The sequence below is a fragment of the Panthera uncia genome, chromosome A2 (genome assembly GCF_023721935.1).
Source record: "Panthera uncia isolate 11264 chromosome A2, Puncia_PCG_1.0, whole genome shotgun sequence".
Classification (NCBI taxonomy): domain Eukaryota; kingdom Metazoa; phylum Chordata; class Mammalia; order Carnivora; family Felidae; genus Panthera; species Panthera uncia.
In genome coordinates, this window is record NC_064816.1 from 95936421 (window position 1) to 96064853 (window position 128433).

At 36.9% G+C, this 128433-nt stretch overlaps 1 protein-coding gene across 1 annotated transcript; it reads left to right on the forward strand.

Moving 5' to 3' along the window:
• The first annotated feature begins 10714 nt into the window (after nt 1-10714).
• SDHAF3 (succinate dehydrogenase complex assembly factor 3) lies at nt 10715-81763 on the forward strand. Its single transcript, XM_049641501.1, has 2 exons — nt 10715-11342; nt 75360-81763. The coding sequence occupies exons 1-2, from the start codon at nt 11169-11171 to the stop codon at nt 75561-75563; spliced, it is 378 nt and encodes a 125-aa protein (XP_049497458.1). The 5' UTR covers nt 10715-11168; the 3' UTR covers nt 75564-81763.
• The last annotated feature ends 46670 nt before the right edge of the window (nt 81764-128433 follow it).

Sequence of the window (128433 nt, forward strand, 5' to 3'; positions counted from 1 at the left end):
TTCTTTCTTTCTTTCTTTCTTTCTTTCTTTCTTTCTTTCTTTCTTTCTCTTTAGACATTTGCTTATTTTGAGAGAAAGAGAGCAAGCATGCACGAGCAGAGGAAGGACAGAGAGAGAGAGTCCCAAGAAGGCTCCCTGCTATCAGCACAGACCCTGACGCAGGGCTCCATCCCATGAACTGTGAGATCATGACCTGGGCTGAAATGAAGAGTCAGACGCTTAACCAACTGAGCCACCTGGGCACCCCTCATTTATTATTTTAGCAGACTATTTTGCACATGGCTGCCAGCTTTTGCTTTTTTAAGCACTGCTCTCACCATGTCCTCCTGGCTCAAAATTTCTAGTAACTTTTTATTTCTTAGCCTCTAAATGGTGAACTGTGGGGGCAACTGGCTGGCTCAGTTGGTAGAGCACTTGACTCTTGATCTCAGGTTTGGGGTTCAAGCCCCACTTTGGACACTGAGCTTACTTTAAAAAAATGGTGCATGTGTTGTATGCCTTTTAAGGCTATCCATATTCTAATCATTTTATTTTTTTTTAATTTTTTTAACTTTACTTATTTTTGAAGGAGAGACAGAGCGTGAGTGGGGGAGGGGCAGAGAGAGAGGGAGACACAGAATCCGAGGCAGGCTCCAGGCTCTGAGCTGTCAGCACAGAGCCCGATGTGGGGCTCCAGGTCACAGCCATGAGATCATGACCTAAGCTGAAGTTGGACGCTCAATCAATGAGCCAGGGGTCCCTCTCTGTATTCTAAATCTATTCAATTGCAGAGTCACTTCTTTGGTCCCAGTTTCACCAATTGTTTAAAATGAGACATTAAGAAATACATATGTATAACTATATATATAATTATAATTATGTATAAAATATATGTATAAAATACAGGTATTATAGGTATATATTAAAACATATGGATATTCTTTAAGCTCCACATGTTTTATTTTTTAAGACAATTTTCTTCTACCATCCAGATAATTCACAATTCTAATCAGCTTGGTTTCTTCACTGTTTTTATGACACAAGTTCAATGCTGCTTCTCATGTTGTTTTTCTCTTTCAAAGAGCACTCCATCTTTCCTTAACCCTTCCATATTGTATCTGTCATTCCAGGCCCAGCTTAAATTCCACTCATCTATAATCTCTTCTTAGAAGAGCAACTGAGTATATGGATCATGAAAATGATACATGCAAAATGAAATGCATGTTGTTTCATGTCCTTCCCAGTCCTTCAGTGCCTCTTCTTGATATTTTTTAAATACTCTGTTACGTTCCTTTTCTTTGCTCTAACATTTACATGAGAGAATATTTTGAAACTTCCAAATGGTTGTATTTTTCTCATGTAAACTTTTGTTATGATTTTCTAATTTCATGTGTGGTGTGGTCAGAGAATAAGGTCTGTGAATTTCCTGCTGTTTAAAAAATTCTTTGGAGATTTTCTTTATGATATGATCTAGTTTTTGATCAGTTTTTGTAGAGATTTCATGCAAACTTGAAAATAATATAAACTCTCTTTTCAACTGCTTTTATTATTTATTATTATTTTTTTAAAGTTTAGCAGAGCGAGAGAGTGAGTGCACACACGGGGGAGGGGGCAGAAAGACAGAAAGGGAGAGAGAGAATCCCAAGCAGAGTCTGCACTGTCAGTGCAGAGCCTGATGTGGGGCTCTATTCCACAACCACGAGATCAAACCACCTGAGCCAAAATCAAGAGTCAGACGTTCAAATGACCAAGCCACTCAGGTGCCTCTCAACAGCTTTTAAAACAGTAATGTAAAATGTATTTTTTATATAAAAGAGATAGAGCTTGTTCAAAATTGGAAAGTACATCAATAATCCTACCAGAAACAACAGCACTGTTAATATTTTAAATATTAATTTCTAGGTTTCCTTTTAGCTAAAAAAATTACTATCTTATCTATATATGTATCTACCCATCAATCTAGTCTCCTGCTTTTGATTCCTAACAACAATTAAGATGTACTTTCTCACACTAAATATCATCATGGGCACTGTTTTTAAAAGCATATTAAACATTCCATTGTGTAAATATATCATAATTTACTTAATCAGTTTCCTGATGTCGGACATTTAGATTTGATTCCGTTTTTTTACAATTATAAATAATGCTTTGTACTTCAAATGTTAAGATAAAGACCAGAAAAACAGTATAGTCATTTGTTCCTGTTAAACCTTAGAAATGTGATAAAAGATATATTTTATTTTATTTTATTTATTTATTTATTTATTTATTTTTTATTTTTTAATATATGAAATTTACTGTCAAATTGGTTTCCATACAACACCCAGTGCTCATCCCAAAAGGTGCCCTCCTCAATACCCATCACCCACCCTACCCTCCCTCCCACCCTGCCCTCCCTCCCACCCCCCATCAACCCTCAATTTGCTCTCAGTTTTTAACAGTCTCTTATGCTTTGGCTCTCTCCCACTCTAACCTCTTTTTTTTTTTTTTTCCTTCCCCCCCCATGGGTTTCTGTTATGTTTCTCAGGATCCACATAAGAGTGAAACCATATGGTATCTGTCTTTCTCTGTATGGCTTATTTCACTTAGCATCACACTCTCCAGTTCCATCCATGTTGCTACAAAAGGCCATATTTCATTTTTTCTCATTGCCACGTAGTATTCCATTGTGTATATAAACCACAATTTCTTTATCCATTCAAAAAGATATATTTTAAAAAGCTTCGAGGGGAGGGTGGGTGATGGGCATTGAGGAGGGCACCTGTTGGAATGAGCACTGGGTGTTGTATGGAAACCAATTTGACAAAAAATTTCATATTTTTTTAAAAAATCTGCAACTGGATTAGAAAAATAAAGGGATGCATGATGTTCTAGAAACTGTGAGGAATCCCTGAGAAAAGGAGAGTAGCTGGAATCTCCTTTAAAAAGAAAATTCAGCCCAAAAGGTATGCAGAAGAGTAGTGCCAGCAACAGATGAGAGTGATTCCAAGAACGGCCACTCCTGGGGAGATACAAGGCATGCAGGGAGGGTCCCAGCAGCTAAGAGGGTGATTAGTTAGGGTGCTACAGCAGGAACAGCCAGGTGTCTATCTGCAGGTGAGGGCAGTGAGTATGAGAGCTTGGATCACAGAGAGAGGTGAGTGCCCTTCTGTGGCTTGACAAGGACCCGAGGAGAAAGGAATTTCTACAAGTTGAAGACTGCCCACTGAGATACACAAACTGGCATGACAGCCTAGTGGCACATCCTTTCCACGCGCCTACTCCTACCGAAAATAGGTGGGCATTCACTACTTAGTAGCTTATCTGGCTTTTCCCTTGAATAAAGCAGAAGGAATAGAAACACTAATAAGGCACCTGAATATTAAAGTAAATCCCCAGTCAGAATCATCCACATTTGAGGAGAACCAACATCAGGAAAGATAATGAACTTTAACTGAAGGACCTACACCTCAGGAAACAGTTAACAGACAAGCAGAACAGAGCTTTAGAATAAGTAGACTTTTGGATAGGAGTATTCAAGAAGAGAAGAGAGGATAGTGCATCATTAACCAAGAATAGTGAATGGGACAAAAAACTTAATGAATGAGCTGAAGGCAGATGAACACATCGGGAAAGTCAAGAAATTCTTCTAGAACAGAGAACCAGGGGCTATAAATATGGAAAGTAGAGATAAGTAACATTTTGGCATCCATCCAGTATAAATTCCAGAAGGCAATAGTGGAGATAAGAGAGGGGAGGTAAATTTTAAAGAAAAACAATAGTGTAGACTGTCCCAGAGTTAAAAAAAGTCATGTGCCCTCATTTTGAAATGAATCAAAATTAAACCAAAGCAAATCAAATAAACCCAAACTACCAAAAGCTTATTCCCAGATCCTGAAAGGAACTGAGGAAGAAGAAATGAAGTACAAAAGTGGTGGTGAGGCAAGAAACTAATAAAAATTAATGTTAAATTTAAATATGTATTGATTGTTAAGAAAAAGTACTTTTAAGAGTACTTTTAATTGAACCCACAATTCCAGCTGATAACAACAGAGGACTTTGCAGAAGGTAGCCAGGGAGAGAAATAGAATCATGCCGATGTTCTGATCTTATTTAGAGGAGGACATAGCTACTGATTAACTTTACATATTGTTGGAACAATGTAACATTATGGGTATGGGTTAAAAATGCAAGAGTTATAACCAGAAACGCAGATATAGAATGTAAATCTTTCCAGTTAGTAGTTCAATAAAAGGAAACACAGTAGAAATAATCTGGAAATTGTGGTAAGTAGAAAAAAAATATGACAGCAGGGACTAGTTCAAAAAGGACCATTAAACACAATCAATATGAATAGGCTAAACTCATCTACTGAGAGTGGATTATAAACGTAAAATCTAGCTACAAATAATGAAGAGGGGACAAAAGAAAATGACAGGTGATGGTTGACAATAAAAAGGTACCTGAAGCAAATGGTAACAAAAGGAAAGCAATTGTAACTATACATTAATATCAGACAAAATAGAATTAAGACAAAAATATTTAAAGGGTCCAGAGGAACTCATTTCTAAAAGGTACAAGAAGATATAACAATCATAAATCTTAGTATGTCAGACATAACTGACTTTAAAACTAACTTTTTTTAAAAGTTTATTTGTTTATTTTGAGAGAGAGCAAGGACAGGGGAGTGGCAGAGAGAGAGAGGGAGAGAGTGAATCCCAAGCAGGCTCTGTGCTGCCAGTGCAGAGTCCAACACGGGGCACGATCCCATGAACCCTGAGATCGTGACCTGAGTCGAAATCAAGAGTTGGACAGTTAATCAACTGAGCCACCCAGGTGCCCCTCAAACTAACTGTTATATGTAATCTAACATTTAAAATATAGAAAGCAAAAACAGATATAACCAGATAGACAAACCAACAAATCCACAATCATACTGGTCAACTCTGATGCTCTGCTTTTTGAAACTGAAAGATAAAGTAGGCAAAAACTTAAAAAATAGAGAATTCAAATAATGTAATTAAGCTTGTTCTGAAATATATTTCACATATACATTTTGTACCTGCAAAATAGAAACAACATATTCTTTTTTCAATTTACTTTTTATTTTTTTATTAAGTTTTTAATTTTACTTCCAGTATAGTTAACATACAGTGTTATATCAGGTTCAGGAGTACAATATAGTGATTCAGCGATTCTGTATATTTCTCAGTGCTCATCATGATAAGTGTACTCTTTAGTTCTCTTCACCTATTTCACTCATCCCACACTCCGCTCCCACTTCTGGTAACCACCCGTTTATTCTCTTTAGTTAAGAGTCTGTCTCTTGGTTTGTCTCTCTCTTCTTTTCCTTTGCTCATTTTTTTTTCTTAAATTCCACATATGAGTGAAATCATATGGTATTTGTCTTTCTCTGATTGTCTTATTTTGCTTTGAATTTTACTCTCCAGGTTCATCTGTGTTGTTGCAAAGTTTCATTCTTTTTTTTTTTTAAGTTTATTTATTTATTTTGAGAGAGTGAAAGAGAGAAAGAGAAAGAGAGAGAATTCACTGTCAGTGCAGAACCTGATGCCAGGCTTGAACTCACGAACTGTGAGATCATGACTTGAACAAAACCAAGAGCTGGACATTCAATTGACTGAGCCATCCGGGTGCCCCAAGATTTCATTCTTTTTTAATGGCTAGGTAATATTCCAGTGTGTGTGTGTGTACCACATCTTCTTTATTAATCTATTGATAGACACTGGGGCTGCTTCCATAATTTGGCTCTTGTTAAACAAGACTGCAATAAACAGGGCTGTGCATATCCCTTTGAATTAGTGTTTTTGTATTCTTTGGGTAGATACCCAGTAGTGGGACTACTGAATTATAGGGTAGATCGATTTTTAACTTTTTGAGGAACCTCCATACTGTTTTCCACAGTGGCTGCATCAGTTTGCATTCCCACCAACAGTGCATGAGAGTTCTTTATCTCCACATCCTCACCAACACTTATTATTTCTTGTGAAAACAACATATTGTTTTAAGCATACTCAGAACCTCAAAAAATTGTGTGGAAGGCCCCCAGGAAATTTGAAGAAATTCCTTTTCTCTATAAGTTGATAAATTACAACTGATTCATTGACTATAATGCAGTAAAATTAGACAACAGTTATGAAAGAGAGACAAAAATCAATTTTTACATCAACTAAATAACTTTTGGGAAAGGAGGAAATATGTGTAAGTGATGAACTATTGCATATGAAACTCACAATGTATGGCCAAAGCAGCAATAATTCTTAAGGTTTGCTTTCTATATTAGCATTAGCTTTTAAAAATTTTCATGTGGGGCACCTGGGTGGCTTAGTCGGTTAAGCGTCCGACTTCGGCGGAGGTCATGGTCTCACAGTTTGTGGGTTCAAGCCCTGCATGAGGCTCTGTGCTGGCAGCTCAGAGCCTGGGGCCTGCTTTGGATTCTGTGTTTCCCTCTCTCTCTGCCCCTTCCTTGCTCATGCTCTGTGTCTCTCTCAAAAGTAAATAAACTCAAAAGTTTACTCAAAAGTAAATAAACGTTAAAAAAAATAACAAGTTTATTATTTTTTTTCTGTGTAAGATATTTTCACTGCTCAAAACGATAGCAAAGTATAAACTTAGGAACATGTCACTTCCATTCCTATCTCTCTGCCTGCTCCTCACCCAAACTCATCCCTGTAGGTAACTTAAAAAAAAAAAAATCAGTCTTTGGTTTATCTTTTTGCACAATGAGGGAAATATTATATATGTTCTTTTTCCATTCTCTTTTATGCAAAAATCTTGCCTACTGTGTCAGATGTTTTCCTATTAGCTAAGGTATTGGATTTTGTGTTGAGAAATCCATTGATTTCTTTTTTTATTATTATTTTAAAATCAGAAATGGGTGTTGAATTTGTCAAATATTTTCCAGTTTTTTCCAGCTTCTGTGGCAATGGTCAGTTTTTTTCTCCTTAGAAAAAATTAGTATCGTTAGTACCTTAAATTATTATACATGACAATTTATCTCAACTTTGGTTGATTTTCCATCCTTATTTATCAATAATTGTAAACATTTAAAACATTCCTTATAGTTAGATCTTTCTCTCCAGGTATAAACACATTTAGTTCCTCTTTGATATTTCTTGTGCAACATATTTCAGAAACTTAGAAATATACCAAATGAAGACTAATATGTTTTCCAAAGTGACTTTCAAAGAATAGACTTTCCATGAATTTATTTGCTTCTCTCATTCCTGAACTGTTATGTTTAAGTTTGAAAGTTTGGCTTTCAAGATGATCTGCTTCGTTACCATTGCATTTCAGTAGTTAGAGATACTCAGCTACCAAGTAAAAATGTTTAAAGAAGTCTTTCCTCTTACATTTTCTCCTCCATGTAGTGATGTTCCTATTAGGGACTCGAAGGTAAAGTAGAAAATGAGAGAACATTTCTGATGTTGTTTGGGGGACTATAGGTAATCACCACTGTTAAATCTAGCTTGTTCGTCTCTCCAGGCCTCTAGGCATATGAAAGTTGTTTGGATCAAAGATATATCTTGTTCCAGGCATTTAACTTTTCATTATTTTTGAAGATTGAAAATTTGGCATTTAGTAGCCATAAATTAAAAACTGAGCCACATGTGCAACCAAATCCAAGCCTGAGGTCGTGTTTCCATACCTAATGGCATAAAGCAGTTTCCAAATCTTTTCTCACCAGCCTCTCCGATTCACCAACCCTTTCTCATTCTGCTGTAGAGGAAAAGGGTTTAACATTATTTGCAAGTAAGAATTATTTTCAACATGTCAAGGTAAAGACTGGGGCACACTACAAAGTAATAATGCAGTATGCTCCTCACAGGTGTTTTCTTTCTCCTTCTTTCAGTTAATTTTTTCTTATTCATTGATTTTTCCTTACCTCCTTTGTCCTCACAGTTGTCTGTTTGTCAAAAAACTTCTCTAGCAGCTTCTTCTATCTTTCTTTGTGTGGGAGTTCTGTACAAATTCCACACTGCATACTTCAATTGCTGGGTATACTGTGGTTGTTATAGTTTGTGTACCCTGGAAGGCTTAGGGGATGTGTTCCACATAGAGTTTTGAGGAGTTTCCCCTTTCTCTTAAAAGTGTTTTCAAAGCAATTATTCCAGAATGGATATGTGTCTGCTTCTACCTGCACAAAAAAATTTTGAAGGGAATCCGGGAGAAATCATGATTAGGTCATAGATTTGGAAAGTACTGAAAATTGCCTAACCCAGCATTTGACATGTAAGAAAATCCAGGCACAGAGTGGTTGTGTGACTTGCTTAAAAACACACAGGAAATGGGGCACCTGGGTGGCTCAGGTCACGATCTCGCGGTCCGTGAGTTTGAGCCCCATGTCGGGCTCTGTGCTGACAGCCTGGAGCCTGTTTCCGATTCTGTGTCTCCCTCTCTCTGACCCTCCCCCGTTCATGCTCTGTCTCTGTCTCAAAAATAAATAAACGTTAAAAAAAAATAAAAAAAAAAACACACAGGAAAAAGAAACACATGGAGAAAGGATAAAGGAAAGGCCTGCATGTGTTCGGATCTGGATTAGTGACCAGGAATACAACTCAGATCTTACTTTCAATTCATGGCTATTTTGACCACAAGAGGAAAACTGGTCAGCCTAAAGTGGAAGGTCAAGGAAACAGAGAAAGTTTTGTCCTCAAAACATACCTCACTGTCCAGCTCTTTGTAGAAAAAAAAAAATAATAAAAAAAAGGTCCTCTATCATTATAGATGTTATTGCTTGATTCCTCTTCCCAAGGCCTAACCACTATGTCTTGGCTTCTTTTTCACCCATCATTTGCCATTTCTGAGTATTGATTGCCCAATGTTCTGTGGACCTTTTCCGTTCCCTTTAGGCTGAATTAAATCTTTTATTGTTATTTTTTATTAATTCATTGGCAGAATGTTTTTTCCACACTTTAATAAGAGCTTTGGCTCTGAAAGAAGTATTTATTATACATGTAATTTAGCCCCAAAGGAAACCAGAAAAAAAGCAAACTGGAACAAGAAATTAATTTTCAATTTATAGGGATATTAACAGATGAAGTATGGTTAAAAAAAATTCCTGAAGTAAAATAACCACACTGCCATTCAATCCTTGCCATTAATGTGGTTTGTCATAATACCAAATTAAATCCATTTTTTCAAAATGTTCTGTGCTCTTTTAAACAAATATTTTTTTCTAAATTTTAAGCAGAAGGAAAACGTCCATTCAAGGTAATCAATATTAGAGTACTTACTATTCGTCAGGCACTGTGGTCGGCCCTGAAAAGGATTCTAAAATGAGTAAGTCCTTGCCCTTGTTAGCCTGTGCGTGTCTTCTTTGTCTTTCAAAACGTCTTTGCACAGAAGAAAGTCTGTGAGGGAATCACACAAATTCCTACACTGCCCCTTCATCACTAGGTCATATGAGTCCCTTGACACCCTCAAAATCAGAAAATGCCTGCCCTCATGGAATTTGTATTCTGGGGTATGTGTAGGGGGGAAAAGACAATAAGCGAATAAGCAAAATTTGTGTTTTAGGCCTTTCCTTTATCCTTTCTCCATGTGTTTCTTTTTCCTGTGTGTTTTTTTTTTTTTATTTTTTTTTTAAACGTTTATTTATTTTTGAGACAGAGAGAGACAGAGCATGAACGGGGGAGGGTCAGAGGGAGGGAGACACAGAATCTGAAACAGGCTCCAGGCTGTCAGCACAGAGCCCGACACGGGGTTCGAACTCACGGACCGCGAGATCATGACCTGAGCCGAAGTCGGCCGCTCAACCAACTGAGCCACCCAGGCGCCCCATTTCCTGTGTGTTTTTAAGCAAGTCACACAACCACTCTGTGCCTAGATTTTCTTACAGAGAGGGGGCTTAGGGAGTTCTTGGCATGGTGATGTTGCGATTTCAAATACAGATGCCAAGGAGGGTCTTAGAAGGGGACCTGAAGTAATGAGCTGAGTGAAATGAAGATGTTAGACAAGAAGACATCTATAGGGGAGAGCATTTCTGGCACAGGAAACACCAAGTGCCAAGGCCCTCAGTTAGGCATGTGCCTGGCCTGTTCAAAGATGAACTAGGAGGTAAATGACCAGTATGGCTGGAACTGGCCAACTAGGGAGAGAGCAGTAGGAGAAAATTTAGAGAGCTAAGAAGTGGAGAGACTTTGGGTTTTTCTGGAGTATTTTGTTGAGCAGAGGAGTAACATGATCTAATTTACAGTTTAGGTGGATCATGACCAAAGTTTGATAATGGCCAGAAGCAGGAATACAAGAAGCTACCACAATATCAGGAGGTATTGACTGGAGAGAGAGAGACGGTTGCCATGGAGAGTATTGTGAGAAATGGTCGAATTTGGCATACATTTTGTTGGTGGAATTACCAGGATTTGCTGAAGAATCAAAGGTGTGATGGGTCTGAATGAGGCCAACTTGCTGCCAGCTTTGGAAACCAGTCACACTCTCAGTATCATCTTTGCAAAAGGTGGAGATTTTTAAACGTCCTGATTTTATGTTTTCATCTCAGACTATCTATTCAGCATCTCCAGGATCGTGGCCCTGGAAACAATACACTTAAATGTTTTTCTGTGATTTTTCAGCCAATTTGACTGGAGCTAATGAAACCTGCTGGTTTAGGGCTCACTTGAAAAAGGCTACATTCAGGGCACAAATTGCGAGCACATTGCTGTGCAAAGTATGTGGGTAGGTGGTCTTGTGAATGTACATATTAATCCTAGTCCCTCTCTGATCCCTCTCGAAGAGAAACACTCAACACTCGAAGACACCTGAAGTGGGTCGATCCAACCACGGAAGGCTTCCTGGAGGGGCCCGACTTTGAAAAAAGCTTTCCCAGGCCTGTATCCGAGGATAAGAAGACTAGAAAAGAGAGTGTGGCGTGACTGAGGGGTAACAAAAGGCCCACGCCAGAACTCTGGTCGGCTGCCATTCTCCCGGGAACAAATTGGGCTTCAGTAACCGCGCCAAAGGTGTATCTCCACTAAGGCCACGCCTCCTCCAGGCAAGGACCCGCCCATTTCCCCGTCCGCCACTGCGGCTCAGGTTTCCGGAAGGTCCTGATTTTAGAGCGGACCAAACCGGATGAAGGTCGCGCGCCCTCTTCCGCCCGTGTGCCGGTTCACAAAGACCCCTCTTCTAAGTGGGGTGGTACGCATCGTCCTTTTGCGCAGGCGCGCGGTGTGAGGTCCACGCTCGCCTCTATGCCTGCAGGGCATGTCTCGCGGGTCCGCGCCTTGTATCGGCGCATCTTGCTGCTGCACCGGGGTCTGCCCCCAGACCTTAAAGCCCTTGGTGACCAGTACGTGAAGGACGAGTTTAGGAGGCATAAGACCGTTGGTTCTGACGAGGCCCAGCGTTTCTTGCAGGAATGGGAGGCAAGTGAATGCCACCTTTTCTTTGCCCCAGACCCTCAAAGGTGTCCCGGTTTGTCCCCGTGAGAGACCTCCTATCCCTGCTGGTTTCCCGCGGGCTCCACGCAGTATCGAACAGCGGCAGCCTGTTGCGTTTGAATTAAACAGCGCAAAGCTGTTCAAACAGTACTTCCCAAAGTTACATCCCCTGCGGGTCTGTTTCTGCCACCGGTGTCTGGCAGGAGCAGATCCCCTTACATCAGCGTCTCCAAAACAATTCGTCTTGAGCTCATTCCCATGCCAGGCTCTGGAGGAATGAGGATGGGAGGTTACAAAATTGAATAAATCACCGTCAAGCAGCTTATTGCCTCTCCAGTACCTTGCACGTAGCAAGCGCCTATTAATAAATTAATGGTTTTCTCGTAACGTAGTTTTCAGACTTAGAGGCTTGTTTCCATACTGTTTTCTAAATGTCCGTGCCCTTTCTCGGGTCTTAATAATGTTCTCAGTTGACTGATAATAGATACCGGATACAACTGCAAGCAGTGGAGGAGAAAAATGCTCAAAGTTAAGTCAGGTGAAAGTTGATTTCTCTGGAATTTCAAGTTTCGTTACTTTGTTGCATGCTGTACTGTACCATTGCATTAAATCTCAGACACGTGCATTGGGGATTAGCCCTTTGACTTCCCATCCCTTTTTTAGAGTGAGGCTATTTAAAATATTTCGTGGGGTTAGGGGCCTAGCATAATTGCCTTAGTTATGATTTGCAAATATCAATAAATGAATGGATTGGGAGTTAGAGCGTCATCTCAGGTATTTGAAAGCATGAAACAGTGTTAGTAAAAGAACAGAGGTAAGTGATTCTTTGAAAGCTTAAAAAGTTGATGGCCAAATTGATGTCGGGTTGTTGTTTTTTTTTTTAATTATAAAGATTATGGTTTGAGTGAACACAGAAGGTTTTCACTGAATCTCAAAATTCTTGATTGTAGTTTGCAAGATGGTTATTTAGACAATGGTGAAATTTAGAACTTTTATAAAAATCATGTGTGTTGGAGGTAATTAGACTGCATGGAGCCAGGGAAGTTGAATCTTAAATGCAAATTGCTTTCTTTTAATATGGTAACTTGGTCTTGGAGCCAGAACTGGATTCAGATTCAGGTTCTGGAATTTATTAAATTTCACATCGCTTAATTTTTCCTAGTCTTATTTTCTTATCTGTAAAATAATAACAGTATTTATGCGCCTCTAAATTAATGTCTGTAAATTTATTTATAAGCACTTTTTAAATTGCTAATTGCAGTGAATCTGTAAGAAATTAGGGTGTTTAAGTGACATTTTTAAAGCTAAGTCAGTTTGTGACAGGACAGAAAGGAGAATCTAGCACTGTGCTGAGAAGATATAAGGGCACTTTGAGAGGTCCTAAAGTGTAAGAACTTGGAAGTTTTTTAGCAAGAGTAAAAACTCAGAATAAATTGATAATAGGCTGGAGGAGAGAGGCATAAAAATAGAAACAACCAGGTAAATAAAAAATGTGTTGATCAACCTAGGAGGCTTGGTATCAGGAATTCAGCCTTTTTAAAAAAAAAAAAAAAACCTGTCGAAATAATCTTAGGCTTACAGAAGAGTTTCAGAGACAGTACTGAGTTCCCATATATTCTATATCCAGCTTCCCCTTACATTAAATTAACATTGTACATAACCATGGTGCAGTTATCAAAAATAAGAATGTAACGTTAAAAAAATAAGGAAATTAACATTGCCACAGTGATGTTAACTACAGGCCTTATTCACATTTTGCCAGTATATCCCCTAATGCTCTTGTTCTGTTGCAGGATCCAATCCAGGATCCCACATTGCATTTAGTCATCCTGTCTCCTTCATTTTCTCTCGTCTGTGACAGTTCTTCAATCTTTTATCTTTCATGTGTTTGACACTTTTTTGAAAAATGTTGGTAAGTTGTTTTGTAGAATATCTCTCAGTCTGGGTTTGCCCGATTTTTTTCCCCCTCATGATTAGATTGATGTTGTGCGTTAGTGGGAGGGTGATACCGTAAGAGTGATGAGTTTTCCTCAACACATCATATCAGAGGGCACGTCATACCAACATGACTTATTGTTTGTGATGTTAACTGTGGTCGCTTGGTTAAAGTGATTATCTGCCAAGTTTCTCCACTGTAAAGTTATTATTTTCCCTTTTGAAATTACTGTATCTATTGGGGGATACTCTGAAGATATACAAATATTTTGTTTCTCCTTAAAGTTTGCCAGTTAGTTTAGCATTCATCGATGGATCTTGCCGTTGAGTTCTCGTTGTGATTTTCTATTGCCCTCTGAATAAATTCCCTCTGAATTTATTTCTTGGAATGTTTCTGTGGGTAAGCCTTGTGCCTTCTTCCCCATTATTGATCTAGCATTTTCATTTATTTTTTTGGAATGAAGAAAAGTGTATTTTAATGTGGCTAGGGCCCTGTAATTAATGAGTTCGCAGCTGGGTAAAGATTAGTTTAAACCTAGTGATCTAACTATTTGGGTAAAGTAATAATTCTCACAGTTTCAAGGCAGCTCAGTCTTTCTCAAGTCTGGGAGTTAGAAGGAGGGTAGGGTGGATTCTGCCAAGAGAGCTAGTTTTTCTATTCCAAGGATGAAGACTAGAGAAGATTCTAATGACTTGGAGGGGAATAGAACTTGGCTAGCACAGTGATACCAACAAGTGATATCCTTCAGCCTTCTGGGCTTTTTTTCTCTCCTATGTGTTCTTCAAAATATCTGATTTATGCTTATGTTATATATGATGCTACTATTTATGGCATGGGTTTCTGTTATTTTGGTTAATGATGATTACATATTTGGCACGCATAAGTATTACTAGCTTGATGCTTATGTTTATGTCAAGCTAATTAAGAGTAACACAGTTGTAGACTTACTGTTCTTTGTGGACCTTGGATTTTGATATTCTCTCATATATTTCCAAAATTACTTAAGAGCTTGAATGTATTCTGAATTTGCTTTACTTTAAAGGGTAAATTTGGGTATGGGTATCACTGGGGAAAAGAGAAAGGAAGGATCAGGCATATTAGAGGTCCCAGCATTAGGAGGAAAGTTCTCTGTTCCTTTCGTTTGTAATCATGGAAAACTGGCAAATGATAGAGCGAATTCAGCTGGGGAACTTTCTGTTCAAGGACCACTTAGGGGAAGGTAGGAGGAAAGTATTTCATGTTTTCTAAGGATAAAAATGTATATGCTTACATACAGAGAAAATAGTGAATTTATATAATATCTTACCATAAGAGAAAAAAAAATGTAGGTTCAGGAAGAGTTGTTGGGAATCTGTTAGGGAGAATGTGTGTTGTAATCTTAACTCAGATCTTTTAGGAGGCAACTCTTAGCAGTGGAATTGGGGCTGGGTAGATGAGGGGTCTTATTATTGCATTTTTAAAGTTCTAACTGCTCAGTTTTGAAGAATAACTGATTTAGGTAATACTTTCCTTTTTTTTCCCTCTCTCTGTCTGCCCTGTTGTGGCGAGAAGGACTATTCGCCACTAATTTTCTGGGAAATCAGAATAAACGTTGAAGATTAAATAGCAAGTAAAACATGGTTGTTACAGAATGTGAGATGAAGAGTGACAAACAGCTGTCAGGACTCACTCTGAACAGACTCTGTGTGTTTAATTTTTCCTTTTCTGCCCCATTTGTTTATGTCCATTGTTTTCTTGTCAGGTTTCTTTGTTTTTCCTAAGTAGCTGTTTTGCTCTGAGTCTGTTGGGATATGTTTATAGTAGAGGTTATTTCTGGAAAGAAGTTGTTTCTTTTTGCTTACACATTCTATAAGTAGTTATCGATCACATTATCGATCACAATATCGATCTTATTATTGCCAGGCAAAGTGCTAGGCATTGTGGCACACAAAAATGAATAATAATTGTCTTTTATTTTCATGGTGTCCAAAATTTAGTAGCATATATTAGACAATTGTAATACAGTAGAGGGGCGCCTCAGTGGCTCAGTCGGTTGAGCATCTGACTTTAGCTCAGGTCACAATTTCATGGTTTGGTTCATGAGTTCGAGCTCTGCATCAGGCTCACTGCTGTAAGCACAGAATGCGCTTCAGATCCTCTGTCTCCCCCTTCTCTGCCCCTCCCCTGCTCACTCTGTCTCTCAAAAATAAATAAACATTAAAAAAATTCTAATACAGTATGAAAGTGTCTGTTAAATGCGATGGGAGCAAGTAGGGAGTGGAGACGGTTGAGGGCCACATATAATGTCTAGTTGAGTCTTGAGCAAGTCAAAGTTACCATGTCAAGAAAAAGATTTTCTCAAAAGTGGGAATAACATATACAGAGGTATTGAGGTAAGAAACAGTATGACTTTTTCTAGGATTTGCAGCGATGTATTTAGAATTTAGTGTCGTATATGAGAGATTAGGAAGAGATAAAGTTAGAGAGGTAGCAAGAGCCAGGATATTCTCCTAAGGATTTTAGGAATCCCTGAATTTTAGGATTATTTGGAATTCCTGAAAGATTTTAAGCAGTGGTGAAATGATTCGAATTGTATTCTAGAAAGATCACTTTAGCAGCAATATAAAGGAATGATGAAGGATGAGTCAGATTGAAGGTAGGGAGTATTATTAGGAGAGATTTTGTAATCCCAAATATATATGTGCCTGAACAAAGACAGGTGTTGAGAATGGGGAGTATGGATTTAAGTGTTATCCTTTATAATGTAGAATGGGACTTGACTTGGTGACTGATGGAGGATTAATGAAAGAAGAGGAAATAGAATGGATAACTTTCAGGTTTTCGAACATGATACCAGTAACCAGAGTAGGTCTGTAGAAAGGGCAGATGAAGAATGAGTACAGTATGGTACATTTTGTGTTAAGCATTTTGGTGGGACAGTCAGGTGGAAATGTTCTGAGGTATAAGTCTCATACTTAGGAGACAGGTTGTGGCTGGAGATAGAGAATTGGAATTCATTATCTGTAGTTAGCTGGTCGTTCAAAGGTATGGTTGAAAGTGCCCAGGTTGGGTAAAACCTGGGCAAAGGTTGGCAGAAATAGACCACTAACATTTAGGAGTTAAGAGAAAGAAGGTAGTAGTATAGTGCTGGAACTGTTTAGTTCTTTTCTTCTGCAGTTGGTTGGTTCTGGCCTCTTCTGCACAGGAATGTACTTTTGTCCTTGTGTTTAATTGTGTAGATTTGTGTGATGGTCTAGATATTATGTAACATTTGCTTTTTTGTTTTATTTTGTTGTATTTGAGAAGAGGATGTGCTTCAGAGTTCATGTAACCATCCATTTGTAACTCACAATATCCTTGTCTTAAGACTTTGAAGTAGATCATCAGATAAAAAATGTATGATTAAGTTGCATGTCACCTATATTTAGAGTTTCCCTAACTTAGGATAATTAGGCTTGAATGGGTATTTTGCAGTTTTTATAATTGTATGCCTTTCTTACCTGATTTGGGGACCTCATTTTGTCGCTTATTAACACCCAATTTGTGGTTTGTGTTTGAGCTTGCAGAAGAAAAGGAATCCTCTGTTCCATAGATGGATCGTAGATGTTGGGGGATGCATCTACAAAGTAGGAGGGAGTCATTTGTGAACTTCTCAGTTGTGCTGTTTATTCAGCAAGTTCCTCAATATAGTGTTTTTGTGATGGTTTATTGGATGGTGATGGTTTATTGAACGGTGATATATGTTTTCTTCATTAAGCTTTACCTTTTAAAAATTTTTAGCCATATTGCGATCCTTATCTAATATGGAACAGGGGATAAAGGAGAGGATATGAAACTGTCTATCTTTGGAACATAAAATTTTTTCCCCTTTCTGAGGTATTTGGCTTTGTAGTGATGCTTTTAAGATGTTGTTTTTATTTAGGAATATTTAACTTTTATTGATGTCATGAGATGTGTTATAACAATGCTTGTGTTATAAATAGCTAAAGGTATTTTAAAAATCCCAATTTGATCAATATTGCATGCATTCACATTACTGAAACATGGAGGTATATTTCTTTTATTTAAATTATTTAAAATTTATTTGATTTTTCAGGCTTAAAATAATGATGGTAGTATAATAATATTAATATGCTAGTGGTTATGGTTCTAAAATACATCTCTACACCCAATGTGGAGCTTGAGCTCACGACCCCAAGATCAAGAGTCAGGTGTTTTACTGGGTGAGCCAGTCAGGCACCCTAAAAAAATAAAGAAAAGAAAATAGGTCTGTATGTGTGTGTGTATACATAACACACAGTCTTAAAAATTTGAAATAAATGTTTGCACAGAATTTAAGAAGATAAAGGATTGCATATGCATAGGTTTACTGGTTTAACATACTATTTTTTTTTGAAATATATTTTACAGTTGCTTAAGTAGAATAAATGTCTGAAATTTTACATAGAGAGTATTAGAATTGACTGAAAGGGAGCTTGGGATTGCTAAAATAAATTCATTTTTTATTTTCAGTTAATGCACTTAAAAAAAGTCAAGGTAATGTACGCACATGGTTAAAAATTAGTATAGTACGGTTATAATAAAAAGCAATATTTTTTATTACTTATTTATCTCTGTAATTGAACGTTTTTCATTTTATTTCATTATTATGTCTCAAATACCTTGTGAATTTTGGTCATCTGTCCTTATTTACAAATAAAGCAGTAAGAAACAGAATTCTGCATACAGATAGGCTTGTTGATTGGAAACTTACTTTCAGGGTTAGAGTTTCAATTAATCTCCCTTAGATTTGCTTCTCACTCCTAGTTTCTTTACCTACCTGTATTTGTGTTCAGTTGGTTCTGGTGGTTTGGCTTCATCTTCAGCTATATTCTCTGTTCTGTATTCTAAGCTTTGGCTCCCTGTATCTGCACTGTTTTATGAGCTATACTCTGCTACCTGCTTTCTGTCATGAGAAATGTATTGAAATCTCTTGGCTGGTAATGGCTCCATTGTTCTTTAGTCATTATGGATTACTGCTTCTAGAAATTCTTTACTATCAGGTTAAGGAGGTTTTGAAGGGGAGGAAATAAGAAATAAGCTGCTGCTGCTGCTGCTAGGATTTCTCCAGTCTGCCATCTTAAACTGGAACTTCTTCTATTCTTTCATTTTTAAAGATAAAGTAACTAAGGCTTACAGAAGTAAAATGACCTATTTGGTATCACACAGCTAGATAGGAAAAAAATTTTGTGCTCTTACCTCATGAAATTAATGTTTCGAAAAAATATTAAACTTTTGCAATATAAAATGTTTATTGGTGTTTTTCCTTTGAATTTTGCTTGTTTGCTTGCAACAGTTTATTTGTATATTTGATTCTTCCTCCAGTTTTTGTATTTTTCCTAAGGGGAAGAGAAGCTTCTTAATCATATTTTTATCTTCTACACCTCTAGCATAATAAATAAAAGTTTAATTATTATTTACATAATGATTTATTTTTAAGTTTATTAGCCCAAGATGCTAGTTGCCACACATTTCTTTCTCAAAATTTTTTTCAGTAATGAAATGAGAATGGAAGTTGCTACGATACATCTGTTAAACTGTTGTTAAAGTTGGGCACATACATTTTTCTGTAATTTTTGGAAGGTTTATTTAGGCCTCAGTGGTCTCAGTAAGAATAGTATTTTATCCTTGAAGATAGGGATGGACCAATACATTTCTTTACCTCTAAGATATGCTTATATTAGATGAGTTAAAACTGTATCAAATTGGCTTACCTTATTTACACTTTTATGGTAATACTGATTTTTCTGTCTAATCTTTTCTGTTGGTTTTAGGGTAATATGTTTTTATAGTAATAGAATGGGTAAGAAAAAAACAAAACAAAAACATTGTATTTGTTTTTTTTAAGATTTAATGTTTTTAATTTTTTTAAATTATTTTTTAATTTACATCCAAGTTAGTTAACATATAGTGCAACAGTGATTTCAGGAGTAGATTCCTTAATGCTCCTTACCCATTTAGCCCATCCCCCCTCCTCCAACCCCTCCAGCAATCTTCTGTTTGTTCCCTATATTTAAGAGTCTCTTATGTTTTGTCCTCCTCCCTGTTTTTATATTATTTTTGCTTCCCTTCCCTTATGTTCATCTGTTTTGTATCTTAAATTCCTCAGATGAGTGAAGTCATATGATACTTGTCTTTCTCTGACTAATTTTGTTTAGCATAATACCCTCTAGTTCCATCCATGTAGTTGCAAATGGCACATTTTGTTTTTGTAATACAGTTAAAATTAATATAAAATTAAGAACTTCTCAATTTTAGAAAGTTAAAAAGGCAAATGGAATATATTTTGAATTAATGTGATATATGATTAACAGCATTAATATAAAACACTTATTAGCTTGGATAGTGAAAACACTAACAGCTTTAATAAAATAATGGGTAAAAGGGACTCTAATATGAGATCATTCTATGATTTATATACAAGGATGTTAATTGTGCTGCATGTATATGGTAATAATGAAAAATCTAAAGCAGTGTAGATATTCAATGATGGAGGAAGAATGAAATGATAGCATAGCCATATGATGGATGGGTTAGTATGCAGCTAGCAATAGCATTTCAGAAGCATTAACGGCATGGAAACCTGTTCATGATATAATTAAACAGAAACAGTGTTTATCTTTTGGTGTCATGGTTAAGGATGATTATACTTTTCTTCCTTGAACCTCATATTTTCCAGATTCCAGATCCAGTTTTGTAAATGCAATGAAAAAAACTATTCAACATTGTAAATGGCCAATGAAATAAGATAGAAGAAATAAAAGGTATCTGGATTGGAAAAAAGGAAGAAAACTGTGTTTATTCACAGACAATATGATTATGTAGAAAGTCTGATGGAATCTGCAAAAAATTCTAGAATTAGTAAGTCAGTTTAACAAGGTTGTATGATAACACGATCAATACACAAAAATTAACTGTATTTTTATATACTAGCAATGCAAACTTGGAAATTAAGATTTAAAAATACTGCTTACCATAAAAAATATTAAATACTCAGAGATAATTCAGACAAAGGATATACAAACCTGTACACTGAAAACTATCAAGTATTGTAAAAAAAAAAAAAATGTGTAGGCTCAAAATTAAACTTTATCTAGTTACTAACCACTAGAAGACCTATTTTAGAATTGTTAGTGCTCTAAACTGAGATCAGAAAAGAATCATCAGGGCCATTTTCTGGCATAAAGTTTTTTTTTTTTAAAACAACATGAAGAATCTTCTGCTTAATTTCCTAGAGATCATACTTAACTATTCATTGATTCTCCAGTAACTTAATTTGATCAAAATTCAGTTGCTACTTGATAACTGTTAAAAATCTATTGTATTTTAATTGTTCACATTTTCTTTTTTCCAAGTATTGTAGAAGTTGTACCAGGCTGACAGGACTGAGAGGAGAGATTGGTTAACTGTTGGTTTGTCTGCTAGTGGGTCAGTCAGAGAGGATGAAGACTGGTGAGTGGGCTAACTTGGTGGCTTGGAAGCCAGTAGGCTTAGGACAGAGATTCCAGGTAGGAATGTGCCCCCCAAGATTGTGATTATAATTCCTGGTGATTGATCTTGTAGGTCTGGAATTGGACTTTATGTACCAACATACCAATATACCCAGAGACGATCAGAGATGTTGGCATCAGACTCATACTAACTAAATTTATAAATATTGAAGTATGAATCAGAATGATGATTGAAGTATAAACCAGAATATTCATTTCTGTGGGCGGGGGAATGGGGACTGGTGAAAGGGGCTCTTCTTTTCCAGGAGTCAGAATATTTATATTTAGACCCAGGGATTTCTTTTACAGAGATCTCAGAATTCAGAATTTTTTAGATTTTTAGAAAGGTAATAAGGAGTATGACTGAATTTTATGAAATACTCGAGTGGAATCTGGGATCGTACCTGTAATCAGATATGTTAATATTTCTGTAGTAAAATATTTGACAGTTAATATTAAATAGAATAAATAAAGGGCTCATGTCCATTTAGGTTAAGATTTGTTGCCAGATAAGTTCTGAAAAAGCTTTTGTTTTTTTGAAACTTTTTTGACATCAGAATTGTAAGTGCGGGATTGTGGACCTCTATTAAGCTTTCTGGGAAACTGAATTAGTATTTAGAAGGTTGCCTGGTAAACATGGAATTAAAATAATGGGAAGTGGGTAGGCATGAGAGATTTTTCATCAGGCCTCTGCTGTTTTCTGCAGCAGAAAACATCGTGGGTTCTATTGCTTCACTGCTTTTTTTTTTCCTGGATAGTGCTGAACGCATATCAAACGCAAGTTTGCCCCCTCTGAATAGTTTGTTATTTTATTATTTTCATTGTAAGCACTTTATTTCTGTCAAAGCTTTATTATTATTATTGCTATTAATGTGCTAATAGATTCAGCTACCTAATTTGTCATCGGGGCCTGAGAGAATTCAGATATTTCCCATTGTGTGTTGATTTAATTAGCTTGATTCCCAAGGGAGGATCATATTTATCTTATTTACAAGTTTTTGCTCTTCTCAACTTGTAAATCACTAGAGCTTGGAAGCATTTCCAAAATAAACTGCATTTTGACTTCTGTGCTCTCAAAAAATAAGTATTTATGCTTTATTTGAATAGAATTTAAATACACACATAAATGTTTTATTTTCCTTCAAAAAGATTTCATTATTATAAACAAATAAAAATAGAGTATTACATACTGTATGTTTAAGTAGCAAAGGTTTCTGGACTTTGATGCAGTGACTCTTCATTTGGCTGAAGGTGAGGAGACCTACAGCTTGTTTAAAAACTATCCCATTGAATAAAAAATACATACACTTCTCATAGAGACTTTCCCCCTTCCAAACTAAGACTGGCAGTAGATGGCATGGCAAATACGTATATACATTTACCCCCAAACAACCACAACAACATCAGCATGTAGCATCGGTGGGCCTAGTTTCATAGCACACATTCTAAACCATGACTCCTCCAAAAGGCATCTTGTTCACTGCCTCACACTTCCCAGCATGGGCCGTGATAGTTTGTGTATGTTACTTAGCCATTTCATAAGCAATGGATACATACATTGATAGCTCAGGATTCCTAGCCAATGACCCCAGTTAATATTGCTTATAAAAAATACCATGAACGTCTTTAAATGCCTTTACAAAGCTAAGAGTAAGATGTGCAGAGTGAGAAAAACTTATTTTAAAAAATTTGGAAACGTATAACTTTGATAATAGTGTCTGAGTGCTCTAAAACCCTTGGCTGCTTCATTCATGTAAATCACTTAATACTTCCAGGATGCTTTTAGAAAGTGCAGTATGATTCTGTTCTAATTTTGTAATTAAATCTAATGAGGGTAGAGACAGAGACGTCTATATATACCACGTTTTCTTCACTCTGGAATTCATGTGGAGATATTCAGTTTTCTCTATCCTCCGCTCATCCTCAAACCCCTCCATCTCCCCTCCTCCTGTCATCCTCTTCACTATCTTCCTCTTCCTCTTTTTTTCTTTTTTAGGCAACAAGCTATCTCCTTTGTACCATCAAGTTTTCCCTACTGGCTAAATTCTTTTTCTTTTTTTTAGCCTCACTACCTTATTGTGAGGCTGGTTTTTTTTTGTTGTTGTTGTTTTTTGTTTTTTGTTTTGTTTTGTTTTGTTTTGTTTTGCTGTCAGATTACTCCACATCTGTTTGGTCTTCAGTGGAGATGCTAGGGTTTTTGGCTTTGATCTTAGGGTGCACTCTGAACAGAACAGAAGAAATTAGCCAGTAATGGCCATTTGGGGGCGTTAGGATCTTTCCTGCTTCCCCAAGTTGGTCCAAAATCCTCCATTTTTGGATCATCAAATTTGGATTTCCTTTCCCTAGATATTGTCTTCTATATCTCAGGGCACTTAGAACACTGCAAAGGAAAACAAAGCAAAAACTACGATGCTTATTGGGATCTCTGGATTTTTCTTCTTTTGTACAGATGCCGCTTTACCTGCATAAAGAAGGCAGCTGGACTGTTTGCTCTGGGCCACCTTTAGCCATGTTAACTATGCCAACCTCTGCATATAGTTTTAAAGAAGAATCTGGTAGTTTAATGATTATTATTAGGATAGTTACAAAAGTATATAATTAAGAACTATTTAAAAATATATATTTCTATGCCATTTACAGCTATTGTATTTAATCTATCAGTTTCACCTTCTAGATATGTCAAGCTTTGGGGACAAAGATTGTAGTGATAGAAGTTTCTGAAGCTTGATACTTTTGTAACTACTTTTATACTATATTTTTGAAAAGTTGTTGATAAATCGATTTTTTTTTTAAAGGTAACTATACTTTAAACATACTGGCAAACTTACTATTAAGTAAGGGAATTCTTTGTGAATCCTTTTGTGGTGAATAATCAGCCCATAATTTGTTTCTTTGTGTAAACCTGCATTTGCATACATCAAATTTGTTTTAAATAGGGTGTGTCTACACATGTCGATGGCGTGTGTCTAAAAAGAATAAAATTTAATTTCTGTTTGATGTGAAGAACAAATTCAGATTTGGCACTTTTGATGAGTGAGACACACCAGATTATTTTAGTTCTATTCTTTTCAACTAAATGCTATCAAAATGTGCTCTACACCCTGAATTAAGGAGGTGGCAGTGTTCATATAGTAAGATTGAACTACAGTACATTTTTAAGCTATATTTTCTTAAATATTCACTGGGCTAGTGTGAAGTTATCCAAAGTTTAAAAAGTTGTTTAGTTTTTTTCTATCTTAAAAGCAAACTGTATCCCAAATCTTAATGTTTTGTTTTTCTTTTTGTTTTATCTTTGTAGTCATAGAAGTAGATGTATACGTTGCTTTTTAGTTATGTTTGTTAGCTTTCTACTCTCTGTAGTTTGATTCCCAGTAGTTTATTGCTCTGCTTAATACTTGGAAGATACTAATGATAATGTGTCCTCCTTTTGTGGATTTTAAAATGGTGTTAACCAGAATTAGCCATAAACATCTCTTTAGTCCATAATACAGCATAAACATGGTATATTTATAGTGAAAACATAAAATGTGTTTGCTGTTGTGTAATATTCTAACTGCTCTGTGGTTAAATAGACTTTTTCTGCAAGGCTGTCTGGGAGCCTAACCACTATTTGTTACATTGTTTCTCTGGGAAAGTTATATACAAATCAAAGCTGAGAGCTTGGGAACTTGGCTGTATCTTTTAGATCCTTTGCACAGCCTACTGGATAGTCAGTCAAAGGAAAATCCTCTCTCGATTGAACATGGGTACTGTTGGGTCCCTTGGAAAGTAAAGCCTTTCCTTGACAACTGGAGGAGTAGTCAGTCGGTTAGGGAACCTTTGGAAATGTCCTGGGATTTAGGAGAAAAAGCCTTTTGTACAAAAATAGAGCCAAACATTTGTTTTTCTATGGTCTTTACAAATTGAGTGTATTGAGGGATAGTCCAGAGGACATTATTAAGGTCAAAAACTGGAAGGGAAGTAAAGAATCAGAAATTGTTCCAAATATGGGCCTTGAATTGCGTGAGGATGTTGGTCACACAATGTCAGGGAGGACTAGATGGAAGCAGCCCATCCGAGTTTATTGGTTCACTCATTCATCCAATGCCTACTCATTTTCAGGGGATTCAGAGATTAATACATGGTCAGTATCTTTAGGGACTTTATTAAGTTGGCTACAAGACTGTGTAAGATAGTATGAGACACATTGTACCTTAAAGAATAGCAGCTGGAAACGTTGGTCTTTGGGCAGTAGGGCAAAAACCTGTATGAGTACAGGAGGAAAACTCCTTCAGCCAATTGCATCAATGATTAGGCAGTGTATCTACCTTGTCTCTTGATGTTCCTTCATAGGGATCCATTCTGTTGTATTCTAAAGATCTTTTTATCTTTGAGTTTCTTTTAGCCCGGGGCATCTGGGTGGTTCAGTAGGTTAAGTGTCTGACTTTGCTCAGGTCACAATCTGGTGGTCCGTGAGTTGGAGCCCTGTGTTGGTCTCTGTGCTGACAGTTCAGAGCCTGATGTCTGCTTTGGGTTCTGTGTCTCCCTCTCTCTGCCCTTCCCCTGCTCGCTCTGTCTCTCTCTCACAAACATTAAAAATCTCTCTGTGGGAGATTCCATTGTAAACTGTTATCAGTAACACTTTAATGATTATCTGACATTGACTAGTCCAGTCACATACCCTGTGACCTTGGATAATTTGATTAACCACTCCAAGCCTGTTTCCTCATCAGTAAAATGGGAATACCAGCAGTAGTTACCTCTGAGGTTAAGGAGTCAGTAAGATAATATATTCACAATGGTTGCCTTGAGCCATAATTAGTTCTCAATAAATGCTAGCTACTTAACCTCTGGTGTGGGGTAGGAAGGAGGCAAGATTTGTTGACAGTGCTAAAAACAAATTTTGTGATTTCATTTTTCTTAATTCTTCTTTCTCTCTTATCTTCTATATCCAATTAGTTGCTAAATTCTGTTGATTTTGTTTCCTATTACCATATCAGAACCCTGACCTATTTGCATTCTCATTCCCTCTAGATGTTTATAGCAGTATCATAAATAATCTTGCCTCATCTCTTTTAATTGTCAGCTTATAAAACACAACTTTGACCATATCATTGCTTTTGTCAGAAATCATCATTGTTTTCCCATTGGCCTCTCTTTAACCTAGAGTTTGAAACTCTGCAAAATCTGGCTTGAATATATTTTTCCTTCCATCTCAATATTCTCTACCACGTAGCCTACGATCCAGTCACATTTGACTGAGTGTTGTTCTCTAAATGTGACTTGAAGTTGTTTTGACTTTCACTATTCGTTTGGTCTAAATGTTTTCCTTTTGCCATATGGCCAAATCCTAAAATACCTTTTGCAACAGCTTCAGTACTTTCATATCTACTCTTTCTTGATTAATTCTTCAGTATATAGCAAAACTCTATCTTCTAATTTCCTAACACATTCTTTTTTTGGCATTTTTGTTTTGATAATGTTTCAACATTGTAGTATAGTTGTTTATGCACGTTCTTTTGGCACTAGTAGATGGTAAATCCCTTGAGGACAAAAATTCTGTTTTACCTATCTTTGTGTACTTTAAAGCTCCTGGGACAGTGTTTTGCTTATAAAAGATGTTCAGTAAATCTTGTCTTTTTTTTCCCAAAAGAAAATTTGTGTGATTATATTTCAGATGAAGACCAAACATACTAATAGCCATAGTTAGATTAAAAAATTAATCAGTTGAATGTGTGTAGCCTTTATAAAGATTAAGAGTTATGCAAAGTCTTTTACCCTGATACGAGAATTCTTAAATTGTATTTCATAAATACACAAGAATTCAGTGTTAAATTTCATAGGGTACTAGGCTTAGTCCAAGCAGTTTAATTCACGTTTTTGTCTAGATATATTGATAAGTCACTAGGCATATGAATGTAGGTACAGTTTATAATTGTGTTGTTGTTGTTGCTGTGTAGCTGTTCCTAAGCTTTTGGTCTTTATAAAATTTATTTATTTATTTATTTATTTATTTATTTTTATTTATTTTTAATTTTTTTTTAACGTTTATTTATTTTTGAGACAGAGAGAGACAGAGCATGAATGGGGGAGGGGCAGAGAGAGAGGGAGACACAGAATCTGAAGCAGGCTCCAGGCTCTGAGCCATCAGCCCAGAGCCCGACGAGGGGCTCGAACTCACGGACCGTGAGATCGTGACCTGAGCTGAAGTCGGACGCTTAACCGACTGAGCCACCCAGGCGCCCCTGGTTTTTAAAAAATTTATAACCAACATCTGTGGTTCTTAATTACTCAGGACAAGTTAAAGTAGTTTTATATTCCTGTTTCCTTTTCCATTGAAGATAGTTTTAAAGTGCCTAAAGTGGGGAAGATAGTTTTTAAAGTGCCTAAAGTGTTCCTCCTAAAGTGTGAGGAACAAATATTTAAGGAATTTAAGATCATGAACTGCAAGAGACCTAGGATAGCCATAATTGCTAAGAATCTTGGAAACAAAAAAGAGGTTGTCATGCGGTTTCCTTAAGCTGCAGTCAACACCATCTTCTCTCAGGAAGAAGAGAGGAGCTAAGAGCAACTGTGCATAATCATTTTCACTAAATTCTTCTAAGAATATGTATCTTGTTTATAACTGGATTCTAATATTGGGAAACAAATCCTCTACCGAGACACTGGAATTTTCCAGTATCAGAAGAGATACTGGTATTTTTTGTGAAGTGTAATTTCAGAAGTTTCCACATGATGGCAGAAGATCCTTATATCTGGAAAGGCTGTTGAATGAATTTCAGAAAAGTTTGTTTCAATTTTATCAGAAATAGGGGCGCCTGGGTGGCTCAGTCAGTTAAGCATCCGACTTGGGCTCAGGTCATGATCTCATGGCTCCTGAGTTCAAGCCCCGTGTCGGTGTGTTGGGGCCGTGTCGGTGTGTTGGGCCGTGTCGGGTTCTGTGCTGACAGCTCAGAGCCGGGAGCCTGCTTGGGATTCTGTGTCTCCCTCTCTCTCTGCCCCTGCCCTGCTCACACACTGTCTCTGTCTCTCAAAAAGTGAATAAACGTTAAAAATATATATATTAAAAAAACTAAAAAAAAAAAATTTTATCTGAAATAGTGTTTTGTCTTTTCATGTTGCAGCTAGTAGTTTTCCTGTTTGTATTGTCTCATATAAATATGTATATCTATATCAAATGTTCTTGCCATTTAAAGTATTTTAAATGGTTTCACTAATTTTAAAGTAGAACTTTTTTTCTATTTTCTTGTATACAGGTTTAATCCATTTTTGAAGGTTTCATGGGTTTCCCTTGAATAGTGTTTAAAATAATTGTTTTGGTAAGTGTATTTTTTCTTGATTAATCAGTTTAGGGGAAATTTAGTTTGGTTGTTTACTATTTATAAATGTATCAAACCCAGTATGTGGACTTTTATTTGACTTTATTTTAGAAATTAAGGAATTGATGCAACATACATTCTTTTATGTTAACTTGCTTAGAATTTTGAATGGCTGTCTCAGGCTTCCTGCTCTGTTTACTGTTTTCGCTATCATTGTCAGATCTTCTGTGAAAGTGCCCTTGTCTTAATTTAAGAAATTCATTTCATTCTGTAAATATTAATGCTTGCCATGTTTCATATACCACTGTAGACACTGATAATTCATAATCATAAAAAATTTCACCAGGTATAATCTTTGTTTTCTAGAGTTGACAATCTTTCAAGGCAGATAGCTACCAAAATACATTATTGTTTTTGAGTTAATATTTGTGATTCTTACTAAAACAGTATACTTTTAATAAAAATTTAAAGACCATGCAATTTTTACATAGGTACAGCAGATTAATTGTAAAATTATGAATTATTCAAATGATGACCTGAAAAAGATAAAAGTAAAAATTTGGAAATTTTGTGGAAATTTTGTTTTGAACATTAGATGATTATCTAGTTTGAAAAAAGGGAATGGCATGGCATTTTTTACCTGTGGCTAGAAACATTATGGCCTTTTTCAATGTGCAAGTGTTTTTTTGTATTGTATAATTTGTCAAAAGTGGGACACCTGGGTGTAAAGCATTAAAGTAAAATTGTACAACACACATACACATATATAAAAGGTATATTTATTGACCTACAAATTTGGCTTTTATTGATAGACCTATACAATAGTTCTTTATGAAAACTTTCCAAAAATAAATTTTCAAAATATAAAAATTATATGTATCTGTTTACTTTAAGGCACCTCCCCCCCCCGTATAGTGATTATATGAACAATACAAAAAGAACATAAATAGGATAATAACTCGTGGGATATAGTAATATCCTTTCTTTTTAGCTGTTTCTGTCTATAATACTGTGTCACTTTTTTCCTGAAGAACACAACTTTGGCAATATTGTTTTGTTATTTAAAATTTTTCCTTAAAATTGCCTGCAAGCCTTTTCAAAGTTACATTTTATCATTAACAGCTTTGAATTGTTGACTTCTTTGAGAAAAACATCTTTCTGTAGGTACTGAGATATCAAAGGAGCTAAAGGTAATTCTGCTCAATGGAGGATTTCTCAAATTAACCTTTTTTTTTTTTTTTTTTTTTTTTTTTTTGTACTTTAAGGTATCACTATTTAAGCCCAAATATTTTAACAGGTACTATCTTTTAATCTCCATTTAGAGTAACTTTCTTTGACAAATATTTTTACAAGACAGACCTTGTCAGATAAGTTGTCTTTATGATTATTTTGAATGTTTTGCCAAATTTAGATGCTCGAAAATCATAGGCCTTTTCAATTTTTGTCCATTTTAGTGTGAGTATAAATATATCCATTTATAAATAGCTCCTTTAAAAGATGGCTGTCAAAAGTTGTAATAGATATGTAATGATGGAATTTCAGAATTAAATCTTATATGCTGTTTGTGCTTTTAAAATTTAGTGTTTCTTTTAGTAGCAACAAATTTCAGTCTTCTTGTTTATAAACTTTGTTTTTTAAAAATGCCATTTGGGGGCGCCTGGGTGGCTTAGTCGGTTAAGCATCCGACTTCGGCTCAGGTCATGATCTCATGGTCTGTGAGTTCAAGCCCCGCGTCAGGCTCTGTGCTGACAGCTCAGAGCCTGGAGCCTGTTTCAGATTCTGTGTCTCCCTCTCTCTCTGCCCCTCCCCTGTTCACGCTCTGTCTCTGTCTCAAAAATAAATAAACGTTAAAAAAAAAAAAAATTAAAAAAAAAATGCCATTTGTTGTAAGTTAAAAGCTTAAACTTTTTGCTTCTTTGTCTCATAAAGAATTCCTACTGATTTGAACAAAATGCAACCAGAATTTAAAAACTTGTTTACAAAAATGTTCAATATTATTGTAGAACTCTTAGGTTGATGTACAAGTTAGTTTTTTTAAAGCTCCAATATTTTTTAAATTTTTAATGTTTATTTCTGAGAGAGACAGAGTGTGAGCAGGGGAGGGGCAGAGAGAGAGGGAGACAGAATCCAAAGCACACTCCAGGCTCTGAGTTGTCAGCACAGAGCCCAACGCGGGGCTCAAACTCAGGGACCCCGAGATCATGACCGAGCTGAAGTCGGACGCTTAACCGACTGTGCCACCCAGGCACGCCTTTACATCTGTAGATAATAGGCAGCACAAACAGAAAGTTGATACAACTGTGCTGAAGCATTGCATTCAGTGTCAGCCTTGTTACAGAATTTTGTGGATTACTTTACTGTGAAACTACAGATTTGTAAGAAGTGTTAGTTTTAACAACAGGTACTGTTCTGATTAGAATATCACAGTTTGGGCACAGTTATAAATTACATACACACCACAACTAATTACAAATACCGTACATTCCTTCTCTGAGAGTCTCTAAATTTAATAATCTCTGTTTCTTTGGCACTACACCAAAACATATTTGTATTATCACTGTAAAAATGATGTTGAGCTTTTTAACAGAATTTGAATAGCACTGACAATAATGTCAGATATTTTACCTCCAAGAGAGTGAATTTCGGTCTACTCTGGACCAGGAAGTTATGAATCTGGAGCGTTTGTGTCTGAGTGCACTTGCTTATCAGTCAGGCCTTGCATGCCGTCTTCAAAAAGAATATGTTACTTATACTGCATCAGGAAAGGGTTAGGCAAGAGTTGTGAATTATTAATAGTCGTCTTCCAGATTTAACCACTTAAACTGAGAGCTTGTCTTTGTTGCATCTCTGTCACTACTAGACTCGACTGGCTGACGTCGGAAGTACAAAATGGAGGTATGCCAATAACACCCCAGCTGTCTTAATGCAACTGCTAATATTTTGGTAAAAAGTGACAAAATTCAGGACACATTTTAAACTGGATGAAATGTGAGAACAGTGGTAATAAACCAGGATGATCCTCTAACCAACCAGAATGTGTGGTTGTTATACTTTTATCCACTTAAAGTTTATCAGGTGATAGTTTTGGTAGGGAAGTGGTATACTGTAGTTTTATGAATAAAGTACTGAATTTAGTCAAGATTTTTTTTTTTTTAATTTTTTTTCAACATTTTTTATTTATTTTTGGGACAGAGAGAGACAGAGCATGAATGGGGGAGGGGCAGAGAGAGAGGGAGACACAGAATCGGAAACAGGCTCCAGGCTCCGAGCCATCAGCCCAGAGCCTGACGCGGGGCTCGAACTCACGGACCGCGAGATCGTGACCTGGCTGAAGTCGGACGCTTAACCGACTGCGCCACCCAGGCGCCCCTAGTCAAGATTTTTTAGTTTTGGACTCTGTCCACTGATTTGCTCTATCACCTTTGTTATGTTTCATAGTTTATTCTTTACTTTCTCCGTCTTCCAAATAAAAAGACTATTTGCTTTAGACCCATTTTGCTAGAAAGTACAAATTAGACCTGGCAAGATATTTGGATCTTATAGAAATAAATCTAAACCTAAAAGAATTATTGGCCACATAACGTGAAAAGTTAAGGCTGCCAACAGCACTCCTAAGAAATACCAATGAAAATGTTCCACTAAGCTTAAGTAACAGCTTAGATCCAGACCTTGCTGGAGGGGGCACAGCTATAACTCACTGGATGACAGAGAAGTTGCCGTGGTGCCGTGCTGGCAGAACTTGCTAGAAATCTGTCATTTGGAACTTGCCAGAAATTAGCACCCAAGCTGTATACAGGGAGATGCCTCACCGAAGAGGGGAGCTGTTGGCTACTGGTGGTTTGGCCACCAGGCACTGTGTGAGCTGAGAGTTCTGGAGGCGCCCTGCTAGATCAAGCGCCAGGAGGCAGAGCCCTTTACCCAGGCAGTGTCTCCCCTGTGCCCTCTACTGACAAAGTGTAGCACTGCGCCAGCAGGCAGAAGGAAAGTATTTAAAGGGCCCAGGTCCATTTCACAAAGTAGGCTTTTGGTGAATTTGGAGCAGAGCGGCTATAAATTAATAATTGGCACAAAACCAAACAGCTTTCTCATTTTGCTCTGCTCTAGTAAATTACATTTTCCATTCATCATGAAATTTGTAATAGCTTCTTCCAGTTCTTCTGGCTTTTGGATCTATTCAATTCTGTATAATTCTGCATTAATATGTCTTTCTTTTAAATTTAAAGTTGTCCATACTAGAGTTTTAAGCTGAAACAAATGTAATTATATATAATTTTTAAAAGAGGTATTTTGACTTAATTACCAATCGATAGTTATACTGTAAGTCATGCTGTCTTGCATCAAGTATTCTAATGTGCATGGCATTAGAGATCACTTGAACTGAATCGGTCTGTGGACACTAACTAGATTAGCTGTGTGCCTGTGTGTAGTGCTACAAGTAATGCTTGCACTTTCCTCCCCTAGTACAACACAGTAATATCTTACACAATGCAGTTGTTAAAGTAAAATGTTTCCTATCAAAACAAGAAGTTTGTGTTTACTGGGAAAATATTTTATGCTGGTTCAGGTTTTTTTTTTTTTTAACTTTTTTTTTAATTCGTTATAGATTTTTAAAAAATTTGAAAAAAAAGGGGGGGGGGGGGGGTGTTAAGCTACCTTTGCCCAGTGTTAACATTTGTGTAACTGTAGTACATTATCAGATCTAATTGACATTGTTTATACCCCAGATGGTTTATTTTTATTTCTGCAGTTATAAATGCACTTGTGGCTGTGTATGTTGATCTATGCAATTTTATATGGGAAGTTTGTGTAAGCATCACCACAATGATGATACAGATCTGTACTATCATCACAAGGCTTGGGCCACCCCTTTGTAGCCACACTCGCCCCATCCCTTCCCCATCCCTAATCCCTGGGGACTAATCTCTTCTCCACCTGTGTAATTTTGCTATTCAGGAACGTCGTATAAATAATCATAAAGTGTGGAACTTTTTGAGATTTGCTTTTTCACATAGCATAATTCCCTTGAGGTTCATCCAAATTGCTTTGTGTATCAATAGTTTGTTCTTTTTAATTGCTGAGTAGTATTCTGTGGTACACATGGTTCCACAGATGGCTTAACCATTGTGAAACCATTGTCCATTGAAGGACATTTGCATAATTTGCATTTCTTGGCTATTACGAATAAAACTGTTGTGAACATTTGCATATAAGCTCCTGTATGAAAATGTTGTAATTTTTCTGGGAGGAATCCCCAAGAGAGCAGTTGCTGGACTTACAGTGCAAACCCATTCGAAAGGAATTGTCAAACTATATTCCAGAGTGACTGTACCATTTTATATACCTACCTGTAATGTATAATTGGCTAGTTTGTGTGTGTGGCCATTTTGATAGTTGTGTAGTGGTCTCTCATTGTGTTTTAATTTGCATTTTTCTAGTGACTTACGATGGTGAACATCTTTTCAAGGGCTTATTTGCCACCTGTATATTGTCCTTGAAATGTCTGTGCATGCCTTTTGCCCATTTTCTAATTGGATTTTTTTTGTGTTATGTTTTGAGAATTCTTTATATGTATTCTAGATACCAGTCTTTTGTCAGATATGTGGTTTGCAAAAATTTCCTCTAGTCTGTAATTTGTTGTTCATTCTTGTAACAGTCTTTTTCAGAGCAGAGATTGTTTTTTGTTTTTTAATTTTTTATAACATTTATTTTTGAGAGAGAGAGAGAGAGAGAGAGACAGTATGCGTGCATGTGAGTTAGGGAGGGGAGGAGAGAGGGAGACAAATGATCTGAAGCAGGCCCTGGAGCTGTAAGCACAGAGCCAGATGTGGGGCTCAAACTCACAAACCTGTGAGATCATGACCTCAGCCGAAGTCAAGAGTTGGCTGCTTAACTAACTGAGCCATCCAGGTGCCCCCAGAGCAGAGGTTTTAAATTTTGAAGTCTAGTTTATCATTTTTTCCTTTTATGGACTGTATTTTTCGAGTCAAGTCAAAAAGTCTTCACCTACTCCTAGGTCCTGAAGATTTGCTCCTATGTTTGTTTGTTTGTTTGTTTGTTTGTTTTCTGGAAGTTTTATAGTTATGTTTAACATTTAAGCCAGTGATCCATCTTGAATTATACATGCACTGCAAAGTTTAGCTCAGGGTTCATATTTTTTTTGGCCTATGGATGTCCAATTGCTTCAGCACCATTTGTTGAAAAGACTATTTCTCTTCCATTGAATTGCTTTTGCACCTTGTTAAAAAATCATTTAGGCATGTTTGGGTGAGTCTGTTCCTTGGTTTTCTAATTGGTTCCTTGGTTCCTTGGTTCCTCTGGTTCTCTAATTTGTTCCATTGATCTGTATGGCTGTCCCTCCATCACACTGTCTTGTTTGCTGTAGCGATATAGTAAGTCCTAACACCAAGAAGGGTGACTCCTCCCATTTTATTTTTCTTTTCCAAAATTGTTTTAACTATTCTAAGACCCTTTTTTCCATATATACATTTTAGGATAAGCTTGTCTATGCCTACAAAAAGCATTTCTGGGATTTTGATAGGAATTGTGTTAAACTTGGAGAATTGATCTCTTTACTATGTTGAACTGCTTCAGTCTTAAATGAAATAAAATTAAGAATTCAGGTTCTCAGTAGTCCTATTTCAAGTGTTCAATACTCCTGTTGGCTTATGGCTATACTCTTGGACAACATAGCTCTAGACTTCTGTACATGCTCGTCCCTCTTTCTGGACAACTTCCTCCTATTTAGCTGACCACCTTCTTATCCCTTGAGTGTCAGCTTAGATGGCACCTTGTTCCAGGCACATTCTCTGCCTCATGTCTCATTTCGCAGCCCAAGTGCTCCCATTGAACTCTGTATTCATTTCTGTTTTTGGCAGGTGTTTTCTTACTGTTTTTTATTATTACATTGTGTGCTAATTACCTTTTCACTTGTCTGTTTGATCACTAAATTATAAGCTGCTTTGAATCAAATTGTATGATTATCCTTGTATCTCTAGCACCTGATGTTTAATGTGTACTCAATAAATAATTGGTGATGGATTAACCGTTGTATCACATCTAATTAATCTACTCATAATTTTCTAGAATTGTGGTTTTTATGCTTTTGGGGCAGAGATTTATATATACTTACTGTTTTATAAATTCTGAGTATGTCTTACCATTAGCTAACATTTAAATCACAATATGCATTTAAGGCAAAGTGTTCATCATTAACAGTAGTGAGTGTAAATTTGTATTTCAAGTAGTCTTGTTGCTTTTGAAAATTTTGGGCTGAGTTTTTTAGACTTGATTATATTGCCATTTTTCAAAATGTATGGCGTATTTGTCACACCCAAAGAACCAGTATTGTTACACTGTTACTAACAAAGTTCATCCTGTATTCATATTTGCCTAATTTTTACCTAATGACCTTTTTCTGTTTCAAGATTCCACCTAGGAGACCACATTGCATTTAGTTGTCATGTTTCCTTAGCCTCTTCTAGGCTAGGAAAGTTTCTCCGATTTTCTCAGTTTTTGATGACCTTAACAGTTTTGAGGTGTGCAAGTTGCATATTTTGTAGAATGTCTTCCAACTTGGACTTGTCTGATGTTTTCCTCATGAATAAACTGGGGTTATCAGTTTTGGGGAGGAAGACCACAGAAGCAAATTCGATTCTCATCACATATCAAGGGTACATTTTTACCATAATTTTTACTTCATTAATCTGGTCGAGATGTACTGTTTGCATGATGTACTGGCATGATTACAGCACGGCAATCCCCCAGGGTAAGGCAAGAAGATAGAATTTCTATAAGGTTCTCATTGAAAAAATAAGGGACATTTTGTTCTGTTGGTATTTAAATTACAGGTTGTCACTGGCATCCTCCTAACTGTGTGACAGGATCTTGTAGGATTCACTCAGTAAATGAGGTTAGTTCTCCAGTACTTCCAGGCCACCCAAACTGACAGAGACCTCTCCCTATAACCTCTACATCTGCTGCTGGTGTATGGTGTTTGGAGTATATGTTTGGTATATGGTATAGCAGGAGGAAAAGTGTCTCTTCTCTGTTATTTTCTTTGCTGGTGCGTGTGTTATTAATACTGTGTTCAACCAGAAGATTCTTTATAGGCATCTTTTAAAGCCACCTGTCCATTTTATGGATGAGTTTAATTAAACTTGATAATATAAATGGAAAACCTATTTAATTGGCTTACCAAGCTAACACATCCAAATAGCAAATAAGATATTTTCCAAATAAGGAAAAGAAATTCATGATAGTTTTAAATATGGCATATGGCAACATGCTCAAGGAAGTTAGTATTTTATGTGTATATGATATTTTTTGAGATGCAGTTTCTGAAATTTTTTCTGTGTATTTTTGGAGCATTTTATAAAACTATTGTTAATTTTTTTGTTAAAAATATGAATTCAAGATGAATACAGGTTTGGGGCTTTGGTCATTCCAGGTAAACTGTGCACAATTGCATGTTTTTCATTTGTTTCTTTGCCGTCCACAGCTTCAAGTGATTCTCTTATTATTCACAGCTATTCTTTGTCATATATTTCTCATCTGAAGCATTATTCAGAAGCATAATTGCATTGATTTGAATACAATTTGAATAGATTTGTATTGACTCTATTACTTTTCATTTTTAGCTTGAAAGTAGTTCGTAGTTGTTATTTTCAGTTCTTGGTCCCAGATGTTAATGCTAAAATTCTCTGAATGTGATGAAACTCACCTTATAAGATAGATGTATTCTAGCAAAGTTAAATTTGAGTGTATGTAATTCCATTTACATAACAATATGTTTTATGTAATTTAAGATATGGTGGGGGGGTAGCTGCCATGCGCTTACAGAAGAATACGCCTATATACACATAGGAAAGCAGCCTGTTTTTATGTTTTTCTTGTTAATGTTTTTGTTAGTAATTCAGCAATATAAAGAAAATATATTTGTTGAGAGCCAAAGTGAACAGAACATAGTATAAAAAGTCACTCACTTTTCTTTAAGCAAATTCTTCACTTTACAGCAAAATAACACACATGTCTTCTGGGTTCCTTAGATTCTAGGTCTGTATTATTCATATAATTAATGCCAATTTCTGTAACAAATAATCCCAAAGTCTCAGTGGCTTACGATAAAAATTTATGTCTTGCTCTTGAAAAGTGTGTGTGGATGTACCTGTTCAGGCAGCCCTCCCCCAGGGCTCTCCTCTAAGCAGTGGCACAGAATCTAAACTTCTTCAACATTTTAGATATATGGCCCTGCATGTGACCTTTTAAATTCCCAGAAATATGTGGGTGCTTTTTAAAACCTTTACTTTGCAAAGCATCTCATTCATTAGCCTTTATTCCAGGTTTTTTGGTTAGTCTGTTGTTTGTTTTAACTGTTATCTCTTGCCCCAGGCATCAATAACCTGCCTTACAGGTTTTTGACAAATGTCCCTGGGTGGTCCCCTAGCACTGGGGGCGTTCTGAGAGGAGGAATTAAAGCAAGGCCTTTGAGCTGCTCCTGTAAGGAGTCACCAAACAGATCTCAACAACAACAACAAAAAATCCCAATTGTTTCAGAATAAGGTCTGTTCTGTTCCCTCTGATACTGGATACCTGTATTGGGAACATGAACTTTTGTCCTCAACCACTGCCCAGTTGGAGAACATGGGACAGGGCCAGAATGAGTTAAAATACCACAGAGCTCTCTGACCAAGATTTGACTGTTTTTCTTGGCTAACCATTTACTTGATTGCTACAAGCTTTCCATTAATTTCCAGAGTTCTGAAAAAGTTGGTTTTGACCATTTTTGCTAGGAAATTGATTGCTTTTGTGGGGGGATGAACTGTTGGAGTTTCCTACTCTGCCATGTTTGGTGAGATCTCTTTGTATGATTTATAATGTTTGTGAATGGTTCGATTCTGAGGACGTTGGGAAAGACAAGGACATGTTACCCACTGAATGCTGATGGAAAAGTATCAAATGGAGATGAGCTCTAGGCAGTTGTAAATACAGGATTATAGTGAAAGGCAGAGGTGTCAAGGTTTGAGATTAGATTTTGGATTTGGTAATGTTGAACCTCTGGAATTCAGAAGTGAATTTGTAGAAAAAATAGCCAAGGGCTGCTGAGGCTTTTGTTTTGGAGAACTGTACACAGTCATTGTATAAAAGGAAACCTGTGTAACTGGTATAGTAGAACTTTTTTTTTGAATGGGAAAATTATTTTTGGAATTTGGTATAAACTAACACCGTTTGTCATCTTTATTATTTATTTTTGAAATTTATTTATTTATTGAAATACCATTTATTCATTATCCTATTAGTTTCAGGTTTAACATCCCAATGATTCAATATGTTTATACATTATGAAATCCCCACAATAAGTATAGTTACCATCTGTAACCATACATAGTTATTACAATATTATTGACTGTATTTCCTATGCTTTACATTACATCCCCATGACTTATTTATTTTATAACTGGACATTTATCTCTTTAAGCCCCTTCCACTGATTTAACCCTCCCAACCTCTCCCTGCTCTGGTAACCAATAGTTTGTCTCCTGGATCTTGGAGTATGTTTCTATTTTGTTTGGTTGGTTTTTTTTTAGATTCCACATCAAAGTGAAATCATATAACGTGTTTTTGTCTGACTTATTTCACTTAGCACGGTACTCTCTAGGTGGATTCATGTTGTCATAAATGGCAGGATTTCATTATTTTTTAATGGCTGAGTAATATTTCATTATCATCCCCCCTCCCCCCACTTCTTTATCCATTTGTCTGTCATTGGACACTTAAGCTGCTTCCACCTCTTGGCTACTGTAAACAATGCTGCAGTGAGTGTAGGGCCTTTGTCATCTCTTAAAAGAATAACTAGAGTGTGGTCTCCAGTTAATAATTAGCTGCTGTTGGTTGGGATTGGAAGAAGGAATGATTACAATAGCAGTGTTTCTCTGCTTAGTTTTTAATCAGAGGATCACTAATTTGTACTAAATAAGAAAGACCTAAATAGTGCCTTTATTTTTGTTACCTTTTTTTCACTTTGCCAAATCCCTTCTTCCTTCCAAAATTCAGGTAGCTTATTTCTAGTTACTATTGATACAAGGGCTTTTAAATCTCTGCTGAATCTACTTTGAACAACCAATTTAACAAATACTTTCTACCATCCTGTCTTTCAAGTAATCAAACTGATCTTACCCTGTTTTTTTCTTCTCCCTCCTCTTTTCTCATATTTAACACTGTTACAAGCCTGCAGGCATTTAAGAAGAGGCAATGAGACGAAATCTGTCAAAAATTCCAATATACTTTGCCAATTTCCAGGGTGGAATAAATACCAGAGGTTTTAATTATTTGGAGCTGCCAAAAAAAAAAACCCATTAAATTTCAAAAGTGTAGTTCATAAATATAATATTGACTGAATCATAGCCTCTTGGGAATTTCAAAATAATTTCTCTCTAGTGACTTGTAGGTTATTTGTCTTTTAAAAATCAATCCATAATTAGACTGGAAAGGGAAGAATCTATCATGAAAGTTTTAATTGCTCCCTTAGTGTATTTTACCAAAGTAGTAACATTTTTTTTTTTTTTTTAATTGGGAAAGGAGGACAGTATACTATAGACTGTGTTATTGAAAGTAGAAACATCGGGGCGCCTGGGTGGCTCAGTCGGTTAAGCGGCCAACTTCAGCTCAGGTCATGATCTCGCGGTCTGTGAGTTCAAGCCCCGTGTTGGGCTCTGTGCTGACAGTTCAGAGCCTGGAGCCTGTTTCAGATTCTGTGTCTTCCTCTCTCTGGCCCTCCCCCGTTCATGCTCTGTCTCTCTCTGTCTCAAAAATAAATAAACGTTAAAAAAATTAAAAAAAAAGAAAGTAGAAACATCAAAAGCATTTTCCCTAGCATAATGGTTTAGATAACAATTTGTGTATCTACCATTGAAATGTAGAGATTTTTAGGAGATTCTGTTTAGGGTTGAATGTTCAATTTTGTGAAAATGTATTCTTTAAAATATTCTTGTTCTATCATTGTATGAATTTAGCGTAAAAACTTATTTTTGTACATTGGAGATTATGTACACGCTTTGGAAGCTGGTCTCATTATAAGGCCAGGGCCTAGCTCTGTGAAATGAGGAAACTTGTTAAGAGAGATAGGAGCATAAATCCCATGGAGTGCAGCATCTCCATTTCTTTGCATTTTCTGACTGTTTGAATATGACCTTACCAGACTGGGAATCGAGAAAGGTGAGAAGTAGAGCATGCTGGCCGAGTTCCCCTTTACTCAGTAGGCAGTGTGGGAGAAGGGTCCAACGTACTCAGTCACTGTCTCATTCCTGGAAACCTGCAGTGATTAAGGTTCTTAGTAACTGCAGTGTCTGATACCCGCTTGTTTAAAACTATAGTCAGGCAGGTCACAGTGTTTTTGGAAAAATTGTCTAAAGTCCAGTTCAGCTGAGTGGAGTATACATCAAATTTAACCATGTGTGACTTGTATTATCTTCATTATTTTATCTCTTCACTCTTATGACTGTTAAGACTATTTGTTATGGGAATTAATAATTTTTTTCATTTTATTGATTTTGTGGTTGTATTTAAGAGCCTTTTAAAAATTGACTCCTATTTCTGTTTGAGGAGTTATTTTATTTAAAAAGAGTGGGTAAGATTGTATTTGAAATGATAAATTTGTTTTGTAAAAGAGAATTATTTTTCTTAAGGTGATTCTACTATAGTATGGTGTAACATTGAGAAATAAACCAGAGTTTACAGTTGGACTTACTACAATAGGTATAATATATAAGAGAAATATGCCAGAGCTTAGAGTTGGACATACTATGTAGCCAGATGCATTATAAGTGATCAGAAATTATATCTTCATAGTTTGCATTTTGAGTCATTTTAGGGATTGGCCATCATAGAAATGTGTCTAAGTTTTCTTTATTTTGATTAAAGTCTAGAATTCTTACTTAAGGTGAAATTATTTGCCATATGTAACACAATATGGATCTCTTGTCTCTGGTAAATACAGGATTAACATGTTTAGGTAGATGAAATTTCCCAGAAACTTTACTTTGCTAACTATGTGATATGTATAAAACTGTTTTTTTTGTTTTTTTTTTTTTTGCATAATATTTTCTTAAGTTAATCAATTGTAGGTCTGTTATTTTCATCCTGAGATCAAATTGAATACAGTAAATTTCCATTTTAATATAATGAATAAAGGTTTTATTGAGGAAAGTAACCCTCCTCCAGGCTCATACAACCTGCATATATTATTTGTGTTTATTTAAAAGTGCTTGAAGTTTAAGATATACCAAAGTAGAATAAAATAACAAAAAATCTTGCTAAGACTCTGACCTTTATAGTCACTTTAATTTTAATACTGATTAATTTTTACAGAAACTAAAACTAGCTACAAATTATGATTGCTTCCTTTGAAATTTACTTTGGTACTAAGCTAAGCTCCATTTAACCATATTACTTTGTTCTCTAACAGATATTCAGTTGATTTCAGTTTTGTTCTAGGGTCCATGTTAGCTTTTCATCATTAGAATCACAATAACAATTGCGATTTATATATTGCTATGAAGAATTGAACACACTATATAACATTACAAAATACTAGTACTTTTATTTGAATCCTTTATTAAATCTTAAGCTGTCTTCCTGGCTACTAAAAATTGTTCAAAATTTAATTTAAAAATAGTCCTTAGAAGCTTTGTTTGGTTTATTAGCATTTATGGACATGTGCTATAGAACACATTCTGTGGTTTTGATTAAGAATTAAGAGAGGATGAGTCAAAGTGGTAAAAAGTGTGATATTGTAAAGTACCTTTTTTTTTAAAGTTACTTATTTTGAGAGGGAGGAAGGGAGAGAGAGAGGGAGAGCATGAGTGGGGAAGGGGCAGAGATGGAGAGAGAGAATCCCAAGCCAGCTCCATGCTGTCAGCGCAGAGCCCCACTGGGGCTTGATATTATCAACTGTGAGATCATGACCTGAGCCAAAGTCAAGAGTCAGATGTTCAGCTGACTGAGCCACCCAATACATCTTTCTTTTTTTAATGTTATAGTATTTATTTTGTTGTAATTTATAGTTAAGAAAGAGACTTTTATTTGGTGAAAAGGTCTTCAGGGCATCTCTTCCATACTATTTCCTTTCATTAACACTTAAAACATTTCAAATTTGTTATTAAACATCTATCATATCAGCTTCTGGATATTAGAGGGCCAAATAAAAAGCAGTGTTTATGATAATTGTTCCCTATTCCCTGGATGTTTATGTTAAGTAGAACCAATTTTTTGCATGGGCTGTGTGTGTGTGTGTGTGTGTGTATACATATATACATACATATATATGTATATACACATATATATACATATATACATATATATGTATATACACACATGTGTGTGTGTATATACATATATATGTATATATGTATATATTTGTATGGAAATTGATAGGATGAAGACTTTGTTAAGGAAGGAGTCAGGAAAAGAGAATGTTAAACCATTAATAGTAGTGGTTCTCAAACTTCAGGGTACATAAGAATCATCTGGAGGGCTTCTTAAAACACAGATTGTTGGATCCTACTTGAAGTTTCTAATTCTGTAGATCTAGGATGAGACTAGAAATTTACATATTTAACAAGTTTCAGATGATGCTAATGCTGACTCTTTCTGTTTTAGAGATTTAAGACAAATGAGGCTGACCGAAAAATCAGAAGAAAGACTTCGCTTTAGGAAATGAAGGCAGGTTGGAAATCTAAGAAGCAATTAGGGTATAGGGTCATGGAAAAACTGGATCTAGTTAAGCAACACCTACATCACCTGCCAAAAGAACATAATCATCATTCTTTTTATTTTTTCAAAGCTGTAAGTTTACACAGTTTCAAAATTCAAGTAGCACCAAAACATTTATAATAAAAACATTACTGCCCTATCCCATTTCTCCCCATTCTTGCTTTTTTTTTTTGCTTCCTACAGGTGATTTTTTTTTTTTTTTTGGAGGGGGAGGGTAGGGGCAGAGAAAGAGGGAGAGAGAATCCCAAGCAGGCTCCATGCTGTCAGAGTGGAGCCCAGAGCTGATGTGGGGCTTGATCTCACTATCGTGAGATCGTGATCTGAGCCAAAATCAAGAGTTGGATGCTTAATGGACTGAGCCACCCAGGTGCCCCAGGGCAATCACTTATTCTTAAGTCACGTGATTTGATGTGCAACTGATCTCACACAAACATGCCTTTTTAGTGTATGCATTTTACCTATACAAGACAAATTTATATGCATCTACTTGAAGTACAGAAAAGGGAAAGCATAAACATTTCTAATGTGCAAATAAGTAGAATTGAGTAAATTATATTGATATGTAAAATATCATTGATACTGACTTTACTCAGTCTGCTGTAATTTTTTTTTATGCAAATCTTAAGCTATAAAGAGCTTCTATAGCTATAGTTTCAATGTTGGTCTACCTATTTTCCCTGCAAGGTTTTAAACTGATAAATGAGAAAAGGGAGGGCATTTCAAATGGTAAGAATAGCTGTAGTAGAAGTTTAGAAGCAGGAAAAAGTGGACTTAGAAATGGATCTAATGAGAAAGGTGATTTGATATTTATTTTCTTAATTCATCTTTCATTGTCTCTTATAGAATAAAACATCTTCGTTCCAAATAGCTTTAGATCTAGTGGCTGTGATAGATATATAAATAAGAAATTTAAAAAACTGGTACATGCCGGTGTAGAGTTGGAGATATATATATGTGTGTATAGATAGATAGGCACATATACATACACAGTAGGATATACCTACTAGGAGTAGGGAGTACCTATTTAAGTTGAAAATAATTTGGTTGGTTGATAGAATTTAAATTTGATCCAGTGAGAAATAGGACACCAATGTGGTTTCTAATGTAAGAGAATGACTGTATTTAATGTCATTGTTTCTGAATGTATAGTGGCAAGGTGATAATTATCCCCAAACTAAAGGTGTGCTGATTCATGGTTCTTTTATATAGCTGTGACAGTTATGCTGGTAGTCCTTTTGATGAATTGTTTGAATTAACTAAGAGTGAAGTTTTGGAGTAAAACCAGTCTACCAGTTTGGGGATGGAGGGAGGACAGACTAACATAATTTCTCATAATTTCTGCACACTGAAGCCATATACTATTGTCATATAAAGCAATTGTGTAGTGAACTTAAACTACAATAAGAGTGGCAAAATAAATATATTAGGAACATAGTTGAAATGTTACATTGGCTATGAGGAAGCTCTAATGGAAAACAGTAGCTTGGAGTTCTTTGATCAGTGAAGGAGTAACTCACTTTTTAAAAGATTAAACTGTAGCTGTTTGAAAAGCAAAGAGATGGTATCTCAACGAGAATCATCCTCTGAAAACTGTTTTTTGTTAAGCAGGTTTAAAATCTATCATCATTTGAGAAAGTTTATACATATATAATGGCTACATTTTAGCCTTTAAATAAAAATTAAAAGCTAAAGTATTTACTGAGTATTTACTGAGTATTATCTGAGTATTTACTGAGACTATTATGTTTAGTGATGCAGGTTTTACATGGAGGAGGGAAGAGAGGAAGGCATAGACATCCTTGGAACTGCTTTGAAGTTTAGTTTTAAGAAACCAGGTTATACTTGTATTTATATACTGGTAAAATAAATTTCTTGACTTAAGATTAGCATATCTGAAATAAATTTTCCTGTTTTTGTTTTGTTGCTTTTCTTCATTTTTGTTACTATTTAGTATTTCTTTATATGGTTTTTAAAGTATTTTGTTTACTTAAAAATTAACATTTGACTCAAATATAGGATTAAAGAGACTTTCCTGCCTTTTACTATTTTTTTTTTTAATTAAAAAAACTACAAAAAATCTTAGAGGAGATTTTGTGAAACACAATAAAGGAGAAATGAAAACCACCCCCAGATAATCACATTTTTATTAATACTGAGTATCTTCATTTCATTGGGACAAATCAGGATCTGAATTCTGGTACTTAGATTTGCAAGTTCATCCATTCAAATTTGTCAAGTTGTGTGTTTTGTGAAATGTAATATACAGACTGTAATGCTAAATTAGTGATTTCCCTTGTGAGACAAAATTTGTCAGGTGAATTGAGAACGTGGGTTTTAGTTGGCCAGCACATTTTATTCCTTTTCCCTGCTTGTTTTCTTTAATAAACATATATTAAAACTTTGTAATGCTGGACTCTGGAGGCGTGAGTGTCTAGGCCTGCTCCTTTGCCTCCAGGTCTTTGCCTTCGAAGTCTTACATGAAGAACATAACATAAATAACCTGCTGTAAGATGTGTGCTCTAAAGAATGTATGCAGATTGTCAGGGGAGCACCAGAGGCAAATGGGGTATGGGTACAGATGTAATGGAGAAGAAAGTGACACATGAGCTGAATCTTGAAGTCTTATGCCAAATGAGTAAGGACATTCCAAATAGAGGCAATATATGCCTGCTGTTGATGCAGGAATGAGAATGGGATGTATTTGGGAACTATAGGGAGTTTGTAATGAGGCTGGTGACATAAGCGGGGGCCAGATGATGAAGGATCTTGTAGAATAGTAGAAATAATAGTCACCATCCTTGGAATTTGAAGAAATGGCAAGTCCAAAAATAATTACACATACTGAGTGACGTATATGGGCTTTTATAACTAAGTTTTTGTAATGGTAGAACTTTCTCCACCATAACGTCACACTTAGGGGATCAAAATACTCATTTGATCCAGTTACTCTGTCACTTGAAAATGCTTGATAACATTTTATAAAATGTAGTGCTGTTTTTCATGCCAAGGCATTTAAAGAGGAGTGTTAAGGATGGTTGTACACTTCAGCTTTGTGTTTTGCTCATGCCTTTTAGTTTTTTATTGTGTTGTTTTATAAACAAATTTTTGTTTTCTTTTCCTGTTATTTCTTTTTGAACCTACCAGTAAATATCCTAAGTTCATTTTTTTTAATTTATTTTTTTAACATTTATTTATTTTTGAGACAGAGAGAGACAGAGCATGAACGGGGGAGGGTCAGAGAAAGAGAGGGAGACACAGAATCTGAAACAGGCTCCAGGATCTGAGCTGTCAGCACAGAGCCCGATGCAGGGCTTGAACTCATGAACCGCGAGATCATGACCTGAGCCAAAGTCGGATGGATGCTCAACCAACTGAGCCACCCAGGTGCCCCCTAAGTTCATTTTTTATACACTTAATCATACAGTCTCTTTTAGTGATTATTTGTTTTTTGGTTTTTTTTTTTTGGTTATAGATAAGTGGTTTCTGGGTAGTTCATATAATATCATTGTGACAATGATAATGCTACACTTTCTTACTTGGTTCATTAGAATAATGTTTAGGGGTGCTTGGGTGGCTCAGTTGGTTGAGTATCTGACTTCAGCTCAGGTCATGATCTCATGGTTCGTGAGTTTGAGCCCCACATCAGACTCTGTGCTGACAGCTCAGAGCCTGGAACCTGCTTCAGATTCTGTGTATCCCTCTCTCTCTGCCCCTCTCCTGCTCACCCTCTGTCCCTCTCTCTTTCAAAAATAAACATTAGAAAAAATTAAAAAAATAAAAGTGCAACTAATGGTTCAGAACTAGTGATGGGTAAAATTAATGGCACTTGGGCACAAATTGAGGCCAGGGCACAGGTAAAAGGCTTTGCACTTGCAGTTTTCTTTTCCTCACTTAAAAAAAAAAATTATTCTGAGAGAGAGAGCAAGCAAGCAAGCAGGGGAGGGACAGAGAGGGAGGGAGAGAGAGAGAATCCCAGACAGTCTCTGCACTGTCAAAGAAGAGCCTGACACAGGGCTTGAGCTTAAGAACCAAACAATGAGATCATGACCTGAGCTGAAATCAAGAGTGGGACACTTAACCCACTAAGCCACCCAGGCGCCCTGCAGGGTTTTTTTTTTTAATTTTTAAAAAATGTTTATTTATTTTTCAGAGAGAGAGAGAGCATGGTGAGGGAGGAGCAGAGAGAGAGGGAGACACAAAGCAGGGTCCAGGCTCTGAGCTGTCAGCACAGATCCCGATGCAGGGCTCGAACCCATGAACCGTGACATCATGACCTGAGCCAAAGTCGGACACTTAACCGACTGAGCCACACAGGGTCCCCTGCAGTTTTCTTTTTTTATTGAAGTATATAGTTAATAATGTCATATTGGTTTCCAGTGTACAGCACTGATTTGACAGTTATATACATTACTTAGTGCTTACCACAATAGTGTAGTCACCATCTGTCACCGTGCAACATTATTACAATATTATTGACTATATTCCCTATGCTGTACTTTTAATCTCCATGACTTACTTATTTCATAACTAAGTTTGTACCTCTTAATCCCCTTGATCAGTTCACCCATTTCTATCCCTCCCCACCCTACCCCAATCTCCCATTTGGCAACTATAAGTTCTTTGTATTTAAGAAGTTTTTTTTCCCTTTGTTCATTTTGTTCTCTAGATTCCAAATAAAAGTGAAATCATATGGGATTTGTCTTTCCCCATATGACTTATTTCACTTAGCGTAATACCCCCTCTGTCCATTCATGTAGTTGAAAATGGCAAGACCTCATTCTTTTTCGGGGCCCAGAAATATTACATTGTGTGTGTATATGTGTGTGTGTGTGTGTTTACATTTGCGTGTATGTGTATCCTGTCTCCATTCTTTCATCTATCAGTGGACACTTGAGTTGCTTTTGTACCTTGGGTGTTGTAAATATTGGGTTATGTATGTTTTTGAATTAGAGTTTTTGTTTTCTTTGCATAAATATCCAGTAGTGGAATTACTGGATCACATGATATTTCTATTTTTAATTTTTTTAGGAACCTCCATACTGTTTTGCACACTGGTTGCACCAGTTTACATTCCCACCAACAGTGCATAAGTATTCCCTTTCTCCACGTCTTTACCAACATTTTTTTTTTTTTTTTGCTACTAGCCATTCTGACTGATGTGAGGTGATATTTCACTGTGATTTTGGTTTGCATTTCCCTGATGATTAGTGATGTTGAGCAGTTTTTCATGTGCCTGATGGCCATCTGTATGTCTTCTTTGGAGAAATGTCTGTTCAGGTCCTCTGCCCATTTTTGAATTGGATTGTTTGTTTGTTTATTTGTTTAGTGTTGAGTTGTAGGGGTTTTTTAATATATTTTGGATATTAGACCCTAATCAGGTATATCATTTGCAAATATGACTTCTTCCATTCACTGGATTGCTTTTTTGCTTTGTTGATGGTTTCCTTTCCTGTGCAAGAACATTTTATTGTGGTGTAGTTCCAGTGGCTTATTTTTTGCTTTATTTCCCTTGCCCAAGGAGACCTCTCCATAAATACATTGTTAGGGGTAATGTCCAAGAGATTACTGCCTATGTTTTCTTTAGGAGTTTTAGGATTTCAGGTTTCACATTTAGGTTTTTAATCAATTTTGAGTTTATTTTTGTATATGGTATAAGAAAGGGGTTTGGTTTCATTGTTTTTTCCATATAGCTGTCCAGTTTTCCCAGCACCATTTATTGAAAATACTGTTGGGGCGCATGGGTGGTTCAGTCAGCTAAGTGTCCGACTTCAGCTTGGGTCATGATCTCACAGTCCATAGGTTCGAGCCCCATGTCAGTCTCTGTGCTGTCAGTTCAAAGCCTGGAGCCTGCCTCAGATTCTGTGTCTCCCTCTCTCTCTGCCTCTCCCCCGCTTGTGCTCTCTCCCTCTCAAAAAATGAATAAATGTTAAAAAAATATCTTTTTTCCACTGTATAGTCTTGACTCTTTTGTCATAGATTAATTGATGATATAGCCATGGATTTATTTCTGGGCTCTCTCTACTGCTCTGTTGACCTATATGTCTTTTTTTTTTTTTTGTCAGTAACATACTGTTTTGATTACTGTAGTTTGTAGTATAGCATGAAATCTTGCGTTGTTATATCCCCAGTTTTGTTTTCCTCTTTCAAAATTACTGTGGCTATTCACGGTCTTCTGTGGTTCCATACAAGTTTTAGTATTATTTGATCCAGTTCTGTGAAGAACATTGGTATTTTGAAAACATTGGTATTTTTATAGGGATTACATTGAATGTGTAGATTGCTTTGGGTAGTTTGGACATTTTAACAATATTCCTCCAGTCTATGAACATGGTATACATTTCCTTTTGTCATCTTCAATTTCTTTTATAAATGTCTTGCAAATTTCAGAGTATAGGTCTTTAACCTCCTCAGTTAAATTTATTTCTAGTTATGTTCTTTTTGGTGCAGTTGTAATTAGGATTGTTTTTTTTTTTTTTTTTTATTTTCTCTTTCTGCTACTTCATTATTACTTTATAGAAATGCAACTGGTTTCTGTATGTTAATTTTGTATCTTGCAACTTTACTGAATTCATTCATTCTAATAACTATATAGTATGTCATCTGCAAATAGTGACAGTTTTGCTCCTTCCTAACCAATTTGGATGCCTTTTATTTCTTTTTCTTATTTGCTGATTGCTATAGCCAGGACTTCCAGTACTATGTTAAATAGAAGTGGTGAGAGTGGACATCCTTGCCTTGTTTCTGATCTTAGAGGAAAAGCTTTCTGTTTTTCACCATTGAGTATGATGTTAGCTGTGAGTTATTCATATATGACTTTTATTATGTTGAGGTATGTTCCCTTTAAATCCACTTTGCTCAGGGCTTTTATCATGAATGGATGGTTGTGCTTTTTCTGTTGTCACATGCTTTTTCTGCATCTATTGAGATGATCGTATGGTTTTATACTTGTGATTTTGGTGTATCACACTGATTGTGAATATTAAACCACCCTTGCATCCCTGGAATAAATCCTACTTGATCATAGTGAATGGTATTTTAAATGTATTTTTGAATTTGGTTTGTTTAGTTGAGGATTTCTGCATCTACACACACCAGGGGTATTGGCCTACGGTTTTCTTTTTATAGTGTCTTTGTTGGGTTTTGGTACAGGGTAATGCTGGTCTTGTAGAAGTTTTCCTTTTCCTTTTTCTTTTTTATTTTTCTATTTAAAAAATTTTTAATGTTTTTATTTATTTTTGAGAGAGAGAGAGAGAGAGAGATTGTAAGCAGGAGGGGGAAGAGAGAGAGGGAACACAGTATCTGAAGTGGGCTCCAGGTTCCGAGCAGTCAGCACAGAGCCCGACATGAGGCTCAAACTCACGAACTGTGAGATCATGACCTGAACCAAAGTTGGACACTTAATTGACTGAACCACCCAGGTGCCCCTTTTTATTTTTTGGAATAGTTTGAGAAGAGTAGGTATTAACTCTTCTTTAAATATTTGGTAGAATTCATCTGTGAAGTCATCTGGTCCTGGACTTTTGTTTGGAGTTTCGTGATTTGTGATTCAGTTTTGTTACTAGCAATTGATTTGTTCAGATTTTATTTTTTTCCTCATTTAGTTTTTGAAGGATGTATATTTCTAGGAATTTACCCATTTCTCCTAAATTGTCCAATTTGTTGGCATATTCATTTTCATAATATTTTCTTATAGTTCTTTGTATTTCTATGGTGTCAATTATTATTTCTCTTTCTTCATTTCTGATTTTGAGTCCTCTTTTTCTTGATGAGTCTGGCTAAAGGTTTATCAATTTTATCTTTTCAGAGAACCAGCTCTTGGTTTCATTAATCTTTTCGTGTGTGTGTGTGTGTGTGTTGTGTATTAGTCTCTTTCATTTATTTATGCTTTAATCTCTTTTATAATTTCCTTTCTTCTACTAGTTTAGTCTTTGTTTTATTCTTTTTCTTTAAGATTTTTTATTTTGTTGAGGTGGTCTGTATTGCTATGAACTGTTTTTGCTGTGTCCCAAAAATTTTGGATTGTGTGTTTTCATTTTTACTTGTCTCCATGTATTTTTTTTATTTCTTCCTTGCTTTCTTGGTTAACCCATTCATTATTTAGTAGCATGTTGCTTACCCTCTATGCATTTGTGTCCTTTCTAGATTTTTTTAAACTTCTAATTTTATATCATTGTGGTTGGAAAAGATGCATGACATTTCAATCTTCTTAACTCTACTTTCCCCTCTACGTTTTATGTATATGACTTCGTATTTTATATCTTTTTGTGTCTCTTGAGTAATTTATTGAGAGTTATTTTGTGGCCTAACATATGTTCTATCCTGGAGAATAGTCCATTTGCACTTGAAAATAATGTATATTCTGCTGTTTTGGGATGGAATGTTCTATATATCTGGTTCATCTGGTCTGTTGTGTTGTTCAGAGCCATTGTTTCCTTTTGACTTTCCGTCTGATCTATTTATTGATGTAAGTGGATGTTAAAATTCCCTACTATTGTTATATTGTTGTCAATTTCTCCCTTTATGTTAATGGTTGCTTTATCTATCTACATGTTGCAATGTTGGGTGCTTATTGACACTTGTTATGTCTTTTTGTTTGATAGTTCCCTCTATTGCATAGTACACTTTGTCGACTTTTTATAGTCTGTTTAAAAATCTGTTTTGTCTGGGGTGCCTGGGTGGCTCAGTTGGTTAAGCGTCTGACTTCAGCTCAGGTCATAATCTCGTGGTTCATGAGTTTGAGCCCCACGTTGGGCTCTGTGCTGACAGCTCGGAGCCTGGAGCCTGCTTCAGATTCTGTGTCTCCCTCTTTGCCCCTTCCCCACTTGAGCTCTCTCTCTCTCTCTCAAAAATAAATAAACATTAAAAAAATAATAAAATAAAATGTATTTTGTCTGATATAATTATTGCTACCAAGTTTTGTTTTTGTTTTTGTTTTTTTTTTCATTTGCATGATCTATGTTTTCCATTTTTTTCCCCCTTTTAACCTGTATGTATCTTCAGGTCTGAAGCAAGTCTCTTATAGACAGCATATAGATGGATCTTTTTTTTTTTTTTTTTTAAATCTATTCAGTCGCATATGTCTTATTAGTGGAGCATTTAGTCCATTTACACTTAAAGTAATTTTTGTTAGGTATGTACTTATTGCCATTTTGTTAACTGTTTTCTGGTTGTTTTTATAGTTCTTTTGGTTCCTCTTTTTTTGCTCTCTTTGCCTGTGTTTGATGGCTTTGTTTGTGTGTATAATAGGTTTTTTATTTGTTGTTACATTGGAGTGGTATACATGTGTATATCTGTCTATATTAAGTTGATGGTCACTTAAGTTCAAATACATTCTAAAAGTGCTCCATTTTTACCTCCCCTCCATATTTTGTGTATATGATTGCATATTTTACATCTTTTTATTTAGTGTCTCTTGACTAATTTTATCGACATAATTCATTTTACTACTTTTGTATTTTAATCTCCATACCAGCTTTATAAGTGATTAATCTACTACATTTCCTTTACTATGTATTTGCTTTTATAATTTCCTTTTGGTTATAGACTTTTCACTTTAAGCCCCTCTAACATTTCTTAGGCTGGTTTAGTGGTGATGAACTCCTTTAACTCTTGTTTGTCTGGGAAACTCTTTATTTTTCATTCTATTCTTAGTGATAACTTTGCTGGGTAGAGTATTCTTTGTTGCAGGTTTTTTTCCTCTTAGGAATTTGAATATACCAGCAAAGTTTCTGCTGATAAATCAGCTGACAGTCTTATGATAATCTTATGAAGTTTCTTTGTAACTCTTCTATATACCTCTTTTATTTTCTCTTGCTGCTTTTAGAATTTTTTATCATTACTTTTTGCCATCTCAATTATTATATGTCTTGGTGTGGACCTCCTGGGGTTAATCTTGGTTTAGGGGATTTCTGTGCTTCCTGAATCTGGTTGTCTGTTTTCTTCCCCAAATTGGGGAAGTTTTCAGCTATTATTTCTTCAAACACATTTCTGTCCCCTTCTTTCTCAGTTCTCTTTTAGGAATCCCTATAATACAAATATTATTACACTTGATAGTGGCACTGAATTCCCTTAACCTATTCTTATTTTTTATTACTATTTTTTTCTTTTTGCTGTTCATCTTAGTTGCTTTCCATTATCCTATCTTCCAAATTGCTGATCCATTCTTCTGCATCCTCTAATCTGTGGATTTCCTCTAGTGTATTTTTTTTTTTTAATTTTTTTTTTCAACGTTTTTTATTTATTTTTGGGACAGAGAGAGACAGAGCATGAACGGGGGAGGGGCAGAGAGAGAGGGTGACACAGAATCGGAAACAGGCTCCAGGCTCCGAGCCATCAGCCCAGAGCCTGACGCGGGGCTCGAACTCACGGACCGCGAGATCGTGACCTGGCTGAAGTCGGACGCTTAACCGACTGCGCCACCCAGGCGCCCCGCTCTAGTGTATTTTTTTCATTTCTTGAATTATTCAGCTCTATGGATTTTTTATATTCTCTGAGTTCTCAGTTCTTAACACTCCTTTCTCAAGTCCAGTGGGTATCTATGATTATTACTTTGCATTATTTATCAGACATTTTGCTTGTCTCCATTTTATTTCATCCATTTTTTTTTTTTGTCATTTTGTCCTCTTTTTTCATTTAGGACATATTCCTCTGTCTCCTGATTTTGTCTAACTCTTGTGTTTGTTCCTATGTATTAGAGAAGTCGGTTCCATCTCCTGGTCTTGACAGTAGAGGCTTTGTGTACAGAAGATCCTGTGGTGCCCTGGAGCCCAGTCCCCTTTGGTCATCAGAACCAGGTGCTCCAGGGTATCTTCTGTGTGGACTGCATGCACCCTACTGTTGTGACTGTGTTTGGTTTCAGCCCAGCCACCTGCAATGACCTGCTTAGCTTGCTATGGGTGTACCTGGCCAGGTTTGGTCCCTGTGCTATTGAGAGGCTTCTCTGGGCCACCACAAGCCTGCAGGTGGGTGGGGCCAGCAGTCAGACTAGGTACCTGCAGTTAACCCCTCAGCCACACTTGCAGGTGCATTGAAAGGCAGGGCTTTCTCCCTGTGCAACCAGACCAGCTGAGAGGCCCAGCTACACAAGAACTGCGGGCATGCTGGTGTGTATGGTTACCTACCCCTCTCCTCAGAGCAGTAGTCACTTTGGAGCGATGGTCCCTGCTGAGGCTGCTTGCAGGGTGTGGTGGGGCTGGAGCTGCTTTGGACAGAAGTCAGCCAAGGCAGGCAGGCTGGATGGGTGGGTCCTCAGGGAAATGTAGGGGCCAGGCATATGGTACTAGCAAGGTAGATGCTGTTAGTGCTGGCTTCCACAAATGTCTGGCTATCTAGGTTGGGACCTGCTACCACTTTGTTTTTGGAGAAACTTCCTGAAGATCCCTGCCCTTTCAGCACAGGTTCTGAGATTAGTAAATAAACTTCATTCACATATTTCCTAGGCACTTTTCAAAGTGCTGCTTCTGTGCTGTGTCTCCAGCCCAGTTTATTATCATGCTGACTCTTTAAGGTCAGGGACTCAGTTTCCTATCAATGTTGACTTTCCGTGGTATTAAGCCCAATGAATTCTAAAGTGCCTGGAATTAAGTCCCACTTATTTGAAAAGCTCCTGAAGTTAAGCCTCACTTGTTTTCAAAGCCAGGTGTTATGGGGACTGATCTTCTCAATGTGGTCACCATTGCCAGTGTGTGTCTGATCTTCTGACTTTTCTGTGCTTGGGGTGTCCTCCCATTTATATTTAGTCTTGCTGGAGTCTCCACCCCTCCTATCTTTTCAGTGTGGGCTCCTATCTCTGATTACTTGCAGAAGGTCTCTTCTGCTAGTCTTCAGGTCATTTTCAGAGCTAGCTGTGTACATGTAGCTGATATCTTGTTGCGTCTGGGATGAAGGGAGCTCAGGATCCTCTTCTGGATCTTCCCTGAAATCCTTTGCATTTTTTTAAAAGCGAATTTTGTTTAAGAATGTGCCTAACGAAACAGTAAATGTTACTTTATTAAACCTTTACCTTTGAGTACATGTCCTTTTAATATTCTGTGTGAAGAAACAGGAAGTACTCATGAAACAGTTTGGCTTCATACCAAAGTATAATGATTGTCTTGAGTCAAAGCACTGATAAAGATATTTGAGTTGCAAGTTAAATTACTCATTTTTTAAATTGTATACAATTTTTACCTAAAAGAACTGGCAGGTAATCATTATTTGGACTTGGGTATTTGCAGACATTTTTTCAAAAGTTAGTGGAGTGAGCCTATTACTTCATGGAAAATTACTGATATTGATTGCCAAAGATAAAATTTGACCTTTTAGGTAAAAAATTAGGATTTTGGAAACCTTGTATCTAGCACTGTAAGCTTGACAGTTCCCAAGACAAAGATTTTTCTCATTTTATCAGTGGTGATATTAATAAATGTAATTTAAAAATATTGTGTAGTAAAATGTCAGCATTTGGGAGATTGGCATAACTTAGCACTATTTTACAAATGACCAGTGCATGGTATTACAGAATCACGTTGGGATAAAAACTTCATTCAAAGGGTGAAATGGAATGATGAATTTTAATGTAATAGAGTAGGAAAAATTCATTGATATATGGTATATTACAACCTTTCAGAAACTACCATTTGTTTAGTTTTGGTGTAGTCTCAATATTATCCACAATTATCAGAAAAAGTACTAAAAATGGATCCTTTTTCCAACTATTAATCAATGTGAGGTTAGATTTTCTTCATATACTTCAGTCCAAATTACATAGTACAACAGAAAAGAGACTGTAGCTGCCTTTTGAGTAAACCAGTCATCAGATTTGCAGAAATATAAAACAGCATCACTCTTCTTTTTTTTTTTTTTTTAATATTTATTTATTTTTGAGACAGAGAGAGAGCATGAACAGGGGAGGGTCAGAGAAAGAGGGAGACACAGAATCCGAAACAGGCTCCAGGCTCTGAGCTGTCAGCACAGAGCCCGACGCGGGGCACGAACCCACAGACCGCGAGATCATGGCCTGAGCCGAAGTCAGACGCTCAACCGACTGAGCCACCCAGGCGCCCCAGCATCACTCTTCTAAGAGGTTTTGTTTTTGAAAAGTTATTTTTCATAAAAATGTGCTGTTACATTGAGTTTATTGATAATACGTTTTAATGAATAATTTAAAAATGTTTTAATTTCTAGTATGGTGAATATTGGTAGATATAATCTACTTAAGCAAAAACTTTTACCTTGTATTTAAGAGTATAAAGTTCTGAGACCAAAATGTTTAACAACCATTGAGCAAAGATAACCTTTGAAAATGTCATCAGTGAGAAATAAGATATTGGGGTGTGTATGGATGTTTCCATACACTGAAGATATCAAATCTTAAGTTATGAATCTTTAAGAAAAACTAGATAAAGTAGGTGTATTTGAAGACTAGGCATTAACTTTGTATCTCTAATACCCTGAAAGAGCAGTTTCTGGTAGATATTTGGACAACATTCATTATTTATCATTAATATGGTAATGACTGAGCACTTTCTTTGATATAGGCACCGTGTTAGATGAAGGGAATATAGTGAAAAAAATAAGTGTGTCCCTGTTTTCATGGACTTCTCATTCTAGTGGGGGAAATGAAAAGATCAGATTAGGATCAGTACTGAGCAGGAAATGTAGGGTACCAAGGAAAAGAGTGCCAGGGTTCTATAGGAAGGGGTCAGGAAGGCCTTTCTGAGGAAGAGACATTTATGGTGTGACTTGAGGGTAAGAAGCTGGCTGTGAGAACATTCTAGGCAAGAGTGTTCACAAAGACACGTAACCAACAAAGAGAATTCTGCAGTATTTTATACACTGAATACAAATGCCTTTTAAAAATATTAACTGTTAATCATTTAATTCTCACAATAATCCTGTACTATACATATTTGGTACTTCTGATTAATAGAGATGTCCAGGTTATTAGCTTGATAATAGTTTTTATCATTTTAAAATTTCCTGTGTTAATGGATCATAGTATTATACATTTAATTCTATATCTAGAACATAATAAAGTATTATAAAACTTACCAAAGCAAATCATGGTATGAAAGAATAAAGTTCCTAAATAAAGCATAAAAGGTACAAACAATACTTTTACCTTCATAGTTTTTTTTTCCTCAAATTTTCTTTTAACATGGAGGTTGATCTCACAAACCATGAGATCATAACCTGAGCCTAAGTCCAGAGTTAGATGCTCAATCAACTGAGCCCCTTACCTTCATAGTTTTAAAAAATGATCAGGGTAATATATTTTTTGAAATATTATGTGTATGTTTTTAGGCAGTAAAGAGTTGCCTTTTAAGTAAGGTACCTTGTGTAAAAATATTCATCTTAAGTACGATGCTAGTATTAAGCTTCCAGGAACTTTTGAATGAAACATAAACAGAAATGTATTTAGTTTTTACTGACTTCTCATTTCTGCTATTGTGAAATATTTGATTTGTATGTGTCTAATGTCAAAGACATACAGAATTCATCGTAAACAAGTATAAAGAACATTTGTGAACCAGACCTTCTCTACGTTTCCTTACTACATCCTTAGCCAGGAAGGAACCTTCCATGTTAATGTGTTTAGTGTCTCTCTCTCTCTCTTTTTGCTGTGCTGTGAGTAGCAGCTACCACCTTTTTTTTTTTTTTTTTTTTTTTGCTAATCCCTGGAGTCACAAGTGAATCCTGAGTTTATTTCCCTTCACTGGGCAGAGGAACCTGGGGAACTTGATTCCAGAGGGGCCCAGCTTCATGGACACCTGAGAAATAGTTATTCATGACACTGATGCTACTTTCTTTTCTTGTTGTTTGCATTCTGTGAATCAGTGTGATGATTATAACTATTTGGGTGTTAGGAAATAACACAGGTGGTATTTCATATGTTTTGTGCCATAAAAATGATCTGTCATCACTGACATGAAAATAATAAAATCTGTCAGAGAACCAAAAAATCAAATTTATTACTGACAACATAGATTCCTTTTTTCTGTAATATTAAATATTCTGTATTAATGACTTGGGCAGCTGTGCTTCAAATCTCTAAGGTGTCTTTGAATTATTGTAATTCAGGTAACTTTCAGGTTCTTATGGGGGGGGGGTGTTTTTGTTGTTTTTGTTCCTTCAGGAGGTATGGCATTTTTAATCAGTTCTCCGGGGAAAGCTTGACTAAATGTTCTAAACTTTTTTGGTTTGATGTTGCTGAATAAAGCTTTACAGTAATTAAATAATTTTGGGGAGGGATCTAGTAGGTGTCTTTCTCTTTTGGAGTTTACATTGAAGGAGTACAAATAATTTAATTTAGCAAAACTCTGAAAAATTACTTATTTTAGCTTTCCAGGAAATTGTGGGCATGGCAACACCATATATGCCTACCTTATAAGGGGAATTAATAATATATATAATATGTAGTTCAAAAGAAAGATAGGCTTCTTAAACCACTTGTTATCACTTTTAGAAGGGGCCTATGAAAAATGCTTTTCTAAATTTAGCTTTTCTAAAACTGTTCTGTGAAACAGTTATTTTTTTTTTAATTTAGAGTTTGACAATTTGGATTATCATATTATGATTTCTTACAGAATTAAAACATTTCTGACTGTCTTTTGGGTTGTTCAGTTGCAGTTTTGTTTTAAACAACAAGGGCCAAGTAGTAAATCTGTGATTAAACAAAATGTGAGAATTTGAGTTTTCGTTAATGTTTATGGCAAATTGATTTGGTTTCTGCTGTTAGGGCAAATCATGAAAAACCAGAGCTGTAACTTCCTCCACTCCAGAATGTCTCCTATAAAGCTTCTGTTTTGTTTTCCTTCCATTTAATTGTTTTATAATATATATTAAATAATATTTAAAGATCAAAACATTACAGAGGTGAAATGTTCAGAACAAAATATGAAAGACCACCCCTCAAACTTTTGTGGGCATCCTTTCAGTTTCATTTTCATGTATAAATATATAAATATTCTATTACATATATAAATTTGTACATATTTAAAAACATACACAAATGACATTTACATAATATTCTGCAAGTTGCTTTTTTCAAATGTTTTGGGGAGCTTTTTTGTTGTTGTTGAGTTAGAGAGAGAGAGAGAGAGAGCACGTGTGCAGGGGAGGAACAGAGAGGAGAGAGAGAATCCCAAGTGGGCTCCATGCTGTCAGCATAGAGCCCAGCGTGGGGCTCAGTCCCAGGAACAGTGAGATCATGATCTTAACCCATACCAAGAGTCAGACTCCTAACCAGCTGAGCCACCCAGGTGCTCCTTGGGGGGCTTTTTTTAAACTGTTGCATGCTATAGTACAGGTGTAGCATATTTAATTTGACCAACCCTTATATCTCTCTATATACATACAAGACTTTTTAAAGATATGAATGGGTCTAATAGCTCTTCTGTCCTGGTATTCCTATCACTCACAATAGTCTCTGCTGTCAACAGTCCATAGATTTTTGTACTTGATTCCTGGCTTTCTGTGACTCTATCACTGTCCTGTGTTCAAATGTTACTCTCTTACTAACAGTGTTTGTTATTGGCATCTTAAAAAATTGTGGCCCAGGTTTGTTCATAAGAACCAACCAGTCTTAATTTTTTTATGCCAGGTGTAAAAGGAATCGTATTCCACTTTGATGCTAGTTTGTGGGGCAGGTGGTGCAAATCCAGTGATTCACCTTATGAATACAAGTCGTAATTTAATGGTACACTAAGTGAATTTAATCAGGGTTCACTAGCACATGCTAAAGTATCAAGATGAAATCCTATTCTTTTGGTAAGGAAACTGTGAAACCTATTTAAAAATTATTTTGGTATGTTATGCTTAGATTTAAAAAAATATGTATGGCTTAAAAATTATTGTAATGGTAAGGTATTTAAGAAATATTTCCAGAAATAGAGAGAAGAAAAACTGCTGATAAATGTAGGCTTTTTTTTTTTTTTCATTAAAGAACCTTAGTGTGTTCTCTAATGAACACTTACTAGTGAGGAAGGAGAAACTTAAAGAAATGGTTAATTGGCAATAGGAGAGAGTGAGGATAAAACAACATGAATTAACAATAGGAACTAAAAGGGAGAAAACTTTGTTACCTAGGCAATCATCATGACCTCATTAGAAATAAAGATCTCAGGATTAGGAAAGGACAGTGTCAAAGCAAACTAGTTTTCTTCTTTGAATGCTGATGACTCTTATGAGGAAAAAAAAAGTTTATTTTAGAAGTTGACATGGCAAAGAACAGATAATATTGAAATTAATTTAAATTTGGCATTAAAGACACAATGTCCCTCATTCATTGAAAGAAAAAGAATTGTGAGCTATGGTTTTTGGGTAGAGAAGTTAAAGCAATATGAGAGGAGACTCTAGAGTCACAGGCTTGTGCTTAGATTAGGCTGAAGGTAGCTTTCCAGTGCTTGGGAAGCTTTGTAGCCAAGTTGAACTTCAAATGCATAATTGAAATTTAGGAGTGATTTAAATAGTTTTAGTTGAATGGTATTTATATATGGCTAATTCTGTTTATTTAAATTTGCCTCTGATTTTATTTTAAGTTATATATATATATGTATATATATATACACACTTTTTTTTAGTTAATGGAAAAAATTTCAAACATACACATGTAGAGAGGATATAACAAACTACCATGTGTCTTTCAGCATTTATCAACTATGGCCAATCTTGTTTCATTTGTACCTTCATCAACTTTCTTCCCTCATCCTCAGATTATTTTAAAGCAAATCACAAGCATATAATTTTATTCACAAGTATTTTAACATTTATCTCTAAAAGAAACTCTAAAATTGTGATAATACCATTATTATACCTCCAAAATTAGCAGTAATTCTTAATATCCTCAAACATCCAATCAGGTGTTAAAATTTCCTAGTCATCTCTGTTAGTGTTTTTATTTGAATAAGAATCCAAATAAATTGATACATTGTAATTGATATATCTGTTAAATCTCCCTTTTTTTGAAATTAAAAAAAAACTTAACTTTTGGAGTTAACTTGGGAGACTTGGGAGTGGCAAAAATAGTACAGCTTCCCTACATGTTAACATCTGGCATAATTATAGTGTAATTATAAGAACTAAGAAATTAATATTGGTACAATATCATTAACTACTTAGTATATTCTGCTTCACCAGTTTTTATACTAATGTTTTTTTTTTTTTTTTTTCTATTCCTGGGCCTAATCCAGTACTCCACAGTGCATTTGGCTATCATGTTGCCATGGTTTCCTCTGGTCTATGACAGTTTTTAGTCTTTGCCTTCATGACATTAAAACGTTTGAAAACTACCGGTATTTTGTGACAAGTCCCTTAATTGTGCTTTGTCTGATGCTTTCTTACGATTATATTGAGGTTGTACGTTAATAGGAGAAATACTACAGAGGGTGGTATACCCTTCTCAGGGCAGTATTATCAGGTGGTACCAAGCTGTCAATATCACATATTACTGGTGATGTTAACCTTGATCATTTGATTAAGGTGGTGTCTTCTTGGTTTCTCTCTTTAAAATTAATTTCCCTTTATTAGCTCTTAGATTCGGGTGCGTTTTGTAGTTTTTTGTTGTTTGGATTTTGCCGATTGAATTTCCATAGTGATGTTTAACACATTATTCTGTAAGTTGGGTTAGATGTATAGGCTTATTAGGTATAGGTTGATTTTTGGTATAGGTGATAAGTATTTCCATTAAGGGGTACATCTTGTGGTTTCTCTTCTTAGGTTATCCTTTTAGTTTTATTAATTTCCAAAGCTGATAAAAAATCTCATACATTTCACTTTTATTCTTTAAAACAAAAAAAAAACAAAAAACCCTGTGCAATAGAAGTCAGTTTACTAATACTTTAGAGATAATTGTATTAAACTGACAATGTGTTTTTATCTTTTATATAGATTAAAGTCATAATCTAACAGATTCTATTCACTTTGTTGCCAGTATTTAGTGGTATCAGCTGGATTCATGTCTAATACACAGGTAGAGAGGTAGAAAGTATAGTGAAAGCAGAACTAGTCTCAGAAAATTTTATCACTGATAAACTGGTACTGTAGGTCCTTTGCTTTTTCAGAAACTCTAGTGAGAAATGGAATTAGCAAACTGCACCGAATTTTCCTTTTGGTTATACCCTAAGTTGTTATCATAGCATGAAGGGTAGTTTTTTTCTGTAGAAGACTTTTCCCAACGTGTTTCAGTAGTTGACTGCTGTATTAGTTTCCTGGGGCTGCTGTAACAGCACAACATGATGGCTTAACACCCTGAGGAAACACAGTGCATTTTTTTTCTTTCCTTTTTCTTTTCTTTTCATTCCTTTTCCTCTTTTCTTTCATCGACAGACCATAAATCTTCTAATTTAAGGAAAATTCTGGGATAGCTTTATTTTTAGAGGCTAGCATGACCAAACTTGAAACCAAGCAATGCTGTAGCTCATGTGGTGTATTTTTCTATTGAGTTTCTTCCCTCCCTGGAGGTAGATTTCCTTGGCAGGGGACCTAGTTAGAAAATTCTTATTTTATTGCTTCTTCTTCCTGTATCTGGATACCCCATATTATGGTCCCAAAGTTGATATGTCTATATCTGCATATTTTTTACTTTCTTCTTGTATCCTGCCAGTAAAGGAATGTTGAAAATACATGGGGCAGACTAGTAAGCAATGCTGGGAGAAGGGGTGTTCTTTTTTCTGTTTGTGATAGTCTTTCCACCCAAAATGTGTGTTGATCATTCCCCAGGTTTTTTTTTTTTTCATTTCACTAAACAAACATGAGTTTGAGTCATCAGATTTTTTAAAAAAGGAGATATTGACATATAATATTGTGTTAGTTTTATATGTACAACAGATTTGAATACGTAGTACTTTTTCTTTATCCATTTATCTTTCCGTTGACAAATAGGTTATTTCCATGTCTTGACTACTGTAAATAGTGTTTCAATGCACTTGGGAGTACAGATATCTTTTCAAGTTAGTGTTTTCTTGACCTTTGAATAAACATCGAGTAGTGAAATGGCTGGATCATATGGTAGTTCTATTTTTAATTTTTTGAAGAAACTTGATACTGTTTTCCACAGTGGCCGCACCACTTTACATTCCCACCAACAGTGCAGTAGAGTTCCCTTTTCTCTCTACATCCTCCCCGACACTGATCTTTTCATTGTCAGCTGTTCTATCAGGTATGAGGTGAATATCTCACTGTAGTTTTGTTTTGCATTTCCCTGATGATTAGTGATGCTGAGTACCTTTTCATGAACCGGTTGATCACTTGTATGTCTTATTTGGAACAATGTCTATTTAGGCCCTCTGCCCATTTTTAATCAGATTTTTTTTTTTATTGAGTTGTATTCCTTTATATTGGATAAAGGATTTTGGATATTAACCCCTGAGCAGATATGATTTGTAAATATTTTCTTTTTCCATAGGTGGCCTTTTTGTTTGGTTGATGGTTCCCTTTACTATGCAGAAGATTCTTGTTTTGCTACAGTCCCACTTGTGTATTTTTGCTTTTGTTGCCTTTGCTTTTGGTATCAAATTCAAAAAATCATTGCCATGACTGATGTCAAGGAGTTATCCCCTGTTTTCTTCTAGGAGTTTTATGGTTTCTGATCTTACATTCAAGTCTTTAATCCATTTTGAGTTGATTTTTGTGTGTATGGAGTAAGGTAGGGGTACGGTTTTTTCAGTGCCACTTATTGAAGAGACTGTCCTTGCTCCATTGTATGGTCTTGGCTCCCTTGTTGTAAGTTGACCATAAAGGCATGGTTTTATTTCTGGGCTCTCTATTTTGTTCTTTTGATCTATGTGTCTTTTTTTTTTAAACACTGTACTGTTTTGATTACTATAGCTCTGCAGTATAGTTTGAAATCAGGAAGTGTAATGCCTCCTGCTTTGTTGTTTTTTCTCAAGTTTATTTGAGCTATTTGGGATACTTTGTGGTTCTGTACACATCTTCTCTGAAAGTACCACAGAAATTTTGATAGGGATTGCATTGAAAAATGTAGATTTCTTTGGGTAGTATGAACATGTTAGCAATATTAATTCTTGTCCATGAGCATGGAATACCTTTCCGTTTATTTGTGTCTTTGGTTTCTATCATCAGGGTCTTATTGTTGTCAGTATACAGGTCTTTCACATCTTTGGTTAAATTTATTCCTGAGAATTTTATTCCTTTTGATGCATTTGTAAATAGGATTGTCTTCTTACTTTCTCTTTCTGATAGTTCATTATTAGTGTATAGAAATACAACTAATTTTTGTATATTGATTTTGTATCTTGCAATTTTACTGTATTAGTACTAACAGTTTCTGCTGGAGTCTTCATTATATTTATTATAATGTTATGTTACCTGCCAGTAGAGACAGTTTTACTTCTTTTTTTCCTATTTAGATGCCTTTTATTTTTCCTGCCTGATTGCTCTGTCTAGGACTGTCAGTAGTGTTGAATAAAAGTGGTGAGAATGGGCATCCTTGTTTTGTTTCTTGTTCTTAGTGGAAAAGATTTCAGGTTTTTATCAATGAGTCTGATGTTAGCTGTGGGTTTGTTCTTTATGGGCTTTATTAGGGTGAGGTACATTCCTTCTATGCTCAGTTTGAGAGTTTTTATCATAAATGGATATTGAATTTTGTCAAATGCTTTTTCTGTATCTACTGAGATGATATGATTTTTATCCCTTGTTAATGTGATTTGTCACACTGATTTGTGGATATTGAACCATACTGTGTCCCAGGGATAGATCCCACTTGATTATGGTGTATGATCCTTTTAATGTATTGTTGAATTGGGCTTTGTAATATTTTGTTGAGGATTTTTGCAGCTGTGTTCATCAGCAATATTGACTTCTAATTTTCTGGTGGTGCAGTGTCTTTGTCTGGTTTTGGTATCAGGGTAATGCTGTTTTGTAAAATGAGTAAAACAGGAAATATTCTCTCTTCTATTTTTTAGAAGAGTTTGAGTTAGATTAGTGTTTTTAAATGTTTGGTTGAATTTACCAGTGAGGCCATTGGGTCCTGGACTTTACTGATTCTGTTTCTTACTAGTAATTGGTCTGTTCACATTTTCTATTCATGATTCAGTCTTCGTAAGTTGTATGTTTCTAAAATATTATCCATATCTTGTAGGTTGTCCCAATCTGTTGGCATATAAGTGTTCATAGTAGTCTCTTTTATCTTTTGTATTTTCTGTGGTATTGGTTGTAATGTATTTTTTTTTCTTGGCAAATCTAGCTAAATGTTTGTTTTGTTTATCTTTAAAAAAATGCAGCTCTTAGTTATGTTGAACTTTTCTATTGTCTTTTTTTGGTCTCTACTTCATTTATTTCTGCTCTGATCTTTATTTCCCTCTTTCTATGAACTTTGGGCCTAGTATTTTCTTTGGTTCCTTCAGGTGTAAAGTTAGGTTTATTTTTTTTTTATTTGAGGTGTTTCTTAATATAGTTGTTTATCATTGTGAACTTCCCTCTTAAAACTGGCCTTTCTGCATCCCGTAAGTTTTGGTGTGTTGTATTTCCTTTTTCTCAAGAGATTTTTTGAATTTATATTTTGATTTTTTTTAATGTTTTTTTATTTTTGAGAGAGACAATGCCAAGCAGAGAAGGGACAGAGAGAGAAGGAGATAACAGAATCTGAAGCAGGCTCTAGGCTCTGAGCTGTCAGCACAGAGCCTTTTGTGGGGCTCGAACCCATGGACTGTGAGATAGAGACCTGAGCCGAAGTCAGACACTCAACCGAGCCACCCAGGCATCCCTAAATATGTAAAAGTTTTGACATTATCCCACATAACATTGATCTTAAATTTATTTAATGTTTTTTTTTTCTTTCAGATTGGATAACTTCTGATGTTTTTAAGTTCATTGAATCTTTCTTCTTTCAACTCCAATATGGAAAACCTTATGCTATTAAGCCCATTCAGTGAGGTTTTTGACATTTCAGATATTGCATTTTTGAGTTCTAGAGCTTTCATTTGGTTCTACTCATTCCTCATTTTGTTTTGAGATTTCTCATCTATGCATTTGTTATGACAAAATTTTTACTTACTTGCACATAGTCATAATAGCTGCTTTAAAATCCTTTTCCACTGGGTGTACCTAGCTGGCTCAGTCAGTAGAGCATGCAACTCTTGATGTTAGTGTTGTGAGTTGGAGCCCCACATTGGGTGTGGAGAAAAAAAAATCCTTTTCCAATAATGTCTGAATCATTTCAGACATTGTCTTTTCTCTCAATTATGGATCACATTTTTCTGTTTCTTCATGGTTCTAGTAATCTTGGATTTTTTTTTTTTTTTCTGGACACTGAATGACAGATACATTGTAGAGACATTATTCCACTATTTTTTTCAAAAGTGTATTGATTTTATTAAGCAGTTACCTGGCAGAACTCAGATTCTAAGCTCTGTGTCTTCTTTGACAAGAAGCTGCTGAAATTTCTATTCCTTTCTTTTTATGCCTTAACTGGGCTGTTTGAGTCTTGTCTTGAGCATTCATGGTTAAGGGATTAGCCAGAGATTTTGGCAGTTTATTTACAGGGTTCCCTTTCAGTAGCTCTTTTTTCCTGAGATTTCCCCTTATAATTTTCCAATTGCTGTGCTTATCCCACAGTGTCCTCTGATTGTTCAGTTACCTCTCAGTACCAACTGGGATCTTAGACAAAAAGTCATAAAAATGGGAGCCTAATCCAGTATTCTTTGTCATTTTCTGGAGTCAACTCTTTCTTATTTTCTGTGTGGCTTTGGTTGTTCTCCAGTGTCTTGGGTTTGTTGTTTGAATATATTTGTCCAGAGTTTACAAGTTTATCTTGTGGGGTTGTTTTGATAGACGCTACCTCACCATTAATTGAAGCAGAACTTCTTGCATAACCTTTTTTTAAATGTGATAAAAAATATAGAACATAAAATTTGCCATTTCAACCTTTTTTGCACATATAATTCATGAACATTAATTGCATTTACAGTATTGTGCATCGTTTACCACTATCTGTACCCAAAACCTTTTTTACCCAAGCAGAAACATTATGCATGTTAAGCAATAAATCCCATTTTCCCAACCCATGGTAACCTCTATTCTGTTTTCTGTCTCTCTATTTGCTTATACTACATATTTCGTGTAAGTGGAATCCTATAATATTCTTTTGTGTCTTGCTTATTTCACTTACCGTAATGTTTTCAAGGTTTGTCCATGTTATAGAATTACCACAACTTCATTCCTTTTTAAGGATAAATATTATTTCATTGTATATCTAGATCAGGTTTTGTTTATCCATTCATCTCATAATTGACACTTGGGTGGTTTCCACATATTACCTATTGTGAATAATGCTACTATCAACAGAGGTGTAGAAGTATCTGAATTCATGCTTTTATTTATTTTGAGTATATATGTATGAGTTGAATTGCTGGATCATGTGGTAATTCTTTAACCTTGTGAGGATCTGTCGTATTGTTTTCCACAGTGGCTACACCATTTTGTGTTCCCATTAGCAATGTCCAAGGGTTCCATTTTCTTTAGGTTCTTGCCAACACAACAGGGCTTTGATTTGCATTTCCCTAATGATGTTTAGTATCTTTGAATGTGCTTGTTGACCATTTATATATCATCATTGGAGAAATGTCTGCTTAAGTCTTTGCCCACTTTTTAAATTGGGTTGTTGTCTTTTTGTTGTTGAGTTGTATGAATTTTTTATACAGTCTTGACATTTTTATCAACTATATAGTTTGTGAATATTTTTTCCCATTCTATAGTTTTTCACTTTCTTAATATTTTCTGGTGCACAGAAGCTTTTAATTTTGTAGAAGCCCAGTTTATTTTTTCTTTTGTTGCTTATGTTTAGGGGTCATATTTAAAAGTCCATTTCCAGGGCACCTGGGTGGCTCAGTTGGTTAATCTTCCAACTTCGGCTCAGGTCATGATCCCACTTTGTGGGTTTGGGCCCCATGTTGGGCTCTGTGCTGACAGCTCAGAGCCTAGAGCCTGCTTCAGGTTCTGTGTGTCTCTCTCTGTCCTCGCCTGATCATGGTCTATCTCTCTCAAAAATAAAAATAAAAAAAAATTATTTTTAGGTCTGAAATTTCATGGATTTTGTGTTAATTTTTGTATATGATGGAAGGGTACAAATCTAGTTTTCCCAGAAGTATCTTTTTTTTTTTTTTTTAATGTTTTATTTCTTTTTGAGACAGAGAGAGACAGCGCGAACAGGGTAGGGGCAGAGAGAGAGTGAGATACAGAATCCAAAGCAGGGTCCAGGCTCTGAGCTGTCAGCACAGAGCCTGACGCAGGGCTCGAACTCATGGACTGTGAAATCATTACCTGAGCTGAAGTCAGACACTTAACTGAGCCACCCAGGTGCCCCCAGAAGTATCTCTTAAAAAGACTATTCTTTCCCTCCATTGAACTTGACACCCTTGTTGAAAATGAGTTGGCCGTATGTCTAAGGCTTATTCCTGCACTCTCACTTCTCTTCTTTTGGTTTATGTTTATCCTAAACCCAGTATCACACTGTTTTGATTATTTAATGTAGCTTTGTCAGTTTTGAAGCTGAATGCTGTGAATGCTCCAAATTTATTTTTTTTATGATTGTTTTGGCTGTTCATGGCCTCTAACATTTCCATGTGAATTTGAGTGTCAGTTTTCCTATTTCTACAAATGAATAACTTTCTAAAATCCACTTTTAAGATTCTGTTGTGGACATCCATTCATGCTGATACATACACATTTAGTTCATTTACTGTTAATGGGTTATAAAGTAGTATCTGAAATTCCAGTCCAAGATGGTGAGACACTAAGACCTTGCCTCCAACATAGACATACCAAATCTACAACTATTTATAGACCAATTCCTCCTGGAAAAAAAAAAAAAAAAAGAGGGATGACTGAACAGTTTCTGTACAATTTCCATCTCTCTTGCTGTTCTCTATGTGGTAGCAAAGGGAACCCCTGCCTCCAGCCACTGCAAACTATACTGGGGAGGTATAGTACTGAGGGACAGTAAGCAGATATGCTTTCTCTAGGCCCCAGAAAAAAAAGTTGTGGTTTAAAAGGGCAACTAGAGGGGCACTTGGGTGGCTCAGTCAGTTGAGCGTCTGGCTTCTACTCAGGTCATGATCTTGCAGTTCACCAGTTCGAGCCCCGCATTGGGCTCTGTGCTGACAGCTCAGAGCCTGGAGCCTGCTTCAGATTCTATCTCCCTCTCTCTCAGAAATAAACATTAAGATGATTAAAAATAAATAAAATAAAAGAGGAACTAGAATGTAAAGGAATGAGCCCTAGAACTCTGCCAAATGGCAGCAGAGTTGTTGGTGAGCACCAGACTTTATGCTTCCTCTACATTTTGAAAGTACAGATCAGAGGCTGGGTACCCTGACAGGACTGCTGCCTCAAGGGGCTGCAAGCCATCTAGCATACACCAGTGCCAGCTGCCCTGAGGCACAGTAAAAAAGGCTGCCATTTAAAAGAGCAACTAGAAGAAAACCAAAACTGGAGATATCACAATTCTAGACTTCAAATTATATTACAAAGTGGGAGTAATTAAAGCAATATGGTATTGATATAAAAATAGAAACATAGATCAATGGAACAGGAAACCCAGAAATTAACTCATGATTATATGGTTAATTAATTGTTGACAAAGGAGGAATGAGTATGCGATAGGAAAATTTCTTCACATGGCGTCAGGAAAACTGGATAGCCACGTGCAAAAGAATGGAACTTGGACCACTTTCTTTCACCATACACAAAAATGAACTGAAGATGTATTAAAGACCTAAATATAGGATCTGAAACCATAAGACTCCTTGAAGATAACACAGTAATTTCTCTCACAGTGGCGGTAGCAACATTTTTCTAGATACGTCTCCTGAGGCAAAGGAAATAAAAGAAAAAATAAACTATTGGGACTATAGCAAAGTAAAAAGCTTTTACACAGTAAAGGAAACAATCCACAAAACAAAAAAGCAACCTACTGAATAGAAGAAGATATTGCAAATAATATACCTGATAAAAGACTTGTATCCAAAATATATAAAGAACTGATAAAACTCAACTCCCAAATAATCAAAAAATGGGCAGAACACATGAACAGACATTCCTCCAAGGAGGACATCCAGATGGCCAATAGACACATGAACAGATGCTCAACATCACTCATCATCAGGGAAATGCATATCAAAACTACAATGAGATATCAAGTCACGCCTGTCAGAATAGCTAAAATAAAAAACGCAAGAAATAACAAGTGTTGGCAAGTATCTGAAGAAAAAGGAACACTCTTACACTGTTGGTAGGAATGCAAACTGGTGTATCTATTGTGCAAAACAGTATGGAGTTTTCTCAAAAAGTTAAAAATAGAACTACCCTGCAGTCCCACTATTGAGTATTTGCCCCAGAAATACAAAAACACTAATTCAAAGGAATATATGCACCCCTGTATTTATTGAAACATTATTTATAATAGCCAAACTATGGAAGCAACCCAAGGGTCCTTTGATATATGAATGGATAGAGTATGGTATGTTTATACGATGGAATATTACTCAGCCAAAAAAGGGAAAATCTCTCCTTTTGCAACAATGTGGATAGAACTAGAGAAGATAATGCTGTGTGAAATAAGTTAAAGACAAATACCATATTATTTCACTCATGTTTGGAATTTAAGAAACAAAACAAATGAGCAAATGGAGGGAACACAGACAAACCAGGAAATAGACTCAACCATAGAGAACTGATGGTTACCAGAAGGGAGGTAGGTAGGAGAATGGTGAAATAGATGAAGAAGATTAAAGAGTACACTTATCATGATGGAAAAACTATAATATAAAGGATCCAAACAAGAAGGGAACTGCTGGGAGGGGCTGGCAAGAGCTATGGTTATGTTTTCCTTCCACCTTGATACCATGGACAGGAGAAAGGTCTGGGTACCCTAGCTGACCTGTCACCCTAGTGAGCCCCAGGACCCTAGCCTACACCAGCCCTCGCCATCCCATCAATGCAGCCTCAGAGCGACATAACCCAGGATGCTCATGGTCAGTACTTACTGCAGTTACAGACATTGCACCAAGGTGACACAGGTGGAAAGCACCCTGGAACACTCTAGGCCTATACCACTTTGGTTCCAGAGGGCTTGCTAGGGCACCTATAGCTGAGAGTGCTTCTGGAACTCCCAGGTCCTACCTGCACTGAGCACCCTGGGACCCTCCCAGTGTGTGCCCCACCTTGGCTCCAGCCACCCACTACATGGCCATCTCCTACCCCACCAGGGCACCCTCTGCATTTAGTACCCCAGGACACCCCAGTTTTCCCTCACTTTACCTTTAGCTGTCTTGCCAGGGTGCCCTGTGCACAGAGAGCTTTGGGACTGCCAGCCCACGACAGCTGTAGCTCCAGCCAGCCAAAGTCACCAGGCATACATAGCTTCCAGTTGGGATGACCATACACAAGACCTTTCCTTCAAGTTTAGGAGAATTCTAATTCATATAAGCAAACAACAAATGTTAAGCAAAATGAGACAGAAGAATATGCTCAAAATGGAGATAAGCCATATGTCTGATAGAGTTTAAAGTAATGATCATAAAGATGGACTGGAGGAAAGAGTGGAATAACTCAGTAAGAACTTCAACAAAGAGATAGAAAATACCAAAAAGAACCAATCAGAGTTGAATACAATAACTGAAATGAAAAATACACTAGAGGGAATCAACAGATTAATGGATGCAGAAGAACTGATGCAGAAGATAAGGTAATGGAAAGCACCCAAGCTGAACAGCAAAAAGAACTTTAAAAAATGAGATCAAAGGATGTCTTGGACAATATCAAGTGGACATTCACATTATAGAGATCCCAGAAGGGAAGGAGAGAGGGGAAGAAAATAGACATCCAGATTGAGCAATCACAGAGAATTCCAAAGATGAACCCAGAGAGGTCCACATACTTGACACATAATAACTGAAATGTCAAGGGTTAAAGATAGAGAATTATAAAGCAGCAATAGAGAAGCAAAAAGTATATACAAGTGAAACCCCATAAAGCCTCTGCTTATTTTTCAGCAGAAACTTTGAATGTATAATGTCATGCCCTTTGGGTCTGCAAAGAGCTGAAAGGAAAAAATCCTACAAGCAAGAATATTCTATCTGGCAAGGAGAGAGAGAGTTTCCCAAAGAAAAGTTAAAACTAAACCAACCTTAAATGTTAAAGGGGCTACTTTAAGTGGAAAAAAAAAAAAAAGGCCCTAATTGCAAGTAGGGAAATTTTATGAATAAAAAGATGTAAAATATAACAACATTTACATGACCTGGGGAGGTGGGAGTAAAAAAATTCTTTTAGAAATTTTTTGAACCTAAGTGGCCACCATTTTAATATAGATTGCTTTATAATTGGGATGTTATATGTAACCTCATGGGAACCACAAACTAAAAATTGATAAGAGATATACATAGAAAATAAAGAGAAAAGAAGCCAAGCATAACACCACAGAAAGTCACCAATCGCAAGGGAAAAGAGCAAGAGAGGAAATGAACAGAGAACTACAAAAGCAACCAGAAAACAGTTTAACAAAATGACGATAAGTACATACCTATCAATCATTACTTCAAATGTGAATGGTCTAAATGCTCCAATTAAAAGACACTAGATGACTGAATGGATAAAAAAAACAAGACCCATTTATATGCTGTCTACAAGAGACTCACTTCAGAGCTGAAGACACACATAGGATGAACATGAAAGAATGGAAAAAGACAATTCCATGTAAAAGGGACAAAAAACAAAACAAACTGGGGTAGCAATACTCAGATAAAATAGATTTTAAAACAAAGACTATAACAAGAGACAAAGAAGGGCCCATGTAATGATAGAAGGATCATCCATGAAAGAATATAGCAGTTATAAATATACACTCAACATTGGAGACCTAAATACAATAAAGCAAATAATAACAGATACAAAGAGAGAAATTGAGAGTAATACAATAATAGTAGGGGACTTTAGCACCCCACTTATATCAATGGATGGATCATTCAGGCAAAAAATTAATAAGGAAACAGTAGCTTTGCATTCAAGACCAGAGGGACTTTTATATTCAACATTCTATCCAGAAGAATGTATGTTCTTTTCAAGTGGACATGGAATATTCTCCAGGATAGTTTACATGTTAGGCCATAAAACGTGTCAAAAAATTTCAGAAGATTGAAATCATATCATGCATCTTTTCTGACCATAAAGGCATAAAACTATAAATCACAAGAAAAAACTGGAAGAAACACAAACACGTAGAGACAAAACATGCTACTAAACAACCAGTGAGTCAACAAAGAAATCAAGAGGAATTTTTAAAAAATACATGGAGACAAATGAAAATGAGAGCACAACAGTCCAAAATCTTTGAGATGCAGTAAAAGCAATTTAAGAGGGAAATTTATAGTCATACAGGCCTACCTCAAAAAACCAGAAAAATCTAAAGGAACCTAACCTTATGCCTATAGAAGCAAGAAAAAGAACAAAGCCCAAATCTAGTAGAAGGAAGGAAATAGAGCAGAAATAGATCAAATAGAGGCTTAAAAAAACAATGGAAAAGATGAAACCAAGAGCTGGTTCTTGAAAAGATAAGTATCTTGAACAAACCTTAGTGTATTTGTCTTTTCTCTTACTGAAAAGTACAATGAGATTGTTTCCAATTTTTGCTTTAACAAGTAATACCACACTTCTTGTGCTACTCATTCACATGTTTGAAAGTTTCTTTAGGACCATAGTTCTCAACCTGGGTCAGTTTTGCCTTCCAGGGAACATTTGGTAATGTTTGGAGACATTTTTGATTATAAAGACTGAGAGGAGGTATGCTACTGGAAACTAGTGGGTAGAGACTAGAGATACTGCTAAAACATCGTACCTACAATGCAAGAACAGACTTCCATTCACCCCACTACAAAGTATTGTCCAAATTGTCCAATTTGTTAATACTGTGAGGGTTGAGAAACACTGTTCTGGGGCATATACTTAAAGGTGGGATTGATAAAGCTTGGGGTATGTGCAAGTTTTTTTCAGTTACATGAAATAGAGTTGTGTAAAACATGAAGAAAATATTTTTAATACAGGTTAAGTTTTGGAGTGTATTGAAGTTTCTGTGGTGATGATGGCAATCCAGCAATTGTAATCAATTTAATTATCTTAAACCAGATAGAGTTAGTGGCATTATATAGAGTTAACTAATTTATCTACTTACCCAGAAGGTGCATATAATCTTTTAACTTCATGAACTAAAATACATTGTTACTTACTGTCTGATTAAAAGATTACGGAGTGAGAGTCTGCTTTAAAAAAGTATCATTTGTGCAAGACAATAGTAGCTGGACTATTTAGGCTGAAGATGCTAATTGAATGAGAGAAAAATTAGAGCATGAAAAATGTAGAATTTTTTCCTGACAGAGATTATTATTAAATACAGAGAAGTTAAAGGTTTGAAAGCTTTCTCTCTAGTGTGATTTAAATTCTTTTTTAATGTTTATTTTTGAGGGAGACAGAGTGTGAGCGGGGTGGGGGGGGGGTGCGTTGCAGAGAGAGAGGGAGACAGAATCGAAAGCAGGCTCCAGGCTCCAAGCTGTCAGCACAGAGCCCAACGCAGGGCTCGAACTCACCAACCATGAGATCATGACCCAAGCAGAAGTTGGACACTCAGCCGGCTGAGCCACCCAGGTACCCCTACCTCTAGTGTGATTTAAATTAATATTTTGGGGGGCGCCTGGGGGGGCGCAGTCGGTTAAGCATCCGACTTCAGCCAGGTCACGATCTCGCGGTCCGTGAGTTCGAGCCCCGTGTCAGGCTCTGGGCCGATGGCTCGGAGCCTGGAGCCTGTTTCCGATTCTGTGTCTCCCTCTCTCTCTGACCCTCCCCCGTTCATGCTCTGTCTCTCTCTGTCCCAAAAATAAATAAAAAACGTTGAAAAAAAATTTAAATTAATATTTTGGGATGCCTGGGTAGTTCAGCAGGTTCAGCATCTGACTACTGATTTTGTCTCAGGTCATAATCTCATGGTTCGTGAGTCTGAGCCTTGCATCAGGCTCCACATTGATGGTGCTGGAGACTGCATGGGATTCTCTCTCCCTCTTCCTGTCACTACCCCCTCTCAAAAATAAGTAAACATTTTTAAATTTAAGTCTATAAGACCCACCTTTGAAAATTTGATAGTCCCAGATTTGAAAGCTATAACTCTGAAAAACTATAGCCCAAGAACTATCTGCAATGCTTGTGTGCATACAATTTAGTATCTGACTTTTGGGTGGTTTATGCATGTTCTTGAAGTCTATCTGCGGGCCACTCCCAGTCCCCAGATTTCCAGGTTAAGAACTTTGCTAAAAATCTATGAAAACTCTTAAAGTGCTAAAAATAAGATACATTTGAAATTATCGCTGAGTAGTAAAGACACATCTATATTGTTTGCATCTTCAGTGATGGAGAAAAATAGGTGACTTGGAATTAGAATTTTTCAAGTCCTCTAACATTGAAGGAGTGAATATGTATCTTAACTTTATAACCTTCATTTTTCTTTGTCTTCTGTTAGGTGTATGCATCGGTGCTATGGCAACAAACTAATGAAAACAGACAAAATTCAACAGAAAGAGTGTGTTTTGGAGTTGCCCTACCAGAAGAAAAACTTAATGACTTTCGTGATGAACAGATTGGACAGTTGCAGGAGCTGATGCAAGAAGCTACTAAACCTAACAGACAATTTAGTATTCCTGAATCTAGGAAACCAGAATTTTAGTCTATACAATAAAGCTTACACATTTTAAGTTCAGAACCCCTTACTGGGTTTCTAAAAATGTATTTCTTCAGCTTTTAGGCTTTGTGAATGCCTGGTGTTCATGAAATATTCTTTAATTTGGGATTGTTATTAATGTCGTCTACAATATGTAGATCAATATGGCTAGTAAACAAAGCTTTATATGATTGAAGTAACAGTACTTGCTGGATGGGATTTGATTTTTTAAGTACATAAGAAGGAATGACTTTAAAATGGACAAAGCTGTGGAATTTTGCCAAAAGGTTTTTTTGTATGTAAATTTAATGCTGTTCTTGTTCAACCATTAGCCTCATGGCTTTAGCTTCAACAGACAAGTATGTTATGATAATGACAGATGTGGAGTTCCAACAAGGTTATTATTTACATACATGGATTGTCATCCTGAAAGTTTCTTCCTTTCTCTTTTAATAATACAGGTATGATTATTCATGTAAATATGCCTTCTCCCTGAGTCACTATATACAATGAAAGATTAAAAAGAAGCTTAAAGAGTCAGTATTATACACTGTATAATCTATCATGCAAATGATAGTATAATGTCTGTACAGTGTTTGGTAGTAACAAATGACCCCTTAAATTATGTAATTTATAGTTACCTTGAGAATCTCATTTATTGCCTCATCATTGGGGAGATAAAAACACTTTCATAAATTTGTCGTAAGTTATAAACTGAAATAATCAAGTGGTAATCCCATTCATGTGTTTAAAATGTTTAATTTTTTAAAAATTACACACTTGTGGGGCGCCTGGGTGGGTCAGTCAGTTAAGTGTCCAACTTTGGCTCAGGTTATGATTTCACGGTTCATGGGTTCGGGCCCTGTGTCACACTCTGTGCTGACAGCTCGGAGCCTGGATTGTGTCTCCCTCTTTCTCTGCCCCCCCCCCCCTTGCTCACACTCTCTGTCTCTCATAAATAAGTGTTTTAAAAAGTAAATAAAAATTACACACTTGTAACTTTAGTTTTGTATGTCTCCTTTGAGATTCTGAAATGATCATTTTTCAGATGCTATTGCATTTATTCAACTATTTAAAAATTGACTCATACTTACTCTCTTTTGCTGGATTAGGCTTTTTCTTTGTGTATGGCTGCCAGACTACTCAGTCCTTTTTAATATTCCTCATTGAATCAGTCTGGAGGTTGATGCTTGTCTTTTTTCATTGAAAGATAGGTGGTCAATCAGTAATGAATCTAGGCTCTACATTGTAGGCTCTAGGAATAAGAAATGAATAAGATAAAAGCTCTTGCCCTCCAGGAGTTTAAAATCTAGCTGTGCTAGAACCACAGCTTAGGAACCATTTCATCATGAACAAATATATCACATCCTCAAACTCTTTCAATCTTTTTTTGTCTTCCTAGCTTATAGAATCTAATACCCATAAGGACACTGCTTCTCTGTGTTTTGTGAAGTGGGGGTTATGGGTCATTTTACATTCACTGTAATGTATAATCCCCTCCTAATGTCTCTTTCAACCCATCACTGGGCTACCCTCACATAAGAATTCTTTTTCATTTGTAGTGTTTTCTTTCTGGTTATACTTCCCTATTCATTTTCTTTGGCAACTGGCTCATACTTCTCCATCTCAAGTTTTGCTATCATTTTGGTGACCTTAACACTATAATCCGTATGGCTGACATATCTAGTACCTAATTGGTCTCTGATGATTCATTATTCACCACCCATAAAAAATTTTTGGGAAATCACAGCCATATTTATTGGCCATCACACAAATTACTACCTTGAGGTATTTCACAGTTTTACTACTATATTGCAACATTCTTTTGGGTGACATATATTTGAGAAGCTGTGCTCTTAGTGATTGCTGTGGTAAAATTATCACAAACTAGTAAAATGCTCAATATGAGTACAAAGTTTGAAAAGCTGTGTTGTGTCTAGTAGGTGCTAAATTTTTAGGGCATAAAACCTAAGTTGTTTGGACTATGTAATAAATGAAACTGCAGTGTTTTTTGTTTGTTTCTGTTAGTTTTTGCTGTATGTATGCTGTGTAAATACTAAAACACTAAGAGTGTGTAAATTGAGAAAGTCTGGGAAGTGGTGCAAAAAGCAGTGTTAACTGTGAACTCATTAGTGTTTTGACCATTCAATTTGTTCAATGTTCTTTTACTTCATTTCTATCTCAGTCTGACCTCGTTTCTGTGATCTTTCACTTCCTTCAACCATTTAGCAGTACCCTCAATGTCATTGTCTCCTTTTTCTTTAACCTCATCTACTGCTCTCACCAGTGTAACCACTCACTTGCTAAAATCAATAGGATACTAATCAGTACAAGACAGATGTATTATCCTGAGTCTTGATAGTGTTAACTATTCCCTACTGCTTTTAAATCACTCCTGCTTGGATGACATGATACTGTATACAGAAAACACTAAAGACTCTACCAAAAAACTATTAGAGCTGATAAGTGAATTCAGTAAAGTTGCAGAGTATAAAATCAATGTACAGAAATCTGTTGCATTTCTATATTCTAATAATGAAGCAGTAGAAAGAGAAATTAAGCAATCCCTATCAAAATAACACCAGCATTTTTCACAGAGCTAGAACAATCCTAAAATTTGTATGGAGGCAGAAAAGACCCTGAACAGCCAAAGCAATCTTGAAAAAGAAAACCAAAGCTGGAGGCATCACAATCCCAAACTTCAAGCTGTGTTGTGAAGCTGAAATCATCAAGAAAGCATGGTACTGGCACAAAAACAGACAGATCAATGGAACAGAATAGAGAACCCAGAAATGGAACCACAAAGGTATGGCCAACTCATCTTTGACAAAGCAGGAAAGAATATCCAGGGGAATAAAGACAGTCTCTTCAGCAAATGGTGCTGGGAAAACTGGACAGTGACATGCAGAAAAATGAACCTGGACTACTTTCTTACACCATATGCAGAAATAAACTTAAAATGGATGAAAGACCTAAACATAAGACAGGAAGCCATCAAACTCCTAGAGGAGAAAGCAGGCAAAAACTCTTTGACCTCAGCCACAGCAACTTCTTACTTAACACGTCTCCAGAGGCAAGGGAAACAAAAGCAAAAATGAACTATTAGAATCTCATCAAAATAAAAATCTGTTGCACAGCAAAGGAAACAATCAGCAAAACTAAAAGGCAACCGACAGAATGGGAGAAGATATGTGCAAACGACATATCAGGTAAGGGTTAGTATCCAAAATCTATAAAGAACTTACCAAATGCAACATCCAAAAAACAAATAATCCAGTGAAGAAATAGGCAAAAGACATGAATAGATACTTCTCCAAAGAAGACATCCAGATGGCCAACCAACACATGAAAAAATGCTCAAGATCACTCACTCATCATCAGGGAAATACAAATCAAAACCACAATGAGATACAACCTCACACCTGTCAGAATGGCTAACATTAACAACTCAGGCAACAACAGATGTTGGCAAGGATGCAGAGAAAGAGGATCTCTTTTGCACTGCTAGTGGTAATGCAAACTGGTGCAGCCACTCTGGAAAAAAGGATGGAGGTTCCTCAAAAAATTAAAAATAGAACTATCTTACGACCCAGCAATTGCACTACTAGGTATTTATCCAAGGGATACAGGTGTGCTGTTTTGAAGGGGCATATTCACCCCAATGTTTATAGCTGCACTATTGATAATAGCCAAACTATGGAAAGGGCACAAATGTCCATCAACAGATGAATGGATAAAGAATATGTGGGGTGTGTGTGTGTGTGTGTGTACACAAGTATTACTTGGCAACCAAAAAGGATGAAATCTTGCCATTTGCAAGTGGATGGCACTATGTGGATGGAACTAGAGGGTATTCTAAGCGAAATTAAAGACAAGTATCATGTGACTTCACTCATGAGGAATTTAAGCTACAAAACAGATGAACATAAGGAAAGAGAAGCAAAAATAATTTAAAAACAGGGAGGCGGACAAAACATAAGAGACTCTTAAGTATAGAGAACAGAGGGTTGCTGGAGGGGTTGTAGGAGGGGGGATGGGCTGAATGGGTAAGGGGCATTAAGGAATCTACTCCTGAAATTATTGTTGCACTATATGCTAACTTGGATGTAAATTAAAAAATAAATTATTAAAAAAAGAAAGCAATCCCACTTACAGCTACACCAAAAATGATAAAATACTTAGGAATAAACCTAAACAAAGAGGTGAAAGATGTGTACTCTGAAAACTATAAAATACTGATAAAAGAAATTGAAGATGACACAAAGACATGCAAAGACACTCCATGCTTGGATTGGAGGAATATTGTTAAAATGTTCATACTACTCAAAGCAAGCTATAGATTGAATGCAATCTCTGTCAAAATATGAACAGCATTTTTTGTAGAACTAAAAATATCCTAAAATTGGTATGGTAACATAGAAGACCCTGAATAGTCAAAGCAATCTTGAAAAACAAAACTATAGGTACCACAATTCTAGAATTCAAGTTGTATTATGTAATTATACAATCAAAACAGTATGGTACTGGCACAAAAATAGACACAGATCAATGGAACAGAAAACCCAGAAAAAAAACCCATGATCATATGGGCAATTAATATATAACAAAGGAGTAAAGAATATTCAATGGAAAAAAGATAATCTCTTCAACAAATGGTGGGGAGAAACTACAGCTACATGCAAAAGACAGATATGTGAAACTGGACCACTTTCTTACTCCATACACAACAATAAACAAAGTGGATTGAAGACCTAAATGTAAGACCTGAAACCATAAAAATCCTTAAGGAGAGCACAGGCAGTAATTTCTCTGGCATTGGCTATAGCAACATTTTCCTAGATGTGACTCTTGAGGTAAGGGAAGCAAAGGCAAAAATAAACAATTGAGACTACCTTAAAAAAAAAAAAAAAGCTGCACAGTGAAGGAAATAACAAAACTAAAAAGCAACCTACTGAATGGGGGAAGATATTTGCAAATGACATCTGATAAAGAGCTAGTATCTAAAATCTATAAAGAACTGATAAAACTCAACACCCCCAAAATGAATAATCCAATTATAAAATGGACAGAAGACATGAACAGACATTCCTTCAAAGATGACATCCAGATGGCCAACAGACACATGAAAAGATGCTTAACATCACTCGTCATCAGGAAAATCAGAACTACAATGAGATATGATCCTCACACCTGTCAGAATGACTAAAATAAAAAATGCAAAAACCAACAAGTATTGGCAAGGATGTGGAGTAAAAGGAATGTTCTTGCACTGTTGGTGGGAATGTAAAGTAGTCCAGCCACTGTGGAAAACAGTATGGAGTTTCCTCAAAAAGTCAAAAATAGAACTATCCTACGATACAGTAATCCCACTACTGAGTATCCCCCCACCCCAATACAAAAACACTAATTCAAAGGGATACACGTACCCCTATGTTTATTGCAGCACTGTTTACAACAGCCAAAGTGGAAGCAGCCAAAGTGCCTATTGATAGATGAATGGATAAAGATGTGGTTGTTAATACACACACAGGAATATTATTCAGCCATAAAAAGGAATGAAATCTTGCCTCTTGCAACAACATAGATGGAGCTAGAGAGTGATGAGGGAGCATAAGACAAGCTGGCAGGTTACAGCTCCCCCCACCCCCCACCAGGTGGGATATGTGTGATATTCCTCAGACACTCCTGGCTGCCCAAGAACAAAGAAAAGGGGAAAAACAAATGGTTAACTGATAGAGTTCATAGTCCTGCAGGACCTCTCTATCATCCCTCCATAGTGATGTGGGAAACAAAGGCAGAAGGAAATGGCAGAACTAAATTTCCTTATAACTTGCCGCCTATTGACAAACATTTGAGGCTGGCAGAGTAAAACGTTTCTCCAGGAACTCCCTAATGTCTTAATACTAATGCTTTGCTAGAGGAAAAAACAATGCTAGCTTGACAATAGCTAGGCCTCCAGTATCCTGTGAGTCTTTAGTATATGAAAGTCTCACTGGAAACTTCCCCTGGACTTTACCTCCCCCCAACACCACAGTATAAAACCAGTCTTTCCTCATGGTCTCCAGGCACCTCTTCCTACCCACGGGTCCTGTCCCCGTGCTTCAATAAAATCACCTTTTCGCACCAAAGACGTCTTCAAGAATTCTTTGTTGGTCATTGACTCTGGACCTCACAAACCCCACTGTCACCACCCCCCAAAAACCTCATCAGAGAGTACAGTGCTACACAAAAGTAAGTCAAGGAAGAGAAATACCCATATGATTTCACTCATTTGTGGAATTTAAGAAAGAAAACAAAAGAGCAAAGAAAAGACAAACCAGACTCTTAACTATGGAAAACAAACTGTTACTAGAGGAGAAGTGGGTGTGGGGATGGGTAAAATAAATGATGGGGATTAAAGAGTACACTTATGATGAGCACAGAGTAATGTATAGAGTTGTTGAATCACTATATTGTACACCTGAAACTAATAACATTACATGTTAACTATACTGAAATGTAAAAACTTAATAAGCTACTACTGCTTGGTTTGTATACTGCCTAACTCTCCTTTATGGTTGTAATTTTTCTTTCATTTTTTCTTTTCTAATAATGATGTTCTCTGAGATTTCATCTTTAGGACTCTTCACACATCCATTGCTACAAATACTAGCTGTACTCTTAAATCTATAACACCAACCTAAATCTCATTTTTGAACTTCAGATCTGTATTTGAAATTCTATTTGGCATTTCCAACTCATTTAAAGACGAACTTACTTTCAGGAAGTCTGGGTGGCTCAGTAGGTTTAGTGTCCAGCTCTTGGTTTCAGCTCGGGTCATGATCTCATGCTTCATGAGATCAAGCCCCACATTGGACTCTGCACTGACAGTGCAGAGCCTGCTTGGGATTTCTGCCCAACCCCTCCCAATCTGCCCCCGTCCTTTCCCTGCTCACATGCTCTCTCAAAAATAAATAAAAATTTAAAAGAAAACAAACTTCCTTCCCTTATCAGTAAATGAATAATAAAAAGTTTACCACTTCAAAATTCTGTAATTCAGACTAGATTTCACCATTTCTCTAGTGACCTCCTTCTCATTATACAGCATTTCTGACAGCTTCATATAGTGGATTGCAAAATGGCCATAGTTCTCTACTGCCTGGTACCCATGCCTGTTGCAATGTGACTTTGCAGTTCCTCCCATTAAGATTTCCATCTACTTTCCAATGCTTCAAACCTGGACTGGCTTTATTTCTTGATTTGCTCAAAAGAGTGTGGATAGTGACATCTTACAGTCTGGGACTCAGAGCCCTGTACACTCTACCTGCATTATTGGTAATCTACCCATCTACCATGTGAATAAGCTTGGATTGGCCTGCTAGAGATTGAGAGATCAAGTGGAGGAGGTGAACCACTCTAACTGAAGCAATCCTATATTAGCCAGCTCTTAGCCAACTGCAGATACATGAATAAGTCTAGCCAAAAACCAGAAAAAACTGCCCAGCAAATTCCAGCCCAAATTGTCAGTGATTATCTAAACAAATGGTAGTTCTTTAAAATCATTATGTTTTTTGGTGGCTTGTTGTATAATTAAAGGTGATACACTCTACCCAAAACCATTCCCTTTTCTCCACTTATTAGTCTGATATTTTACACTTAGAATTTTTTATTGCCCCTGTAGTAACCTATGTGCAGTTTCCTTCCTATATGTGTCATGTCTTTGGCATGTATTAAGAACTTTAAAAATTATACCTTTTGGACCCATTATCTCTATTTCTAGGATTCTATCAAAAAAATTTCAGAAATGTGGGCAAAATTTTTGATATAAACATGTTATTAGAATTGGTTTTTAAGAGTGAAAACTTAAGAACAGAAAAATTCCATAAACATCAGAAAGATTAAAGTGATTTGTGATAATATGTATAGCTCAGAAATTTAAATTTAGGTTTACGAAGAATTTTTAATGACATGAGAAATGTCCTGATATTGATAACTGAGAAAACAATGCTACACAATATACCAACACTTTTACAAAGATGTTAGATTGCCTTTTCGGTAATGTGGCATAGTATATTAATCTGAGCAATTCTGTCACTGAAAACAAAAACTTAGAATACAAAACAAAAAATTTTTGAGAAGCATCTAGAAATTGGCAATGTCCTATGAGATTAAATAATTCCAAGGTTAATAACTAAGTGAAATTGCTGAAGACTCTTTGGCCTGTGGGTGAATTTCAGCTCTGGTTTTAATGGTCCTTTGGAACCCAGTGTGCAGCAAACAAAGCAGAGAGCCCACCTGAAGTGAAGAAAGCTAGCCCTTAAGAATTATAGTCTTAGAGTAAGAGTGAGCCAGAAACAAACCTGCCCCAATATTGGTGCAAAGTTGCAGGCTACCCCAAATTCAAGCCATCTGAGTGGTAAAACACATAAGTGAATACAAGTGAATTTAGTAGCTCCAGAATGAATGCCTGGTTGATGTAAAATCTTTGGGGAATGCTACAGTCACAAATTTTTTTCCTTGAACATCTCAAGCTTAAATAAACGAACTCCACCAGTAAGACTAACACTGAATGAAAGTCAACAAAGACCATCAGAAAACAACTTTGGAATTAGTACATGTATAATATCAGACATCTATGTTTATATTAGTTTTTTAAAATTAAAAGTTTGAAGATATCTACAGAAAACATGGCAACATAAAAAAACTCACTAGTGTATTTGAAAAAGAAGTTCTAGAAATGGAGAATAGGATGACTAAAATTAAAAATCAGTGGGAGGCTTAACAGAAGATAGGATGGGCCTGAAAAGAGAATGACTGCAAAATAGGACAGAATAACAATTCAGAATGTAGCATAGAAAAGGAGCTTGAAAATATGAAAGAGTGGAGGATCAACCAGAAGGATCTAATGTATAGCTAATAATAGTTTCAAATAGATAACAGAGCAGAAGAATATTTGAAGTGAAATTTGCTGAGATTTTTTTCAAATCAATGAAAAATACCAGTCTACAGATTTATCCCTAGCAGGATAATATAAAATCCTTATTTGGATAAACCATCGTGAAGCCATGGACTACTAAAGACAGAAATGTATCAAAGCAGCAAAAACAAAAGTCACAGTTAACCTAGACTTTTCTTTAGCTGATTTCTCAACATTAATAACGGAAGTCAGAAACCTGTTGAATGACTATCACTGATGTGTGAGAGAAAATAACTTCCAACTTAAAATTCTATACTCAGCAAATATGTTTCAAAAATCATGGTGGAATAAAGACAGTTTCAGGCAACAGAATGTGAGCAAGGTTCCCACCTGCAGGTTTTTACTAAAGGAAATTCTAAGGGTGTGCTTTATATAGTAGGAAAGTGATAAAAGAGAGTATAAGAAAAAACAAGATGGTTGTAAATATGAATTCACATCACAATAGTGATCTTTCATAGGGTTAAAAAAATGAGAGATTTAAAATACCCAAGAATAAGTTGGTAGGTTAGTGATTGCTATATGTGCTCTAAGTGTGGGTGGTCTGATGGAGAGAGGGGAAGATGGCAGAGAGGAGGATCCTGAGCTCACATCTTCCCACAGGCACACTGAGGCAACTACATGTAATTCAACTCCTTGAAAATGACCTGACACTAGCAGAACAGATCTTCCACAGCTAAAGGCATAAAGAGAGAGGTACATCAGGAAGAGCAGGCAGGGAAAACACAAGGTATGGAACCAAACTTCTGGTGCAGCGGTGACCCATGAAAGAGAGGAATATCATAGGTGTAGATGAGTGAAGGGGTCAAGCTTTAAATTGGACACCCCTGGCCCTGGGGACCTGCACCAAGAAGATGAGCCCCCATAATGTCTGACTTTGAAACGCAGTGGGGCTTAACTCTGGGAGAATCAGAGGGCCACAGGAGTATATCACTTGGCCTGAAACCTAGCATTAAAGCAGCAATTTGAAAAGCACCTGGGGTATACATGAAGATTTATTGACTAATTTTAGGGCATGTGCTGGAGAGGTAGGGACCTTTAAGAGCTTTCTCCAGGAATGAAGGTGTTAGCTGGCACCATATTCCTTGCCCTCCTTTGGCTAGCTAGCCACATGTTTGTGGAACCCAATTCTAATACTGTCTATCTACCTTGTTAGCACCACTTGCCCCACACCAGCAATTCACTGAGGGTCCACCACACCCAACCCACCAGGCCTGGCAGTTACTTCTCCTGCCACACACAGTGGGCAGCCTGCAGTGTTCTCCCAGAGCAACTGCCATGCTGCCACACCTGGCAGGCAGCCCCATTTGGGATAAGCACTGCTCTAAAGCGACTCCTGCTCCAGGGAGGGGAGAGCTAGCCCCACAATCTTCACATGCAGTAGGTATAACTGGACCTCTCACTGAGCTGTGCCAGGAGTAAGCCTAACCCCCACCAGCAAGCCTGAAGTTGCTGCAGTTGAGCCTCTCAGGCAGCCATGCCAGGGCAAGCCCTGCCCACAAGTATACCAGCAGTAGTCATAGCTTGTTACTAACAGCTGGGCTGAAGGCCAGCCTTGCCCACTGACCACCTGCAGCAGCCTAGGCCCAGCCACAACAGGAAGGCACATACAGCCTATGCAGAGGACACCCCCGGAATGCTTGGTTCTAGTGAACGGGGTGAGACTGCAATCCTGGACACCACAGGATGGTTTCTACATAAGATTACTGATTTCAAGACCAGGAGATGCGGCTGACCTACCTAAAACGTAGTGACAAACGCAGAAAGTCAGACACAGTTAGCATAAAGAGGAATGTAACCCAAACAAAATAGCAAGACAAAACTCTAGAAAGAGAGCTAATGAAATGGAAATAAGTCTACCTGATTAAGAGTTCAAAGGAATGGTCATAAAGATACTCATTGAACTTAAGAGTAGATGAACTCTATGAGAACTTCAACAGAGAGAACATATTAAAATGACCAAGTCAGAGTTTAAATATACAATAACTGGGGTGCCTGGGTGGCTCAGTTGGTTAAACGTCTGGCTTCAGCTCAGGTCATGATCTCACAGCTTGGGAGTTTGAGCCTTGTGTTGGGCTCTGTGCTGACAGCTCAGAGCCTGGAGACTCCTTTGGATTCTGTGTCTCCCTCTCTCTCTGCCCCTCCCCCACTTGCTTATGCTCTCTCTCTCTCTCTCTCTCAAAAGTAAATAAACATTAAAAAAACTAAAAATAAAAAAAATACAATAACTGAAATAAAGAAGATGCTAGAGGGAATCAACAGCAAATTAGAGGACGAAGCATTGATCACTCATCTGTAAAACAAGATAGTGCAAAGCAACCAAACTGAGCAGCAAAATAACAAGTAAGTAACTAAATGACACTTACATACATACATACACACACACATACATACATACAAATGAGGGTAGGTTAAGGAACCTCTACAATAACATCAATTGTAATAACATTTGCATTACAGGCACTGCAGAAGGAGAAGAGAGAGAGAAAGGGACAGAAAACTTATTTGAAGAAATAATAGTCAAAAAAGCTTCCCTAACCTGAGAAAGGAAATAGATAATTTACGTGTAGGGAGCAAAGAGAGTCGCAAGCTAGATGAGCCCATGGTGGTCCACACCAAGACACATAACAATTAAAATGGCAAAATTAAAAATAAAGAGAGAATCTTAAAAGCAGCAAGAGAAAAGCAAACAGTTAAATACAAGGGGAACCCCATTTTTCAGTAGAAACTTTGCAGACCAGAAGGGCTGAAAGAAAAAAGCCTGTAATAAAGAATACTCCACCCAGTAAGATTAGCATTAAGAATTGAAGAAGAGAGAGAGTTTCCCAGACAAGCAAAAGTTTAAGAAGTTCATTACCACTAAACTGGCTTTACAAGAAATGTTAAAGCACCCTCTTTAAGGGGAAAATAAAAGGCCGTAACGAGAAGAAAATTAAAAAAAGGAAAAAGTTTTTACTGTATAATTAAACTGACAGTAAATGTAGTAGATCAATCACTTATAAAGCTAGTCTGAAAGTTAAAACACAAAAATAGAAAACCCATTTCATCTATAAAAATCAGTCAAGGAATATACAAAATAAAAAGATGTAATACATGACATCATATGCATAAAAAGTAGAGGGGGGAGTAAAAATGTAGTGCTTTCAGAATGTGTTCCAACTTAAGCACCATCAACTTAATATAGACTGCTATATATGTGGGAGGTTTTACATAAACTTTCTGGTAACAGACTAAAAATCTATAATTGATACACAAAAAACAAAGAGAAAGGAAGACAAGCATAACACTAAATAAAATCATCGAATCACAAGGGAAGAGAGCAAAAGAAGAAGAGAGAAAAACTACAAAAACAACCAGAAAACTGTTAACAAAATGGCAAACACCTGTTAGAAATTAAAATGTAAATGGTCTAAATGCACCAAAAGACATAGGATGATTGAATGGTTAAAAAAACAAGACCTGTCTATATGCTGCCTAAAAAAGACTCACTTCAGAGCTGAAGACACATAAGGACTGAAAGTGAAAGGATAAAAAAAGATATTCCACACAAAAGCAAACAAAAACAAAAGTCTGGGGTAGCAATAATTATATTAGACGAAATAGACTTTAAAGCTGAGGCTGTAACAAGAGACAAGGGCACCACATAATGATACAACAATCATCCAACAACAGGATCTAACCATCATAAATATGCACACAAAATAAGAGCACCTAAATACATAAAGCAAATATTGAAAGACATCAAGGGACAAATTGAGAATAATACAATTACAGTAGAGGACTTTAACACTGTACTTACATCAACGAATAGGTCATCCAGACAGAAGTCATTAAGAAAACAATGGCTTTGAATGACACATTACACTAGATGGACTTAACCAATATACACAGAACATTCCACCCCTAAGCCAGCAGAATACAGTTTTTCAAGGGCCCATGGAACATTTTGCAGGATACAGCACATGTTAGGCCACAAAACAAGTCTCAACAAATTTTAGAAGACTAAAATCATATGCATTTTTTTCCAATCACCCTGGTATATAACTAAAAATAAATTTCAAGAAGGAAACTGCAAAAACCACAAATACATGGAGGCTAAACAGCATGCTATAAAACAACCAATGGTCAATGAAGAAAACAAGGAGAATATAAAAAATAACTGTAGACAAACGGAAATGGAAACACAATAGTCCAAAATGTTTTGGACACAACAAAAGTGTTTTTAGAGGGAAGTTTATAGTAATGGGCCTACCTCAAGAAAGAAAAATCTCAAATAAACAATGTAACCTTACATCTAAAGGAACTAGAAAAAGAAAATCAAAGCCCAAAGTTAGAAGTTAGGAAATTATAAAGATTGTAGTGGTTATCAATATGAGACTAAAAAAAAATCAACAGGGGCGCCTGGGTGGCTCAGTCGGTTAAGCGTCTGACTTCGGCTCAGGTCACCATCTCGCAGTCTGTGAGTTCGAGCCCCGCGTCAGGCTCTGGGCTGATGGCTCATTGCCTGGAGCCTGTTTCCAATTCTGTGTCTCCCTCTCTCTCTGCCCCTCCCCCGTTCATGCTCTGTCTCTCTCTGTCTCAAAAATAAATAAACGTTAAAAAAAAAATTTTTTTTAAAAATCAACAGAAAGGATCAACAAAATGAAGAGCTGATTTTTTGAAAAGATCAACAAAATTGATAAACCTTGCACTAGACTCATTAGGAAAAAAGAGAAGACTCAAAGAAAATCAAAATGAAATGGAGGTTACAACAGAAACCACAAAAATACAAATGAGTATAAGAGACTACTACTACAAAGCAAACAAACAAACAAAAACAATATGCCAACAAATTGAACAATTTTGAAGAAATGGACAAATTTCTAAAAACATACAGTCTTCCAAAAATGAATCAGGAAAAAATAACAAACCCTAATAGATCAATTACTGATAACAAAATGGAATCAATCAACTCCCAACAAACAAAAGTCCAGGACCTAAAAGCATTACTGCTGAATGTTACCTTAAAGAAGAGTTAATACTATCCTCAACTTATTCCGAAAATAGAAGTGATAGGAATGCTTCCAAATCATTCTAAGAGGTCAGGATTACCCTGACACCAAAGCCAGATAAAAATACTACCAAAAAAAAAAAAAAAAAAAAAAAAAGAAAAAGAATTACAGACTAATATCCCAGATGAACACAGCTGCAATAATCTTCAACAAAATGTTAGCAAACCAAATTTAAAAATATATTAAGGGAATCATTCACCATGATGAAGTGAGATTTATTTCAGGAATACAGGATGGTTGAATATCTGTAAATCAATCAACATAATATATCACTTGGACAAAAGGAAGGATAAAAATCATATGATCATTTCAATAGATGCAGAAAAAGCATGTGACAAAATCCAATGTTTATTCATGATAAAATTCTCAACTAAGTGGGTTGAGAGGGAACCTACCTCAACATAATAAAGGTCATGTATAAAAAACCCATAGCTAATAGCATACACAATGGTCAAAAAAAAAAAAAAAAGCTGAAAGTTGTTTTTTCTGAGAGCAGGATCAAAATAAGGATGTCTATTCTCACCACTTTTATTTAACACAGAACTAAAAGTCCCAGACAGGACTTTTCAGGCAAGAAAAAAAATAAGAAAAGGCATCCAAAGTGATAATGAGGAAGCAAAACCATCTCTATTTGCAGATGACTTAATTTTATATACACAAAACCCTAAAGAGGCCAACAAAAACTATTAGAACCAATAAATGAATTCAGTAAAGTTGCAGTATACAAAATTTATAGACAGAAATCTCTTGCATTTTTATAAACTAAAATTGAGCTGGCAGAAAGTGAAATTAAGAAACCGATCCCATTTACAATCATGTGAGAAAAAACAAAATACCTAGAAATAAATTTAACCAAGGAGATGAAAGACCTGTACTCTGAAAACTATAAGACATTGACTAAATAAACTAAAAACAACACAAATAAATGAAATAAATGGAAAGATACATACTACCCAAAGTAATCTACAGATTCAATGTAATCCCTATCAACATATCAATAGTATTTTTCACAGAACTAGAACAAATAATATAAATATATATAATGGAATATTACTCAGTCATAAAAAGAATGAAATTTTGCCATTTGCAATGAAGTGGATGGAGCTAGAATGTATTATGTTAAGTGAAATAAGTCAACCAGAGAAAGACAAATACCGTATGATTTCACTCATACGTGAAATTTGAGAAACAAAACAGATCAACATATGGGAAGGGGGGGAAACAGAGAAAAGAGGGAAACAAAACATAAGAGTCTCCTAACAATAGAGAACAAACTGAGGGTTTACAGAGGGATGCTGGTGGGGGATGAGGTAGATGGGTGATGGGCATTAAGGAGGGCACTTGTTATGATGAGCACCGGGTGTTGAATGGAAGTGATGACTCCCTGAAGTCTACTCCTGAAACCAATATTGCACTGTATGTTAACTAACTACAATTTAAATAAATAAATAAATAAATAAATAAATAAAAGAAATTCTAATGCATCTTAAAATATATGTGGAACTGAACACTAGTGAAATACTTGATAAAACTATAGTCTGTAGTAGAAACAGTGGCTGGAGGAAAGTGATAGCTTTAAATGTGTCTAGCAGAAAGAAAGACTGAATATTAATGAGAAGCATCTAGCATCTATTTTAGGAAGTTAGAAAAACAGCACAAAATAATCTCAAAGGATATAAAGATCAGAGTGGAAAGTAATAAAAAAAATCAAGTTTATTCTTTGAGAAAAACTTTCTTCAGTGACAGGTCTCTGGCAAAGTGGATCGAGAAAGAAAGAGGAGTGATACCAGGTGTGTAAAAGAGGACATAACCATTTCTTTTGTGACATTAAATAGATGTGGCATTCTGAACAACCCAAAGCAAATAAATTAGTAACATAGAAGAAATGGGTTAATTTTTAGAAATATATCGTTACCAAAATAGACAAAAAAAAAAAAAGTGGTTCTATAGCTCTTAAATTAATTGTATCAATATTCATTGAAAGAAAATTCCAGCCCGGAACACCTTCTTTGGTGAGTATAGACAAATATTTGAGAAATAAATAATTCTTTGGTGAGTACTGCCAAATATTCAAGGACCTAAACAAGCTTTTCCAGAGAAGAGAAAGAGAGGGATAGCTTGTAATTCATGAGACCAGCAAATATCTGACACCAGATGATGGCATGAGAAAGGGAATTACAGGCCACTTTCATTTATGATACAGATGCACAATTCTAAGCTAAGTATTAGTAAAACAAATACAGCAAAGGATGACGCAGCATGATTTGGTCAGATTTATCTTAGAAATACAAAGTTTTTTTTACATTAAAAAATCAATTACTATGATCCACCACATAATTAAATTTAAGGAGATTTTATTGTGATCATCTCATTAGATGTATAAAAAAAATTTGCAGGGTGCCTGGATGGCTCTGTCAGTTAAGCGTCCAATTCTTGATTTTGGCTCAGGTCATTTTTTTGCAGTCTGGAAGTTCAAGCCCTGCATCGGGCTCTAGGCTGAAGTGCAGAGTCTGTCTGGGATTCTTTCCCCCTCTCGGCCCTTTCTCTGTTCCCTCCCTCTCTCTCTCTCAAAATAAATAAACTTAAAAAAAAAAAAACAGCATTTGCCAAGCATTCAACATCTATTCATGATAAAGATGCTCTTAACAAACTAGATATGAAGGGCACTTTATCAATCTAATTAAAGGGTTTCTACCAAACATCTGCAGCAAACATAAATGATGAATCCTTGAAAGCTTTCTCTTTGAGATTAGGAAAAAGACAAGAATGTCTGTCATCACTGCTTTTCAAGTCAAAACTTAGTCTGAGATAATATTAATGTATATGTTGAACATCCAAAAGAAACTACAAATAATTTAAATGAGTAAGAGTTTAACAAGTTTGTTGGATGCCAAAATTGCTATTCAAAAATCAATTGCATTTCTATATAGCGGCAACAGAATGTGAAAAATTATGAAAATATTATCAAAATAATACCAACAAATATTAAACATTTACAAAGCCATTTCACAGAAGATGTTCAAAACTCTCTAGAGAAAATTCTGAAATTTAACTTAAAGACACTGAAGATGTGGACCTCTCTTGTGGTATTCTCTTGTTCACTTGGTTATATTTGTATAAAGTTCCGATTGCCAGGTTCTCAGGTAACAAGTGACAAGGCAGAATTCTTTAAAACATTGAAGTTCCTTTTCCTAAGGCTAAATCTTGAATACATTATTGAATTCATTAATAAATATCCTGATGGGTAGCATATCAACATCTTCACATCGGCATACTTCATTACTTCTTTTAAAATTTCTCATTGCAGATTTAGAAATATACAGTAAATTTTGTAAACTTGTATCATGTTTATGAATAAAGAACTATTAAAAAAGTGGGACTCCATGCTCAAAGATTGGCAGATTTTTGAATTGTATCATAATTATTCCCAAATGCTTTATAGTTTCAATGCAATCTTCATCCAAATTCCAAATTTTTTTTTAAGGTTTACTTATTTTCAGAGAGAGAGAGAAAGTGAGCGAGAATGGGGGAGGGACAGAGAGAGAAGGAGAGAAAGAATCCTAAGCAGGGTCCACATTGGCAGAACAAAGCCCCACGTGGGTCACGATCCCACCAACCATGAGATCGTGACCTGAGCCAAAACCAAGAGTCGGATGCTTAACTGACTAAGCCACCCAGATACCCCGAAATGGTTTTTTAATTGAAAAGCATATTTTAAAATTTATATGGAAGTGCAAACAATAGCCAATGCACTAAGAAGAATGTAATAGAACTCACCCTGCCTGCCAAATATTGAAATACATTATAACTACAGTTATGAAGATAATGCAGCATTTTATTACATGGCTTATATACATTAGCTTATGACAATGGTGGTACCATCCTACAGGGCAGAAAGGACTGCTTTTCAACAAATGGCTCTGGGACATTTAGCGGGAAAAGAATCTTGGGTACCTAGAATTGGTTGTATGTTTCTTCAAGATCAAAATGTTGAAGACAAAATTATAGCACTATAAGAACACAATATAAAGAATATCTTCAAAATATTGGAGATGATTTTTTAAAGACACAACCAGCTCTGGCTATAAAGGAAAACTGTGAATATATCTAAATACATTAACAAGTTACTTTTTCCATCAAAAGCAATAAAGAGTGCAAATGCAAACCTCAGAGTATGAAGAGACAGTTCCATCACGGACAATGCTCAAAAAAAATAGTATACAGAACATCTAAAGAACTCCATATAGCAATAAGAAAGATGTAAAATACAATAGAAAATGGGGGAAAACCTGAACGAGAAATTCACAAATAAGGAAATTCACATGGTCAGTAAACAAAACTAAAAGATCCTTTGCTTCATTTGTAAGAGAGAAATGCAAGTATAAATCACAGTGAGGTTGCATCACACAAGTTTCAGATTGACTAACATAAGGAAGCTGACAATAACAGGTGTTGCAAAAGATAGGAAGTAATGGAAACTCTCTCATTCTGCTAATGAGAGTGTTACTTAGTATAACTTCTTTGGAAAACAGTTTGACCTTCTCTAACAACTTTGAAGATGTTTCTACTGTATAAATACTATTGCATTATGACGTAGTGCTGCCAAGTACATGGATTGGAATCCCATCTTTTTACTTCTATGACCTGGAGTATACAACTTCACAAATAAAAAGAGTAAGATGTTTTTCTGTCTTACCCTTAACTCCTGCCCCAAGAGCTAAATTTTGCCCTCATGGGATTTATTTTGTGAGGATTACATGAGTTAATCTATCTGAAATGCTCAGAACAGTATCTGGAATGTAATAAATAATATAAAGTGTTTTTTATCATTGTTATTGCTATTACTGTTAGTAATATTATTTTACAACCCACAAAATGCTCCAATGTATGTACATTAGGTAATCTTGTGCGTTTGTAGATTGGGTTTCTATACAAGACTGCTCATATAAGAATTATTTTAGCAGCCCCAAACCAGAAACAATCCCAATGTCCCTCAAACTGTAGAATGTATAAAAAGGTATCGTATAATCATACAGCAAAGAAACTGAGTGAACTATAGTTCTTCAAAACTATAATACCAATGGAAAGAAATAAGTCAAATCCAAACATGGGCAGTATGAATCCATTGGCACCAAGTTCAAAACTAGGCAAAGTGAAACAATATTATAAGGAATGCTGATATTAGTGGTAAAACTATAAAGAAAATCAAGAAAATAATAGTTACAAAAATTAGGAGGATGGTTATGTCTAGGGGAGCAGAAAAGTTAGGATTGGGAATGGATACGTGAGGTCTTCAGGGATCCTGGGTGGCAAGATTGTATATTTTGATTGGGTAAGGTTTATATGAATGTATAGCATCATTCTTGACCTCTCCGCCCCCAACATATGGTTTATTGGGCCTTGTTTAAAAAAAAAAAAAGGTCATTTCACTTTTAAGTATGTTGTTGGATTTTAAAAAATACAACAGGTGCCCACTCTAAATATTCAATAAAGTAAGAAAATAATAATTTTATTTTATTAAGGATCAACCACAGGTTTTCTTTCATTTAATATAAGTAGCTCCCCTCTTTCAGTGTAATCCAACTCTCTACAGTTTTGATTTATTCATAACATTTCTATGAATGTGTTCAATATGTAACAGAGGAACACACTGGTTTGAGATGGAAAATAAAGAGAAGGGCTACGTTTGTATTTGCACTTGTTGCTTTTATTTTTTATAAAGCTCTTTACATTCTAGACCTTGGCACTATTTTATGTTGATGTGTTTCAAATAAACTTTGTTTTGCAGTGAACACTTGAGGACTGTTTGCATTTTCTCTTTGGTCTTTAATTTACTCTTTAGCAAGAGACCTAATAGAGAAAAGGCTATAGGACCTTTGTAATGTCAATTAGATTCATACAAAACTATTGAATTTGAAGACGTTGATAAGTTTAGCTAGTCTAACCCTAGTTAGACTAGTCTAGTTTTACCCTTTCATTTTTAGAATTTCTTTGATCAAGAAATGCATTCTAACTCTCAAGATTAGTGAATTTGAAACACAAATTTACTTATTCCAACTAGTTTTGTGCTTTGGATATCTCTAATTCTCATAGAAACATGTAGAAATGCTGGTTCAATTAGCAATTATTATTAGCTCTAATAAATGTATAATTTCTATACAAACTTTAAGACTGTGCTATTTTAGCAAAGAAGTAATGGAGTTGAATGCTAAATACCTGAAATAGTACACCCTTTTCAGGGTTTCAAAACATCTCAGTGCAAAAGCTGATAGGAGTTGAATGTTAAATAATTGTTGCTAGGCAACTTTAAAATAATAACTATGCGCAGAGTAACAGCATATCTACTGAATGCTGCCCCTCACACTAGAGGACTAAAAAGAGAAGCGAGCACCAGGAAAAAAAATGGTTAAATTGTAAGTTTAAAATGTATGTTACAATGAACTTGTAAGACAAGCTCACTCAAAATAATGTGATTTTTAAATGGTTAAAAAAAGATTATGGTAAAAACACTTGAATGAACTGGATTTGTACTAGTTGGTATTTTACACCAACTTTTCTAAAGTAGGGAGGAGATGTGAATTTGATCTCCAAGCTTCATGAAACACGTGAGGGTTATCTTCTGCCTTCTAGAGACAAGGAGACGTCTCACATCATTTAACTGTTGCTCCAATCTGTCTTCCTATAGAGAATGCAAATTCCTTAAGTGCAGGAATTTCATCTTATGTATTGCTGTTTCATCAGGACTTATTATCTATTATTAATTTTTTTAATGTTTATTTAATTTTGAGAGAGAGAGAAAGACAGAATGGAAGCAGGGAGGGGGGCAGAGAGGGAGACACAGAATCCGAAGCAGGCTCCACGCTCCGAGCTGGCAGCACAGAACCCAACCTGAGTCTTGAATCCACCAACCATGAGATCATGACCTGAGCTGAAGTTGGATGCTCAACCTACTGAGCCAACCAGGCGCTCCATGTTTCATCAGTATTTAGAACAGCGCCAAGCACACAGCAAGAATTCAATACATATGTGTTGAATAAAATAATGACATCTAAAAATAGTGCATCAGTCAAGATCTATTCTGGAAACCAAAATCACCATTACTTTGAATGTAGAAGGTTTAATGTAAAAAAGTATTAAATATAATCAAGAAGCAACTAAAAAGATCTAAGGAAAACTCTAAAGGAAACACTAGGGCTGATGGAGAATATCCAAGGAAGGACACAGTTGGAATGGGGGGCCCTCCCCAAGGCTAGGATTCAGAACTCACTGGAGAAAGTATGGTTGTAGCTGATGGGACAGCAGAGATATTTGTTGTTTTTCCCAGGCTAGAAGTAGTCTATATTTGCTGGGCAAGCAGGAAGCTACCCTCTGGTGGGTGTGCTGGGGCTGGGAGGTAGGCTTGCAGAGAAAGTTGGGTATCTGCATACTGTTCATTGGCAGGGCAGTGTGCGGCCTGGGGTATGCACTTTTCATATCTGGAGTTGCTGGGGAAACAACATAGGGAGTGCAGGAGGGCTGAGGCTGGCAGCAGGCACACAGAGTGAGTCAGGGCATCAAAAGCCTATTTGTGGGCAAGGTGCCATGAGGCCTGGGATGCCCAGGGTCTATGTCAGGAGGGCCATGTGAAGTGTGCACCAGCTCAGGCCAGGCTGCAAGCTTGATAAGAGGCTATATATCCTGGGTGTGCAGCTGGGGCAAAGTATCTCTGCATATCTCAAACTCTGTCTCGCTGACATCTATACAGCAGGAGCAAGAAGCAAAAATGGCACACTGCAATCAGGGAGAGAAGTCTGGTTACCTCTTGCAGTAACCCTCCATCGACAAAGCTTAATACTATGCTCACTGCAAAGAAGAATTATTTAAATCTCCATTAGCACAGAGCTGGTATTGAGGATGACTTTGGAAAGGAGAGGCAATAAACTGATTTCTAGCACATACAGCTAACACAAAATGTTTATTTTATGCCGAGCACTGAGCTTTACGTGGATTCTCTCATTTAAATGCCAACTCTTCTGTAATTTGGGTTGCTATTATTTTCTATATTTTATAGATGAATCATCTGAAATTCAAGAAATGAAATAACTCTCTTGAGGTCAGATAGCTGCTAAGCGCAAGGACTGGGATCATATATTTTAGTTTGCTAGCACCTGTGACTTTAACCACCATACTGTTACACTTCCTCCCAAAGGGAAATGTAATTGAGCTGGTAAAGGTGATAGACGGGTCCCCTGTTGGGTCAGCACTTATTGGTCATGTCCTCATCCAGTGACACTGCACTCACTTGCTTTTCAGTGGTCTTACTCTCTCAGAGGGTCTTATTTTGCTCACAAAGTTCTCTGCATGCTTTGAGGCACCTCTGCATCAATTCCTCTGGGATGAGCGCCCCACGCTGGCCAACTAGTAGTCATGCCAGCAAATAGGGCCGTCCTCACTAGAGTCCCCAATGCCAGGAGACACTGATGGCGTGGCAGTAAACACTAGATGATAGCAGCTATCTCAAAAGGAGGAGACTGTGTGACAAATTTCTGAGGTCCAGGGGTCACACAAATGGGCCCTAAATCTGAACAGAGTTGTTAGTATCTTTCAAATTCAGGAATGGAGAGAAATACACCTGTTTACTCTGAGAACCACATGAAACATCTTCATATTCATTAAGATTTTAGCCTTAGATGTATTTTCACTCCATTTTCTCTCTGGGTACTCCATCAACTCCTTTGGCTCTCTGTACTGTGTATTTTGCTAATTCCCAAATCTCTCTGTTTCTCTTGATCTCCAGATCTGTGAATCTAACTACTAGATGTCGGAAGGCCCAAAGACCACAATTCAAAACTAAATTCATTTGATTGCATTAAACCTGATTAACCCTCAGTGTTTGAGCTTCTTTTCTATGAATAAAATTACCCAGCTGTCATTACCAGAGACTATCAACCTTGCTGACTTCCTCATTGTCACTTCTTTTCTTTTTATTGTTATTATTTTTTAAATTTGCATTCAAGTTAGCATATAATGCAACAATGATTTCAGGAGTAGATTCCTTAATGCCCCTTACCCATTTAGCCCATCCCCCCTCCCACAGTCCTTCCAGTAACCCTCTGTTTGTTCTCCATATTTAAGAGTCTCTTATGTTTCATCCCTCTCCCTGTTTTTATATTATTGTTGCTTCCCTTACCTTATATTCATCTCTTTTGTCTCTTAAAGTCCTCATATGAGTGAAGTCATATATTTGTCTTTCTCTAATTTTGCTTAGCATAATAACCTCTAGTTCCATCCACATAATTGTGATTGCCGAGTAATACTCCATTGTATGTATGTATGTATGTATGTATATATGTGTATGATATATATATATATATATATATATATATATATATATATATATATATATCTCATCCTCTTTATCCATTCATCCATCGATGGACATTTGGGCTCTCTCCATACTCTGGCTATTGTTGATAGTGCTGCTATAAACATTGGGGTGCATGTGCCCTTTCAAAACAGCACACCTATATCCTTTGGTTAAATACCTAGTAGTGCATTTACTGGGTTATAGGGTAGTTCTTTTTTTAATTTTTTGAGAAACCTCCATCCTTTTTTCCAGAGTGGCTGCACTAGTTTGCATTCCCACCAGCAGTGCAAAAGAGATCCTCTTTCTCTGCATCCTCGACAACATCTCTTGTTGCCTGAGTTGTTCATGTTAGCCATTGTGACAGGTGTGAGGTGGTATCTCATTGTGGTTTTGATTTGTATTTCCCTGATGATGAGTGATGTGGAGCATTTTTTCATGTGTCAGTGGGCCATTGGGATGTCTTCTTTGGAGAAGTGTCTATTTATGTCTTTTGCCCATTTCTTCACTGGACTATTTGTTTTTCTGGTGTTGAGTTTGATAAGTTCTTGGTAGATTTTGGATACTAACCCTTTATCTGACATGTCGTTTGCAAATATCTTCTCCCATTCCGTCATTGCCTTTTAGTTTTGCTGGTTGTTACCTTCTCTGTGCAGAAGCTTTTTATTTTTACCTTTGTCACTTCCAAATGAAATAAACTTCTTGCCCTCCTTCCCTACCTTTATCCAATCCAACACCAAGTTCTGTTGGTCCTAACTGTTTAATAGCTACTACTTCATTTTTTTAAAGAATTTTAATTTATTTTATTATTTATTATTTTTTAATATGAAAATTATTTTCAAATTGGTTTCTGTATGACACCCAGTGCTCATCCCTAAAGGTGCCCTTCTCAATGCCCGTCACCCACTTTCCCCTCCCCCCAACCCCTATCAACTCTCAGTTTATTATTCTCTGTATTTAAGAGTCTCTTATGGTTTTCCTCCTTCCCCCTCTTTAAAACCCCCCCCCCCCCCCCCGCCTTCTCCTCCCTCCTGGTCTTCTGTTGAGTTTCTCAGGATCCACATATGAGTGAAAACATATGGTATCTGTCTTTCTCTGCTTGACTTATTTCACTTAGCATAACATTCTACAGTTCCATCCACATTGCTACAAAAGGCCAGATTTCATTCTTTCTCATTGCCATGTAGTATTCCATTGTATATATAAACCACAACTTCTTATCCATTCATCAGTTAATGGACATTTAGGCTCTTTCCATAATTTGGCTATTGTTGAAAGTGCTGCTATAAACATTGGGATGCAAGTGCCCCTATGCATCAGCACTCTTGTATCCCTTGGGTAAGTTCCTAGCAGTGCTATTGCTGGGTCATAGGGTAGATTTATTTTTAATTTTTTGAGGAACCTCCACACTGTTATTCAGAGCGGCCACACCAGTTTGCATGCCCACCAACAGTGCAAGAAGGTTCCTGCTTCTCCATATCCTCACCAGCACCTATAGTCTCCTGATTTGTTCATTTTAGCCACTCTGACCAGTGTGAGGTGATATCTCAGTGTGGTTTTGATTTGTATCTCCCTGATGAGGAGCGATGTTTAGCATCTTTTCATGTGCCTCTTGGCCATCCGGATGTCTTCTTTAGAGAAGTGTCTATTCATGTTTTCTGCCCATTTCGTCATTGTATTATTTGTTTTTTGGGTGTGGAGTTTGGTGAGTTCTTTACAGATTTTGGATAGTAGCCCTGTGTCTGATATGCTATTTGCAAATATCTTTTCCCATTCCTTGGGTTGCCTTTTACTTTGGTGATTGTTTCCTTTGCAGTGCAGAAGCTTTTTATCGTCATGAGGTCCCAATCATTCATTTTTGCTTTTAATTCCCTTGCCTTTGGAGATGTGTCAAGTAAGAAATTGCTGTGGCTGAGGTCAGAGAGGTTTTTTTCCTGCTTTCTATTCAAGAGTTTTGATGGTTTCCTGTCTCACACTCAGGTCCTTCATCCATTTTGAGTTTATCTTTGTGAATGGTGTAAGAGAGTGGTCTAGTTTCATCCTTCTGCATGTTGCTGTCCAGTTCTCCCAGCACCATTTGTTAAAGAGACTGTCTTTTTTCCACTGGATATTCTTTCCTGCTTTGTCAAAGATTAGTTGGCCATACGTTTGTGGGTCCAATTCTGGAGTCTCTATTCTATTCCATTGGTCTATGTGTTTTTGTGCCAATACCATGCTGTCTTGATGATTACAGCTTTGTAGTAGAGGCTAAAGTCTGGGATTGTGATGCCTCCTGCTTTGGGCTTCCTCTTCAAAATTACTTTGGCTATTCGGGGCCTTTTGTGGTTCCGTATGAATTTTAGGATTGCTTGTTCTAGTTTCAAGAAGAATGCTGGTGCAATTTTGATTGGGATTGCATTGAATGTGTAGATAGCTTTGGGTAGTATTGACATTTTGACAATAATTATTTTTCCAACCCATGAGCATGGAATGTTTTTCCATTTCTTTATATCTTCTTCAATTTCCTTCATAAGCTTTCTATAGTTTTCAGCATACAGATCTTGTACATCTTTGGTAGATTTATTCCTAGCTATTTTATGCGTCTTGGTGCAATTGTGAATGGGATTAGTTTCTTTATTTGTCTTTCTGTTGCTTCATTATTGGTGTATAAGAATGCAACTGATTTCTGTACATTGATTTTGTATCCTGCAACTTTGCTGAATTCATGTTTCAGTTCTAGCAGACTTTTGGTGGAGTCTATCAGGTTTTCCCTGTATAGTATCATGTCATCTGCAAAAACTGAAAGCTTGACTTCATCTTTGCCAATTTTGATACCTTTAATTTCCTTTTGTTGTGATTGCTGATGCTAGCACTTCCAACACTATGTTAACAATGGTAAGAGTGGACATCCCTGTCATGTTCCTTATCTCAGGGTGAAAGCTCTCAGTTTTTCCCCATTGAGGATGATATTAGCTGTGGGCTTTTCATAAATGGCTTTTATGATGTTTAAGTATGTTCCTTCTATCCCGACTTTCTTGAGGGTTTTTATTAAGAAAGGATGCTGAATTTTGTCAAATGCTTTTTCTGCATCAATTGACAGGATCATATGGTTCTTATCTTTTCTTTTATTAATTTGATGTATCACATTGATTGATTTGTGAATGTTGAACCAGCCCTGCAACCCAGGAATGAATCCCACTTGATCATCCATTCTTTTTATATGTTGTTGAATTTGATTTGCTAGTATCTTGTTGAGAATTTTTGCATCCATAGTCATCGGAGATATTGGCCTGTAGTTCTCTTTTTTTACTGGGTCTCTGTCTGCTTTGGGAATCAAAGTAATGCTGGCTTCATAGAATGAGTCTGGAAGTTTTCCATCCCTTTCTATTTTTACGAACAGCTTGAGAAGGATAGGTATTATCTCTGCTTTAAATGTCTGGTAGAATTCCCCTGGGAAGCCATCTGGTCCTGGACTCTTATTTGTTGGGAGATTTTTGATAACTGATTCAATTTATTTGCTGTTTATGGGTCTGTTCAAGTTTTCCATTTCTTCCTGTTTGAGTTTTGGAAGTGTGTGGGAGCTAACGAATTTGTCCATTTCTTCCAGGTTGTCCAGTTTGTTGACTCATAATTTTTCATAGTATTCCCTGATAAGTGCTTGTATCTCTGAGGGATTGGTTGTAATAATTCCATTTTCATTCATGATTTTATCTATTTGGGTCATCTCCCTTTTCTTTTTGAGAAGCCTGGCTAGAGGTTTATCAATTTTATTTTTTCAAAAAACCAACTCTTGGTTTCGTTGATCTGCTCTACAGTTTAGATTCTATATTGTTTATGTCTGCTCTAATCTTTATTATTTCTCTTCTTCTGCTGGGTGTGGGGTGTCTTTGCTGTTCTGCTTCTAGTTCCTTTAGGTGTGCTGTTAGATTTTGTATTTGGGATTTTTCTTCTTTCTTGAGATAGGCCTAGATTGAAATGTATTTTCCTCGCAGGACTGCCTTTGCTGCATCCCAAAGTGTTTGGATTGTTGTATTTTCATTTTCATTTGTTTCCATATATTTTTTAATTTTTTCTCTAATTGCCTGGTTGACCCATTCGTTCTTTAGTAGGGTGTTCTTTCACCTCCATGCTTTTGGAGGCTTTCCAGACTTTTTCCTATGGTTGATTTCAAGCTTCATAGCATTGTGGTCTGAAAGTATGCATGGTATGATCTCAATTCTTGTATACTTATGAAGGGCTGTTTTGTGACCCAGTATGTGATCTATCTTGGAGAACGTTCCATGTGCACTCAAGAAGAAAATATATTCTGTTGCTTTAGGATGCAGAGTTCTAAATATATCTGCCAAGTCCATCTGATCCAATATATCATTCAGGGCCCTTGTTTCTCTATTTATTCTCTGTCTAGACGTTCTATCCACTGTTGTAAGTGGAGTATTAAAGTCTCCTGCAATTACCACATTCTTATCAATAAGGTTGCTTATGTTTGTGATTGTTTTATATATTTGGGGCCTCCAAATTCGGCGCATAGGCATTTATAATTGTTAGCTCTTCCTGATGGACAGACCCTGTAATTATTATATAATGCCCTTCTTCATTTCTTGTTACAGCCTTTAATTTAAAGTCTAGTTTGTCTGATATAAGTATGGCTACTCCAGCTTTCTGTTGACTCCCAGTAGCATGATAGATAGTTCTCCATCCCCTCACTTTCAATCTGAAGTTGTTCTCAGGTCTAAAATGAATCTCTTGTAGGCACAAAATAGATGGGTCTTGTTTGTTTTTTTTTTTTTTTTAATCCATTCTGATACCCTATGTCTTTTGGTTGGAGCATTTAGTCCATTTACATTCAATGTTGTTATTGAAAGATATATGTTTAGAGTCATTGTGGTATTTGTAGGTTTCGTGCTTGTAGTGGTGTCTCTGTTACTCTGTGGTCCTTGCAACATTTCACTCACAGAATCCCCCTTAGGATCTCTTGTAGGGCTGGTTTAGTGGTGACGAATTCCTTCAGTTTTTGTTTGTTTGGGAAAACTTTTATCTCTCCTTCTACTCTGAATGACAGACTTGCTGGGTAAAGGATTCTCGGCTGCATATTTTTTCTGTTTATCACATTGAAGATTTCCTGCCATTCCTTTCTGGACTGTCAAATTTCAGTAGATAGGTCTGCCACTACCCTTATGTGTCTACCTTCGTATGTTAGGGCCTGTTTATCCCTAGCTGCTTTCAGAATTCTCTCTTTATCTTTGTATTTTGCCAGTTTCACTATGATATGTTGTGTAGAAGATCGATTCATGTTACATCTGAAGGGAGTTCTCTGTGCCTCTTGGATTTCAATGCCTGTTTCCTTCCCCAGATCAGGAAGTTCTCAGCTATGATTTGTTCAAGTACACCTTCAGTCCCTTTCCTCTCTCTTTTTCTTCTGGAATTCCTATGATACGAATATTGTTCCCTTTGATTGCCTCACTTAGTTCTCTAATTCTCCCTTCATACTCCTGGATTTTTTTATCTCTCTTTTCTTAGCTTCCTCTTTTTCCATAATTTTATCTTCTAATTCACCTATTCTTTCCTCTGCCTCTTCAATCTGAGCTGTGTTGTTTCCATTTTATTTTGCACCTCATTTATAACATTTTTAATTCCTCATGACTATTTTTTAGTCCCTTGATCTCTGTAGCAATCGATTTTCTGCTGTCCTCTATGCTTTTTTCAAGCCCAGCGATTAATTTTATGACTATTATTCTAAATTCTTGTTCCATTGTATTGCTTAAATCAGTTTTGATCAACTCGATAGCTGTCGCTACTTCCTGGTATTTCTTTTGAGGAGTAATACTTCTGTCTCATCATTTTGGCTATTTTTCTGTCCTTTATGCATTTTAAAAGCTTGTTTGCTCTGCACCTGCGAGCACTGCTATATTAAAGGAGGGTCATACACTGTCCAGGGCCTGGCCCTTCAGGAGGTGTTTTTGGGGGGATTGTTACTTTCTCTCTGTTGTTGTGACTTTGGTTATTTTGTTACCTTACTTGTAGTAATATTTTAGACCCTCCATCAGATGTGCTTTGATTTCCTTGTGTGTGTACTTCCTTGGGGTAGCCCTGTAAAGGAAAACAGATAGACAAACAGGAGACAAAAACACGCAAACACACAAATAACACAAACAAGTAAACAAAAACAAAAACCTAAAGACTAAAAACAAAAAAAAAACCCAAACAACAACTACAAGTAAAGAAGAGGGTAGAGGTGGTGCTGATGGAAGAGCATATACAAAGAGAGAAATGACAGAAGTGTGTGTGTGTGTGGGGGGGGGAGGATAAGCATTGATTAGGCAGAGAGACCAAAAGGCTTAATCCAGAGAGAGAGAAAGGAAAATAAAGAAGGAGGCAGGGAAAACGAAATGAAGATAACAGTGCCCAGACAGAGAAACTATATGGCTTGATTATTCCAGAGAGAGAGTAAGGAGTGTAAAGAAGGAGGTGTGGAACATGTATCAAGACAGTAGATTAAATATGTCTGTTTAGACATACCAATAACCAGAGTAAGCAGCCTAGGGGAGGGAAGAGGTTTTACCTCTTTACCCTTTAGAGTAAGGAGGAGAAATGGGGTGGGTGGGGGGGGGCGGATAATATATGTATATATCAAGAATTGACCTAGAGTTAATCTAGGCAATGCTGCATTGCTTGTCGGTAGTAGCTATCTGCAGGGTCTGTGCTGCTCTGGTGGAAACGCCGTTACCCAGTGCAAAGGGGCGTGGTTTGGTGAAATCTGAACCCACGTCCACTATGGGCCCTGGGAGTGATCCCTGAAGCCCTGCCTTGGTGGTGGTGGTGCGGGGGAATGGTGATCCTCCAGTCTCTTCTCCACGGAGCCTGACCAGTGGACTCAGTTTGAGTCATCCTGTGCCCCGGGTGCAGACGGGGCGGTCCTTCTCTCTCCAACTCCCCTGACCCTGCGCTTGGCTAGGATTCAAAGTCCTGGTCCATGCGCTCTGGCCCTGAGGAAGCACCTCTCAGTGCCACGATATGTGGTCCTGGCTGGCTGGCTTTGTCTGTGCTGCAGCACTTCAGGGAGGACCGCCTTTTCCTACAGAGGACTGGGCCTCGACCCTCCACGCAAGCCTCCCCCGGGTGGTGGATGCAGGCAACCTTTGTCTTTTCCCACAGCATTCCAGGGAAATGGTGGCCTTATCCTCCCGCCGACTGAGCCCTTGGCCCAATCACTGGGCCCTGCGGTGGCGGACGCAGGCAGGTTCTGTACTATCGTGCAGCCCTCCAGGGAGGGAACCACTTTCTCCAGCTGCAGACTGAGCCTCTGACCTAACACTGCACCCAGGCCTGGCTCCCCTCCTCCCCAGGTGTGCGAACAGGTAGCTGGCCCCAGTCCAAAGAAAGCCCTGCAGTTAGAGATCGGATCCCTCTCAGTCTCAGTCTGCGGACTTTTTCCCATCCGGATAAGGTCCTGCACTTCCCTAGCCGCTCTTTCTCTTCCCTTTGTCTCTCTGCAGAAGGGGGTCCCTCCCCTCCGTGCCCATGTGGTCTTTTTTATCTCTCCCAGTTCGCAGTTACCCACCTATCTTTTTCCCAGCGTTCCCATTTTCTTCCTAGTAGATTCGGTCTCTTTTCCTCCCAGACTCTGGTGTTCAAAGTCATTGGGCTTCTACACTTCTTTGTGTGAGAGACGCAGGACGTATGGAATACTCCTATTTCTCTGCCATGTTGGCCGCCAGAGGAGTATGTGATTTTTTTAAAAACAAATAACTAAGAAAGATTACAAAGATGTTTCACTTTTAAAAATAACTAAGAAAGATCACAAAGATGCTTCACTTTACCACAAACTGATTCTGAAACTCTCTTTAATGTTGATTTTGCAATCAGAGTAGAGGCAGCTCAGAGCCAGTGCACCTCCCTGTGACAGGAGTCTCCGAAGGAGAAGAATGAGATCCCCTACTTCATTTTTAAAATCAATTTCACTTCTTCACTTCAAGCCACCATCTCATCTGGATTTCTGTGATCCCTTCCTAAATGCCTCTAGGATTGACCCCTCCAATGTATTCTCCAGAGTACAGCCAGGGCACTTTTTCTCAAGTCCAAATCTGATTGCTACTTTCTTGGTTTAAAAATTCTTCAATGCCATTTTACTGAGAATAAGTCCAAACTTCTTAATGGGTATCGTAAGATGCTTTGTAATCCAGCCTGTGTGTGTGTGTGTGTGTGTGTGTGTGTGTGTGTATTTATGTATGTATGTATGTATGTATGTATCTATGTATTAGTCAGTGGCCATTCAGGGGACTGAAACTGCACCAGTCTTTGTTACTAAGAGAACTGAATATAAAGAATTGTTAACTAGTTATTGAAGAGCTGTCAAAGCAAAAAGAGAACGCTAAGATAGCGTAGAGCAAAGAATAAAGAAGTGGTTATTAATCCTAGGGCTGGAGGAATAAGGGAAGAAGTTGAATTGATTAAAGCTTAGAAGTTTAGAGGTGGTATCCTGAGCGGCTGAAGCTTAGACCTCTGCAGACACTGGTGCTGGTGTCTCTGAGATGGAGTAGGAGGACGCTAGTCTGCAATTGTTGGACATTGGGCTGCCACTTCTTGAGGGAAGAGGTGAGGCTGGGGTATCACTGACAGAAACAGAGCAAGTAAGAAGCAAACAGTAAGTAACAGGAAGGACCAGCCTCTTCTCCCGCCTATGTAGTTTTCTTGGCATTCCTATTGGCAGGATCTAACAAAGCCTTTTGGCAGAGCAGAAATGTGATTTGTAGAGCCCCAGCCTCAATGTCACAAACAGGGTAAAGAGGGGTGGGTTTTTTTATTTTTTATTTATTTTTTAATATGAAATTTATTGTCAAATTGGTTTCCATACAACACCCAGTGCTCATCCCAACAGGTGCCTCCTCAATGCCCATTACCCACTTTCCCCTCTCTCCCATCCCCCATCAACCCTCAGTTTATTCTCAGTTTTTAAGAGTCTCTTATGGTCTGGCTCCCTCTAGAGGGGTGGGTTTGAAGATAACCAACAGTAACTTAATAACTGGCAAAACCCATCCCTTTGGCTAGTTAGCACACACGCACACCCTTTCTATGCCTATTTGTATCTCAAACAACAAAAATAGCTCTCTTATTTCAACCAACAAGGTAACCATCCTTTTTTACAAATGAAGATGTTCTCATCCTTTTCTCAAAAGGAGAATCAAAATCTCAACAACAAATGCATCCAACTTCATTAGTAATCACACCTTTTATCTCTGAACTATAATACTTATTCCTCAATTTCAGTCACAATTCCACTCGAATATTTAATTGCCTAAAGACTAAATTGTAAACTTAACTGCCAACAAAACTTGTATAAATAAATGTGAGAGAAAAATAAATTTGTATTTACAAATACACAAACATACATCCATTCCTATAATCAGCAAAGAAGAAAAAAATGTATGACCATTAGTCATTGTTTCTATAATGAGCCAAAGGACCATTGTTTATATTCTAACTTCCTTCTTCCTTTATACATCCCATGTTTCCTGTGCTTACAGCTATAACTTCAGAAGGTCAAAGTATTTTAATTGGTGGCTAAATCTTCATTCCTGATGGGTCTGCTTCTCCAAAGAACCTGCCTTTTTTGGGCAGACCAATCCCTGGATTTCACATATAGTCCTCCCTGTTTTAATGTATAGCAGCAGACCAGTTTCCTTCTAGTAATCAGGGATAATCATCTCAGCCAGGTGGATTAAACCCACCTTCACCTATTGACTCAGTAGTCCGAGGAGCTCTAAATGGTCAAGTTGTAGTCTCAATTTCTAATTCAACAGAACTGTCATTGTGTCTCCTAATAGAAATATTTCTCCCTTCTAAACTGGAAAACCTCAAAGTTGTAGGGACAGAAAGCAGAAATTCTGCATGTGGATTATTAATAGTGGGGGGAACCACATGCAATTCCATATGTTGATTTCTAGACCCATGTAGTCTAACTGTGGGAGAGACTGTTTTACTTATTGGTCACTGATTCCAATTATGAACTGCATCCTGTAAAATAGAATCCTGTCCTTTCAGGATATCATTTCCCAGACGGATCCAGAGCTGAGTCTTCAGTAGGGTATTTCCCCATTCTACTGGGTTAATTCTTTCTAGGTGATAGGTACTGGAAGACTCATGAGCTCCATTGGCATGAGCCCATTGTGCACCCCTTTTGCTCTGGAATGAACTCCCTGATTAGAAATGATATTTGCATAATACCGTGATGACAAATGAAGCATTTCAGAGGTTCACAAATTGTGGTGCTGGCAGGACATTATAAATAGGGATGTCAATCCATATCCAGAATATGTCTATTTGAATAAAGATAAATTCCTGTCTCTTCCGTGTAACCAATGTAATCAATCTGCCACTAGATATCTATCTTGTCCCTGTAGGGAATACTAGCAGACCAGGGGGCTTAATCTCTGGTGTTTGCAGATTAGACACTAACAACAGTGGTAGCGAAGTCAGCTTTGGTGAGGGGAAGTCAATGTTACTGAGCTCATTTATAGCCTCTGTTCCTGCCACCATGGCCACTTTGTACATGGGCCCATTGAGCAAGACCCGGGATGACTGGGGAGGGATTGACTGACACCTACATTCCATGTCATTTCACTTGATTACTGAGAACTTCCCCTGCAATAGATGTTTTCTGATGACCAATAGCATGGCATACAATTATGTTCACATTCTCTACCCATTCTGAATGGTTAATCCTCGTATTTCTTCCCCAGACCTCACTGTCAGGTGTCTTCCAATATTGTTCTTTCCAAGTCCTTGATCATCCAGATCAACTGTTAACAACTGCCCACAAATCAATGTAGATACATACATTGGCCCATCATCTGGTGCACAGTGAACAATCAAATAAACTTCCCACTGGGAAAATCTACCCTTAAGCTACCCTTCATTGCCAGCGCTGAGAAGAATTGTGATGCTGCAGCCATTTACCTCTGGTTGGTGCTAGAATATTGTGCAGAAACACCTGTAAACCACGACTGAGTTTTTCTCTCTTCAACCTACTGTCATAGGAATTCCTATGGTGCTGTAAGTATGGACTAGGGGAAAATAGGTAATGCAACCAAAGTAGGTATCAAAGAAGTCTGAACCATCTACTCATGGAACGTGCTGATAGATGGCTGTTGTATACACTCAATTTATGGCTCAGTGAGTCAGCACCCAGGTTTGTATTGGCTGCTCAGTTCACATGGTCACTTGATATGTCATGGTGAGGCATTTAATCTATTGGTACCTGTAGCAGGCCAAAAACTGTTTCTCGAAAGGGTAGTTTTCTGCAGAAGAGGATGTGAGTTTGCTTCAAAACCCCCTAGCTCTATGCTGTGATTCTCCTTTTGTTGCTTATCATAGACTCGTACACCATCCCTATTTATCACAGGTATCTTGTGTCTCATTGGATCCGCTGAGTTACAAGGCCCAAAAGCAGCTTGCATTACAGTGTTGACTTGCCATAGAGCCTTCTATTGCTTTGGACCCTACTCAAAAGTGGCAGTAATATGGGTTACATGGTATGGGTAAAAGTAGAAACCTCATCTTAGCCTTTCCCTTTTCCAACTTGAATTTTCTTGTGAAGTTTGTGAACGTCATGCAGTTTCATTAATGTGGCATGCTTTATTTCTCAACCCTAGGACTTTACACATAATGCTCCACATTTCTGGAATGCCTGCTATCCCTCTTCTAGCCCTGACTTGTCATTTTGGCCTCAGTGGAGATGTTGTCTGCAGAGTAGTCTTCCCGTCTCCTTGAGCCCAGGTTAGGCGTCTCTATTTTGTGCTCTCACAGTCCACTTGGTTTATGACAGCATTTGTCACACTGTGTTGAAACTTCTTGTTAAATTTTCTTGTGTTTCTTGACCCATTTTTAATACCACTTCTCCCCAAAAACCTTTCTAGGCATTTTGTTCATAAGCACTATCCCTCCCATAAAATTTTAACACCACATATATAGTGCGTATCTGTTTATTTATTGAATGTATGTCTGTGCTTTATAGGTTTAAAAACAGATTTTTTCACTCTGCCAAGAACCAATTTTCACCCACTTGTAGGTGATATTACCTCTTCCTTCCCTCCCTCCTCCCTCCTGAGAATGCCTGGTCTATAAGCACGAACCCCACCAAGGCAAAAGCTGTGTCTTGTTCTTCATTGAATTACCAGACTCAATATTCGGGAATCCACAGAGTTCAGAATCCCTGAACCTAAACACTTTGCTAATCACCTAGCACCCCAAAGGTCATGTGCCGAGCTCCCACTCTCTATTGCAGCTACAGTCCGTGTCCATGAAGTGTAAGTTCTAGAGCAAACAATCTTCCCAACTAAGTACAACATACTCAGGAGCATTTTTGGCTCCCTCAACTGACCACAGTGGATATTTCCAAGAAGTTTAACTAAAGATCTAACCATGGTCAAGTATCTCTGAGGCTGGAGGAAGATTTACAGTTCAGCTATTAATTCTTTCCTTTCACCAGATCACATGTAGAATCCTGGTTGAAAGGGAGTTTGGGAACAGCTTTCCTATCATCTATGGCCCAGGAATCCAGACAAGAAGAAAGTTGGGGCAGACTTTGTGTGGACCAGAGCACGGTAGTGCACATACTGCCTAAGTGCTAAAGGCCTGGGGGTCTGGCGATGGGCCTCTAAACCATCTGTCCTAAGTGGGGACTCTGGACAAGTCACATACTCACTTGGTTTTCAGCTTCCTTATCTGCCGCAAGAGACGTTTGGAGACTGTATTGCTTTTGCAATTAGTCTTGCTGTAACATTATACGATTCCATAATTTGGGGCAGATCTATTCCAAATTCACTGAGCTTTAGCGCCACAGAGGACACATAAATAGGCCATGCGTAATTAAGGCCTTTAAATGAAAACTCCATCCCACGTCAGAACCTTAGCTCTTATGCATCGTTGTGCTATTTTCAGATTTTTAAAGTATTTTTCCTGCTCTTATGCTAATGGGGCTTATATAAAAGTCAGTTGGGTTTAATTCATGTTCATAATATTCAATTTCATAACGTTAAAATCTCTAACCATTTTTAATTGTTCTGGACACATTTGATTTCCAGAAAAAGAATACTTTTTTGTAAAGAAAATAGCACTACATACTATTGTGTATATATTTTATATACACAAAATATTGTGTGTCAGGTGGCATTCATCAGCTTTTAAGGTAAAAATGAAACTGCCTCAATGTGACCTAAAGTCATAGTAAAGAGAGGCATCATTTTATTACCTGCTAAGTCAAAACCCCTAAAGGAACTACCTTGGAATCTCTCTGTCTGGCTTGGCTTTCCTCACAAATTTGTTTAAATCCTTGCCAGAAGAATAGTAAAGCTCTATTCATTTCATTACTTATTTAGAATGACATAAACTTTAGAAAGACATTGAAAGAGCATAATGATTACAGAAGCAGAACTGAGAGAGGTTCTATGATAAAATTAATTTAGAAATGAAAAACCTTCTGACAGGTGATATTCACCTGAGTGCAGTGGCTAACAAAGAGCCCCAAAGTTGGTTAAGCACATTTTTACAACCTTAATGAATTGGGATTGTGTTGTGTCATGTCATTTAGTCCAGATTACAGGGCTAACTGAGATTAAAAACATAAACTTACTTTGGCGAGTTCTTTAGGATATTTCTCAGGGGCAGCTTACCTTCTGCCTTTGAGGGTGGGATTGAGTTTGGAAAATGGGTGTAGCAAACACCGTGGATGATTAATCTGACAGTACACAGCTATTATACAAAACATTCATGATAAATAGATTGATTTCCTGTTCAGATGAAACCTAGTTCTGTTGAGGAGCTGGACACACAGCTGATAAATCTTGTACGTTGAGAATTTTGTGGTCCAACTTTCGCTTTCACAGTTCTTCATGCGCTCCCTAATCCCCAACCTTCGCAGTTGCAAAACTAATATAGGTTATAGGTCTTGAATTATTTAGTTCTCAGTATGACCACCAGCTCTTTTGGCTTTTTCCTCTTAGTTTTAGAACAATGTGATGATAGAAGAGACCAGTACATGCTTTTACCTGAAAAGGTCTGAGAGCCATTATTGGCAGGGGATGGAAAAGATGGGGGGAAGCCAGAAAAGCCACATGAAACCTTAGCAACCTCTGGGGAAAACAATTACAAAAATCATCTCTTCATGTGTCAACCTCCATGACATAAAAAAAAATCCCCAAACCTTCTAGAGGTCCACAGGCCTATTCATGTTACCCTTAGAAAGTGACCAGAGGTTGGACTGTGATGACTTCATCAAGCCCGAGGCTGAACAAATATTTCATATTTTATGATTTTGGCTTGAAAAATGTTGTAACAAAAATTCTAACACAGAAAAGATGGCAAGTTTGTCATCACATAGTGTCTGGTTTGTAGTGAATTAAAGAAGGACCAAAAAAGGATGCTTCAAGATTTTGATTCAAATCAAAAGAGTGGGGGTGCATCTGGGTGATTCAGTCGGTTGAGTGACCAACTCTTGATTCCAGCTCAGGTCATGATCCCAGGGTCATGGGATTGAGCCCCGTGTCAGGCTCTGCACTGAGCATGGAGCCTGTTTAAGATTCTCTCTCTCCCCCTCTGCCCCTCTTCCTGGCTCGTGCTCTCTCTAAAATATAAAAAGAGTGAGGTTTTATTATTTATTTATTTTGAAGCAAATAAAAATAGCAAAATAAAAAAAGCTGGAGAAGACTTCTAAGTATAGCTGTTAAAAGGTAAGGCTGTGTCCTGGAAGATGATGGTGCTTCTATCATCACATTGTTCTACAACTAACTAGGAAGAACATTCCTTCACTAAGTTATTTCTGTTTAAGGATTGTCCTGATGTGTACCTTGGTGACAGGAGAGACAGTAAAAATTAGTAGAGGTCTGTGATTTCTGTTATCCCAGAAAAAAAATGGACAGACACTTCATTTGTCAACTATGGAATTAGAGTGCAAATAGGGACAGTCACTCAAGAGAGTGGGTCCGTTTGGGAAAGAACACTGAGCAGGTCCTTGCAAAAGATGAAACACTGGGTCTCTGGGGTGATATTTGAGCAGGTGGGAAGAGATCTTAGAGGTAGGGTTGCCAGATTTAGTAAAAACAACAACAACAACAACAACAACAACAACAACAACAACCCAAAACATACAGCACAACAACAAACACACACAGGACAGTCAAATTTGAATTTCACATAAAAATAATTGTGTGTGTGTGGTATTTTTAGTCAGCCCCAAAGGACATACTAAATGAATCCAATGAATATACACAATTCAAATTTAACAGGGTATGCTGTGTTTTATACCAGAGAAAGCCAAGCCAGCCCCAGGAGAGCATGGAAGCAAAACCAGACTGTGCGGGAGGGACTGGACACTATGGTACTATTTTTAGCAAGGAGGGGAGCAGCAGTTGAAAAGGGGTAAGAGGAGGAGCTAGAATTGGGTGCTTTGGAAAATGCTAGGTTTCCTGCAATCCTGAAGTGTCCTGTCCTCCTTTATGGCAGCCGTCCTACCTAGCTGGACACATAAAGGACAAACTTCAGGAGAAAGGAGTTCTATGAAGCATCTCAAACTAAAAAAAAAAAAAAAAAAAAAAATGGGACTGGGCAGTCAACAAACATGTCATCCACTTTTCTGGAAACATGAAGCTTTTTCTGGTCTGTACTTCATTTTCTCCCTTTTGATAGAGGTAGGAGTATCCCCCCCAAATTTTTTTTCATAAGAAAAACAAAAGAGCTCACATGATGATAAATGGTAGATGCTGGGGAGACAGAAAGATCTGGTGAGGACTGTGGAGATCTCCAGCATAGGAGTCCTGTCTGAAGGTGCTGGTATCATAACCCATACATAGGATGTACAACACAAAAAGTAACCCTAATGCAAACTGTTGACTTTTACTTAATGATAATCGATATTGGCTCCTCGACTGTAACAAATGTACCATACAAATACAAGATATTAACCATAAGGGGAAAAACTATGTGTTGTGGGAAAGGGTATATATGGGATTCTATACTTTTTTTGTGAAATTATTCTGTTAACTGAAAAACTGTTCTAAAACGTAAAGTGTATTCGTTTAAAAAAATGAATTTCGTGCTAGAAATCAGCTGGAGCTTGTTGGAAATGCAGAATCACGGGTCCCTGATGAAGCACGCTGAATCAGAATGTGTATTTCAAGATCTTTGGTATCTATGAACGGCAAGTTTAAGAAACTAGCACAGCTGTCAGAAACCCGGGTTATGACGTCAGATGGTCCTGGTTTTGCATTCTATCATACCCTTTCTTCTAACTGGGCCCCTGTGGGCAAGTTACCTAACATCTTTAAACCTAGGTTTTTTTTTTAAATTTCCAACATAGAAAAGTGAGTGAGAATAACCTATCCCAAAGAAATATTAAGGGGAAAAAGTGAGATCCTGTTTACGAAGCTCTTACTATGGTGCTTGGCAAATCAGAAGTAGTCGATAAAGATTAAGGATCACTATCCCTAACAATGTCAATGGTAGAAAACACCTAGGAAGAATTTGAACTTATGTTAGAGCTTTGCCTTTTTAACTTCCAAGACACTTCTTTTTTGTAAGGAAGTAAGGAAGAAGGGAGTAGAATAAAGGAAAGAAAGAAGAAATGTCTTATTCCTTAAAGGAATAAGCATGCTAAAGTCACTCCTCAGATAGCTGGATTCTTCCTTTCTATTTGTGGAAATAATTGGCATTGTTCTCTTGGAGCTCTGCATGAAAAGCAAATGAATCAATCTGCTGGATTGACACGACATAAATGAACTCATTTAGTCCAAGTGACTCGTTAGCTACTCATTTAGTCCAAGTGACTCCTTAGCTACTCATTTTGACTTGCCTTTTACATGGGAAGAAACACAAGAGTCCTCTTCTAGTCCTATTAGCACTCGAAGTCCCAGTGTGTCTCAGCAATGGAAACTGTTAGCTGGCACCCATCAATCTTTGGGATCCTATTATTTCTAGAAGATATTTAATGCTACAATAATTCCTTTCAGGTGGCAAGTTTAGGAAGTAGACTTGCACCTTATCTACACTGAACTCAGTTATAAGAAAGGTATTTGGATTAATCGTGCCTTTTTATTTTCTGTATTTCTGATGCTTTGACATCTTGAGGACTTGTTGACCCTGGGGAGTCTATCCCTTTCAGGGCTGGCCAATTCCTACAGACAGTAAACTCAGTAAACCCAGGAGTGTGCCTTTCATGTGCAAACTAATCCAGAGCCTCCCCACACCTCACCTCCTCTCTCTGGCTCTCCCTCTGGACCATTATCTACCTGCTCTAATCACCCCACAGCCAGGTACTAGGGACAGCCCATACACCACAGAGCCCACTGAAATTATCCAAACTAGTCAATCCTAAACCTGCTTACCTGGCCTTCCTTGGTTTCCCATGGAAACCACAACTAAGTTCCTTGCCTATGTTTTTCTCCTGCTCTCTCAGCCTCTTGACCAACGCTGATGATTCCCCATGTGGCCCCTGCAGCAAATGGTGTGTCCCCTCCTCTTGGGAAGTGTAAGAAACTAGGCACGTATTCACTAATTGCCTCCTGATCTGTTGGCCTCACGATACCCGAATAACACCTATGTTTTATTACTTTATTTTAAAGTTTATTTCTTTACTTTGAGAGAGGGAGGAAGGGAGGGAGGGAGGGGGAGAGGGAGGGAGGGAGGGAGAGAGAGAGAGAGAGAGAGAGAGAGAGAGAGAATGCACAAATGCGTGCAAGTGGAGGAGGGGCAGAAAGAGAAGGAAACAGAATCCTAAGCAAGCTCTGCAATGTCAGCACGGAGCTCAACGTGGGGCTCAGTCTCACCAACCCGGTGAGATCGTGACCTGAGTCAAAATCAAGAGTTGGACACTTAACCTACTGAGGCACCCAGGCACCCCTACATTTTTAAAATAGTATTTTTAAAGGTGTTTTACACCTTTAAACAGGTGACTCTATTTGACAACAGAGTAATTGGTTTTGAGCAAACAAATGGACACCTTAGGGCAACTGCCTGTAATATCAAAAGTCAAAGGGTATATGATGGATAGAAGGTTATTTCTGTGGATTTGAATGTAGACAATAATTCAACTGGCCGTGACAATAAAATATATGATGGGATCCTTTCCTAATGCTATTCCTTCTGTTTCAAAAGTTTGTTCCTCCTATTTCTATAGAATACCTACTTGTTCCTCAGATCTAGCCTCAAAGCCCCTTTTCTGTGAAGCCTTCTTCAATCACCGTAGCCATAGTTCACATGTCTACTCTCCTGTTTGGTACTTATCCCTATCTTATTCCATTGGTTCCCCTTGGTTAGTGCTGGTGGTTGGTGGGTCTGCCTCCCCGGACCTTGCTCTCCTGGAACTGTGAGTTCCTGGAAAGTGGGGATCATGCCATTCATCTCCATGTTCCTAGCACTCAGCATGGGGAGACAGTAGTGGATACCTAACAAATGGTTCTTGACTAAATATATTAGCAGAAGTATTTCGTGGATGGTACATTAGGTTGCTAGGGCTGCTGTAATGAAGTGCCCCAAACTGGTGGCTTAAAATGAGAGAAATTTATTCTCTCTCAGTTCTGGAGGCTAGAAGTCTGAAATAAAGCTGTCAGTAGGACCTGCTTGCTCTAAGAAAAATTCATTCTTGCCTCTTTCAGCTTCTGGTAGCTCCAGGCATTCCTTGCCTTGTGACAGCAAAGCTCCATTTCTGCTTCAGTGTTCACATGGCCCTCTTCCTTGTGTGTCTATGTCCAAATTTCTCTCTTGTTGAAAGGACACCAGTGGGGCACCTGGGTGGCTCAGTCAGTTAAGCGTCCAACTCCTGGTTTCTGCTCAGGTCATGATCACACGGTTTTGTGAGTTTGAGCCCCGTGTTAGGTTTTGTGCTGACAGCACAGAGACTGCTTGGGATTCTCTCTCTGCTCCTCCCCTACTTCTGCTGTCTCTGTCCCTCAAAATAAATAAATAAACTTTAAAAGAAAAAAACAGGACACCAGTCATACTGGATTAAGCACCCATCCTACTTCAGTATGACCTCATCTTAACCAATTACACCTATAACAAACCATTTCTAAATAAGGACACATTCTGAAGTACTAAGGTTAGGAATTCAACATATGTTTTGTGGGTGACACAAATTCAACCCCTAACAGATAGTAGAGATCTTAAAGGAAATTCCACAGAGGATGAGGTCTGTCTTTCCATGCCATCTTTTTATAGATAAATTCTGATTTAGAATTAAGATCACAGATAACTCTAATAAATAGCAGCTGGAAATTGAATGTTAGAGAAACAAAGTAAAAAAAAAAAACAACTACAGATGGAAATTCATTATTCAGTGATATAAAAGTACCTCTCACCTAGAACTCTCTAACATTTATTAAATTAATGAAAATTAATTGACAGACATCTTTATAATTGTCAGTGGAATGAAATACCATTTACTCTTTACACAGGTCTGATCCAGATATTAGAATAATAAATATGCACTGTTATTTCATATTAAGTAAAATTAATTTGACTATTTACCAAAACGTCGGCAGCTTGCATTCTAATAACTTCGGTAAATAACAAGAGAAGACCAAGTTAATTCTTGAGAACAGTATGGGAATATAATGAAAGGGTGAGAGGTTGAGTCTAAGGTGTTACAAGCATGAGAGTTGGCACTGATGACAGCATTCTCTGGACAGACATCAGTACCTGTGACATTCAGTCATTGTCCGCCTTATGCTAGTAGGAGCAGTGATGGGTACATAATGCAAACCTTGCTATGGGGGTCCCAGCAATGGTAGAAAACAAGAGCCTGCTAAGCTGGGACAGCTGAGGAAGACAACGGCAGCTTTCAACCGGTAGCAAAGGGGCCTTGACATGACACACCTCAGATACTCTCTTCAGGTCCCAGAATAATTCGGGAGGAATTAGACAAAGCAGCAATTCTGTAGTTTTGGCAGAACACCGGAAGGCAGACCCAGACAACTGTGGAGGGGTGACATTTGTAGTGACGTTACTTTACCGCCAGACTTGTCTGACTTTAAGCTCCTGATTCTACAGAGAAAGCAATAAATATCAACCAGAAGTCCTGAGGGAGCAAGAAAGTGCACCTTGTTAGAGAGAGAGAGAGAGAGAGAGAGGGAGGGAGGGAGGTGATGTGAGGGAGGAAGATGACAGACTGAGAAAAGGAAAGAAAAGCCTGAGGGAGATCAGGGAGCCTTAACGATTCATCAGGGATGATCTGGACGACAGAGAACAGTGTAAGAGGGACGGTGATGAGAAAGGGTGAGGCTGGGAAGATGTTGTAAGCCTTTCTAAGAAGCATGTCAGAGAGAGGGAAAGATGGGTGAATAAGCTTTTTTTCTAGAAAATGGGAAGGGTGTGGGGAATATCTAGGTGGCTTTGAGAAGAAGGAATGGTGGGGGAGGGGGAAGGGCCAGGGGGCAGCTGGTGTGTGGTGATGGGATGGCTTGGGAAGGTTGCAAGGATGTGGCAGGAGGGCTGCTGACATGCTGTCCTGAATGTCCGTATACGTGAGAGGCGGGACTGTGTGTACAGTTGTTCAGGTGGGGCCCTTACAAGGGAAGCCGGCTGAGGGCATGTGTGAGGTTTAGAATCCACTGAGCTGTGAGCCCTGCCTCAAGATGGCATCCCCTAGGATGAAGCAGGGAGGCTTTGTAAACTTCATAAAGCACCGTGTGAACTGGTGTAGCCCCCCAAAATAACATTTTCTCTGGTCATTTTTGATACCTGAGCCACTAATGTTTTTTCTTCTGTTTACCTCCCCATTTGGAAGTAACTCATTCTGTAAAGTCTGGGGCCTGGGTGAATTTTCCCAGTCAGCTCTGACAGAAGCCATCAACACGAATTTGAGAAAACTTTATGCTGCATCTCCCCATCAGTTACTGAATACTTTTCTTGCCTTCATATCCATACTTTTCTTGCCTGTTCAGGGCTCAGTCTTTCTTCACTCCCAACAAGGTTACAGAGAGCTTTGTAACATTCACTCCCAGTTCACTCACAAGCTTCTCTGAGAGGGAACGGCATGAAGTTTTCTCTTTGCCCTTCTTAGGCTAAAGCTTTCTCCTTTGGCTCTGGAAACCATTTGACTATGTTCTCTCCACACAAGTGCACACACACAATGACATCAATATTTTCAGTAGTTCCTGGATTCTATAAAACTCATTCATAGCCCAGCCCAGAGACCATCTGAAGTAGTTATAGAGTCCTGTAGGCTGTAATATTTTTCTCATTTGTAAAACTCAGTCTCTAATGCGAAACAAAAACTTAACCAAATGTCTGTGGTACCTAGAAGCATCTGTATCTGCTGCCACTGCTCCAAGAATCCTGTACTATGGTTTTGCTGTAGTCTATCTCTTGGTCTCTAGCTTCATTCCCTGAATTCAGGCCTTACTAATTTCTAACCTGGTTTATTACATGTGGCTTCCTTGCTTATTATCCCGATTCTTACCCTGCTTCATTCCATGTTCCAGTCTGGCTTCAGAGTGATCTTCGTAAAATAAAATTCAAGTGCAATTCCCTTGCTTAAAACCATTCAAGGACTCCACTCCTGTTACTTATAGCTAGTATGTGATCACGAATCCTTCATGTATCACAGTGACCACGAATCCTTCATGTATCACAGTGTAAAGCTTTGATCAATGTATAAAATCTGTTTTGTTCCAATTGAGATGACAGGATAATCAGGGAGAATGGGAGCCTAGAGGGTCATGTAATCCCACAAAGATTGGGGAAGAGCGTGCTCTGACACTAACAATAAGCCAAGGACAAAAGAACGGTCATGTATTTCCTGGAGCTGCAGTCCCCTTGTCTCAGAAGTGGGGAAGAAATCTCCAGAGTGAGAAAAAGACACAATTTTACCCAAAGACCACATAGTGCTATTGGATGACCAGAGTTATGTTCTGGATGTTCTACTATAGTTTTCTGTCCAAATCTCTACATATTGGGATTTTTAACTCATAATCTTCTATAATTTTACAATGTGTGAAAAAGGAAAAAATTGGTTTCTGGAACATGAAATGAGGATTATAATTCTTTCCTCCTAACTTTTCTAAAATACATAGATTAATATCCTATACCCTGAGATAAGGATTATTTGGGGGGTGATCAGAGGAAGCACAGTGAGGGGTGGAGAAGTGAGATAGGGAAGGAAAGAGAGCCAAATTACATATGTGTGACCCCACCAGACTGCATCATTGTCCATGTTTTATATAAATTTGTATCCTCATCATCTACCACAAACCTAACATAGGATACTTAATGATTATTATTTAACTGCATGTATTTACTGCATCTCTGTAATGAGCTATACTGCTGTCTCTACAGCAGTTGTGTAGATAAATTCATTCAGACTTCTAAGACCAAGGTCAAAAGAAATAATAAAGGCAAGTGCAATTTTTTCTTTTCCATTGTGGTAAAGAGTTTGAATTTTATTCTAAAAGAAAAGCCATTGAAAGGATTTAAACAGAGGAGTCATATGACCCACTTTGCATTTTAAATATATCACTCTGGTATGCTTTCATTTGGATACTAAAGAAGCATTGTTCATGGGTACTGAACCATTTATGCCACACACATTATGCAAAAACAAGTCCACATCATTGACATCTTCAAGGATGATTAGAAAGAGAAATTTAAATGTGGCAAGTCAGACAAAAAAATTACCCTGCCACCTTCCTATTCTCCCATACGTGAATTTTCTATTGGGAATTCATAACCTTCCCAAAATAATATTTCAGCTAGAACATAGAAGTAGGTCTTTTAAGTCTCTGGCAGAAAACCTAGTCACAATTCCCAAGGTAAAAAGTATACAATGTCCTAATGATAAATTTATTGGAAGTTTAAAAAATGAGCAGCGGTTTTTTTTTGTGTGTGTGTATCATCATCATCAGGCCCTCTGGCAGGTTCCGCCAGATGAGATGTTAATAACAGACTGTTGGCCTGATCCAACCATCCCGTCCTCAGGAAGGTGAACATCTACAGTGTTTCTGAAACCACACAGAACCTCTTGGTCTTCCATGTCTGAAGTCACCTGTCACATTTCCCACTCTGTGACCATCTCTTATGGATACTTTTCTTGACCCCTTGTTCACTAGCATTTACCCAGCGTTAGACATTTCTATTACAACAATGCCTGGAACACGGCACTGACTGGGATTTTAGGATGAAAACCATTCTTCAAGGAAAACTGAACACAGTTAAAATTCAAAATTCAAATATACTTTACTATGTTATTCACATAGAAATCTTTCCTTCACTTCAGGTGGTCTGGGGGCATCCTGAAAGCAATAGCACGGAGAGGGTAAGGAGTCAGTCAGAGCTGCTACTGTGTGGTGTTGGTCATATTTGACTTCTCTGACTCCAGTTTTGTCTTTTATAACACGAGGAATAACAATACTTGCCATGCAGGGCTCTTACAAAGTTTGGAGTTGATGCATATACAGGGTCTGGTACATAATAGATGCTAAACTAATAATAGTGTTTATTACTTTTATATTTGCTGATTTGACATCTCCATGGAACTAATATCTTTCTAACCATGAAGGAGTAAGTTAGAGTCACAGTCTCTTTTTCCTCTTTCGTATTTTCAGTCTGTCATTGACTTGGTCATACATCTTTTCTTTTCTCACAAAGGCAGTCATCCGTCCCTGAAGGGAGATGTCAGAACTCAATTCCCAAGCTTCTTTTGCAACTCACTTACATCTGTTGGGTTGCTGTAAATGGGACTTCTATTTTTTTAATTTATTTACTAATTAATTAATTAATTAATTAACTTAACTATTTATTTTCTGGCACAGGTGATAGGAACAGCAGGGGTGGTGATTTCCTGCAACTTTGCCCAAGGTTGAGTTTCTGAGGCAGAAGCCACCCCGGTGATAGAACTACCCGTGGATGCAGTAAAATCAAGTTAGTAAAATTTCATGAGGTGGTTTGAGGCTTTGCTCCTTAGCTTTAAGAATCCTTCAAGTAACATCCTATATTAAGGCAATTTAGGTATTCTCCTTTCTGCTTTATCTAGCCAGAGCTGGTTCTGTGATGCTAGGGGTTTTTGTTTGTTTGTTTGTTTTGTTTTCAAATAAACTTTTATTTGGAATAATTTTATATTTATAGAGAATTTGCAAAGCAATTTGCAAAGTTAGGAAACATTACACAAAATCACCTCACCTTACACCAGTTCCAAGTTCAGAGGTGCCCAAGACCACTCTCTGTTTTGATAATTCACTAGAAGGACTCATAAAACTCGTTGAAATCTGTTACATTCTCAGCTACAATTTATTATGGCAAAAGGAAACATTAAAATCAGCCAAGGGAAGAGAGGCATAGACCAGAGTCCAGGAACGTTCAAAATATGGGCTTCCGCTTGCTCTCATCTGAACTCTCAGATAGCTTCAACTTTACGGGCAAACAATGTTTGCCCCTAACCAGGGAAGCTCACTCACCCAGACTGTGGTGTCCTGAGGCTTTACTGATCACTTAGACCTGGCTGGCTGTCCACATGGCTAATCTTACTCTCTAATTCATTGGAAGGCTGAGCTGATACTGTGTGAACAAAAGTCCCTATTCTAAGTCACATTGTTGGAATTCTTTGTGTACCAAAGCCCCCAGGTAAACAAAGACACTTCTGTTAGGATGTTTTCCAGACTCTCTTTGAGCTAGGTTAAATTCTTGAAAATACATACATGTAAATAATAATGTAAATATACTTCACATCAGTATTGACATGTTGCTACTCTTTGGGTGTAGTAGCTACCATTTAAGTATCTTACATATTCCAGGCCATTTCTAATCATTATTTCCAATCACTGCAGTGATATTTTAAGGCATTAGGATATTTTATAGATGACGTAACTAGGGATGTTTTATAGAGAAGAAGTATAAACGTGCCCAAAGTCACCAAGGTAATAAGACACAGAATCGTATTTCAGAACCAGCCATGATGCCAAAGTCAGTTTTCTTTTTATTTGGTTACACGGACTCCCACGAGGTGCTGGGTTTACCACGTGAGGGAAGCGTTTGCCCTGGGCTCTGCAAAGTATAAAGAATGATGACTATTGCCCACTACAATAAACTCTGATTAGACATGCATATTTTTTGATCAGTCTTCATATTTATATTACTCACATGCATATGAGCATTTTAAAAAAGAAAATAGTAATTGACAAGTTAACACAAATAGCATGAGTATAATACAAAGTTCACATCCCTGTCTTTCTTGCTGTAACTTTTCTTAAACTTATTTGAATCTCATTCCTTTCTCTCTTCACAAGCTTCAGTTAAGTGCTTGCTGTTAGTATTCAAAATATTTCACATTCATCTCTTATAAAAAATTAAATCTAATTTTTCACCTTCTTAGGGAAGGCCATCAACTTTTTAATGTGTTTGGTGTGGGGTTTGTGAAAGTTCAGAGTTCAATTTTAATTCTAAAAAAATGAGTCCCCCAGCACTTTCTTCTCCTTCAAGGGTCAGAAGCACAATCTAAGCTCTTCACAAAGGTGTGGCACACTATTTCTGCTGAGGAAGTAGAGCCCTGGGAGTGGTGTTCTTGGGGTGTTAGGTGGGTTAATTAGTAAGTGCTAAGCAAGGAGCACTGCAGGGAACTGGTAGTAGGATGAAACTAATACCAAGTCAGACAATGAGAGCTATACAATCTTAACAATTCAAATAGATTTGAATAAACCTAAGCCAGGAAGGCTGACAGAGTAAATCTGCATGCACACATTTCCAAGGAGATAGCAATTAAATTAGCTCCTACCCACTGTATTTTAAGATGAAAAAAACAGAAGCATGATGTTAGGTAGCAATATTGATAACAGCAGCAATTACAGCTCCTATTTATTAAGAGGCTTCTGGGGGACAGGTGCTGTATTACACACAGCACATTCTATCACTCACTACTCATGAAAACCTTGAGAAGAATGATTATAGCCCTTCTCTGCAAATTGAGGAATGGAGTTTTTAAAGGTTAAGTAACTTGCCCAAGTTTATACAATTGCTAAATGATGAGAATGGGATTTGAGTCAAGGAAGTCTATGTCCAAACTCATGCTTTTAACCCCTAGGTTCTATTTCTGAATAGGAACCCATAGCCAATAATGGAACCATAAGAAGAATCCATCTTTCCACTGTTATAACTTGATAGAAATCAATATGCCTTTATGTCTCATTGTTGGTTGACTTAATATTGCAATAGGAACAGATATGTTGTCAGAAGACAGAGTTGGGACAACTAATGATCTCATGGAAGTCTTCTAATGAGGGTCCTATGGAGAGAAAGTATTTTTCTGGCCCTTCAGCCAAACTTCCCATCTTCCCCTGTTTGTCTTCTGTGAATCTTGTGCCCTTAGGAATATCAAAACACAACAGATCTTGAACTTTCCTAAGCAAACCAGTGGCCTCAGACTGATTTTCTTCCTCCTTCTCTCCCTTCCTCTCTGCCCTTCAGAACGTCATATTTATTCTGGTTCAGGTTTAAAAGGTGTAACAGATTAGAAATGAAAAGTGAAGTTGACAAGTGAACAATTTACCAATAAAGATATCTTCCATATAAGCCTATTCCCAAACTCTTGAAGTATAAATGAGAGAGAAATATATGCCCAGGTCAAAAATGAGAGGCCTACTCCAAAAAAATTGAATGAATCTTCTGGGTAAGTGAAAAGTCTAATAGTTTGTGTGTTAATTTGCTATAGTTTCATCAAACTTCCCAGATTTAATATGCTCCCCACATGAGTACTTATATTAATGTCAAAAAAGGTGAGACATTGTGGCATCATAACGAGTGCAGTTTATGAAAATGGTTTAACACCAATGAATTGTATACATTAAATGACAAAGCAGCTAAATATATGAAGTAACCACTATTAGATATGCAGGGATAAGATGATGAAAGCACAGTAATAGTGAGAGATTTTAATGTTTTCTTTTTCAGAATAAAATAGATCTACTAGACAAAAATAAGCAGGGATGTAGAAAAATAAAAAAATATTTTATTTAAAAGATAGGAATGGAATTTTTAATTCAACACAACATAAATTTTTTTGTACAATAATAAAATTTACATTTGACCACATAGAGGTCTTAACCATGTTTCTTAAATATAATTGAGAGTTTTACAGGCTATATACTCTGATCCTTACATGATGAAATTAGAAATTAAAAAGGATAGATAACAAAAACTTACTTAAAATTAAAGAAAAATCCTTTAAATAATTCTTGAATGAAAGAGGACATTCAAACTGAAATAACAAGATATTTAGAAAGCAGTGGAAAGGAGAACATCTCATACCCACATCAGTGGGACTCAGCTAATGTAGTTTAGAGGATAATTTGTTGCTTGAGAAGCCTTTAGTATTAAAAATAATACCAAAATAAAGGAATTTTGTATCCATTTTAGAAATATAAAAAATGACAATAAAGTAATTCTAAGATTAAAAAGATGGTAACAAGAAATAAAAGCTGAAATTCACAAGAATAGAACAAAAGGAGAAATTGAAAATAAATGTAAAAACTTAAAAAAATGAAATAGATAATATTCTCAAGAACCTGAGAGGGAAAAAATAGCACAGAGAAAACAAAATCATACAAGATTATAAATATGAAAATAAGGAAATAAGCACAGGAATGAATGGGATTAAAATACCACTGTTATACCTGAAACTCTGTGGCAACAGATATGAAAACCTGGAGAAAAATGATTTGGTAAAAAGTATAAATTAGCATAACTTATTCCAAAAATAAGTTAAAAAATTGAATGGATCAATCATAATAAAAGAAATGGGAAAGAGAATAAAGATTTTTCATTATAAAAGGTACCAGGAGGTGCCTGGGCTCACTTGGTTAAGTGTTCGACTTCAGCTCAGGTCATGATACCACAATTCGTGAGTTGAAGCCCCGTGTCTGGCTATGTGCTGACAGCTCAGAGCCTGGAGCCTGCTTCGGAATCTGTCTCTGTCTGTCTGTCTGTCTCTCTCTCTCTGCCTCTCCCCTGCTCGCTCTCAGTCTCTCTCTCTCAAAAATAAAAATTAAAAAAATTAAAAATAAATAAATAAAAGGCTATGAAACCATCTGATTCTGGCACCAATTTCAATGTGATTTAAACCATTCCAGACTAACCATGAAATATCAACAATCTCATGAGGTTAGCATTTAAATTTAATAGACAAGATGATGAAAATAGTTCAGAAAAGCATATTATAGACCAATTTCATTCATAAGTGCAAAAATTCTACATAACACTACCAAGTAGAAATGGTCTAAAATTAAACTATCTGTCAACATGAAAAAAAAGGAGAACATTATGTAAATATATCAAAAGATGCCAAACACATTTAATGAGACTCAAGATTCTCATGAAAATAAGAAAACACTATTAGGTTATAATTTATCATATCACTGGAGGATATAGAAGCTACAATAAGAAGATGAAATCATTGGTATAACTTTTCAAAAAGAAGAGATAAATGCTTTCTTTTGCTAATCAAAACTATTTCTCTGTGAAGTTGTACAGACTTTACCAAAGAACTTTATATATCAAGGGATATTTAATAAGTGACTGAGTATAAAGTGAATATACAAAAATCCATAACTCTTCTCTACAGTAACATCAGAGGTAGAAATGGAAAATTTTTCATTATTAATAGCAATGATTTTGTCAAATACTTTTTTTTCTGCATCTACTGAGATGATTATATAATTTTTCTTTCATTCTGTTAATGTGGTGTATCATGCTTATTGATTGCATATATTGAACCATTTTTTCATTTCAGAAATAAATTCCACTTGGTCTCTTTACATGATACTTTTAATGTGCTGTTGAATTCAGTTTGCTAGTATTTTTGAGGGTTTTTACATCTATAGTCGCAAAAAACCAGACCAAATTACAGTATTGGTTTGTCACTTTCTTTTTTTGAAGTGTCCTTATCTGACTTTGGTATGAGAGTAATGCTGGCCTCCTACCGTAAGCTTGGACGCATTTTCTTCTCTTCGATTATATATATATATATTTATATATATATAAATATATATATATATATATATACACACACACACACATACACACATATATATATTGGATATACATGTATGGTATATACATACACAATGGAATATTATATATTATATATGGTATATATATCTATATCTATATAGATACAGATATATATTTTGCTTTCTTTGGGTAAAAACCTAGTAGTGGCTTATGGAATCATATGATATTTCCATTTTTAATATTTTGAGGAACCTTCAAACTGTTTTCCACAATGGGTGCACAATGGTCCCCACAGTTTCCATTGCCACCCACAGTGTACCAAGGTTCCTTTTTCTTCATATCCTGACCAACACTTGTTATTTCTTGTCTTTTGGATTTTAGCCATTCTGATAGGTATAAAGTGGTATCTCACTGTGGTTTTGATTTGCATTGCCTTGATGATTAGTGATGTTGATCATCCTTTTATGTGTCTGTTGGCCATCTGGATGTCTTTGTTGGAAAAATGTCTATTCAGTTTCTCTGCCCATTTTTCAATCAGATTGTTTGCTTGTTTTTTTGGTGTTGATTTGTATA

Excerpts from the sequence above, each read along its gene's own strand:
- SDHAF3 (XM_049641501.1), top strand. The coding sequence starts at position 11,169 with ATGCCTGCAGGGCATGTCTCGCGGGTCCGCGCCTTGTATCGGCGCATC. Across the intron at positions 11,343-75,359 it reads GTTTCTTGCAGGAATGGGAG|GTGTATGCATCGGTGCTATG; the intron begins GCAAGTGAATGC and ends GTCTTCTGTTAG.